Genomic DNA, 131998 nt, shown 5'->3' with positions numbered 1-131998 from the left:
CGAATGTTCTTGACGTGATCCTGAGGTTTCGTGAACCTGAAATAGCATTTTGTGGAGACATAGAAAAGACATTTTTAATGTTTAGCATTGGTGAAGAAGATATGGATTACTTAAGATTTCTTTGGTTTGGGAATGATGAGAAATCATATAATATTATACGCATGTGTCGGGTTAACAGCGGTTAGTCCTTTTCTGTTGGCTGCCACAATAAAATATCACATTAAAGGGTATAAAGAAGACCGTCCCGAGAGTTTTAAAATGCTTAATTCTTCTATTTACTTTGATGACTTATTTTATGTAGGTAAAACTGTAGAAGATGCATACCGATTCTCTGTAAACCCTGTAAATATTTTTCGGAATTTAAGAAAACTGAAATCGAATTCCGATGAAATAAATACATTATGGATGAAGTCGAATATTAAAGGGGGAGATAATTTCAATAAAGAAACAAAATTTTTTGGTATGATTTGGGATCCTAGTAGCGATGTAATAAAATTAAACATGAAACCAGTTCAGGAGTCAATTGGAAATGGTGAAGGCGGCACAAAAAGACTGATATTGAAAACTGTCGCCAAAATATTTGACCCTATCGGATATTTGTAACCATTTATAGTTCGGGTTAACAACGGGTTACAAGACATTTGTCTTCTGGACTTAAAGTGAGATGCTGCACCTCCCACCGATATCAAGAAAAGGTGGATGAACTGGGATGCAGAAATAAAATGTTTAAAAACCTCTGATTTTCCTAGAAAATTCTTTCACAACATCAATTACACGCAGCTGAGCGTTCATATAGTTTGTGATGCGACACCTAGAACTTTTGGAGCAGTGGCATATTTTAGATACACTGATGAAAATAAGGAAATTAAAACCAGTTTCATAATAGCAAAAAGTAGAAAAGCTTTCCGCAAATCTTTAACCCTCCCTAGATGCGAGCTAATGGGAACTGTTGTAGTTGCTCGCTTAGCTAAATATTTAAAACAAGTCTTGCCTATGTTAAGCAACAATATTATCTTTTGGAGTCACTCCCAGATAACGCTACATTGGATAAAGAAATCACCAAATGTCTGGATGCCTTTCGTTGGCAACCGTGTAGCAGAAATCCAGGCAATTTGCAACGCTAACCAGTGGTACCATTGCAGTGGCAAGGAAAACCCTGCAGATCTATTATCTCGAGGGGAACGAGCAGAGAGCATCATGTGCAGTCAGTTGTGGCAAAACGGACCGAATTGGCTTCTGTTGGAAAGTTGGCAAAACGGACCAAGCCTGAAAATTTGTGGCCTAAAAGACCGAACGTGGAAGCAAATGAGGATAGGATATCGTAGAAAAGAGAAAGACCCATAATGTCCTACAAGCTGCCATCAACAACAAGGACACTGAGAAAAGTTCTAATTCATTGCTCCATTTAAACAGTTAATTACCTAATATCTATAAATTTATTATTTACGGCTGTTAAATATTAAAATACAATTTAATTTTGCATTTTTTTTTGAAAAATTATTTTATTATGAATGATTATTTAAATAATTTTAATTCTATGCGTGATGTAATCAGCTCCCTGATTGGATACTGAATATTTGTGCATTACCGCGCCATTTTTTAATTTTATTATTCATCTCTTCGAATTCCTTAGATTTCATAGCGAACGGATAGGTCCTTTTTAAAGATTAATGTTGTTATTGATAAGTACCAAGGTATCGGAATCAAAAAAGTGTCATTTGAGACCTTATTTTGGCCAACCTGGCTTTCCTAATGAAAGATTTATTTATAAATTGTTACAAGGGGCAGAGAAAATTTATTTTAAATTTTTGAAGGAAACCTTGCTAATTGCTTCGTCGGTAAAATGCGATAAATGTGGATCATAGATGAAGAGCATTAAAAGAGCAGATTCTGAGGACGGCCGTATATGGTAATGTGGTCACGGTGGAAGAAATAACCGCTGTAACTGGTAAAAAAAAGAATTAGACATTCCTCCTTTTTACCGGCACTAAACTTCTAATTGCTGTCATTTTAACTCTAGTGTACGAAGCGTTCTTATTTACTTATTTTAAAGTATTTTAAGTTAAGTAATATTTTAATTCTTTTAAACGTTGGTATGATAGTTTTTAATTCAATATTCACTTTAAGTAATATTTTAATTCAATTAAACGTTGGCGCAATGTTTTTATAGCGGTGTTTTTATTCTATTTCTTTGCTATGTGAAAGTAATAATTTAACCTTACTTTAGTATTTTATACTTGTAGTAAATGTATTTAATCACATTTGCCTGCCATTTTAAAAATCACATTTTCAACAAAAAATTAATCCATTATTTTTAACGATATTTATGTTTTTAAAGTTTCGAATACTTTACTATAGGTAACAACAGCGTTTTTCAAGATGGCTGACGATTGTAAAATTCGCTCCAATAATTCCGCTAACGACTGATGGCGGCCACCTGACTTTTACTTTCGTCTTTTTGTTTTACTGATATTCTTCTCGTGATACAGAGTAAAAGAAGGCGCTGCTTTCTGAAACTCAAATTCACTATATGTTCTCAGTAAGTAAACCGCCAAAAATCCGTGCAACCGTCTACCAAAGTAGCACCAATTTTGCGATGAATGCATCACATTTATTGCTAAGTAAAGGTGGATGAACTGGGGTGCAGAAATTAAATGTTTAAAAACCTCTGATTTTCCTAGAAAATTCTTTCACAACATCAATTACACGCAGCTGAGCGTTCATATATTTTGTGATGCGACACCTAGAGCTTTTGGAGCAGTGGCATATTTTAGATACACTGATGAAAATAAGGAAAATAAAACCAGTTTCATAATAGCAAAAAGTAGAAAAGCTTTCCGCAAATCTTTAACCCTCCCTAGATGCGAGCTAATGGGAGCTGTTGTAGTTGCTCGCTTAGCTAAATATTTAAAACAAGTCTTGCCTACGTTAAGCAACAAGATTATCTTTTGGAGTCACTCCCACACTTTTATTGCTGAACCTTCCAGATTTTTCATAATGTATACATCAACAGTGAATTATTCTTCTCTTTCTGTTTGAGTAATACCAGCTACAACTTAACTCTGTTTTTTTTTTTTTTTTTTTTTTTTTTTTTTTTTTTTTTTTAAATAATCTTTATCGTTTTTGTAAGAATAACTGCTGCTAAATATTTTGGAAATATCTGAAATTAAAGCGTTTTTTCATATTAAATCTATAGTTATTTTCGAATCCTTTAAAATACTGGCGTCCGTGGAACAGGACTATGTATTATTTAAAACGAGAAAGAACACAATTACGGCGATATTTCACAACTTCTTTGAAAGAAGTCGACACTGTTCTAAAAGATGAAGCAGTAAGTAAGATTGATTTGATATCTGTATTTAATATATTTAATGATAAAGCTGACAGATTATTTCAGTTAGATGAAAAAGTTAAAGTAAAATGGCTAGAAATGGAAAATTTTAATGAAGATGAATTTTCTAATGATATGGATTTAACGGAAAGCTATCGAAATCAGTAGGTTGCTATGAAAACGAAAGTTGATTTAATATTATCAACCACTGAAAGAAAGGGCGATATTTCCAGTGTCGTAAATGAAACCAAGCGAAATTTCCGTCTTCCTAAGTTAGAATTGAAACGTTTTGATGGTAATATTAAAAACTGATCAGGATTCTGGGGACAATTTAAAAAGATTCATGATGATGATAGCATTGATGCAGATGATAAATTTCAGTATCTTTTACAAGCAACTGAAGAAGGTTCATCGGCTAGAGATTTAGTTGCAAATTTTCCACCATTTGGCGAAAACTACAATAATGCTATTGAACAGCTGAAATCTCGTTTTGCTAAAGATTAACTATTAATTCAAATTTATGTTCGTGAACTTTTAAATCTAGATTTAACGCAAGCGAAAAGTGACGAAAATTTTACTTTGCGGATTCTTTATGATAAATTGGAGACTCAGCTGCGAGCATTAGAGATTTTAGGGGTAACGTCCGAAAAATATGAAGCAATGTTATATCCTTTAGTAGAATCAGCTTTGCCAGAAGTTCTTATCAAGGAGTGGGAACGCACACATAACCGTGTAGAAAATAAAGACAAGATGAACATGTTAGGAAATTTATTAGAATTTCTTCCTTTGGAAGTCGAAAGTGAAGAGCGGTTACAACTTACTCGATCAGGTTTTCGGAATGAGCAATTTGAAAAATTTAAAACGAAAGAAAAAATTCCCACTGCAGCTTGTATTGTATCTAATGAAAAGCAAAGAGCTGAGAAAAATGGCAAACATTGTTTATTTTGTAATAAGTCGCTTCATAATACCTCAGAATGTTTTAAGGCTGCCGAGATGTCATTGGAGGCGAAAAGGGAATCATTGAAGAAAAGGGAAGCTTTTTTCGTCTGTTTGAAACCAGGACATAATTCTAAGATCTGCAAAGCTTACTTCAAGTGTATTATATGCAAGAAAAAACACCATAGGATTATGTGCGCAAATATAAATCAATCAAAACAAGACAAACAATCTGAATCGGATACACAGGTTGTTCTGTCACCAAAAAAATCTCCAACGTTATTGTTAACTGCATTGGTGAAAATCATCAATGATGACAAGTCTGGAATCGTTCGTGGATTATTTGATACTGGTGCTCAGAGATCTTTCATACGAAAAGATATTTCGGAGAAACTAGTATTGTAGATTAAGAAATGATGAGGCATGGACTTTTTGGGGGCAGTGAAACTAAACAAGAGTCCCATAATGTCTACACTATTACATTACAAAGCTTGTGTTCAAATTTCAAGTACACTATTTCAGTTTTGGACGAAAAGAAGATATGTGGTGCGATTCCACGTGTACAGAATCCTGATATTTATCCAATTTTGAAAACGAAAAATATATGCTTAAATGATACAGGAGAATATGTGCCTGAAATAGGTTTATTAATGGGAGCAGATTATCTTGGTGCATTATGGACTGGGAGAATTGAGCCCATTGATAATAATTTGGTAGCTATGAAAACAAAACTTGGATGGACGCTTCAAGGTAAACAAAGAAACTACTCAAAATCTTTGGAGAGTATTGTATATGCTAATAATTTAGATTTGGTGGAATTATGGAGCCTAGATGTCATCGGTATAAGACGTCCTGCAGAAGTAAAGTCAAGGCAGCTAACCGATGAAGAAACGGTAGATTTTTTCCGTAAAACTATTAAAAGAAACGAAGACAAAAGATATGAAGTATGTTAGCCATGGAAAAGTGGACGTCCATAATTAGAAAAGAATAAAGAATTAGCCACTAAACGGTTAATATCAACTACCAAAAAGCTCATACCATCTGGCCATTTAAGAGAATACGATGATGTGTTTAATGAGTGGGTTCGGGATAGAATTATTGAAATTGTAGATAAAAACGAGAAAAAGGAACGCTATTTTTAACATCCTCCTGTGATAAAAACTGGTGTAAAAACAACAAAAATTAGTCCGGTTTTTGAAGCGTCGACGAAAGATTCCGTAGGAAATTCCTTTAATAATTGTTTAGAAAAGGGGCCAAATTTATTAGAATTGGTACCCAAATTGATAATGCAGTTTCGGAAAAACGCAATTGGCAATTGGCGTAACATCAGACATCAAAAAAACATTTTAACAAATCAGTTTAAATCCAGAGGATAGGGAGTATTTTAAATTTCTGTGGTGGAAGGATTTATCAAGACGAGAAGAAATAATCACTCTCCGACATTGTAGAGTGGTATTTGATGCTTCTCCTAGTCAATTTTTACTAGAAGCGACTATAGCTTACCATCTAGAGAACGCTCGGATGAAAGGAAGCAAATAGTTTGTCAACTTAAGAATCTTTTTATGTGGACAACTGTATTACAGAAGTTTTTAATAAGACTTTAAGAAGATTCTTTGCTCGAAGAGGTAGAGTAAATATAATTTACATTGACAACGGTACAAACTTCATTGGTTCAAGCAATGCTCTAAGAAATTTAGATTGGGAGAAGACCCTGCCGTTTTCACTATCAAGAAAATCAAATGGAATTTTAACCCTCCAACAGCCGCCTGGTGGGGAGGATGATGGGAGCGCATAGTTAGAATGTTGAAAGAGATGCTAAGAAGAATTTTGGGAAGGAAAAATCTTGACTCTGAAGAGTTGGAAACTATTCTATGTGACTGCGAAGCCTCAATAAACTATAGGCCTCTTACATATATTGAAGACAATTCGGAAGGTCTGAAGCCAGTAACTCCCGCTTGTTTCTTACAAAGTATTCTTAGCAGTGAAACAACTAATTTAGACGAAATCGACAGTAAAAACCTAAATATAAGATTGCGTTCTGTGCAAAAATTAAAGCAGGATTTAAGAATGAGCTTTCGGAATGAGTATTTAGCAATGTTGGTTCATAAAGTTAAGAGCCGGGAAGAATCGTTAAAAGTTGGGAAGATCGTTCTTTTAGAAACTGATGGCAAGCGAATCAACTGGCATTTAGGAATCGTAATTGAAGTTTTTTCTGGAGCAGATGGGCACTCAAGAGTTGCCAGAGTGAGAACAGCTGATGGAGAGAAGTTGAGACCATTCCGAAGACCGTCCGTTAGAAATCAACAATTCGGAAAAGTTACCATTCATTGCCCAAGATGCTCGAAGGGATGAAAGTGCCTCTACGAATATGCCTCTACGCCCTGCAGCTAATGGCAGATGCTATTCGCACCACCGGTGCGATTAGCTGCTAAGCTATTCGCACCAACATTAACCACGCATGCGCATTGAGTTTTCAGATCCGTCAATTGAACCCAATCGAAAGGAACGAATTCTACGTACGCGAACTGTTGTAGTGAATCTTTTTTTTTAAATAGTAGTAGTTTATCATTTTTTAAGCGTTGGCGACTTTCAAAAGTTTAGAAAGGAAAATGGGTTTCTTTTCTTATAAAAAGATAGAACACATTTTCTTTTTATTAAAGTATATATAAAAAGGACAGAATTTATGTTCGCAATGTTTATCGTTTTCCTGAACGGTTTGAATAGTTTAAATGACTGATTGGGGGGAAACAAAATCTTGTTTACATTTTTTGTACTTCTTAGAATACATTTAGCTTTAAACATGGGTTTTGCGCAATCAATACTTTAACTCATTCCTCTTTGAAAAATTTCGTCCGATAAAAGATACTAAAAATTAGGCAGAGGATTTCTGTGTAGAAAATTTAGACATGAAATAAGTTAAAAGCGATTATATCAACTATTAAATGAATTATTCTGTATGCCTGTTTATTTTTTTATGGAAATACTTGGCATTTTCAGGACACAAAAAGTGCTTCAAAGAACTTTGAAATATTAGTACAAACACATTAATCAATTAAATTGAAGTAAATAATGGGATGTAATTTAAAAGACAGAAATTATTTAATGTAAGAGATTTAGATTTAAACATTTGCACACACAAATTATTTATCAGATTTTGTAAGGTTTTATTTCATAAATAACTTTGATTTTGAAATGTGGCATTTGAACTTATAAACCTGTGTGGATACTGAAGAAGTGATGAATATATAAGAATATTATCATTTTCAGTAAGTTTTCTTATCGAATAATAAATTCTGACAGTCATATGCTATAAGAATAGGGTCTAAGTTTGCATAAAACTTCTTCTGTTAAATAGAATTTCAGTAATTTCTGTAGCTTTTTTGTCAACACACTAAAGATTTTTAACTAATTACTCGTCCTCGCTTGCAATTAGAACCCTCATTAAATCCCTATTTTATCTAATGATTTCCTTAACATTATCATGTATATAGATTGACCTCGTCTTTGTAACTGATAATTATTACTTGAAAATTATTCTCTTGCTAGTGAACTATAAACAACCCTTTCAATTGCTGAGTAAGGGTTAACAACCTTCGCTCTCGACTGATACTATTCGCACCACCGGTGCGATTAGCCGCTTTAGCTATTCGCACCAACATTAACCACGCATGCGCATTGAGTTGTCAGATCCGTCAATTAAACCCAATCGAAAGGAACAGATTCTACGTACTCTAACTGCTGTAGTGAATCTTTTTTTTTAACCAGGCGGGTTTAAAAAAAGGCGGGTGTTTTAAAAAAGGCGGGTGAATCACCTTAGTTTAAAAACCTAATGACAAAATAGAAGTAAATAAATGAAACAAACAAAACAAAACAAAAAAGACCGCAGTGGTATATGAATAACTGAGAACAATCGAAGCCGAAATCTAGTTTAGCCATGAAAAATTCGTATAATTAGTGAGCCATCACAAAAATCTACAACATGGAAAGATACAATATTCCAATGTTATAATATAAGAACATATAAGGACAGATCGAATTAATTATTTATTTAGACACAAGTTTAAGTAAAATTGAAATATTCGTGTTTTGAATGAGAATTAAAAATCGAATAAATGAAAACCTACAGAACTGATCTCAAATCTTTTGATAATTCCCAATTACTTTCCTAAAATTTAAAGTATACAAGGCATTTTTTTTTTTTTTTTTTTTTTTTTACATTTCATTTTCTCAACAACATCGCCGCGCATTTACCAACTTCTACCCAAAACAGCGATTACGATTATACCAAAGAAAGTCTATGATTATACTATCTAATTGAAAAGTGTCGCCAATATATTGTTAATAATCTATGATCAAATAATTTATTTATTCCTTTTCGTGAGTGCATTTTCTCTCCCATTTCATTATGGACTTTCAAATTTAAATTTGGATTGTATATTCCTTGATGATCAAGATCGAAGTTTTTCGGGGCATATCGTGACCAGTCAGTACCTCCTACATACATGTAGGAGGTACTGGTCCAGTGCTACACGTTCGACTTCAGACGGTTAGCTTATACATGGTAAAAAATGCTAAATCAAAGAACATGCATTGGAAACATAGACGTTCTTTCGTTAAATGTACGACTTGTTGCGCAGAGATGTGTTTTCGAAATCTGCGCATTAGCATACTTTCAATACCAATTTAGCGCCATTTTGTTTCCTAGCGTGGTCGGACTCGGTGAACCGAAAGTTCAATGAAAATGGGCAGTTCAAAACCCTATCCCATTTTTCGAATTCTTGACGTCACGGAAATTTCCATTAGTTTCACCTGGTAAATAGAAGACGGCCTACATTCGGTCACAAAAGAATTTGAACACCGGTACCCATTCAGAAAATTTACTTTTCCGTTGAGAAACAAAATGATGGCTCGTGTCAATCTTGGTTCGATCAGAACACAAAAGGATGGCTCACGTCCATCTTGGCTAGGTGTTGAAAAAACACGAGCTATCTGGATGAGCTGGGAAACAACATGGCTGCTCAAGCGATCCAGGTTTGCGCGCAGATGAAAACGCAAACGGTCGCTGCGGCCCGACTTGGTTGGCAAAGAGCAAAAAAACAAAACGGTCTCAAAAGTCTATCTCAATTGGATGGGAAAATAAAAGGATGGTTCATATCAAATTCGACTAGGTGTCGGAAAGAACACAATACGAGCTATATGTGAGTGAGCTGGGAAACAAAATGGCTGCTCAAGCGATCGAGGTATGCGCGCAGAGAAATACGCAAACGGTCGCTACGCCCCGTCTCGTTTCGCGAAGAGAGAAAGAACAAAATCGTCTCTCTCATCCGTTTTGTTTCGATAGGAAAATAAATGGATGGCTCACGTCAAATTTGGTTAGGTGTAGGAAAAAATACAACACGACCTATCTGAGTGAGCTGAGAAACAAAATGGCTGCTCAAGCGATCAAGGTTTAAGCGCAGAGAAAAAAAAACAGTCGCTACACCCCATCTTGGCTCGCCAAGAAAGAGAGAGAGAAAACACAATGGTCTTCCCAATCCATCTTGGTTCGATGAGAAAATAAAAGCGTGGTTCACGTTAAATTTGGCTAGGTGTAGGAAAAAAAATACAACATGAACTAACTGTGTGAAATGCGACAAAAATGGCTGCTCAGGTGTTCCAGGTTTGCGCGCAGAGAAAAAATAAACGGTCGCTACGCCCCATCTTGGCTCGCGAAGAGACAAAAAAACACAATGGTCTCACCAATCCATTTTGGTTCGATGAGAAAATAAAGGGGTGGTGGTTCTTGTCCATCATAGCTAGGTGTAGGGAAAAAAGTACAACATGACCTATCTGGGCGAGATGGGAAACAAAATGACTGATCAAACGATCCAGGTTTGCGTGCAGAGAAAAAACAAATGGTCGCTGCGTCCCATCTTGGCTCGCGTAGAGAGAAAGAACACAACGGTCTCTTCAGAAAGTCTTCACTGGATGGGAAACAAAATAGCTGCTCCCACCATCAAGGTTTCAGACGAGAAATAAAAGGGTGGTTCCAAACTATCGAGGTTTAAGAGCACAAAAATGATTCGAGAAGAATGAGCTTTCGTGAGACTAGAAAATAGTTTAGCTTATTCGTCAAAATGTCCCCTTTATTACAGCTTACACTTCTTTGACAAATTGCTTCGAAATATGAAAAGAAATATCCAGCTCGTGTAAAGTTCAGAAATTGCAAAATATTCCCAAAGAATTCCTTTTCTTGAGAAAAAACATTCGGGGGGTCCAGATGAGGTAGAGAGAGAGAAAGCATGTTGCATCTTCGAGAGCCTGCATCGTTCTGAACAGAAACGTGGAAAGCTTTTATACATAAGAGTTGACTGAAAGTGAAAGTAAAAACCAATCATCTTGGCTGTCGACTAGGAAAAAATTTTCAGAGCTCAGAAAAAAATTCTGAATTGTGGAAAAAAAAACGTTTTGTTAATTTTTATAATGTCTTTAGACATCATAAAAATTAACGACCTCCCCCCTTTTGTCTGGGAATGATGACTCACCCTTTCTAAAAATAGACCGAAGCTTATTGCTTTTCTTGAAATTCTATTTTTAGAAAGGATGAGTCATGATCTTTTTTTAGAAATGGTGAGACATCATCCTAAACAAAAAGAGTAGGTAGTTAATTTTTATAATGTCTAATGACATTATAAAAATTAACAAAGAGTTTCTTTTTTTTTTTACAACTCAGAATTTTTTTCTGAGCTCTGAGAATTCTTTCCCACTCGACAGCCGAGACGATTTCGTTTTTATTTTCACTTTCAATCAACTCTTATCTAGAAAATTATTTCGCGTTTCTGTTCAGATCAGTGTGGATTGTTGAAGATGCAAAATCTCTACCCCATCCCATAACCAGGGAAAAGTGTCCTCAACGATGTTGTTGAACAGATGAAATGGATATTTTTTCTCATGGAACTATTGGACCACTCCTCAACGGTGTTGTTGAAAAGATGAAATGTATATTTTTCTCATGGAACTATTGGACCCTTCCTCAACGATGTTGTTGAAAAGATGAAATGGATATTTTTTCTCATGGAGCTATTAGACCACTCCTCAACGGTGTTGTCGGAAGGGACGTAACGGAAATCGTTTTACCTACTCACAAATGATCACCAGAGGAGTGGGCTTCCAACATCAACGGCACCCAGCTTCACTTACAGAATTTCGTGAAAGATTATCGTGGGTTCTGATTTCTATTTCTGCGTGTTGTTTCTCAAAGACCAACAGAATGAAATAAATCTTCAACCATCCCGATTCGCTTTTATGAAGGCTATCCAAAGCGTTTCATTCTCTCTAACCTTCAACAATGCAGTTTTAGAAACAACATGACGATTTCAGGAAGGTTAAAGGAGGGACCTACAATGGACAACAGGTAAGCCATGTCTTCTTTGAGAAGTTTAGAAAAATAATATTTTATTACAAAAATGATCTAGCTTTGGCTCATTCTATTTTGTAGATGTTTTTATTGATTTTTTTAACAATTCTGTAAAGTTCATTCTCGAGTCCTCCCAATGACCGGTAAAAATGTTGTTCATTTTGAAATTTAGCTTGAAAGCTATTCTTAATCACGTTAAAAAAATCCCTGACTCGCCTGGCATGTCTTTCATACCTTTTCAAACCTCAAGAGTGTTGTCTATTGTGGAAACTGAAATTAATGTCATGGTCTGTCTCTCACACGTCAACGGTATGGTTTGAGGTGAAAATTGAAAATCTGGTATGAAACATCTCTTTGACTTCACTTCTGAAGAAGGTGTGGGATAGACGGATTGTGTCATGGGAGAAAAAAAATTGGAAGATGTCTTTCAATATCATGGCATCTCCTTTCAAATACTGAAGAATGTTCTTGAACTATGTTGAAATCCTGATCCATCCAAACCACTGATGGGAAATTCTAATAAACGGATGAGTGATAAAAATTTCTCTAGAACCTGATAAACAATTGCTGATGAAATCCAAACTAGGGGCCCTACCTTTTCAAATGGGAAACATTTTCCCATAAACTGAGGGAATATTTCTATTCTGTGAGACGTAAAAAAGTGGAAAGAAACCCATCTTCCCAGAAGCTCTTTCTAGAAGGGGGAAGTTCGTTTCCAGGTGAAGCCACAGCACAGCCTCATCTGAAACGAAACTCGGCTCTCTTCAATAGATAAGCGACAGTCCATTCTTAAAAAAATGGGGGGATGTCTTGTCGATTGAATGGGTTGGAAAAAAAACCTGAGGGCGGTGACAAAAAAACTCTCGGGGCGTTCCAGTATTGACTCAAATGATATGTATTTCGCTCATTTATATCATAGGTGACATTAATAAACAATTCCGTTGAAATCTCCTTCTTTGACATATTGCTACGAAATATGGAAAGAAATATCCAGCTCGTGTAAGGTTCAGAAATTGCAAGGCATTTCTAAAAGAATTCCTATTCTTCAGAAAGAGTATCCTAGGTCCAGATGGAGGTAGAGGGAGAAAAAAGCATGTTGCATCTTCGAGAGCCCGCACTGTTCTGAACGGCAAAGAGGAATGTTTTTATACATAAGCGAGGAAGTGAAAGGGAAAGTAAAAACCAAATCGCCTTGGCTGTCGAGTGGGAAAGAATTCTCAGAGCTCAGAAAAAAGTTCTGAGTCGCTGAGGTGTAAAAAAAATTTTGTTAATTTTTATAACATTTCTAGACATTATAAAAATTAACAAAAAGGTTTTTTCTTTTATTTAACAACTCAGCAACTCAGAAATTTTTTTTTTGAGCTCTGAGAATTCTTTCCCACTCTACAGCTAACACAATTTGGTTTTTACTTTCACTTTCAATTCCTCGCTTATCTATAAAAACATTCCACGTTTCAGTGCAGATCCGTGCGGGCTGTTGAAGAGGCAACACATCGCTCTCTCTCTCTACTCAATCTGGACCCAGGATGCTCTTCAGACGAAATTCTTTATTTTAGGAATTGTTTACAATTTCTGAACCTTAGATGAGTTAGATGTCAATTGCTCGCTTATCTATAAAAGCATTCCGCGTTTCAATGCAGATCCGTGCTGGCTGTTGAAGAGGCGACACGTCTCTACTCAATCTGAACCCATGATGTTTTTTAAGAGGAAATTCTTTTAGGAATTGTTGACAACATCTGAACCTTTGATGAGTTGGGTGTTTCTTTTCGTATTTCCAAGCACTTTGTCAAAGAAGGAGATTCCAATGGAATTGTTTATGGATGTCGTCTATTGTAGATTGGAAAACAAAAAAGAAATATCATTTGCGTCCCGAGAGTTTTAAGATGAGAATGCTTTTCCGAAATCTATTCCTGTTTTTCTCTGGATAGACATAGTCTTCATGAAAGGTAAGTCTTTTACAAATATTCTACTCAAACTATTCTTTTAAACATTGTCTAGTAGAGCATTGTAAGATGTAATAGATTTATAAAAACAATTTTTTGTTTCTAATGTTATTGTCATAACGGGCATGATTCATATGTTGCACTATACTCTTTAGATCTGATTCTCACTTCTTAAATAGGAGTGTAGGAAATATCTGTATGTAAAGAGAGTTCAAAGGATTTCCCCGGCCTCCCCTCTTCAAACGCATGATTATTTTAAAACATATGTGTGATGCTTAGTTTGCTCTCTTTTGGATATCTTTTCCAACGTCCGGATTTCTGCTCGGCTGGCCCCCTCCTTACGCCCATGATCCAAGTTGGAGGTTTTAATTTAAAATCAACCTATTTTTGAACACTCAAGGTTGAGTTCTATTTTTTTTTTTTTTTAAACCACCGTGGTATAACTAAAGCGAACTCTGAAAAGATGTAAACAAAAACAATTCTTAGCTTTACTGTAAGAGGTCTAGCTAGATCAATCAGTATAAACAGACCATTATGGTTGAATAATGAAATACTGGTGCCTCATGATGGCTCAGTTTCCAACCTCCACGATAGAGATTGAAAGAAATAGGGTAAACAAACTGTCACAGATATGAAATGAAACCGAAAAGCGTAGAGAAACCTATCTTGATACCAATTCTTTCCAGATCAGCGAAACGTGTGTCCCGGTTGGTCCACAGCAGCGACTGAACTGTAGCTAAACGCGGAATGCTTCATTAAATAATGGAAAGTCTATTCTTAAAAATAGGGTGATGTCTAGTCGATCGAGTCAGCTGGGAAATATTTCTCAGAGCTCAGAAGAAAATTCTGAGTCAGTCCCGAGAGCTGACATTGCACTAGGTTGAAAATGCTTTTTCAAATCTATTCCCGCTTTCGTCTGGATAGAAATGATTTCCATGAAAGGCATGTCCCATTTTCATTTCTCAAGTCGTTCTTTAAAGCATGATTCTAAATATTTCCGAGTAAAATATTATCAGATTTTCTGTTTATAGAATGAAACTGTATTAAATATATTTTAGTTCCTAATGTTGTTACCATACCACCCCCTCTCTTTGAACACTCGAGAAAGATCGTGTTGAGAGATCTTGTTCTAGTTTTCTGAAATCACCCTGGTATGACTAAAGCGAAACTCGGAAGGCTGTCAATAAAAAACATTTTTTAGACTTGCTTGCAAAAGCTACGCAAAAAAAGCTACGAGAATCCAAAAGAGCTATGAGAATTTCCAGAAGGGGGGGCAGAAAATAGATATCCAGGTGAGTCCACAGCACGAACTGCACGGAAGTGAAACGGGAAAGACTTCCATAGATAACAGAGTCCATTCTTAAAAATAGAGGTATGTCTCGTCGATCGAGTCGGCTTTTCTAACAGCTGAGAAAAATGTTCGCATACCTTCGTAGAGGATCTTTTCAGGAAGGAGCAGTGTGTATCCAGGTCTTATCTATAGAACAGACTGATTGGAAGTCGAAACGCGAGAGATTTAAATAGATAAGTGTGAATTCCTTCTAAAAACAATTTGTTCTGTCTTGTTTTAATGATCTAGTCGAGGGAGGAGAACTCTCAGAGCCCTGGAAAAAAATTCTGAGTGGCTGAGTTGTTAAAAAAAAAAAACTTTTTGTTAATTTTTATAATGACTTTAGACATTATAAAAATTAACTATCTTTTCCCGTTTCTCTGGGAATCATGCCTCACTCTTTCTAAAAAATAGATTTCTAAGAAAAGAATGAGTCATCTCTTTCTTGGAAATCTGCTTTAGAAGCATGTTTAAACATCTTAGGACCTGATTCGAACCAAAATAGGGGAGGTAAAGTTAATTTTTATTATGTCTAAAGACATAATAAAAATTAACAAAAAGTTTTTTTTTAATAACTCAGCCTCTCAGAAATTTTTTCCTGAGCTCTGAGATTTCTTCCCACTCGACTCAATTATCAAAACAAGACAGAACAAATTGTTTCTAGTAGAAGCTTTCGCTTATCTATTTAAAGCACTCGTGTTTCAGCTTCAGATCAGTCTGTTCTGTGCATTCAAAGTGGATAAACGCTTCTCTCTCCTGGAAAGAGCTTCTGTGGAGGTGTGGAAACATTGCTTCTTCTTGGGAGTTGTTTTCATTGGAGGGATGGCTCTCATTCTCTACCCAAATCTGGAACCCATGATGTTATTTCAAGACGAATTCTTTGAGAATCTCTTACCATTTCGGAACCTTAGATGAGCTGGATATTTCTTTTCATATTTCGAAGCTATTTATTGATCAAAGGAGGAAATTCCAATGGAATGACTTACGAATTTTGAAAATGTTACCCTTTGAATATTTTGGGGGAATTCTATCCTTTGAGTCGATACTAAAACGCCCTGATGCCGACATCGTTCTAGGAGAAGAATGTTTTGCGAGATTGATTCCCGCTTTCGTCTACACAGAAATACTTTTCACGAAAGGTAGGTCCTCTTTTACATTTCTGTTTTTTCAGGTATTTGTTCAAAGTATTTGCACTGTACCCAAGTACGAATTTTGGCTTTTCAAATTCAGTACTTATTTGTCTAGTTAGTGCTTGCTCTAATGAGTGTTTGGTGAGCTTGTGTATTATTTCTTTAGATGTAGTACAGTTTGTCAGCTGATGAAAAAGAAAGTGTTGAATTTCTTCAGAAATATGGAATTTGACCTAACAATAGAGACAAAAAAATTTGGATTCCATTAAACTGTACATTATAAACAACTAAATTTATACACCAATGCCGTAATTTGTGCAATTATGATGTTTCTTTAAGTGATCACTGTGCACATGGGTAAACAACAGTATGTGCAGTGCTAAGATGGGCACAAGGCATTTTTCTGCTATTCTTTGAAGGTCACTGCGCACATGTGAAGGTAAATGTTTTTTTGCAATTCTCTGAAATTTTTTTAAGCTGAGACAGCTCACCGTGTACATGGGAAGTAAGTGCTTTATGTTTACTTTTGTTAATTGTTTATTGTTTTATAAAATTCTCAGTTCAGCACCATTTTTTAAAATGTCTGTTACCTACGGCGGCTTAAGGTGGTGAAAAATTAGTAAAAACAATCTGCAATTTCTAGGAAGGGCTGAGCAGATAATCAGAAAGTACCACAATATTTAATTAATATATATTAGCTTTCTAGATGAATTATTTGTCATGCGATACTTGATAACCGATACTTACCAAATATTATATACCTCAAATTAATGATATTTCTGACTCAGAAAAAGAAGCACAAAGCCTAACTTGATGTTATGAAAAAATTGCTGATATTCACAAATTTTACTCATTAGTTACTTTTACGTGCTTTGGCAAAATGTTTTGATATATCGCAGACCTTTACTGACTGACTGTGATTTTTTTTTAAGTCTTAAATAAAAATGAAAATATTTTTAAAAATAACACATTTCAATGATCATTCAGTGATTCAGTTATTCAGCAATTGCTTATAAAGACTACTTACTTTGTTCATGAGGAACATCATTGAACATTGCAGGTTGCAAAGCCCATTGATTACAAGCTTGAGTACCCCACATGATGAATCACCTTAGCTTAAAAACCTAATGACAAAATAGAAATAAGTAAATGAAACAAACAAAACAAAACAAAAAAGTCCGCAGTGGTATATGAATAACTGAGAACAATCAAAGCCGAAATCTAGTTTAACCATGAAAAATTCGTATAATTAGTAAGCCATCACAAAAATCTACAACATGGAAAGATACAATATTCCAACGTTATAATATATAAGAAGAGAAGAACATATAAGGACAGATCGAATTAATTATTTATTTAGACACATTTAAGTAAAACTGAAATATTCGTGTTTTGAATGAGAATTAAAAATCGAATAAATGAAAACCTACAGAACTGATCTCAAACCTTTTGATAATTCCCAATTACTTTCCTAAAATTTAAAGTATACAAGGCATTCCTTTTTTACATTTCATTTTCTCAACAACATCGCCGCGCATTTACCAACTTCTACCCAAAACAGCGATTACGATTATACCAAAGAAAAAGTCTATGATTATACTATCTAACCGAAAAGTGTTGCCAATATATTGTTAAGAAACTATGATCAGATAATTTATTTATTCATTTTCGTGAAATTTAAGATAATTTATTTATTCATTTTCGTGAGTGCATTTTCTCTCCCATTTCATTATGGACTTTCAAATTTAAATTTGGATTGTATATTCCTTGATGCTCAAGATCGAAGTTTTTCGGGGCATATCGTGACCAGTCTGTACCTCCTACATACATGTAGGAGGTACTGGTCCAGTGCTACACGTTCGACTTCAGACGGTTAGCTTATACATGGTAAAAAATGCTAAATCAAAGAACATGCATTGGAAACATAGACGTTCTTTCGTTAAATGTACGACTTGTTGCGCAGAGATGTGTTTTCGAAATCTGCGCATTAGCATACTTTCAATACCAATTTATCGCCATTTTGTTTCCTAGCGTGGTCGGACTCGGTGAACCGAAAGTTCAATGAAAATGGGCAGTTCAAAACCCTATGCTATTTTTGGAATTCTTGACGTCACGGAAATTTCGATTAGTTTCACCTGGTAAATAAAAGACGGCGTACAGTCGGTCACAAAAGAATTTGAACACCGGTACCCATTCAGAAAATTTACTTTTCCGTTGAGAAACAAAATGATGGCTCGTGTCAATCTTGGTTCGATCAGAACACAAAAGGATGGCTCACGTCCATCTTGGCTAGGTGTTGAAAAAACACGAGCTATCTGGATGAGCTGGGAAACAACATGGCTGCTCAAGCGATTCAGGTTTGCACGCAGATGAAAACTCAATCGGTCGCTGCGGCCCGACTTGGTTGGCAAAGAGCAAAAAAACAAAAGGGTCTCAAGAGTCTATCTCAATTGGATGGAAAAATAAAAGGATGGTTCATATCAAATTCGACTAGGTGTCGGAAAAAACACAATACGAGCTATATCTGAGTGAGCTGGGAAACAAAATGGCTGCTCAAGCGATCGAGGTATGCGCGCAGAGAAATACGCAAACGGTCGCTACGCCCCGTCTCGGTTCGCGAAGAGAGAAAGAACAAAATCGTCTCTCTCATCCGTTTTGTTTCGATAGGAAAACAAAAGGATGGCTCACGTCAAATTTGGCTAGATGTAGGAAAAAATACAACACTACCTATCTGAGTGAGCTGAGAAACAAGATGGCTCCTCAAGTGATCAAGCTTTAAGAGCAGAGAAAAAAAACAAACAGTCGCTACACCCCATCTTGGCATGCGAAGAAAGAGAGAGAGAAAACACAATGGTCTTCCCAATTCATCTTGGTTCGATAAGAATATAAAAGTGTGGTTCACGTTAAATTTGGCTAGGTGTAGGGAAAAAAGTACAACATGACCTATCTGTGTGAAATGCAACAAAAAATGGCTGCTCAGGTGTTCCAGGTTTGCGCGCAGAGAAAAAACAAACGGTCACTGCGTCCCATCTTGGCTCGCGTAGAGAGAAAGAACACAACGGTCTCTTCAGAAAGCCTTCACTGGATGGGAAACAAAATAGCTGCTCCCACCATCAAGGTTTCAGATGAGAAATAAAAGGGTGGTTCTCTAACTATCGAGGTTTAGGAGCACAAAATGATTCGAGAAGAATGAGCTTTCGTGAGACTAGAAAATAGTTTAGCTTATTCGTCAAAATGTCCCCTTCATTACAGCTTACACTTCTTTGACAAATTGCTTCGAAATATGAAAAGAAATATCCAGCTCGTGTAAAGTTCAGAAATTGCAAAATATTCTCAAAGAATTCCTTTTCTTGGGAAAGAACATCCGGGGGGTCCAGTTGAGGTAGAGAGAGAGAAAGCATGTTGCATCTTCGAGAGCCTGCATCGTTCTGAACAGAAACGTGGAAAGCTTTTATAGATACGAGTTGATTGAAAGTGAAAGAAAAAACCAAATCGTCTTGGCTGTCGACTGCGAAAAAATTTTCAGAGCTCAGAACAAAATTCTGAGTTGTGAAAATAAAACTTTTTTTAATTTTTATAATGTCTTTAGACATTATAAAAATTAACAACCTCCGCCCTTTTGTCTGGGAATGATGACTCACCCTTTCTAAAAATAGACACAAGCTCATTGCTTTTCTTGGAATTCTATTTTTAGAACGGATGAGTCATGATCTCTCTTTAGAAAGGGTGAGACATCATCCTAAACAAAAAGTGTAGGCAGTTAATTTTTATAATGTCTAAAGACATAATGAAATTAACAAAAAGTTTTTTTTTTCTTTTTTTTAACAACTCAGCGACGCAGAACTTTTTTTCTGAGCTCTTAGAATTCTTTCCCACTCAACAGCCAAGACAGCTTGGTTTTTACTTTCACATTCAATTCCTCGCTTATCTATAAAAACAGACCGCATTTCAGTGGAGATCCGTAGCCCAAATTGATGCGTAAAAATCAATGCTAGAAAGTCACAACTTTTAATTCTTAGCAAAACTAAGAAAAACATTGCTTTTAAAGACCTCTACCTTTGTGAGGAATCTGTTCCTCTGAACACAAAGGCCAAATACTTAGTAATTATTTTGAACCAAAGGCTCACATGGTCTAATCTCATTAATAGTGTCAAGAGCAAAGCCATGAACACAATATGAAGATTTCTCCCGGTCATTGGAAAATATTCCAATCTTAGCTTGCATACCAAAAAACATATATATACCACTTGCATTCGACCGATACTTTGTTATGCTGCTCCTGCTTGGAACACGTTCACTCAAACTCAACTGCATCAATTACAAGTAGTGCAAAAGAAATTTCTGTGCATTATTACTGAATCACACTATCATTTCCGCAATAAACATTTACACAGAGACTTAAAACTTGAGACGATTCCAGATTACATCAGAAGATCTAATGAAAAATTCTTCAACAAAGCTGTGCAGTGTGACTTTGTTAATTACTCCCAAGTCTTTAATTATGAAATTCTCTTCGAAGATAGAAGCGTCAGACCACTTGCAGCTCACACCTTCATGGGAGGAGATGACAACTTTTTCACTTAGATTTATACTTCCAATGCATCTGATTTTGATTGAAGTTTTTCTGTAGCTTCGTTGAATAATTGTATTTAAATTGTGTTGTATAGTTCTTTTGTATTGTGTTGTATTTAGCACTACTGATTGATGTTATTTAATTGTATTTGAATTTGTCATTGGAACTATTGCTGTAGTGTATCTTCTCGTATTGTTGTCATTGATTTCCATTGTCTTGGGTCCTCCTTGAAAGCTATGATCGCTCGTCACATTTTGCGAACTTGTCAGATTGGATTGTTTTGCTCCTTTTGGTACTTCTCTTCTTCCCCTTATCTCCGTTTTCTCATCTGAGATTTTCTCCACTTCCGGATTTATTTATGTCAAGTGCCCAAGGGCACTTGACATAAATAAATCCGGACGTGGAGAAACCAATATCTGGAACCGGCAATATTGCTCTTCGCAATAGCTCGTTCAATTATAGAGTCTAAGTGCAGATCCGAGAGGGCTGTTGAAGAGGCAACACATCTCTCTCTCTCTCTACTCAGTCTGGACCCAGGATGCTCTTCAGAGGAAATTCTTTATTTTAGGAATTGTTTACAATTTCTGAACCTTAGATGAGTTGGATGTCAATTGCTCGCTTATCTATAAAAGCATTCCGCGTTTCAATGCTGATCCGTGCTGGCTGTTGGAGAGGCGACACGTCTCTACTCAATATGAACCCATGATGTTTTTAAGAGGAAATTCTTTTAGGAATTGTTGACAACATCTGAACCTTTGATGAGTTGGATGTTTCTTTTCGTATTTCCAAGCACTTTGTCAAAGAAGGAGATTCCAATGGAATTGTTTATGGATGTCGTCTATTGTAGATTGGAAAACAAAAAAGAAATATCATTTGCGTCCCGAGAGTTTTAAGATGAGAATGCTTTTCCGAAATCTATTCCTGTTTTCGTCTGGATAGACAAAGTCTTCATGAAAGTAAGTCTTTTACAAATATTCTACCCAAACTATTCTTTTAAACATTGTCTAGTAGAGCATTGTAAGATGTAATAGATTTATAAAAACAATTTTTTGTTTCTAATGTTATTGTCATACTGGACATGATTCATATGTTGCACTATACTCTTTAGATCTGATTCTCACTACTTAAATAGGAGTGTAGTAAATATCTGTATATAGAGAGAGTTCAAAGGATTTCCCCAGCCCCTCTCTCAAACGCATGATTATTTTAAAACATATGTGTGATGTTTAGTTTGCTCTCTTTTGAATATCTTTTCAAACGTCAGGATTTCTGTTCGGCTGGCCCCCCTCTTTACGCTGTGATTTCAAAACTGTCCTCTTAAAGACCTTCACGGATCAGCAACGACAACCTAAAGCAAAATGCTTCTATTGATTACCTATTTCTAAAGGATCCCAGAGACATTTTTTGAGATTGGTTTTTATTTTCTGAGGTCAGAGAAAAAGAACTCTCACAGATAGTTTATTTTTTTAACTCTCTGAAATAGGTCTCAATCAAAACGGTCTGGACTCAAATCCTTTCCGTTCTACAGGTTCCTCCATTTAGGCTGACCGCTGAGGTGTGAGTGAGGGGGCAGATTGTGATATCCATTTCCATTTCCCCGACAGACAACACTCTTGTGATTTAGAGAGGTATGAGAGACGGGCTAGAGGATTTTTTCTTTCTCTTAACATTGTGAAAGGATCTTCCCAACTTCAGAATGGTCTGTTATGAGGAAACCATGATCCATGTTGGAGGTTTTAATTTAAAATCAACCTATTTTTGAACACTCAAGGTTGAGTTCTATTTTCTTTTTTTTTTTCAAACCACCGTGGTATAACTAAAGTGAACTTTGAAAAGATGTAAACAAAAACAATTCTTAGCTTTACTCTAAGAAGTCTAGCTAGATCAATCAGTATAAACAGACCATTATGGTTGAATAATGAAATACTGGGACCTGATGATGGCTCAGTTTCCAACCTCCACGGTAGAGATTGAAAGAAACAGGGTAAACAAACTGTCACAGATATGAATTGAAACCGAAAAGCGTAGAGAAACGTATCTTGATACCAATTCTTTCCAGATCAGCGGAACGTGTGTCCCGGTGGGTCCACAGCAGCGACTGAACTGTAGCTAAACGCGGAATGCTTCATTAAATAATGGAAAGTCTATTCTTAAAAATAGGGTGATGTCTCGTCGATCGAGTCAGCTGGCAAAAATTTCTCAGAGCTCAAAAGAAAATTCTGAGTCAGTCCCGAGAACTGACATTGCACTACGTTGAAAATGCTTTTTCAAATCTATTACCGTTTTCGTCTGGATAGAAATGATTTTCATGAAAGGCATGTCCCATTTTCATTTCTCAAGTCGTTCTTTAAAGCATGCTTCTAAATATTTCCGAGTAAAATATTGTCAGATTTTCTGTTTATAGAATGAAACTGTATTAAAAATATTTTTAGTTCCTAATGTTTTTACCATACCACCCCCTCTCTTTGAACCCTCGAGAAAGATTGTGTTGAGAGATCTTGTTCTCGTTTTCCCAAATCACCCTGGTATGGCTTAAAGCGAAACTCGGAAGGGTGTCAATAAAAAACATTTTTCAGATTTGCTTGCAAAAGCTACGCAAAAAAAGCTACGAGAATCCAAAAGAGCTATGAGAATTTCCAGAAGGGGGGGCAGAAAATAGATATCCAGGTGATTCCACAGCACGAACTGCACGGAGTGAAACGGGAAAGACTTCCATAGATAACAGAGCGTCCATTCTGAAAAATAGAGGGATGTCTCGTCGATCGAGTCGGCTGGGAAAAAAATTCTAACAGCTGAGAAAAATGTTCGCATACCTTCATAGAGGATCTTTCCAAGCAGGAGCAGTGTGTATCCAAGTCTTATCCATAGAACAGACTGATTGGATGTCGAAACGCGAGTGATTTATATAGATAAGTGTGAATTCCTTCTAGAAACAATTTGTTCTGTCTTGTTTTGATGATCGAGTCGAGGGAGGAGAACTCTCAGAGCTCTGGAAAAATATTCTGAGTGGCTGAGTTGTTAAAAAAAACCTTTTGTTAATTTTTATAATCACTTTAGACTTTATAAAAATTAACTATCTTTTCCCGTTTCTCTGGGAATCATGCCTCACCCTTTCTAAAAAATAGATTTCTAAGAAAAGAATGAGTCATCTCTTTCTTGGAAATCTGCTTTAGAAGCATGTTTAAACATCTTAGGACCTGATTCGAACCAAAATAGGGGAGGTAAAGTTAATTTTTATTATGTCTAAAGACATAATAAAAGTTACCAAAAAGTTTTTTTTTCCCCAAGTCAGAATTTTTTTCCTGACCTCTGAAAATGTTTTCTCTGTCGGCAGCCAACACGATTTGGTTTTTACTTTCACTTTCAACTCTTCTCATTTCTATAAAAGCATTCCACGTTTCCGTTCAGAACAGTGTGGGCTGTTGAAGATGCAACACGTCTCTCTCTCTACCCAAATCTGGACCCATGATCTGGACTTGAGAAGAATTCCTTGAGAATCTCTTACTATTTCTGAACCTTACACGAGCTAGATGTTTCTTTTTTTCGTATTTCGAAGCTATTTATGGATCAAAGAAGGAGATTCCAATGGAATGACTTGTGAATTTTGAACATGTAACCTATTGAAATTTTGGCGGAAACTATATCTTTTGAGTCGATACCAGAACATCCCGAGTGCCGACATCGTTCTAGGAGAAGAATGCACTCCATTTTTGATTCCACTCTCTCAGAAAAATATTTTCCAGCCCATCTCAAAACGATCCTCCCAGCCGACGTGATCACCAGCCTATTTTTTAATTCCAATCTCTCAGAAAATTATTTTCCAGCCCATCTCAAAAGGATCCTCTTAACCGACGTCATCATCAGCCCATTTTTTGATTCTAATCTCTCAGAAAAATTTTTTCCAGCCCATCTCAAAAGGATCCTCCCAGCCGAGACATCGCAACATCATCCCACATCTCTCAACATGAGCCTCCTTCATCCTTTTCGAAAGACGACGACACAGTTGTATTTTCTTCACGAGTGTTTCCAATTTCCTCTGAGATCTTTTAGAAATGGTTCAGGAATCAACTCAACACTATCGAGAGAAGTATGCTGAGCTTCGTTCCAGAGGACATGCGCTGCTGAATATACCTACATAATGGATAACCGTTTCTTCGTAGCAGAAACAATGTTCCTGGACGGTTTCAAGAAGACATTTCGACAGGTTTTGAGTGACAGCTTTCAAAATAGACAGAGAGGCTATTTGTTTTTTTTTCTTTACAACTCCGTGTGGTGTTCATGAGCCTTCTTCATCCTTTCCAAAAGACGACACATTTGTATTTTTTTCACGAGTGTTTCCAATTTTCTCTGAGATCTTTTAGAAAAGGTTCAGGAATCCACTCAACCCGATCTAGAGAAGCTTCGTTTCAGAGGGCATGCGATATTGAGATAGGATTCAAACCAAAAAAAAAGGGAGGGATGTTGTTCATTTTATAATGTCTGAAGACATCATAAAATTAACAAAAAGCATTTATAATATATATATTATATATATTCTTAGATTTTTTTCAAATCTCTCAGAAAATACTTTCCAGCCCATCTCAAAACGATCCTCCCAACCGACGAGACATCAGCCCATTTTTTCTTTCAAATCTCTCAGAAAATATTTTCCAGCCCATCTCAAAAGGATCCTCCCAGCCGACGTGATCTTCAGCTCATTTTTCATTCCAGTCTCTCAGAAAAATATTTTCCAGCCCATCTCAAAAGCTCTCTCCCAGCCGACGTGATCATCAGCCCATTCTTAAAAAATGGATTCTCTGATATCTCTGGAGGATTTTCCCGTTTCGCTTTAGACGAGTCCCTGTTGAGCACTCACCTGGGTACAAATGTCCACATCTCTGAACATGAGCCTCCTTCATGCAGCCCATCTCAAAAAATTTCTCCGAGCCGTCTTGATCATCAGCCCATTTTTTAAGAATGGATTCTCTGATATCTCTTGAGGATTTTCCACTTTCACTTTCTTGAGGATTCACTTTCTTGAGGATCACTTGAGGATTCACTTTCGTCGAGTCCCTGTTGTGCAGCTACCTGTGTACAAATGTCCATATCTCTCAACATGAGCCTCCTTAATCCATCACATCTCGAAAGGATTCTCCCAGCCGACGTGATCATCAGCCCATTTTTGATTCCAATCTCTCAGAAAATATTTTCCAGCCCATCTCAAAAATATCCTCTCAGCCGACGTGATCATCAGCCCATTTTTTTAAGAATGGACTCTTAGAAAATATTTTCCAGCCCATCTCAAAAAGATACTCCCAGCCGACGTGATCGACGAGACATCGCAACTCATCCCACATCTCTCAACATGAGCCTCCTTCATCCTTCCCGAAAGACGACACATTTGTATTTTCTTCACGAGTGTTTCCAATTTTCCCTGAGATCTTTTAGAAATGGTGACATGTTCAAAATTCGTAAGTCATTCCATTGAAATCTTCTTTGATCAATAAATAGCTTCGAAATACGAAAAGAAATATCCAGCTCATCTAAGGTTCCGAAATGGTAAGAGATTCTTAAAGAATTCTTCTTAATATCATCGTGGGTACATATTTGGGTAGAGAGAGAGAGAGACATGTTGCATCTCCAACAGCCCACACTGTTCTGAACAAAAACGCGTGATGCTTTTATAGAAAAGAGAAGAATTGAAAGTGAAAGTCAAAAAACGAAATCTGATCAACTGGGAAAAAATTTTCAGAGCTCAAGAAAAAAATTCTGAGTTGTTAAAAAAAAAACCTTTTGTTAATTTTTATTATGTCTTTAGACATAATGAAAAATATTATTACCTCCGATATTTTGGTTCGAATCAGGTCTCAATATGTTTCAACATGCTTCTAGAGCAGATTTCCAAGAAAGAGATGACTCATTCTTTTCTTAGAAATCTATTTTTAGAAAGGGTGAGGCATGATTCCCAGAGAAACGGGAAAAGATATTTAATTTTTATAATGTCTAAAAACATTATAAAAATTAAAAAAACAGTTTTTTTAACAACTCAGCCACTCAGAAATTTTTTCTAGAGCTCTGAGAGTTCTTCCCAGTCGACTCGATGATCGAAACAAGACATATAAAATTCTTTCTAAAAGGAATTCACACTTATCTATTTAAATCACTCGAGTTTCGACTTCAAATCAGTCTGTGCTGTGGATTCGACCTGGATACACACTTCTCCCTCCTGGAAAACGCTTCTATGAAGGTATGGGAACATTTTCTCGCAGCTCTTAGAAATGTTTTTTTTCCTCGTAGTTTTAAGAATAGACTCTCAGAAAATATTTTCCAGCCCATCTCGAAAGGATCCTCCCAGCCGAAGAGACATCAGCCCATTTTTGATTCCAGTCTCTCAGAAAAATATTTTCCAGCCCATCTCAAAAGGATCCTCGGTTCAGGATTCCACTCAACAGGATCTAGAGAAGTATTCTGAGCTTCGTTCCAGAAGGCATACGCTGCTGAAGATACCTACATTATGGATAACCGTCTCCTCCTAGCAGAAAGCATGTTCCTGAACAATTTCAAGAAGACACTTCGACAAGTTTCGCGTGACCGTTTTAAAAATAGAGAGAGGGGCTATTTGTTTTTTTCTTTACAACTCCGTGTGGTGTTCACGTAAGGGAGCATCCTTTCCGAAAGACGATACATTTGTATTTTCTTCAAGAGCTTTTCCAATTTTTCTCTGAGATTTTTTAGAAAGGGTTCAAGAGTCCACTCAACACGATCTAGAGAAGCTTTGTTTCAGAGGGCATTCGATATTGAGATAGAATTCAAACCAAAAAAGGGGAGGGATGTCGTTTATTTTATAATGTCTGAAAACATCATAAAATTAACAAAAAGTATTTATAATATATATATTATATATATATATTATATATATTCTTAGATTTGTTTTTCAAATCTCTCGGAAAATATTTTCCAGCCCATCTCAAAAAGATCCTCCCAGCCGATGAGACATCAGCTCATTTTTTTTTCAAATCTCTCCGAAAATGTTTTCCAGCCCATCTCAAAAGGATCCTCCCAGCCGACGTGATCATCAGCTCATTTTTCATTCCAGTCTCTCAGAAAAATATTTTCCAGCCCATCTCAAAAGCTCTCTCCCAGCCGACGTGATCATCAGCCCATTCTTAAAAAATGGATTCTCTGATATCTCTGGAGGATTTTCCCGTTTCGCTTTAGACGAGTCCCTGTTGAGCACTCACCTGGGTACAAATGTCCACATCTCTGAACATGAGCCTCCTTCATGCAGCCCATCTCAAAAAATTTCTCCGAGCCGTCTTGATCATCAGCCCATTTTTTAAGAATGGATTCTCTGATATCTCTTGAGGATTTTCCACTTTCACTTTCTTGAGGATTCACTTTCTTGAGGATCACTTGAGGATTCACTTTCGTCGAGTCCCTGTTGTGCAGCTACCTGTGTACAAATGTCCATATCTCTCAACATGAGCCTCCTTAATCCATCACATCTCGAAAGGATTCTCCCAGCCGACGTGATCATCAGCCCATTTTTGATTCCAATCTCTCAGAAAATATTTTCCAGCCCATCTCAAAAATATCCTCTCAGCCGACGTGATCATCAGCCCATTTTTTTAAGAATGGACTCTTAGAAAATATTTTCCAGCCCATCTCAAAAAGATACTCCCAGCCGACGTGATCGACGAGACATCGCAACTCATCCCACATCTCTCAACATGAGCCTCCTTCATCCTTCCCGAAAGACGACACATTTGTATTTTCTTCACGAGTGTTTCCAATTTTCCCTGAGATCTTTTAGAAATGGTGACATGTTCAAAATTCGTAAGTCATTCCATTGAAATCTTCTTTGATCAATAAATAGCTTCGAAATACGAAAAGAAATATCCAGCTCATCTAAGGTTCCGAAATGGTAAGAGATTCTTAAAGAATTCTTCTTAATATCATCGTGGGTACATATTTGGGTAGAGAGAGAGAGAGACATGTTGCATCTCCAACAGCCCACACTGTTCTGAACAAAAACGCGTGATGCTTTTATAGAAAAGAGAAGAATTGAAAGTGAAAGTCAAAAAACGAAATCTGATCAACTGGGAAAAAATTTTCAGAGCTCAAGAAAAAAATTCTGAGTTGTTAAAAAAAAAACCTTTTGTTAATTTTTATTATGTCTTTAGACATAATGAAAAATATTATTACCTCCGATATTTTGGTTCGAATCAGGTCTCAATATGTTTCAACATGCTTCTAGAGCAGATTTCCAAGAAAGAGATGACTCATTCTTTTCTTAGAAATCTATTTTTAGAAAGGGTGAGGCATGATTCCCAGAGAAACGGGAAAAGATATTTAATTTTTATAATGTCTAAAAACATTATAAAAATTAAAAAAACAGTTTTTTTAACAACTCAGCCACTCAGAAATTTTTTCTAGAGCTCTGAGAGTTCTTCCCAGTCGACTCGATGATCGAAACAAGACATATAAAATTCTTTCTAAAAGGAATTCACACTTATCTATTTAAATCACTCGAGTTTCGACTTCAAATCAGTCTGTGCTGTGGATTCGACCTGGATACACACTTCTCCCTCCTGGAAAACGCTTCTATGAAGGTATGGGAACATTTTCTCGCAGCTCTTAGAAATGTTTTTTTTCCTCGTAGTTTTAAGAATAGACTCTCAGAAAATATTTTCCAGCCCATCTCGAAAGGATCCTCCCAGCCGAAGAGACATCAGCCCATTTTTGATTCCAGTCTCTCAGAAAAATATTTTCCAGCCCATCTCAAAAGGATCCTCGGTTCAGGATTCCACTCAACAGGATCTAGAGAAGTATTCTGAGCTTCGTTCCAGAAGGCATACGCTGCTGAAGATACCTACATTATGGATAACCGTCTCCTCCTAGCAGAAAGCATGTTCCTGAACAATTTCAAGAAGACACTTCGACAAGTTTCGCGTGACCGTTTTAAAAATAGAGAGAGGGGCTATTTGTTTTTTTCTTTACAACTCCGTGTGGTGTTCACGTAAGGGAGCATCCTTTCCGAAAGACGATACATTTGTATTTTCTTCAAGAGCTTTTCCAATTTTTCTCTGAGATTTTTTAGAAAGGGTTCAAGAGTCCACTCAACACGATCTAGAGAAGCTTTGTTTCAGAGGGCATTCGATATTGAGATAGAATTCAAACCAAAAAAGGGGAGGGATGTCGTTTATTTTATAATGTCTGAAAACATCATAAAATTAACAAAAAGTATTTATAATATATATATTATATATATATATTATATATATTCTTAGATTTGTTTTTCAAATCTCTCGGAAAATATTTTCCAGCCCATCTCAAAAAGATCCTCCCAGCCGATGAGACATCAGCTCATTTTTTTTTCAAATCTCTCCGAAAATGTTTTCCAGCCCATCTCAAAAGGATCCTCCCAGCCGACGTGATCATCAGCCCATTTTTTGATTCCAATCTCTCAGAAAAATATTTTTCAGCCCATCTCCAAAGGATCCTTCCAGCCGACGGGATCATCAGCCGATTTTTTTCAAATCTCTCAGAAAAATATTTTCCAGCCCATCCAAAAGGATCCTCCCAGCCGACGTGATCGTCGAGACATCAGCCGATTGTTTCTTTACAACTCCGTGTGGCTTTCATGTAACGGAGAGAGGTGGACCTGGATCTGTAGAATGAAAATCACTTGAGTCAAAAAACAATAACCGTTTCGCTGGAGACCCATTTCAACGACCACGAGATGTTGGCGAGAAGAATAGCGGAACAGTCTCTCGTAACAAAAAACGCTAAGCCATGACACACATTTCAGCGACCACGAGATGTTGGAGATGTCCAAGAAGCATCACGTGGAGAGGAGAATAGAGGAAGACTCTCTCGTAAGAGAAGAAAGCTGACCATCCCACACATACCTACACACGCCCATTTTTTTAAAAATCATCACGCCTTTTGGGAAACGTATTTCCATTCTTTATAGAAAAATTAATGTTTAAGGGGGGTCTCATTTAAAATGTATAGGAAAAAACATATGAATAGCCATCATACGACGAAATAAAATTTTTAAAGATTCATGGCAAACACAAAATCATAAAATGTTTTACTCGAACACTATAAACAGAAAACATTTGACTACCCACAGAAAAACACGAAAATGTTTAAAAGAATATATTGAGCAATTATTTAAAAACGAAATGTAAAAGCTGACTTACCTTTCGTGAAAAGCATTTCTGTGTAGACGAAAGCGCGAAGAGATCTCGAAAAAACATTCTTATCCTAGAACGATGTCTGCTTTTGGGACGCTCTGATGTTGACTCAAGGGATAGATTTTCCTCCAAAATCTTCAATGGGTAACATGTTCAAAATTCATAAGTCATTCTATTGGAATCTCCTTCTTTGATCAATAAATAGCTTCGAAATACGAAAAGAAACATCCAGCTCATCTAAGGTTCCAAAATGGTAAGAGATTCTCAAAGAATTCTTCTTAAGATCATCGTGGGTCCAGATTTGGGTAGAGAGAGAGAGACATGTTGCATCCTCAACAGCCCACACTGTTCTGAACAAAAACGCGTAATGCTTTAATAGAAAAAAGAAGAATTGAAAGTGAAAGTCAAAAACGAAATCTAATCGGCTGGGAAAAAAATTTCAGAGCTCAAATGTCTCACCCTTTCTAAAAACAGATCATGATTGATCTTTTCTAAAAATAGAATTCCAAGAAAAACAATGAGTCTATTTTTAGAAAGGGTGAGTCATGATCTATTTTTAGAAAGAGTGAGACATCATCCTAAACAAAAAGAGTATGTAGTTAATTTTTATAATGTCTAAAGACATAAAAATTAACAAAAAGGTTTTTTTTAAACAACTCAGCCACTCAGAAATTTTTTCCAGAGCTCTGAGAGTTCTTCCCAGTCTACTCGATGATCAAAACAAGACATACAAAATTCTTTCTAGAAGGAATTCACACTTATCTATTTAAACCACTCGAGTTTCGACTTCCAATCAGTCTGCGTTGTGGATTCGACCTGCATACACACTTCTCCCTCCTAGAAAGAGATTCTGTAAAGGCGTGCTACATATTTCTCAGCTTTTAGAAATGTTTTTTCCAGCCGACTCGATCGACGAGGCATCACCCTATTTTTAAGAATGGACTCTCTGTTATCTATGAAAGCCTTTCCTGTTTCGTTTCCGTTGAGTCCATGCTGTAGACCCAGCTGGGTACAAGTGTCCTTATTCTAGAAAGTATCCACCGGTTTTGTGTTTCATTTCATAGCTATGACAATTTGTTTGTCCTATTCATTTCAAACAACACCGTTGAGGTAAGAGAAAGTTTAGAGCATCCGTGTTTGTCTACGGGTGAACAACGGGTCGCCCACTGAACACAATCGAGACCTGTTGTTCGATCTCTCATCTCTCAACATGAGCCTGCTTCAGACGACACGTTTGAAATTTTTTTTCAAGAATGTGTCAAATGTTTTCTCTGAGATCCTTTAGAAATAGGTCTCTCAGCGTGATGTATACAGACATTCCGCTTCAGATCAACATTGCCCAATTTCCTCGTAGCTGTATAAGCGAATTGTAAATTTGGACTCGTAGCTCTCAAACGGAGGAAATTTCGATCTGCCGAACGAAAATCACTTGAGAGAAAAAAATGAACCATTTTCGCATGAGCGATCACGAGATTTTCAGAGACCACGAGAGAGTGGAGAAGATATCAAAAAAAATGCATCGCGTGAAGAAAAATCAAAACTAGCTCGTAAGAGAGAAAGCTAACTCTACAACACATACACTCACATATTTTAAAAGGATCATGCCTTTAGGAAAATAATAATAGGATTCTATTCCTCTTAATAATTCCTCTTAATAGGAAATTCAGGTTTAAGAGAGGATCTCATTTAAAACGTATAGTAAATATATGAATCATGTCGCATATATAGCAATAAAACTGAGCATTGAAATTTTTTTATAGATTCATGACAAACAGGAAATTATACAATGTTTTACTAGAAAGTGTTTAAAAAAGAATACTTTGAACAAATACTTGAAAAAACAGAAATGTAAAAGAGGACCTACCTTTCGTGAAAAGTATTTCTGTGTAGACGAAAGCGGGAATCAATCTCGCAAAACATTCTTCTCCTAGAACAATATCGGCACTCAGGGCGTTCTAGTATCGACTCAAAGGATGGAGTTCCCCCAAAATATTCAAAGGGTAACATTTTCAAAATTCGTAAGTCATTCCATTGGAATCTCCTCCTTTGATCAATAAATAGCTTCGAAATATGAACAGAAATATCAAGCTCATCTAAGGTTCCGAAATGGTAAGAGATTCTCAAAGAATTCATCTTGAAATAACATCATGGGTTCCAGATTTGGGTAGAGAAAGAGAGCCATCCCTAAATGAAAACAACTCCCAAGAAGAAGCACTGTTTCCATACCTCCACAGAAGCTCTTTCCAGGAGAGAGAAGCGTGTATCCACGTTGAATGCACAGAACAGACTGATCTGAAGCTGAAACGCGAGTGCTTTAAATAGATAAGCGAAAGCTTCTACTAGAAACAATTTGTTCTGTCTTGTTTTGATAATTGAGTCGAGTGGGAAGAAATCTCAGATTTCTGGAAAAAATTTTTGAGAGGCTGAGTTGTTAAAAAAAAACTTTTTGTTAATTTTTATTATGTCTTTAGACATAATAAAAATTAACTTTACCTCCCCTATTTTGGTTCGAATCAGGTCCTAAGATGTTTAAACATGCTTCTAAAGCAGATTTCCAAGAAAGAGATGACTCATTCTTTTCTTAGAAATCTATTTTTTAGAAAGAGTGAGGCATGATTCCCAGAGAAACGGGAAAAGGTAGTTAATTTTTATAATGTCTAAAGTCATTATCAAAAAGTTTTTTTTAACAACTCAGCCACTCAGAATTTTTTTCTAGAGCTCTGAGAGTTCTCCTCCCTCGACTCGATCATCAAAACAAGACAGAACAAATTGTTTCTAGAAGGAATTCACACTTATCTATTTAAATCACTCGCGTTTCGACTTCCAATCAGTCTGTTCTATAGATAAGACCTGGATACACACTGCTCCTTCCTGGAAAGATCCTCTACGAAGGTATGCGAACATTTTTCTCAGCTGTTAGAAAAGCCGACTCGATCGACGAGACATCCCTCTATTTTTCAGAATGGACTCTCTGTTATCTATGGAAGTCTTTCCCGTTTCACTTCTGTGCAGTTCGTGCTGTGGACTCACCTGGATATCTATTTTCTGCCCCCCCTTCTGGAAATTCTCATAGCTCTTTTGGATTCTCATAGCTTTTTTTGCGTACCTTTTGCAAGCAAATCTAAAAAATGTTTTTTATTGACAGTCGAGTTTCGCTTTAGTCATACCAGGGTGATTTCAGAAAAGTAGAACAAGATCTCTCAACACGATCTTTCTCGAGTGTTCAAAGAGAGGGGGTGGTATGGTAACAACATTAGGAACTAAAATATTTTTAATACAGTTTCATTCTATAAACAGAAAATCTGACAATATTTTACTCGGAAATATTTAGAATCATGCTTTAAAGAAAAAATCATGAAAATCATTTCTATCCAGACGAAAGCGGGAAGAGATTTCAAGAAGCATTTTCAACCTAGTGCAATGTTAGGTCTCGGGACTGACTCAGAATTTTCTTCTGAGCTCCGAGAAAATTTTCCCAGCTGACTCGATCGACGAGACATCACCCTATTTTTAAGAATAGACTTTCCATTATTTAATGAAGCATTCCACGTTTAGCTACAGTTCAGTCCCTGCTGTGGACCCACCGGGACACACGTTTCGCTGATCTGGAAAGAATTGGTATCAAGATAAGTTTCTCTACGCTTTTCGGTTTCATTTCATATCTGTGACAGTTTGTTTACCCTATTTCTTTCAATCTCTATCGTGGAGGTTGGAAATAGAGCCATCATCAGGCCCCAGTATTTCATTATTCAACCATAATTGTCTGTTTATACTGATTGATCTAGCTAGACCTCTTACAGTAAAGCTAAGAATTGCTTTTGTTTACATCTTTTCAGAGTTCGCTTTAGTTATACCACGATGGTTTGAAAAAAAAAAAAGAAAATAGAACTCAACCTTGAGTGTTCAAAAATAGGTTGATTTTAAATTAAAACCTCCAACTTGGATCATGGTTTCCTCATAACAGACCATTCTGAAATTGGGAAGATCCTTTCACAATGTTAACAGAAAGAAAAAAATCCTCTAGCTCGTCTTTCATACCTCTCTAAATCACAAGAGTGTTGTCTGTCGTGGAAATGGAAATGGATATCACAATCTGCCCCCTCACTCACACCTCAACGGTCAGGCTAAACGGAGGAACCTGTAAAACGGAAAGGATTTGAGTCCAGACCGTATTGATTGAGACGTATTTCAGTGAGTTTAAAAAAAATAAACTATCTGTGAGAGTTCTTTTTCCCTGACCTCAGAAAATAAAAACCAATCTCAAAAAATGTCTCTGGGATCCTTTAGAAATAGGTAATCAATAGAAGCATTTTGCTTTAAATTTTCGTTGCTGATCCGTGAAGGGCTTTAAGAGAACAGTTTTGAAATCACAGCGTAAGGAGGCGGCCAGCCGAGCAGAAATCCGGACGTTGGAAAAGATATCCAAAAGGGAGCAAACTAAGAATCACACATATGTTTTAAAATAATCATGCGTTTGAAGGGGGGGCCGGGGAAATCCTTTCAACTCTCTCTACCTACATATATTTTCTACACTCCTGTTTAAGAAGTGAGAATCAGATCTAAAGAGTATAGTGCAACATATGAATCATGCCCGGTATGACAATAACATTAGAAACAAAAAATTGTTTTTATAAATCTATTACATTTTACAATGCTCTACTAGACAATGTTTAAAAGAATAGTTTGAGTAGAATATTTGTAAAAGACTTACTTTCATGAAGACTATGTCTATCCAGACGAAAACAGGAATAGATTTCGGAAAAGCATTCTCATCTTAAAACTCTCGGGACGCAAATGATGTTTCTTTTTTGTTTTCCAATCTACAATAGACGACATCCATAAACAATTCCATTGGAATCTCCTTCTTTGACAAAGTGCTTGGAAATACGAAAAGAAACATCCAACTCATCAAAGGTTCAGATGTTGTCAACAATTCCTAAAAGAATTTCCTCTTAAAAAACATCATGGGTTCATATTGAGTAGAGACGTGTTGCCTCTTCAACAGCCAAGCACGGATCTGCATTGAAACGCGGAATGCTTTTACCCTTAGCCTGTCGAGTGATTTTCTGCGAATCTCGTTAAAACTGTCTCTAGTTTTGGACCGAACTTCCCGTAAAATGTCGCGAAAATAACCCTAAACCTCTGAAAATTGTCAAGCAGTTCTTTTGTTATTTCCCATCCCTCCCAGAATTTTACTTCAATGATTCCGCTAAGTGAGATTGGTTGCTATATATTGTTCGGTAGCTGTGAGCTGTCAAGAGAATTGCAAAAGGCTAGACTCTCCGTGATGATCGTCTTAATGCCGCAGCCTACAGCTGCGAAACTTGAAAGTTTCCTTCCCTTAAACAATCTTATCTCTACATATCTTCTCTACATATAATAAAAGAATGAGTCTGTCTGTGTGTGTGCGCCTTTCGTTCGCGCTGCGTGTAAGCTAATAGATCCACGGCTACGAAATTTGGTACATAGGTACATCTACACAAGAGCCAGTGCACTTCGAAGCGATTTTTTCGAAATTTGAATTCGAATTTTTTTTTTATTTCATGTTTTGTGACGAAATCGTGTCATTTTGAAACATAATGGGCTATAGGAAAGCGAGATTTTACTCTACACACTCCATTTTCACAGCGTCATGAAACGTAGCACTTAGCTATTTTGCGAACTTAAAATAAATTTCGTGTTTCAATAAATCGATTGAATACGAATTTATTTAACAAAGGGAGCTTAACACTTTTTCAATGAGATTTTTTCTAAAAAAGTTTATTTTTAAAAATGTAGAGTTTACTTTTCTTTGATTTTTGAACACGTTAAACTTTCATCCTTGCGAATGCTTTTACAAAAAGAATTTTGAAAAAATGATAATATTTTGTATTTTTAAAAGATTTTTTAAATGAAGCTTCCGAGTACATTTCTCACATCTCACATCTTTAAAAATGTGATTTTGGCAAAAATTTTCCTGTCTTATTGTTGTTGATAGATTTTTGATGAAATCGCATCATTTTGAATAGTTTCATTCTTTTAGAAATATGGGTTTGGCAACAATTTTTCATCGTATTTTTTATGTCACTGTTTTTAAGAGATTGGCATGTTTCATTGTCATTTTGATATAAATATAATATATTTTTATTGATTTTTTTTGATAAATTTGTTCTGTGGAGTAAAATTCTGCGCGGAATTTTATGTTTTTTGAGTTGCTTTCATGTTATTTTTTTGCTTATTTCACTGTTTATAAGATATTGAAAAGTTTTGCATGATTTTTGTTCTTCTACGGAAAGTTGGTTAATTTTTTAATTAGGATAATTAATATTTGTATTAAGAGATATAGCTTATTTCATTGTAATTTTTTCCCTTGAAAACATAAGATAAAATATCATTAATTATACTTTGCTTTTCAGAATTTTTTTGTTTTTTGCATTCCTTTATTTTATTTATTGCTCATTTCACTGTTTTTAAGATATTGAAAAGTTTTGACTGATTTTTTTAGGAAACAAAGTTCTTAACCTTCTTTATACCATCATATGAGTTCTTAAGATTTTGCAAGGGAATTTGGTTAATTTATTTATTAGGATAATTAATATTTGTATTAAGGGACATTGCTTATTTCATTGTAATTTTGTTATACGTAATAACTTTTTTTATGAAGTTGTTCTGCAGAGTAAAATCCTACGCAGTTTTTAAATTTAACGTTTGGAGTTCCCTTCAGCCATTTTTTCGGTACATTTAAAAGCCAGACGAAGGCTCGCAGCCAAGCTGCTAGTTTTCAAATAAATTGGTTTTAAAATTTACCCGGTTAAATTTTAAATTATTACGCATTTTTAACCTAAGTAACCTAAATCTGTATGTCACTGATTATCATTATCACCGGAATTTCAATGCAGACTGATTAAACTGCTATCACTAAAATTATATTCTGACAAATATCTGGTGCAATTTTCATTCCTTCTAAGATATTGCTGAAACATTTCGTATTATTTCCGATTTTCTGTATTTTTGTCATTAATTAAAAATCTTTAAAACCTTCAGCATTTTCCTATATTCTTCAACTGCAGGCAACTAATAATTATTTTAAATAATTGCTTTTTTCCTTAATTATTACGTACTTTTAAGAGAGTAATAATCGAAATATTTGGGTGTTTTTAAGGGTGATAATATTAATATTAAATTTGCATTTTACTTTTTCATATACATTCAAGATATTCAGAAAGGGAATTATAACATGAAACCGTTTTCAGTGTATCATAAATTTATTGATTCAAATTAAAAATTCTTGCTTTCCTGTTCAAGAAACACTAGTAAATTTTATCTGAATTAAGAAAGATGAGACATATTAATAACAAACAAAGCAATTAATTTGGAAGTCAAAGAACAAAAATCAGCGTTATATTTTCAAATTTTCACAGGACTAGTTTCGATGGTTTTACCGAACCATCATCTTCAGCTGCAAAAGCGCAAATGAACGAGAAAAGATATAATGAAAATTAGATTGTGAAAACTTGAAAATATAACGCTGATTTTGGTTGTTTGACTTCCAATTTAATGTTTGTTCGGCTTGTTATTGTATCTTAATTAAACAAAGCAATGTTGTTACTTATTAGCTTACAATATAATTTATTCAATATGGTATTTTTGTAAAGAAAGAGTGTTGCTGTACATTTGGTAAAGTATAAATAAGCATTTCATTTAATAATTATAAAAGTTATTAATTATTTAATAATTAATCATAAGAATATGAATAATTAAATATTTTTTCGGAGATATATTTTCCGGCGATATTTTTTTTCTAGGGATCCCAGCATATATTTTTGAAGCATTATGCTCTAAATAAATGTCTTGTTTAAACATAGCATTTATTGTTGACAAATCTCCAACCAAAGGAAATACTTTACTAGGAAGGATATTCAAACAAAAATTTTTATTAGAATAAATATTTTCGTTATTTTAATACTACTAATAATATACAAACATTAGTTTAAGTTCACTATAGTTGAGTGAATAAGATTGCTGGATGTTGGTATTTCGTTGTTGGCAACCGAACAGTTTAGCTGCTTGTGGTATTTATGATTTTCTCGATGCGTAACGTGAATTCAAGCCAATTTTATTTAGAAATTGCCCACGAAGGTGTTCTGTTAAAGCAGATAACCCATGACTTCTTAAAAACTGTAAAATATAATCTGTGGATATTTTCCGTTATACGATAACACGAAGAAAATGATTTCCTATACGAAACATATGATCAGCGCTGTTATTGCCCACCGTTTAATTAAATGCATTCATCTTATTCCTTACAATTAATTTTCCTTTTTCAAAGAAAGTTTGATTTTAGTAAAATGTACTATTTACAATGTGTCATTTTATTTTGCTCGTTTTTTATGCAAATATTCAAATTCAGATAGGTATTGCGTAAGTTCAGAAAGCCAACTAGTCTCCAAGCGGTAAGATAGCTGAGCACCGGTAAATTCTAGAGGCTGCATGGGGGGGGGGGGTTTAGGGGTTTTTCATAAGTACAATTGATTGTGAATTAACAGTTTGTTTCCCACAAAAAAAATCTACCCCGAAGACTTCCTTTCCCTTAGACAAATAGGCCTAGTATGGTTTATCATAATCCAAAATCTTAAGCGTAAAAATCTTTTATCATAGCCGATGATGACGATAAAATATTTTCTATCTAATGTGTCAAGTTAGCATAATTGTATATTTCTAACGAAAATTGTTTGGCTCATGTTACCCTATAATGAAAAAAAGATTTAAATCGGTTTTTAGCTTAAACAGTATTTTCATTATTAATTATATCACGAATTTTATCAATAGTATTCTTAGTATTAATTGCAGGCATGTATTCAAGAATATAATATACACAACGCTGTGTCTAATGATTACAGCTATAGTATAAAAATTTAGGTTCATAGGTCAGCCATATTTGAAAGAGTACTTGTGTATTATAAGAAAAGAGAGAGAGAAATTTAAGAATCAAAAAATTTACCACGAAGTAATATAAAAATGCAATAGAATGCAAAAGAGTACAATACTATTTCATGTTTTGTGGATATACTTGAAGACAGAAACATGTTTCAGCTGTATTCGTTCATCGGAGAAAAACTTTTCATATGAAGCTATTTTTTTTTCAAATCTTTCAATATACAAGTAATACAAAAGCAGTATAGGAATTTCTTTTCTTAATACCCAACCGAAGAGCTGAGGGGACGTACAATGATTAACATATAATATGTGCCTTGAATTATTTTGTTTTACATGCAGTTTCCTTATATATGTAAAACAAAATAAACTTTCACCCATTCCAAGATTTCAAGAACTCACAGAGAGAGAGAAATATCTATAACAAATTTTATTGCTGTTTGACTGATTGCTTCGGAAACAATAAGTCTTCCAACTCAAGCTTTCAAGCTTCAAGCTATTCAAATACGAACGCTTCTCAGCAAAGCCATTTGGACCGCATCTGCTTTGTTAAAGAAAACCTTTTGGGGGTAAAATCATCCACTTCATCGGGTTTTTCAAACAAAGCAGTCAGTGGTCCTGTTACTACCTGCTGACCTAGAGAAATTTCTCAGAAACTTTTGTTCGAAGAAAACGAGTTTTATATTTTTAAGAATTTCCATTCTGACAGCAAGATTTTGTTATTTTTCATATATAGATGAAAAGAAACTAATTTGTTTTTAATAAAGAAGAAAAAATTAATAAGCTTATTTATATTTTTTACACAGCACCGAGTAAGGAGACGATATTTAATTTTCTTTATAAATATTTTTCTCAGAGATTACTTTAGTGTTTTTCAAATTACGAGAATAGCGCGTTAGTGCATGCATTTTCAAATCAGATTTATTTAATTAATATATATGGATATGCCGAACAAGCACACTTTCGCACATATACACTGTATATTAGTACATACATAAAAATGAAATAAAATTTGAAAACAAGCAATTTAAAAACTACTGTATTGGAAAATTATTGAAAATTTGTTTTTACCTCATTTTTTTTTCGTTATATACATTTACTTCAGTTTTTTTATATGCATTTACTTAATTTATTTTCTTATATGCATTTACTTAATTTTATTTTGTTACATGCATCTATTAGTGTTTTTGAAAAATTTTTAGATTTTTTGAGTATGGCAAAGGAAACGAGATCTATCAGCCGAAGGCAATGAATGTCTCCATGGACGACTTTCTAAGTAAAACGTACGACTTTCTAAGTAAAACATGTTCATGTTACACATAGGGGAAATCACAAAATTCAACCAGTTCGTTTGTTTGGGTTCGAATACGAGTCGAAATAGCGATAATAAGATATCTTAGCCAGGAGGCCATTGATTGGGTTTGACAGATTTGAAAACCTAATAAATAGTATTTAATAAATATAATATTATTAAACGAATCGGATTTATATAAACCAAATAAAATTCTTATATCGAACACAACTAAAAGTCGATATAACTTATACTGATAAACTGATGTGTAATAACACTGATAAATTAAAATACTAAACGGAATATACATTAATTCTACATAGATAATTTTTTGTAATGTATTTCGCTGGGAATGTCTGGCCGCAAAATCCTGATTATATATACCCTTATTTTAAGGTTATCACATATCTGATGGTTTGACTTTTACCTCAAAACACAAAGAATCCACAAAATTCAGTAAAATTAAGAACTTTATTTCCCTGTTGAAAATTCTCTGAATCTTTTCAAATATAAAAGCACACGCGCCAAGCAGTTTGCTTTAAATAAATATATGCAGCAACGAGAAGATGCGCTTTTGACAGCAACTCGTTTCGAAAATCGAAAATTTTTCTAAATGTAAGAGATTTGTCGCTTAAATTAATTTTTCATTAAACAAAAAAAAACAAAATAGAATCGCATATTATTAAAAGAATTTTATTGATAATTCAGATTCTGAAAACAAGAACATTGTTGTTATAAAAAACAAAGAAAAAATAAACAACATATTTCATTCAACGGGGGCCAACTTTGGCACATGAACTTTTCAACATAAAAATATTTGAAGCATGTTATGGATAAAGGTTTATTTGATTATGGCAAAGTACTCGATGGTTATTTGCCTAAGGTGAAGGATGCCTTCGTTCGAGGACTGCCTAAAGGAAATTGGCTCGCATACATGTTACACATATGGAAAACCAAGAATATCATCCTGGCAACCAGCTGGTTTGCCGGGATTCGAACCCCGGACAGAACCACCAGTTGTTCCGTTAGACTCCGCTCAGTCGCTGGTGGGCTGTCCGATAACGGAAAAGTTCAAAATTTCATATTAGAGTAAAAGTGGTAGCATAGTATAATTCGAAGTTATTGCCATTTCAGTAATGTGAAGAGATTTCAAGAATGTTTAATTATTTTATTTAGCTTATGACAAACTAAATAAAATAATTAAACATTCTTGAAATCACTTCTCTTAACACACTGGTAGTTTGACCTGCATTCAAACCCCCGTGAACAAGCTGATTGCATCGGCGTTTTTATGGTTTTAACTTTTTGTAGTGCGAGATTGTTTCCCTTAGAAAATCTGTCACGAAAGCATACCTTCCCTTAGACAGATCGCCTTCACGTGCTTAATAATCTAACAAGCCAAACCAAACACAACCCGAGCGAGGACTCGTAGTCAAGGCACGTCATCATGAAAAGCTAACTAATTGGCTCATATTCACATTAAACATGCGCAACAAACATTCGCTAAAACTGGTATGCAGGCAATCTATTCATCAGGATTTGAACCCGCTTCAAACTATTAGTATTCAACGATTTTACCGCTACTTCGTTGGTGGCCTTTTGTAGTATCTATAAGAAAAGTAATCGCAAAGACACAATCATTGCGTATAGGATGAACTAAGTTCGGAATTTAAAGAATAACTTTCATTCGTGCTATTGCTGTTAGCATTGACATTTGGACAGATGTTAATTTATTTTAAATTCTTTTAATGTAATTAATTTATATCTTTAAATAATTGATCTTCTGACTGTAATTTTTTGTGCGCAGTATATCTAACCCTTTCGTACACTAACTGTTTTAATTAATTTACACTCCATTAATTTTAAGAGATTTTATATCGATAGATTTCTTTCCAAAAATGTTTCAAGGATTACATATTTTTTCTTTAGATTTCAAAACATTTTGTATTTAAAATCTTAATAATAAAATTTTTAAAACAAATATTTCTAGAAATTCCTTCGGCCATTTATTCCATTTAGTTGAAGTTTCGAGTAGAATATCTTCCTTTCAACATTCATATAATTTTTATATGTCAGTTCGCCATTTCTACGGAGCATAGAGCCACACATACGAGTAAAAAACTCAGGCATGCTGAAAGCACAGTTTTAACATTTAAGAATGTAAAAAGAGGAATATACCATTATAATAACGTTCATTTGAAATACGAAGGCAAACAAGAAAGCTGGTTGCAACATTTTATATTTTTTCCTGACGAATCAGAAATTGTAATCATTTTTCAATACAAAAATAAAATATTTGATTCTATAACATATAGGCATAAAGGCGTCCTCCGTTACAATTCTTATTTTTTCTTGTTTCTACTAAAATTCGGCAATGTACTATAACAACATCGGATCCTGTTTGACTTCCATTTGTATAAAGTACCACAAGGCAAACAGTTGTAAAACGATTTATCTTCTTTCGCAAACTTTTAGTCGGCACACAGATAATACATACCTGCTGTCTGACAAAGATACTTCACTCTAAGGACTTTTTCCTAAAGTGCTCTTTTCAAAGAGACTTCACACCCTATTAAGACCTTCGTGTCAACTGACAGCCACCTGCAGAAAGGTAGGGGAAGGAAGACCAAATCGCGTCGTCTAAACACGTCTTAAGCAATCTTCGCGAAATTCGGGCTTCGTGTATACACGTCTTAAGCATTTTTCGTGCGATTTGAAATTCGTGTAAAGACGTCTTAAGCATTTTTAAAGAAATTTCAAAAACGTTTAAAAACGTCTTAAGCAGTTGAAGGGTTTATAGATAAGCGAGCAATTGACATCCAACTCATCTAAGGTTCAGAAGTTGTAAACAGTTCCTAAAATAAAGAATTTCCTCTGAAGAGCATCCTGGGTCCAGACTGAGTAGAGAGAGAGAGAGATGTGTTGCCTCTTCAACAGCCCGCACGGATCTGTACTTAGACTTAGACTCTATAATTGAACGAGCTATTGCGAAGAGCCATGTTGCCGGTTCCAGAATTAAAGCCCAAGGGCACTTGACATAAATAAATCCAGACGTGGAGAAAATCTCAGATGAGAAAACGGAGATAAGGGGATGAAGAGAAGTATCAGAAGGAGCAAAACAATCCAATCGGACAAGTTCGCAAAATGTGACGAGCGATCATAGCTTTCAAGGAGGACCCAAGACAATGGAAATCAATAACAACAATACGAGAAGATACACTACAGCAATAGTTCCAATGACAAATTCAAATACAATTAAACAACATCAATCAGTAGAGCTAAATACAACACAATACAAAAACACTATACAACACAATTTAAATACAATTATTCAACGAAGCTACAGAAAAACTTCAATCAAAATCAGATGCATTGGAAGTATAAATCTAGTGAAAAAGTTGTCATCTCCTCCCATGAAGGTGTGAGCTGCAAGTGGTCTGACGCTTCTATCTTCGAAGAGAATTTCATAATTAAAGACTTGGGAGTAATTAACAAAGTCACATTGCACAGCTTTGTTGAAGAATTTTTCATTAGATCTTCTGATGTAATCTGGAATCGTCTCAAGTTTTAAGTCTCTGTGTAAAAGTTTATTGCGGAAATGATAGTGTGAATCAGCAATAATGCACAGAAATTTCTTTTGCACTACTTGTAATTGATGCAGTTGAGTTTGAGTGACCGTGTCCCAAGCAGGAGCAGCATAACAAAGTATCGGTCGAATGCAAGTGGTATATATATGTTTTTTGGTATGCAAGCTAAGATTGGAATATTTTCCAATGACCGGGAGAAATCTTCATATTGTGTTCATGGCTTTGCTCTTGACACTATTAATGAGATTAGACCATGTGAGCCTTTGGTTCAAAATAATTACTAAGTACTTGGCCTTTGTGGTCAGAGGAACAGATTCCTCACAAAGGTAGAGGTCTTTAAAAGCAATGTTTTTTCTTAGTTTTGCTAAGAATTAAAAGTTGTGACTTCCTAGCATTGATTTTTACGCACCAATTTGTGCTACGGATCTCCACTGAAATGCGGACTGTTTTTATATATAAGCGAGGAATTGAATGTGAAAGTAAAAACCAAGCTGTCTTGGCTGTTGAGTGGAAAAGAATTCTAAGAGCTCAGAAAAAACGTTCTGCGTCGCTGAGTTGTTAAAAGAAAGAAAAAAAAACTTTTTGTTTATTTTCATTATGTCTTTAGACATTATAAAAATTAACTGCGTACCTTTTTTGTTTAGGATGATGTCTCACCCTTTCTAAAGAGAGATCATGTCTCATCCTTTCTAAAAATAGAATTCCAAGAAAAGCAATGAGCTTCGGTCTATTTTTAGAAAGGGTGAGTCATTATTCCCAGACAAAAGGGCGGAGGTTGTTAATTTTTGTAATGTCTAAAGATATTATAAAAATTTAAAAAAGTTTTATTTTCCACAACTCAGAATTTTTTTCTGAGCTCTGAAAATTTTTTCCCAATCGACAGCCAAGACGATTTGGTTTTTTCTTTCACTTTCAATCAACTCGTATCTATAAAAGCTTTCCACGTTTCTGTTCAGAACGATGCAGGCTCTCGAAGATGCAACATGCTTTCTCTCTCTCTACCTCAACTGGACCCCCCCGGATGTTCTTTCTCAAGAAAAGGAATTCTTTGAGAATATTTTGCAATTTCTGAACTTTACACGAGCTGGATATTTCTTTTCATATTTCGAAGCAATTTGTCAAAGAAGTGTAAGCTGTAATGAAGGGGACATTTTGACGAATAAGCTAAACTATTTTCTAGTCTCACAAAAGCTCATTCTTCTCGAATCATTTTGTGCTCTTAAACCTCGATAGTTAGAGAACCACCCTTTTATTTCTCATCTGAAACCTTGATGGTGGGAGCAGCTATTTTGTTTCCCATCCAGTGAAGGCTTTCTGAAGAGACCGTTGTGTTCTTTCTCTCTAGGCGAGCCAAGATGGGACGCAGTGACCGTTTGATTTTTCTCTGCGCGCAAACCTGGAACATCTGAGCAGCCATTTTTTGTTGCATTTCACACAGATAGGTCATGTTGTATTTTTTTCCCTACACCTAGCCAAATTTAACGTGAACCACCCTTTTATTTTCTTATCGAACCAAGATGGATTGGGAAGACCATTGTGTTTTCTCTCTCTCTTTCTTCGCGAGCCAAGATGGGGTGTAGCGATTGTTTTTTTTTTTTTTCCTCTGATCTTAAAGCTTGATCACTTGAGGAGCCATTTTGTTTCTCAGCTCACTCAGATAGGTAGTGTTGTATTTTTTCCTACATCTAGCCAAATTTGACGTGAGCCATCCTTTTGTTTTCCTATCGAAACAAAACGGATGAGAGAGACGATTTTGTTCTTTCTCTCTTCGCGAAACGAGACGGGGCGTAGCGACCGTTTGCGTATTTCTCTGCGCGCATACCTCAATCGCTTGAGCAGCCATTTTGTTTCCCAGCTCACTCAGATATAGCTCGTATTGTGTCCTTTCCGACACCTAGTCGAATTTGATATGAACCATCCTTTTATTTTCCCATCCAATTGAGATAAACTCTTGAGACCCTTTTATTCTTTTGCTCTTTGCCAACGAATTTGGGCCGTAGCGACCGTTTGCGTTTTCATCTGCGTGCAAACCTGGATCGCTTGAGCAGCTATGTTGTTTCCCAGCTCATCCAGATAGCTCGTGTTTTTTCAACATCTAGCCAAGATGGACGTGAGCCATCCTTTTGTGTTCTGATTGAACCAAGATTGTCACGAGCCATCATTTTGTTTCTCAACGGAAAAGTAAATTTTCTGAATGGGTACCGGTGTTCAAATTCTTTTGTGACCGACTGTAGGCCGTCTTCTATTTACCAGGTGAAACTAATGGAAATTTCCGTGACGTCAAGAATTCGAAAAATGGGATAGGGTTTTGAACTGCCCATTTTCATTGAACTTTCGGTTCACCGAGTCCGACCACGCTAGGAAACAAAATGGCGCTAAATTGGTATTGAAAGTATGCTAATGCGCAGATTTCGAAAACACATCTCTGCGCAACAAGTCGTACATTTAACGAAAGAACGTCTATGTTTCCAATGCATGTTCTTTGATTTAGCATTTTTTACCATGTATAAGCTAACCGTCTGAAGTCGAACGTGTAGCACTGGACCAGTACCTCCTACATGTATGTAGGAGGTACAGACTGGTCACGATATGCCCGAAAAACTTCGATCTTGAGCATCAAGGAATATACAATCCAAATTTAAATTTGAAAGTCCATAATGAAATGGGAGAGAAAATGCACTCACGAAAATGAATAAATAAATTATTTGATCATAGTTTCTTAACAATATATTGGCAACACTTTTCGGTTAGATAGTATAATCATAGACTTTTTCTTTGGTATAATCGTAATCGCTGTTTTGGGTAGAAGTTGGTAAATGCGCGGCGATGTTGTTGAGAAAATGAAATGTAAAAAAGGAATGCCTTGTATACTTTAAATTTTAGGAAAGTAATTGGGAATTATCAAAAGGTTTGAGATCAGTTCTGTAGGTTTTCATTTATTCGATTTTTAATTCTCATTCAAAACACGAATATTTCAGTTTTACTTAAATGTGTCTAAATAAATAATTAATTCGATCTGTCCTTATATGTTCTTCTCTTCTTATATATCATAACGTTGGAATATTGTATCTTTCCATGTTGTAGATTTTTGTGATGGCTTACTAATTATACGAATTTTTCATGGTTAAACTAGATTTCGGCTTTGATTGTTCTCAGTTATTCATATACCACTGCGGTCTTTTTTGTTTTGTTTTGTTTGTTTCATTTATTTATTTCTATTTTGTCATTAGGTTTTTAAACTAAGGTGATTCATCATGTGGGGTACTCAAGCTTGGAATCAATGGGCTTTGCAACCTGCAATGTTCAATGATGTTCCTCATGAACAAAGTAAGTAGTTTTTATAAGCAATTGCTGAATAACTGAATCACTGAATGATCATTGAAATGTGTTATTTTTAAAAATATTTTCATTTTTATTTAAGACTTAAAAAAAAAAATCACAGTCAGTCAGTAAAGGTCTGCGATATATCAAAACATTTTGCCAAAGCACGTAAAAGTAATTAATGAGTAAAATTTGTGAATATCAGCAATTTTTTCATAACATCAAGTTAAGCTTTGTGCTTCTTTTTCTGAGTCAGAAATATCATTAATTTGAGGTATATAATATTTGGTAAGTATCGGTTATCAAGTATCGCATGACAAATAATTCATCTAGAAAGCTAATATATATCAATTAAATATTGTGGTACTTTCTGATTATCTGCTCAGCCCTTCCTAGAAATTGCAGATTGTTTTTACTAATTTTTCACCACCTTAAGCCGCAGTAGGTAACAGACATTTTAAAAAATGGTGCTGAACTGAGAATTTTATAAAACAATAAACAATTAACAAAAGTAAACATAAAGCACTTACTTCCCATGTACACGGTGAGCTGTCTCAGCTTAAAAAAATTTCAGAGAATTGCAAAAAAACATTTACCTTCACATGTGCACAGTGACCTTCAAAGAATAGCAGAAAAATGCCTTGTGCCCATCTTAGCACTGCACATACTGTTGTTTACCCATGTGCACAGTGATCACTTAAAGAAACATCATAATTGCACAAATTACAGCATTGGTGTATAAATGTGGTTGTTTATAATGTGCAGTTTAATGGAATGCAATTTTTTTTGTCTCTATTGTTAGGTCAAATGCCATATTTCTGAAGAAATTCAACACTTTCTTTTTCATCAGCTGACAAACTGTACTACATATAAAGAAATAATACACAAGCTCACCAAACACTCATTAGAGCAAGCACTAACTAGACAAATAAGTACTGAATTTGAAAAGCCAAAATTCATACTTGGGTGCAGTACCTGCAGGCATGCATACGTGGGTTGCCACATAAAGAGTCTTTACCAAAAGCAAATATTCATTTACCATGATTTTTGAGTTCACTTCGTACACCCAGAGCCACGTAAAAATCAAAATATCAATCATACTCAAATGACTTTTTTCAAACCAGGTACTCTTTTTGATCGAACTCTTCACATAGTGACCATCTGAACCTTTCTTTCTACAAACTTATTCAAATCCACCTAAACGGTTTTAACGTACAAAAACACTTACAAAACATCCTATGATTCAAAATTTCCCAGAATCATGCACCCGATTATGTCACAATAGGGTTTCCATAACATTCAACTATTCAGGCTACCATAAATGAAACAACAACTTGGCGATAAATTAAACAACAACTTTGCCATAATACAATGGGTACCTTAAAGTCTACTCTGCCCTTCATATTTTGTAAGTGTACATAGTATACTTTATCTGCTGATTCTCGCAGTTTCTCAACAAGTCTCAGTCACCCTATTGATCATGGAAGCTTTTATTAAGAAAAAATAACAGAGGAAAATAAGCAACCTAGCAATTTATTGAATTATTGAAATTTAAGCTTTGCAAATTCAGTTCTCGCATTCCTATTGATTTTCAGCATAATTTTTGCATAAAATTTAAATATGAATCATTTTAATCTACTGTAAATATTTGTAGAAATTTTTATGAAGATTTAACGGTACTATTCGGTTTCGAGGGCCGTAAAAAATCGCCAAAACTGCCAATGCTGCCAAAAATAAGTGCGGTAACCCTAATAATTGCGATAAGAAAGGAAGTATAATAGTAAATAACTATCTAAGATAGATGTTTTAATTTAGATGAAAGGTTAATTTCATATAATACATTTTTATTATTATAATTTATATGAAAAAGGCTAAACATGACTGAATGGAAGCATAGGAGTAAATAACTATTTCAGATCATTATTATAATTTATATAAAATTGCTAAACATAATATTCTCGACTAGAAGAGAAACACGCTAATGTGACAATCAAAATCGTAAAAAACAACTTTATATTTAGCGTAGGTATAATGAAACAATCAATCGATTTCGAGGGCAGCTAAAGGTCCCTCCTCATCAGGAGAAAGAAATACATAGAAAGAAGAAAATAGGAATCACAGAAACACGTGGTGCTTATCAGCATTGCACGTGGATATAACTAGATTTTTAATCAGAGTTGCACTGGCCGCCTACTTTTACTGAGCCAGGCTGTCTGATCAAGCATAAAGAAATATTAGCGAAGTTAAAATAGGGAGCGAGGGGCAAATGCACATTACGCTCAAAATCTGAACTTCAAATAATGGAAAGCAACCACTGAACGGATTTTTATACCCTCTGGTAGTACCAAGTGCGAGGAGGTAATGCCATCTATCGGCAAAAATAATTGAATTAAGACAGTAGAATTTTAAAGACATTAGGAAGGACTGGATTGGACTTCAAATCATTAACTAAACTTTCTAAATCTTTGTGAATGTGAAAAGCCTCAAGAAAATCCAATTCGCCTATGGAAGAAGCCTTTTGGATGATTTTTGCAGACCCAAAATCAAAATTATGGTTAAAAGTCCAGCTATGATACGCTATTGAAGACTTGTTAATTTCCCCTTTTTTGACATAAGATTCATGTTCCTTGATACGAAACTTCAACGCTCTTTTTGTTTGGCCAATATATCTTAAACCACACTGACATGATATACTATAAATTCCCCAAGAATTCAAGACAGAAACGCAATCTTTTAGAATCGAAGGGTGAATTTTATTAATATTATTTTTAATTTTAACAATAAATCTTTGGGTTCTAATCTTAGCAAAAAGGAAAATGAGATCTTACGTGAAATTCATTCTGATACTAATATCATTATCTCTAAAGCTGATAAGCGCGGACAGATCGTTGTTATGGACAAACACACATATGGACAAACACACATATATTACTGGAGTCTCTAAATTGATAAATGAAGGCCCATACTGCTCGATCCCTAAAGATCCTTCAACTTCGGACCTCATGAAAGTAAAAAGTGCTATTAAATCTTCCCACATTCTGCCAACTCAGTTGAAGAAATCACTTATTCCGCCTATTACTAATTGCGCTAGACTTTATGCTCTTCCAAAAGTCCACAAAACCAGTATTCCTTTTCGACCAATTGTTTCCAACATAGGTACTGCTTCATATCCTTTGGCCAAATATTTAGTTTCCAGATTTTCTCCTCTACTTGCTAACAATATTCACATTGTAAAAAATTCTGTTGAAGTCATTGATAAACTTAAAAATATTTCCCCACTTCGTTCCATTATGGTTTCATTTGATGTCAAATCATTGTTTACTAATGTTCCGGTCGAAGGAGCACTAAATTGTCTTGAAACTAGGCTTCGGGAATTTCACTTCACACATACTGAAATTAATGAGTTGGTTTCGCTTACTAAAGTTTCTCTAAGCCAAACCCACTTTGTTTTCCAAAATGCATATTTTCGTCAAGTTGAAGGATTGGCTATGGGTAATCCTCTCAGTCCGGTACTTGCTGACATTTATATGCACTATTTTGAGATGAAATTATTTGATAAATTATCTTTTCGTCTTTGGATTCGGTATGTTGACGACACTTTCGCACTTTTTGACGGTTATAAAGAGGATTTATCCGAGATTCTATCTATTATGAATTCAATTGATCCAGCCATCCAATTCACTCTTGAAATTGAATCCAACAATTCCCTCCCCTTCCTCGATATTCTTATAATCCGCAATGAAACCGATTTTAGCTGTGTACCGTAAACCCTTTGCAGTTTGTTTACCACCCCATGCCAAGTCATGCCACCCTGTTAAGCAAAAAATGGCTTCTTTTTACTATTATGTTTTCCGCGCGCTAAAAGTTTGTTCCTCTGAATCTTTGCTTACCAATGAACTTAATTATTTGAGAGCAGTTGCGATTGACCGTGGATTTTCTCCCGTGATTATTGATAAAGCCGTCAAAAAATTTTCAGATTCCCATCAAAGAAGACATTCCACTGTTAGAAATAATATCAATGACCTTGTCGTGCTTCCATTTTATCCTTCTGTTAGCTATAAAATTGCACGGATTCTCCAGAGATTCAATTTTCAAGTCGGTTTCTCCCCTATTAATAAAATTCACCCTTCGATTCTAAAAGATTGCGTTTCTGTCTTGAATTCTTGGGGAATTTATAGTATATCATGTCAGTGTGGTTTAAGATATATTGGCCAAACAAAAAGAGCGTTGAAGTTTCGTATCAAGGAACATGAATCTTATGTCAAAAAAGGGGAAATTAACAAGTCTTCAATAGCGTATCATAGCTGGACTTTTAACCATAATTTTGATTTTGGGTCTGCAAAAATTATCCAAAAGGCTTCTTCCGTAGGCGAATTGGATTTTCTTGAGGCTTTTCACATTCACAAAGATTTAGAAAGTTTAGTTAATGATTTGAAGTCCAATCCAGTCCTTCCTAATGTCTTTAAAATTCTACTGTCTTACTTCAATTATTTTTGCCGATAGATGGCGTTACCTCCTCGCACTTGGTACTACCAGAGGGTATAAAAATCCGTTCAGTGGTTGCTTTCCATTATTTGAAGTTCAGATTTTGAGCGTAATGTGCATTTGCCCCTCGCTCCCTATTTTAACTTCGCTAATATTTCTTTATGCTTGATCAGACAGCCTGGCTCAGTAAAAGTAGGCGGCCAGTGCAACTCTGATTAAAAATCTACTTATATCCACGTGCAGTGCTGATAAGCACCACGTGTTTCTGTGATTCCCATTTTCTTCTTTCTATGTATTTCTTTCTCCTGATGAGGAGGGACCTTTAGCTGCCCTCGAAATCGATTGATTGTTTCATTATACCTACGCTAAATATAAGGTTGTTTTTTACGATTTTGATCATAATATTCTCGTTAAAGTGCAGAATCGCTCACTTATTTGTTTGCCGCTTTTTACAAGGGTGAAAGCAATTGGATTTTTGTCAATTTTCTTTTACTTTGTAAGTGAAAATAGTTTGATGTGTACATAGATAAAGTCAAGGGTGTGCACAGTGCCATTTTTGTGTAATTCTAGGATTTTTTTTTAAGTATCCAAAATTCTATTGCCGACTTTTCGTCATGGGCAATTCCCAAATTGTTAAATCCATAGGATATCAAAAAAAAAAAAAGATTTAAATCAAGAAAGGATTTAAAAATTAAACTAGTATTTCAATGGCGTCTTAAGAAATATAGAACTATATAAACTTACGCAATCTGAAATCAGCATATACGCAAGATTTGGCACGCTGTTAAATGGGCGCGTTTGCTAAATTTTTTGGTTTTGCGCATACATTTTTGTTGCAATTTTTTTACGGCCCTCAAAACAGAATAGTACCGATTTAACTAATGTTTAATCAGTAATGTTGGCATTTAATTTTGTTTTACATCAATATATAGTGGTACATCCCCACTAAGTTTATCCACATGGTATATATATGTATGTATACAGTCAAAAGTCGTTAATTCGGACACCCATAATCTGGAATGATCTATAATCCGGACCTCAAAGCTACAAACTTTCTGCGCATGCGTTGCGTTCACGCATGCACACAGGCGTTTACAAGTGCGCGTAAGAACTTTACGGCTGCGAATATGTTTGTGCGCATGCGTGTGTAATGTGTAACGGAGGTAAGCTAAAATTATCTAATTCAATTAATGTTGCAGATTGCGTTGTTCCTTAATCTTCGAATTGGATCTGGCTTATTATTTTTTGCAGACTGTTAGAGCAATTTCATAAAAGTAAGCTTGAACTTTCGATTATGTCAAATAGAATTTCCGATATATATTTACTAATATGTAATTTGTATCTACAAAGCGAAAGTATGTTTTGAAATCCGAAATCTGTTTATCAATTTCACGCCGCGGATTGGAAGTTGATCTGTCAGCACTATCCTTATCTTCAGGGCAGATGTTTTTATTTTATTTGGCTTATAATTCCTTACTAAGTGTAGTATTTCATCTCGATGTACTCCGTCTTTGATATGATTTAAATTAAGTTCCTTGTCATTATAATTCGCTTCCGATAGTGAAGAAAGTGACCCAGAGGTTATTGAAAACGAAAACATTTGATTGACAAATTAGTCGGTATTCTCAACACAGTAATTATAGGACTTGAACAGCGGAACTTTGTAACTAAACAAGAAATTATGTCTGTTTAATAGAATTAAAGAGAAAGTATTATCACATGAAACGAAGCAACTTACATTGAAAGAAATGTTTAATAAAGTAAACAAATAAATATTAAGCTTTTTCTTTTTGTAAATTTTGATACCCTTTAGATCATAATTGTTCTTTATTTCATAAATTACGGTTTCATATTTTTAATTATGTAATTTCTGCATGCCATCTTACTAGATTTAAACTGATGATCTATAATCGGGAAAAATCGATAATCCGGAATCACCAAAGTCCCGACGAGTCCGGATTAACGACTTTTGACTGTATATATAATTTATTTCCTAAACAGTATTGATTAATTGATTATATTATCTCCTAAGTTTAATTAAAGTAGAATTATTTTAAAAGTGTAAATCCAGACTGGTAAGTTATATTTTGAAAGATGTTTTGAAGTAATTTGAAAGCAAAATGTTAATAATGTTTTAACGGGGACTGGAGTTAAATCATCATAATTTAAGATCATACAACATTATATATATATATATATATATATATATCATGTTGGAACTACTCTTATATGCGTCCTCAGGTCGGCACATGCGGAGGGGAGTTTCTCGCCAAAAATGTTTCACTAGAAACTCCACGCTGCCATATTACTACCTAAATTTTTGTCTACATTTTGAACTTTTAGCCTAAAATGTGTGCAGAAACGCGACTTTCGCAAGTACAAAAACCATATTTTGAACACACACTTTAAGCTAAAAATCCAAAACAAAAACAGAACAAGAATAAAACAAAATGCACTTACCATAAATAAATGCTTCTTCGAACTGCAGAAATACCAATTTCTGCTTTTCGAAGAAACATCACCACAACAGTATCGCTATGAATTTGTTAAAAGCATCTTCTTCCATTTCAGAACAATGATGGAAAAAAATAAAAACTTCCAAATAAAACACAAAATCGCATTTCAAATTATAAGTCAGCAACGTCACTTAAACACGCTGTCACGTTATCTCTATCGTATTTATATGACAGCCAGACTCACTATCCACAAAATTGATACTATGTTTCACAAATAAATGTTCAAAACCTTCTTCTACTAAATACTTGTAGAATTTCCACCTACCCGAAAAAGTAATTGTACCAGGCACGCGATTAAAATTTTGCCAACATGTCATAAATCACTTAATTAACATACGAACAAACTAGCAAATCCAAATTTCTGCGAAAAAGGGTTGCTGACATAGAAACCAACATCACCCCCAAAACAATCGCAAAACAGAACACGCAATCGTGCTAAAAACCAGTGCACAACACGTATCGCCGCATTTGGCAACCTTAGGGCGCATATAAGTGTAGAGCCATCATGTTTAGATTCTGTTTTCAAAAGAATTTTTTTGTAATTATATAATTCTTTGCATTTCTGTAATATATATATTTAAACAAAAAAAAGTGTTTAAAAAAAATGGTAAAAATATATTTACGGTTGCCTCTTGGCGATTTTTGGTGGTACATGGATATCAAGTTTGTGCAATTCTTTGAGTTGTTATTTTGGCTTGTGTGCAAAAATTGCCGACACGAAGACAAAATAACAAGACAAATAATTGCACAAACTCGGTATCCATGTACACATCGACCTATCACTTAAAAATATACAACAGAGAATTGCACAAACTAGGCATTGCGCGCTCCCTTAACTTTGTCCATGTACACATTGAACTATATTCACTTAAAAGGTCAAAGGAGCAGCAAACAAAAAATATATAATCTCCATAAACTTCATTTTAAATCAAACAATCAAATAACATAAAAAAGGAAATTCATCTTTGCATTACACAAAGGAAATACACACTTACCTTATTTATGAATTAACGTGTGGTCAGTTAAGCAAAATTCCCTAACGGCATCCAAAAACTTCCTAAAATTATCTGAACTAGAATCTGTATACTGGCATTGCCAATGTAAATTGACAAGAGTAAAAAATATCCTCCGTAGTGCTGTTAGCATCCGACGTTCGACCATATGCATTTCCTTCCTACAAACAGGACACTTAATAATGGCTACTAAGTAAACCTTCATTTACGCACTAGTCAATTAATGCTCTTTTCTCCTTTCTTTTGAAATTGTACAGAAACTTCAAATTAATCTTTCCTCCTTCAGCCATTGTACCATCTAAACCACAAAACAAGCAATGTAACATTAAACTACTCGGGGTTTCATAAATGAAACAGCAACTGTGATAAATTAAGCAAATTCACGATAATACAAACGACACCCTTCAAACTACTGTAACCAGAAAAATATGCTGTTACTAAAAAAATGGGCCTATTTCATAATCTTTAGTCTGTCAAATAGCTCTTTGACAGTGAAAATTCTTTTTTTCCTTTTCTAAATTTCTTAATCATTACGATACGACAATTAGCCAGAAATTAATTAATTTCCATTCACTAGTATTTTGAAAAAATTTTAACAGAGGTTTCACTTCAATAAGAGTTCCACAACATACGTCCCTCAAGAATTCCTAGTCCCTCCCACTCCCATAAATTACTTCAAACAAATCTTACTGACTGATATAATTTCAAAGCCCCCTCTGCCGATAAAGAATTTCGGAAACACAACCCTTCTGAGTCGGACGCGAAGAGAACACTTTGCCCACTTCCCACTAGAAAGAACGTAAGTTAGTTAATGCTTTTTCTGGCCTTTTATATCTTCATGTACATTCCCTTTTCTTATTATATTTTTTTAAATTTAAATTTTTATTTATTTTTTTAATTTGTTTTTGCAAAGATTACATTATATTTCTTATATTTTGTAATTTTCTAATGTTTATTTCAATTACTTTGAATCTATTTCATAATGCCAATTTCCAATGTTTAATGTTTACAAATAGTTTTGAATTAAAATGCATAAACACGAGAGTGTCGGGGGGACAATTACTTGAGCAATATCAATTTTACAGCAGAAATTGCTTCTCACTCAAAATTGAATTAGCTAAAATGCTTAATTGGAATGAGTTCTTTGTTGCTCTGCATTGGTTCTTGATCCCTTCTATTCACTGATTTGGCCTAGCTTGAATTGCCAGTTTGGCATCGCCTTATTACTCAAGTAAAGGACGAAAGACCTTCGTATTTATTTCTTAATTATTGTTCATTGAACGGGAGTTGGTTTGTTCCCCTTGAAAAGTCAACTAATTTCCAATCAATGGCAATGATTACTTGCATTTACTTTAATTACTTGCTTTTAATTTATTTCTTTTTACAATTGAAATCTTGTTATTCATGACTTATTTCAAGTCCCTGTTAAACATTATTAACAATTTACATTCAAGTTACTTTAAAACAATTTTCGAAATTGAACTTACTAACTATGGATTCACTCATTTAAGATAATTCTACTAAAATTAATCTTAGGAGGTAATGTAATAAATATTTCTTTAGTAAATAAATTATTATTACTTACTTTGCAGCAATTGCGCAAGTAGTAGAATAACTCGATTTAACACTAAGTGAATTTAAGATCATGCAACATTATATATATTATTAGAAAAGGTTTATCCTATATCATCTCCAAGGAGCAGAAATTTAATTAAAATGATTAATTATTGAAGTAAATTTTAGTCTGTATTTTTTTAGTAGTAAAATTGTAAGAACTATAAAAGTTTGCTATACTCTTGTTATTCAATTACTACTATAAAAAAAAGTTTAGCCATCACTTCATGAGTTATTACTGAAGCTGTCATGTATTGATAAACATGCGGTGATGAAAGCAAAATATAATAAATAAGGAACAGAAATTTAATTAAAATGATGAATTATTGACATAAATTTTTAGTCAGTATTTTTTTAGTAGTAAAGCTGTAAGAACTACAGTCAAAAGTCATTAATCCAGATTCGTCGGGACTTCGGCGATTCCGGATTATACATCATCAGTTTAAATCTGGTAAGATGGCATGCAGAAATTATAAAATTAAAAATATGAAACCGTAATCTATGAAATAAAGAGCAATTATGATCTAAAGGGTATCAAAATTTACAAAAAAAAAGCTTAATATTTATTTGTTTGCTTTATTAAACTAATGACGAGGAATTTGATTTAAATCATATCAAAGACGGAATGCATTGAGATAAAATACTACATTTAGTAAGGAATTATAAGCCAACTAAAATAAAAACATCTGCCCTGAAGATAAGGATAGTGCTGACAGATCAACTTCCAATTCATTACGCGCTGCCGCCTCCCCTCCGCAGAGCAGCATGAAATTGATAAACAGATTTCGGAAAGGTTAGATAAAAAAGAATATGCCTTTATCCATTTTTTACAGCAATTCCACTTTTTTCTTAATGGACTTCGAAACATACTTTCGCTTTGTAGATCCTTTACATATTAGTAAATATACAGAAATTCTATTTGACATAATCGAAAGTTCAAGCTTACTTTTATAAAATTGCTCTAACAGTCTGCAAAAAATAATAAGCCGGATCCAATTCAAAGATTAAGGAACAACGCAATCTGCAAAATTAACTAAATTAGATAATTTTAGCTTTGCTTATACTGGCCGTTATACATTAAACGCGCATTCGTAAATGTATTTTGCGCATGCGCACACGCATATTCGCAGCCGTAAGGGTCTTATGCGATGCATGCGCAGAAAGTTTGTAGCTTTGAGGTCCGGATTATAGATCATTCTAGATTATGGGGGTCCGAATTAATGACTTTTGACTGTATAAAAGGTTGCCATACTCTTGTTATTCAATTACTACCGTAATTTCCGGAAGAAACGCCCCGGAGTTTACGTGTTTAAAACTTAAATTTTCAGCGGGTGCGGCGTTTCTACCCATGCGGCGTTTAGGTGCACTAAAAATAAAATATTTCCTATGATGGTCATTGTACATAGTTTGGATGGCCTTGTCATTGTGCTGTTGCCACACAAAAGATCACTCAGTTGCATTTTGCGAACCTTATTTTGTTTACGTTCTTTCCCTTGAACGGACCTACATGCCTTATTCACCCTAAACGAGATCTCAGAACAATAACATTCTTTCCCCTTTCAAATCAACATTCTCATCAGTTTGAATAGTCTCTCTCCTCTGCCATTCGATGAATCTTCCCCTTCAGCATGAATGGATTTTTCTTGGCATTCTGCCAAATACAGATCCCATCAGTTAGGGTACAAGTACTTGTTGGATAGTTTTTAATTAGGGAGCGGAAAATTTTTGAAAATGTCTCTAAACGGCACAGAAGCTATACATTTCTTACCTTTAATTTATTTTTTAGTTATGGTTTCATTTCATGCATTTTTCTTAACTGGTATGTCATATATCAGGACTTAGGTTGAGTTTTTGCATCTATACGGCCCACGACGATGTCACGCGCAATTTATTCTATTGCGGCGTTTACGCTGATGCGGTGTTTCTGTGTAATTTTAATTTTTTTCCCGCCGTTTTTCTCGGGTGCGGCGTTTACGCTGATGTGGCCTTTCTTCCGGAAATTACGGTAATATAAAAAAAAAAGTTTAGACATCACTGCATGAATTATTGCTGAAGCTGTCATGTATTGATAAACATGTGGTGTTGAAAGCAAAATACAGTCAAAAGTCGTTAATCCGGACTCGTCGGGACTTCGGCGATTCCGGATTATCGATTTTTCCGGATTATAGATCATCAGTTTAAATCGCGTAAGATGGCATGCAGAAATTCTAAAACTAAAAATATGAAACCGAAATTTATGAAATAAAGAACAATTATGATCTAAAGGGTATCAAAATTTACAAAAAAAAAAAGCTTAATATTTATTTGTTTACTTTATTAAACATTTCTTTCAATGTAAGTTGTTTAAGTTGCTTCGTTTTATGTGATAATACTTTCTCTTTAATTCTATAAACAGACATAATTTTTTGTTCAGTTATAAAGTTCCGCTGCTCGTGTCCTGTTAATTGCTGTGCCGAGAATACCGACTAACTTGTCAATCGAAATTTTTTCGTTTTCACTAACCTCTCTGTCACATTCTTCATGTCTTTATCCATTTTTTGCAGCAATTCCACTTTTTGTTTGATGGACATCGAAACATACTTTCGTTTTGTACGATCCTTTGGGAGCTCCAGATTCGGAAATTCTATTTGACATAATCGAAAGTTCAAGTTTACTTTTATAGTATTGCTCTTACAGTCTGCAAAAAATAATAAGCCAGATCCAATTCGAAAATTAAGGAACAATGCAATCATCAACATTAACTGAAATAGATAATTAGATAATTTTAGCTTATACCGTTCATTATACATAAAATGCGCATGCGAAAACGTATTCTGCGCTCATGCAAATGCGCAGTCGTAAGAGGTCTTACGCGCACGCGTAAACTCCTATGCGCATGTGTCAACACGGCGCATACGCAGAAAGTTTTTAGCTTTGAGGTCCGGATTATAGATCATTCCGGATTATGGGTGTCCGAATTAACGACTTTTGACTGTATAATAATGGCTCGCCAGGTCGGTGTCAGGGATATAAAATAGATGAATGTTTTGGTTTGAGATGTATGCCAAGTAGATACTCAGCTACGAAGCCAAATTATTAATATCACAAATTTATGTTTACATGATTGTTTTTCCATAACGAGGTATTTTATTTAGTGCCTAAGTTAAATTAAGAATAGGAATTTTTAAGTGGAAAATCTCCACATGTTTTATTATGGAAGGAAAAATCAAATGTGCATGTGTAAAAGCATTAATAAGAAAAAAATGTTTGTGTCTTTGAGGTCCGGATTTTAGATCATTCCGGATAATGGACGTCTGGGTTTCGAACTGTGTACTGTATGATAAAAAGCAATATACAAAATAGGGTTTCATCGTTAATAAACATTTTTAATGGTACAGTCGGTTTAGCTAAGTATAAAATAAAAATAATTTAAAACATTTAAGTCTAAATAACTGTTAAACAGCATAATTAATATGGTTTTTGAACATGGAATTTTTTTAAACTCGGTCATCTATCTATATTAGGATTAGTTCTTGAAGGTGCTGACAAAATTAGGTGTTTTAGGTGAATACCAGTTAATCGTGAATGATATTTTGATTTTGTTATGATTTTAATAGAAAACATTTGTTCACAAACATATGTTGATCCAAACCTAGAGCAATATCTGATAGCCAAATTGTATAAATTTGGAAAATTGCTTGTTGGTTCCAAAATTCAATATAATTGGATCACTTGCAGTTGGATTAAGTTCATTATTTGCATTTCAGTTGGGTAACAATTAAACTCTTACAAAGAAAACTGAATTATTAGCAGAGGAATTGAATTATTATATTTACTGTAATGTGTTCGTGTGTGTATTTGCTGATGGAGTTGATACGGACGATATTAATTTTTCAGATCCTTTAATTTTTCAATAAGTTTTTTGCATGTCAATGTTAAAACTCTGATGAGCCATGGGTTAGTCATCCCTGCTTTAGAATATAAGCTATCTAGAGAATAAATAAGTACAGAGTTTTTTAGTTCAGTCAGAGAGCATCCGTCAACATAGGCTTTCTTTCCACTGAGAGTGAGGCAGCCTTTCCACTGGGCAGTTAACATATCGACCAGGTAGCCCCACTGATAGAATTAACTTGGTTACAAGAGTTCCTGGATTGCATAGGCTGTCATTTAGTTTGTTTCTCTGCTTATTGAATAATTAGCTTAAGCTTTAGCTATCTATTCTGGGCTGAAAAACTCTTAAAGGCAAGCCAGTGCAGGGCTTGTTGATTTTGTATTTTGCATTTATTTTAATTTAGGTTAAACCTATTTCCTGTCAAGAAGATGCAATTGTGTTTTAGATCTAAGTGCCAATTATTAATTTAAGCAAATGTTTAACAATGTATATATACATATATAATATGTTTTAATAATGTATACACGCTGAAGAGTCATTACATTATGACCATCCTCCATCTATAACAATGGGCTCGCCCAGGAACAAAACCATTGTGGATGCACCGTCAATGTTGTAGTATACAGTCAAAAGTCTTTAATCTGGACGTCCATAATCCGGAATGATCTATAATCCGGACCTCGAAGCTACAAACTTTCGGCGCATGCGTAAACGCAATTGCGCTAAGGTATTGTGCGCATATACGTTTACGCATGCGCATAATAAGTTTACGCATGCATATTTAATGTATAACGGACGGTATAAGCTAAGCTAAAATTATCTAATTATCTATTTCAGTTAATGTTGCAGATTGCGTTGTTCCTTAATCTTCTAATTGGATCCGGCTTATTATTTTTTGCAGACTGTTTGAGCAATTTTATAAAACTAAGCTTGAACTTTCGATTATGTCAAAAAGAATTTCCGATTCTGGAGCTGCCAAAGGATCTACAAAGTGAAAGCATGTTTCGATGTCCATCAAACAAAAAGTGGAATTGCTGCAAAAAATGGATAAAGGCATATCCTTTGTTTCTCTAACCATTCCGAATCTGTTTATTAATTTCATGCTGCTCTCGGGGGGGAGGGGGGAACATTGCGGCGGTGCAATGAACTGGAAGTTGATCTGTCAGCACTATCCTTATCTTCAAGGCAGATGTTTTTATTTTATTCGGGTTATAATTCCTTACTAAATGTAGTATATCATCTCGATGTACTCCGTCTTTGATATGATTTAATTCAAATTCCTCGTCATTTTAAATATCATGAATACACATCAAATAGTTTTCTGGTTGCAATTTTCTAATTTCGACCATGCGTAATGTATGCTTTAGGCATATGCACATTGAAAGAAATGTTTAATAAAGTAAACAAATAAAAATTAAACTTTTTTTTTTTTTTTTTTTTTTTTTTTTTTTTTTGTAAATTTTTGTACCCTTTAGATCATAATTGCTCTTTATTTCATAAATTACGGTTTGATATTTTTAATTTTATAATTTCTGCATGCTGTCTTACCAGACTTGAACTGATGGTCTATAATCCGGAAAAACCAATAATCCGTAATCGCCGAAGTCCCGACGAGTCAGGATTAAAGACTTTTCACTGTATAAAGTAGTTATGCATTGTCTTTCCAAACATAGTGTGATTAGCGACCTAATAGAAAAAGTAGCTGATTTATCAGACTTCGATAAAGGTCAAATCATGATAGCTCGATGACGGGGAACATCAATATCAGAAATGGTGCATTTAGTAGGCTGTTTACGTACAGTTGTTATGGGCATATATTGAAAGTGGCGTATGGATAGTGAAACAAGTCGGCCGGCCAACAGTGCGTCATCGACAGCGCATTGATTCCAGAGGAGAGTGGAGATTGGTACGCATTGTTTGCTGTGACTGAAGAATTACAACAGCCGAAATCATTGCCAGCTACAACAGTGGTCACCCAGACAGTGTTTCTCTACACATTGTGCAGCATACATTGCTGCGTATGGGCCTACGTGGCTGTAGGCCAAAAGCATGTACCTGCACTGATGGCACGTCATTGCCACCTGCATCTGCAGTGGCCCAAGAAACATTGGAATTGGACATTAGAAAAATAGAAGAAAGTTCCACGGTCTGACGAATCACGCTTTCTGGTCCATCACATTGATGTTTCCAAATGAAATCTTGCCTTCCACATGCACAGTTGGACAGAGACAAGCCAGTGGTGGGGCTATTATGGTGTGGGCAATGTTTTCATGGAGCACATTAGGACCCATAATTCCCAAAGAACAATCCCTAACGTCTGTGTGCTACATGAACATTTTTGTAGACTAGGTTCACCTATTCATGACAACAGTATTCCTGGTGGAGGGGGGGAATAGTATTTACCAACAGGATATTGCACCATGTCATAAGGTTGTCAGGAAGTCGTTTTAGGAACATTCCAGTTACTTTCAAGCTATGTCTTGGGCTCCAGATTCGCCTAACATAAATCCAGTAGAGCAGAGGTTTTCAAACTTTTTAACTAACACGTACCATTTAAACAAAAACTGAAAAACTTTAGAACTACCACTACATTTTACAATGATTATTTTTATATTTCTCAAAAGAAATATTAAATATATATATATATATATATATATATATAATAGGTAGAAATATTGTAGCGAGCTTGCTAAAAAGTTACCAGGAGCTGTAGCTCCACGAAATAGTTCAACGCAGTATTACTAAAATATTAACATAGAAGAAATTTTTTTAAAAAATTATTAACATGGAAAAAAAAAAAAAGAAAAAACTGCTTACACGCGAAATAAAACTGTTTAAAATCAATGTTGGAAAACATGTGAATGCACGAAAAAAACTAATCTGATCGTTGTGACATGTGAAAAGTTAATACATATAAAAATAGATCTATGGAACAAGTTAAAACAAAATAAAATTAAAAAATAATTAAAACATAAATTTCAAAAATTATAATTAAAACATAAATTTCAAAACTACAAAAAATATAATAATTACAAAGCGGAAAATGGTAAATTAGCCCAATCGGACCCTCAACCAGGCTTTTCAAGGGAAAAATGGTTGAATGTTGAACTAGGCCAAATACCATTACGCGTTTCGCCGAAACAGACAATTGAAGCTCTTGTTTGATGAAAAAAAAATTTTAAATAAATATGAATTGTCCCGAAAAAATCTTTTTGGAGCTTCAATTCTCTATTCCTTTTTCCCGATGCATCCGCAGAAAAACACATTAAGGTGTAAAAAAGGTAAATGCAACTCCGAGCAATACAAAATTAAAATCAAAATAAAATAAATAGTGGTCTGCTATTAGTCAAAATTACAATAACGTACGGGCTGTTCCTGCTAGCTTAAAGAAGAAAAAAGCTTTTATAAAGATTTTGGTACTGAAATCAAATTAATAAGCAATTAAACTTGCATGAAAACAAATGCCGTTGGGTCTTACTAGGACCAAAAAAATTTTAAGAAACACATAAAACAAAAGAAACTAAAAAACAGACCTGGGTTGTGCCGATCTCTGGATCGCAAAAGATATTTGAAAAAGGTGCAAATCCCCTCCGTGTCCTACCAACCATCCCTCTCGTCATGTGACATAAGTGGGTGAAACAATGCTATTCCGTATAGTCCAATGCGCTTAGATTGTAATTTTGGCGGGAACTCTTATCCCCCCTTTGCCAAAGAGGGTTTGAGAGACACGAAAAGACATGGAAAGAACTGAAAATGGCATCAGTCAAGTTGCTAGAAGAACAAAACTGCTTCAAATAAGTGAAAAGGGCTAATTCAGCTAAGAATACTAATCTTGGCCACAAAAGAAAGAGTAAAATGGAAAAAAGTCATTTGTTAATAAAAGTCGTCATTCTTCAAGCTAGAGGGCGGTCAAGCTACTATGAAAAATGAAAAGGCCCGATTTGTTAATAATAGTAGAATTTGGCCATCTAAGTAATTCAAAACTATTAAAACAATAGTATTAAAGTATAGTAGTGCCAAAATCTTTGGAATATACAATAGTAGTGCCAAAATCTTTGGAGGAAAGAAAATGTAGTGATGAGAATAATCTGTACATTTTTACAATTTTTACATTAGATAATCTGAATCAGCCATCCACTTTATACCGTCCCATTGGGCTTTAAGAATAAAATTTCATTATCCAAAACAAATTATCTAAAAATTGGTAAGGCTAATGCCAGCTTTTTTTAAAGTATTTTTAATTATTTTATGAGGAATTTGGTTATTTTTCAAAATTGTGACGAAGTAAAGTATTTCTTCTTGTAAGTGTTCTGTAGTATTATATATTCTTTTTATTCTAAGTAGCTGTGAAAAAATTGTGTTAATGATGATTCTTTTGGAAATATTCGAATTCCAGTTGGTTAACTTTAGTGTAAAAAAAGTGAATTCTCTTCTCTTGTCGTAAACTTTTATAAAATTGTAATCAATAATATTTAAGTCAAGGTAGACTACATTATTTTGCACCGTATTTGTATTATTTAGTTTTAAGCAAGTTGGGTAGATATTAGCAGCTTCTATTTTGTTGTGGTTGTTAAAGGCAATGATATCATCAATGTAACGAAAGATGTGTTGGTAAAATTTATGTTCTTTACTTAGTGAACGGACGAAGGTCAATTCTTTTGTGAAAAGGAATAATTCACACACAGCACTTGAAAAATTACCTCCCATTGGAATTCCTTGAATTTGTTTAAAGATGCTATTGTTAAATAGAATAAAATTATTGAAAAGCATGCTTGAAAGAAAAAGTTGCCATTTTTCGGTATTAATTATTGTCGAAATCTGTGGAATTATATCTGGTAGAGCAAGTAAGCTTGTATAAATTTCTTCAAGTGGTAAGGTAGTATAGAGGTTCTCGAAATCGTAGCATAGTATATGGTCTATTTTAAGTGAATTAATTGTCTTAATCACTAGCTCGTTACTTGAAATCATCCAGTTGCAATGCAGATCCTTAAAATCATAGTTATTAATTAAGTCACGTATTAAACGAAGTTTTTTTGCAAAAAGATAAATCTATTTCTTTAAGATAACTTTTAGTACTATTGGCAATAAACCTGAATTTAATAGGAGACTTATGGAATTTTGATAGCGCATAGAGATTTGCAAATCTGTTATTATAGTTCCGGGGATGTATCTTGAGTCTTTTATGTAGTGCGTTAAATTTATTGATAAGAATTTTAGTGCTGGCAGTAATTTTTTGGTAAGTGCAATTACTATTTAGTTCTTTATGCAGAAGGTTGAAGTAAAACTTTTTTCAAATAACACTAAAATTGTTGCTGGCTTTGTCAATTTTTGTAATGATAAAATTATCTTGTTGTTTTTTAATAAGATTATAGAGTTGCTTCTTATTGTGTAAAGAGTTGAAAGAAGGTGTCTTGAAAAGTAAATGTTGAAATTCTTTAATCAGTGAACCTTTCCATTCAAGAAAAGTAGTAGTAGGTAAATTGGATTTATTACTAACTAAGATGATAAATTTATCTAGATCTTGATAGAATTGTTTGAGGCAAAAGTGTTTATTGATACTGAAAGTAGGACGAAATTTGGTTCCAAGTTGTAAAAGGGCTCGCAATTCTAAGTCTTCAATGATATTAAGATCTCCGGTTATAACATGTTGGTGAAAGGATCGACATATTTATAGTAAAGATGTAGTTGGCAATTACATATGCTATTTTCTTATATATATATATAGGCATTCACACGCCCTATTGGCTGTTTGTATGAAATATGTACATATAAAAATATTAGATTAAATATTAGATTGGTTACAATTTTAATTTAATTATCAAAATTTAAGTATTAATTCTAAAATTTAGCATGAAATCTGGGCCTGTTTAAGAGACATCAGTTATTTTATGCATGGTCTTAGTTCACGTAGTTTTAACCACAAATTAGGATCCACTTTTAATTTTTTTCTGTATTTTATTTTCAAATATAACATGGAAGAAAATCCTTGTTCACACAAATAGGTTGTGCAAAAAGGCAATAAAAATTTAATAGCTTTATTTGAATTGCCTTTAAATTCTTTTTTTGGTTCATCCAAAAGTTAACAAGTATGCTATTTCTGAAATCTTCCGTTAAAGTTTGATCGCAAGAAATTTCTAGCAATTGTTGTTTTTCGTCACTAGATAAAATTTCAGGTATATTTGAATAAAACAGATTTTTAACCCAATTTTTCTTTTCCATAATCCTTGGGAAAATACATGTTTAAATTATTTATCAATTAAAAACAATGATTTTTTAATATTGGATGCTAATTTTTTTATTTTCAAATTATTTTTGGTTAGAAAACTTTCTAAAAGTGATAAAAAGCTTAAAATATTACTATCCAATTCTTTTAGTATTATTAGCTCGACTTTTTTTATCATTGCATTCATTTTTTCTCTAATGGTAAACAAAGTAACACTTTATTTATGTAACCCTAAATTTAATTAATTTAACTGCCCAAAAATATCAGCTAAATATGCTAAACACACCAACCATAATTCACTAAATAAACAACTTGCAATTCAAATTTTGAATCACAAAGGAAAATTTGAATTTCTGATCGCAGTTCATAAAGACAATTTAAAACCTTGCCTCTAGATAACTGCCTTATTTCGGAATGTAACAAAAGTGTTTCATGTTCATTGCTCATCTCTTGGCATAAAATCATAAATATTCTTGAATTTCTCAGTTTTTAATGAAATTAACAATTTTCACAGCTTGATTCAAACTGATTTTTCAGGTTTTCGGGGATTGTTTTGGCTACTAAAGCTTCGCAATGAATGGACCAGTGAATAAATTTAGTTTCCAGTGTGACTTTCTTTATCTGAGAAATAGCACCAGAATGTTTTCTTGTTAAAGCTCGAGCTCCATCAGTGCATACTGTAATGCATTTATTTCAATGAATATCATTCTCTGACATAAAATTGTCAATTACTTTTGAAAATTTGATTTTCATTTGCTTTATTATGAATAAATTCCCAAACTAAATACTCTTCGGCAATCCATTTATCTTCTTCGAAACATATGCAAACTAATAATGAAACAAAGTTTATTATATCAGTACCATCATCCATTTGCAATATGAAATACTCACTGTGTTTTATTTTTTGAATAAGTGTCTTTTTTATGGAATCTGCCATTTCATGAGTTCGTTGACTTAATATATCATTTGATAACAGAATATTATTAAGTTCATTAACCGTTTTTTCATTGAATAAAGTTAAAATAAAATCTTTAGCTTCTGGTAATATAAGGTTTTCTCCAAAAGTGTGAGCCAACCAGTCTTGGCAATTCTTAGGCTTACTGGGTAACTAGCTTCCAAAGCTTTTACACTTGAAGTGACAAAAACCTTTCATTACTTGTTTAATATTTTTGAACTCCGATAATTTCCTTTGAAGATATTCTTCATATTTATCCTTTAAATTGGCATGCTTAGATTTAAGATGTCTTTTAAGAAATGATGGTTTCATACTTTGATTGGATAACTGTTCACCACAAACAAGATACTGGGGTTGAGGGTCCATTTCAGCTCCATTCCAGGTAATCCCAAATGATAGATAGCTTTCATTGTATTTTCTATAAACAATTTTTTTCTTTTCAATTTTCTTAGTGCTAATAGATTGTCCTGGATCCATCACCTGTGAATCGTCACTTTTCACTTAGTCAATCCATTCCATTTTGAGAAATCTAGGTTTGTTTTTATTATTTTTTCACAAATATTTAAATGCACAATATACTAAGAGTTCTTCAAAAACAAACAATGATATTCTCAAATCGCATAGAAGAGTAAAGAGTTCTTAAAAAACAAACGATGATATTCTCAAATCGCATAGAAAAGTAATGAATGCAAAGCAACAAGATGACAAAATACCTGCTGTTAGAGATAGCAAATGGAAAATGATTCTAAATGAAAATAGAGCAATATGATTCCAGAAATGGTGGGGACGTAAAGTGTAGACATGCTAATAAATCAATCAGCCCGAATTAATGAGATAGCATTATCTTTCAGTAGAAACTTAATTTTATTTCCTATTAAATACAAAATCTATTTCTGTTACTCCTTGTAAAAACATCATTTATGACAAATTTTGCTATATCTATGAAAATAAAAACGGTTTATTTTGCAGTCTATGAGCAGCTATTGACTATCAAAGCTCAAATCGCATAAATTTATGAGTGTTAGAGGAAAAAATTAAACAGGATTTCGGGGTATTTAATTTTTGAATTTAATATTAACCCCCTTGCAATGTGCAGGAATTGCATGACCAGTTGGTGAGTGCTTGGTACCAGAAACCTCAGACTACCTATCTGCACCTTATGAAGTCAATGCCAAGCTGGGTGCTGGCAGTTTTGAGGACTAAAAGGTGGTCCTACATGTTATTAACAGGATGGTCATAATGTAATGCCCCTTTGGTGTATATACATTCTATTTTTACATGTGTGTATAAAATTGGTATAAACTGAATTGTGCAAATAATTATAGCCTAAAAATAGAATGCAAATTAAGTAAAATAATTATGTTTGCTTTCTTTCTGATGTTATAATTCATATTGTCTTATAGTTGATTGGGCTGCCTTAGCTAAGCAATGGATACAAATGCAGCAAAACCAGCCTCCAGATCCTGCGTTGCCAGGTCCTCCACCTACTGTACCTCCACCTCCAGCTCCAGCATCTGTGCCACCTTCAGCTGCTTTGCCACCACCTCCAGGACATATGCCTTTAGTACCAGAAGACTTTCCTGAGGGAACTGTTACAGCACCAATACTGAAACCACACCTTTCCAGTACTGTACCTGAGCCTTTTCACCCAGAAAGGCCATTTGAAAATGAACCAGGTAGCTCACTTATATATTTTATTGCGTCATGTAAATCAGAGGCAGCCAGCATCTGTACATATTGGGTCTGGTTTAAGTTATATTAGGGGTTTTAGGCTGCATAATTTGCTATATTTGGCAGTTTAGTAATATATTCTGGAATAGTAAACATCAGGTTACTCTTCTGCTATCGGGACTGCATTCAGAAATGTATGCATGTGATGTATTATGTCTGTGCATATATGTGCGTGTGTATACACACACACATACACATATATGCACAGACATACATGCACACATACATACACGTACACATACAACACAGACATACACACACACATACATACGTATGTATGTATATATATGCATGCATACATTTTACATACATCCATACATGTATACAAACATACATTTCTGAATCTGGTCCCGATAACAGACAAGTACCAACATGAGTTATTTCAAAATTATTGTGATATTAATTTCAAATAACCTATATATATATATATATAAACCTATATATAAACCTATATATATATATATATAGTCTTAAAATAATTAGGAATATGTAAATATACAGGAATTAGGAAATTGGGTGAAGAATAGTAGTAATTTATTTTTTTATTTAGCTGCAGAGCACAGAAAATGTTACAGCAATAATTTTGTGTAATAAGGATTTCTCTTCTGTTTGTTCAATATGTTTGATTTTGCATGGTATAGTACTTTATTTTGAGACTTCTAATGCTAAAATATCATTTTGGTGATCAAAAATATCTAATGGTGTTTAAATCACAACAAAATTGTAAATTCAACCCCAAATCACTTAACTGAATTGAAGTATTGTTATTGCAGTTTCAAGTTGTCTTTTATTGTACTATTTCGGGAAACCCCACAGTTTTGAATATGCATATTAGTATAGCCAGTCTGTAACTTTGAAAATATTTTACTGCTTGCTGTTTCATACAAAGCAAGTCCCAAAATTTTAATATATATATATATATATATATATTTAATGCAAGAGAAATATTAAGAAATAGCAGTTAGCTTATATCTTTTTTATATAAACTAAGCTTGATTACTGAGAAGGAAGATTATATGAAATCCAATGAAGATCTTAATGTAGTGTGACATTACTGTAATCTATTGCTGGCTCTAAATTGCTCTATGTGAAAATAATTTTTATTTGTTATAAAAATGGTTGTACAAGTAACATTTTCTAATTTTTTTGCTTATTTCATAATTATGTATAATAAATATATAATTTAGAAAACAGCTATTAAAGCAAGTTAATTAAAATAGTCATGCATTTATTTTGAGATAGAACATATTCAGAATTATTTCTGAATTCGTATCATATAAAATTCATTTTATATTAATTCTCACTCCTCTTTCATTTGCATGATTACTTAAATACCTCATTTTGAAATATAATGAAAAGTTATATATGCTTTAAATAAACATTAGGAAGGTTCTCTCTTATTTATTATAAAAACATATACAGTCAAAAGTCATTAATCCGGACTCGTCAGGACTTTGGCAATTCCGGATTATAGATCATCAGTTTAAATCTGGTAAGATGGCATGCAGAAATTATGAAATTAAAAATATGACACCATAATTTATGAAATAAAGAACAATTATGATCTAAAGGGTATCAAAATTTACAAAAAAAAAAAGCTTAATATTTATTTGTTTACTTTATTAAACATTTCTTTCAATGTAAGTTGTTTAGATTGCTTTGTTTTTTATGTGATAATACTTTCTCTGTAATTCTACAAACAGACATAATTTCTTGTTCAGTTACAAAGTTCCGCTGTTCAAGTCCTATAATTGCTGTGTCGAGAATACCGACTAATTTTGTCAATCGAAATTTTTTCATTTTCAATAACCTCTATGTCACTTTCTTTGCTATCGGAAGCAAATTATAATGACGAGGAATTTGATTTAAATCATATCAAAGACGGAATACATCGAGATGAAATACTGCATTTAGTAAGGAATTATAAGCAAATAAAATAAAAACATCTGCCCTGAAGATAAGGATAATGCTGACAGATCAACTTCCAATTCATTGCGTGCCACCGCCCCCCCCCCCGGCCGCAGAGTAGCGTGAAATTGATAAACAGATTTCGGAATGGTTAGATAAACAAAGGATATGCCTTTATCCAATTTTTGCAGCAATTCCACTTGTTGTTTAATGGACTTCGAAACATACTTTCGCTTTGTAAATCCTTTACATATTAGTAAATATATATCAGAAATTCTATTTGACATAATTGAAAGTTCAAGCTTACTTTTATAAAATTGCTCTAACAGTCCACAAAAAATAATAAGCCGGATCCAATTCGAAGATTAAGGAACAACGCAATCTGCAAAATTAATTGAATTAGATAATTTTAGCTTAGCTTATACCGTGCGTTATACATTAAACGTGCATTCGTAAACGTATTTTGCGCATGCGCACACGCATATTCGCAGCCGTAAAGGTCTTATGAGCATGCGTCAACGCGATGCATGCGCAGAAAGTTTGTAGCTTTGTGGTCCGGATTATGGGTGTCCGAATTAACGACTTTTGACTGTATGTACTTAATTGTTATCACAATGGTCAACAGCTCTGTACCTATAATTATTAATGACCAAAGTCTGTATATGATGTGTTGGATGTCTTCTAAGGGGCGTGAATAAAACGTTAGGGTCTGCTCTATTACTGTAATATTTCCGAAGCAGAATTTATTCCCAATCATTTGAATTTGTGATTTTTTTTTCCCCTTAATAGTGCAACATTATTTTTTAAAACCGGTGTTATATATTTTAGAGTGATTGAATAGAAATGCTTTAAAACCAGTAATTCCAAAGAGGCGGGCTTAATCAAAAGCAAAAAGGTAGGGTTTGTATTCACAAATTATACACTGAAAATGTATAAATTTTTCTTTTTGAAAATTTCATGTTATTAATACATCAAGACTCTTATAATTAAATATTGATTGTTCAAGTGAATACTTTGTGGCTTTTTCCATTACATAATTCAACAGAATCTAAGTAGTTCTAATTCTTTTAAGCAAAAGGGTTAAATCTGTCCTTACAATGACGGAAGGAAGATGGTCACATTTACAGCAGTAAGACAATAATCAAGCATTTTACTGTATTAGTATAGTACATGAACTTGTTAATTTTCTACATGTGAAATGTTTGATAGATATTTCAAAAATATAAATAAATTTTGTCTAAAAAAGCTGTGTTAATGCTGCACAGCTGATGATTACTAAGAATGGCCATTGGCCGTTTACTGTAACAGGGATCATTAATGTTGTAATCATTAATGTTTAAGCAAAAGGGTTAAATCTGTCCTTACAATGACGGAAGGAAGATGGTCACATTTACAGCAGTAAGACAATAATCAAGCATTTTACTGTATTAGTATAGTACATGAACTTGTTAATTTTCTACATGTGAAATGTTGGATAGATATTTCAAAAATATAAATAAATTTTGTCTAAAAAAGCTGTGTTAATGCTGCACAGCTGATGATTACTAAGAATGGCCATTGGCCGTTTACTGTAACAGGGATCATTAATGTTGTAATCATACACTCAAATGGAAGGATTCTTAATTAATTTTTGGTCACTATAGAACTTTAGAGCAATACGGCAATAAAGAGTTTCAACTCTTTTCCTTTTGGCAAAGAACAAACCATAAATTTTAATATAATGAAGGTATGCTTAAGAAACAAGTTACATTCTGTAAACTTACATATTAGCATTTTATAACAATGGACAATGTATTCAGTTTAAAATTTCAAAGTAAATAATAAAGTAGTCCTATAGAAAAATGAACTTTTCATATCAATTTCGTGTAAAAATTTATTTTTCCATACATTTTTCATAAATACAAGCAATATCAAATGCTATAGAGTCGTTAAGTTATTTTGAAGCAGGGCAGGAGACGTGAAAAATATGCAGTGCTTTCGCTGGGACTCAAACCCTGGACTTCTTGAATATGTGTCGAGTATGCTTCCAATTACACCATAAAGGCATGTGGAAAGAAGGGAGAAAAATCTTATGTACTCCTTCTCCTCGGATCAGATTTTTTACTGTTACAAATTAGGCCTTGACTACAAAGAGTCTTAATCCTATCAGTTATAATCGTGCCTATGGCCAGTTAAATAATAAAATCAGTGGTGCAAAAATAATCAAAGACATTTAGTGCTGCAGTTGAACTGGATAAGCAGAGATGTTACGATCAATTTTCAGTCTGAGCAGTCGAGAAAATACGGTGGAGGATAGAACTCGCAATGTCAGGAAGGGGGAAAAGTTACTTGACTAGTACCACTGCGCTGTGGTTGCTATGTTGAAATTCAGTAAAAAATGGAGTGTTTCATCACATGTTAATTATTTTTGGCGAACGCTATGATTATCTGTGTAGCTAATAGTCCTGCTTTTAATTTTTCAAAAGGGTATTGGCTTTCTTTATGAGTTCAATAATTTCGATGATAGATTTTAACAGTTCCTGAATTTTAGGATCTAATATCCATGTAAAGGCTTCATTAAAATTAATTCCAGTTGATTTTAGGGCTTTACTGTATTGAGTTTTCAGCTTTGAATTTTGCGCTTGCTTGAGTTTTTCCTTTTCTTCATTTTCGAGAGTCCTGGAAAGTTAAAATTATCTAAATTTGGAGCAGGGATTTTCTGAATTTCTTTGGGTTTGCTTTTCTCGAATTTTTCCTTGTATGCACTACAATACTATAGCTGATGACATGATTTTTACTGCAAAAAATGCAGATAGGCTGATCTTCAGGCCTTTTTTGGGCATACGTTACTTCGGTGTGGGCCTCCACATTTTACACATCTCTCCGGATTATCACATAAGTGCAGCGTATGGCCATACGCCTGGCAGCGAAAACACTGCGTAGGTCGTCGTTTCGGGTTGTATTTTTCGATTTTTACTTCAAAACTAAACATATCATTTAGTTGGTGAATCATATTACTGCTAGAGTTAAAAAAGATCGGAAGTTTAATTTCTGTGCCATTTTTAGTTCTTTTAAATTTTTTAACCTTAATGATTGGAAATTTATGTTTCTGTAGGTCTTCAAAAATAGCTTCTTCTTTGATTGAAGAGGGCAGATTCTTAAGAATCACCTTCAAATTCTTTTCGCTTTGTAACAGAAATGTGTGAAATGGGATGGATTTATCATGACGTATTTTTGTAATTTTCCTGTAGTCGTCTGCGGATTTTATGTAAACATGAAGAGTAGCAGCATTCACAGACTACAAAATTTGGTAGTCTGGCGTAATTTGAGTCGTAGAATCGAAATATGGAAAAAATTGGTTTGTTATTTCAGAAAAAGGTCCGATTTTGTGTCAAAATACCTATAATAGAACAATGCTATATATAAATCTAATACATATCTTTAGTCACACTTTTGAGACATGAAAAAAGCAATTTGAATTTTGTCAATCGGCGCAGGAAAACATGAGATATAGAATAGTCCCCCCTTTTTTTTTCGCAGTGTACATCTCTAATAAAACAGCATGAACATTATCAAATAAAAATATTGTCATTCAAAGCAATTTTGCTGCCCATAGTATTTTATCTTTTGCAAAATTAAAATTTTTGTAAATTCTGTTAGATATCATTCACTACAATTTTTGTTTTTTTGTTATTGCATATGTAATGGATAATGAATTTCATATTATTTGCATGTCATGTAATGATGTGTTTAAAGACTTTACTTGGTCATGGTTGAACATTTTCTCTAATTTCTCTTGATTAAGCTTTCAATATTAGATTATACTATCAATATAAATAAATGGAGTTTTAAAGTAAACCCCAACATTAATACACGTGGAACTATCTTTAACAAGTCTGTTCAGATTTTTGTGTTTGCTGATGATATTGACATAGTTGCACGCACTCCCAAGTCACTTAGAGAGGCTTTTACACCTCTAGAGGCTGCAGCCAGCAAAATGCATCTAGCAATCAACGAAAATAAAACTAAATACATGTCATGTAGTAATAACAGCAGCTCCTATTTTGAAATTGGGAATTACAAATTTGGAACTGTTAGCAAATTTAAATATTTAGGATCAGAAGTTAATACTCTCAGTGATTTAATGCCTGACATCTGTAGTAGAGTCACAGATGCTAACCAATGTTTCTTCTGTCTAAAAACACTTGAAGTCTAACTTCACCAGCAGAAAAATGAAGATTTTAATTTACAAAAGCTTAATAAGACATGTTCTTAAATACTCTGCTGAGACCTTGGCAAAGACAGAAAAATCTAAAAAAAAAAAAAAGAACTGCCAGCTGAGTTTTTGAATTTGTTGCCAAGCAGGCACATGGAAAATAAGTAGTAACGTTGAACTCACGTAGTGTGATTTGATTATACTGCCAAACTGGCAAAAGTTTTTTCTTAGTTCTAGTCATCCAGACGCGTGGTAGATAGTAATGTCATCCCGACGTATTACAGATTCTATATTGTAAAAATTGTATTGCCAAACTGGCAAAAATTATTTTTTTTATCGCCAACCAGGCGTGGAGATAGGTAGTAAAATCATCAAACTGACATGTGTTAAGTTCCATTGTATTGCCTAACTGTCAAAGATGTTTATATAGTTATAGCTAACGAGGCTTGTGAATAGTGAGTTAAAACGTCAGCCCGGCGTAGTATTATATTATTTTGTGCCAACCTGGCAAAGTTGTTTAAATAATTCTCTCTAACTGGTTAGTAAAAATTTTGACAAATTAAATCTCGCTAGAAGTTATACATTTTTACTACAAGTACGATCTTTTAGATTCAATTTTAAAAGAAAGCCTATTAAAGGTAACTTGGTCAACATGTCATTCTTAGCTAGGAATAAAAAACAGGATTTAAAAGTACTAGCAGAAGAGTTAAGTGTAACCGTGGAAACTTAAATTTGAGATTGCTCAGTTGCATAAATTAATTACTGAAAGTCACGATTATGATGAGGAGTTTACTTGAGAACTACTGGCTGCAATTAGAGAAAGAAAGGAAGAATGCAAAAGAGAAGAAAGAGAAAAAGAACGTGAGAGAGAAGAAAGAGAAAAGAGACGCAAAAGAGAACACGGAAAAGAAAGAAAAGAAGAACGTGAAAGAGAAGAGCGAATTAGAGCCTTTGAGCTATGGAAACTACATTTGGAAGCAATGGCTGCAAGAGTACAGCCAGTAGAAACTACGCAGTTACCTGAGCAGCCTTTAAAAATCAGAATGACACGTTTCAGCCCTAAAGAAGATGAAATTAGTTTATTTCTGGTGTTATTTCTACTATGAATTAAAGAATTATTTAGAAGGATGGCTTAACGAATTAAACATTAAAACTTTTGAACAGCTAAAAGATTTCATGCTGGTTGATCAAATTAAAAAGCATACTACTTCTGATTTCAAAGAACATTTTATGGTTGAATGGACTACTATAATTTCACCCATTGAGATGGTTAAGAAAATTGAAGATTTTGAAGATGTGAGAAAAATAATAAAACCGAAATTTTCTGCCAATCAGACTGAGAAAATTAACAAAGGATCATTTAAACCTAGTTATGATAATTTTGTGATAAAAAGAGAGTATCCGCCTCATTTTAAGCATTTTGATAAATTGGATGATATAAAATACCAGAAAGATCACCGACAAAAAAGTCAATTTCAAAAGAAGAACCAAGAAAATTTATATGGCAAACGAATCGACTACGTTGTTTCGAGTGTGGGTCATACGAACATTTTAAGCCTCAGTGCCCTCGCTTAAAATCAAATGAAAAGGTAAATTGCGTATTTTCGAATGATGATTTGTTAGAAACATATACAATTAACGGTTTGATTAATGGGTATGAAGTGCCTATTCTTTGAGACACAGGAGCTACAGTAGATGTTATTTATTTCTCGAAAATACATAGATAATGAAAAAATGACTGGAGAACATGTCTGGGTACAATATCTTTTAACTCAAGGAAAAAGATCTCATGATGAAGATCGAAGTAGAGACACTGAAATGAAAATCTAGAAGAACTGGCGGTTATTGAGACTGACGAAGATATTTAACCGCAAGCTGATGAGGAAGACAAGGAACTTCTGATAAAAGAACTCATGAAAGTGCTTCTAAAGCTAAGAAATCAAAAATACATTCAAAATTTAAGCACACATCAGAAAACTTAGCAAAAAGGCATAAACATGATAAAGAATACTCAAAGTTGCCACATTCAATGAGAATGCAAGTAACAGATAAAAACAAAAGTTCAACTAGCAACGAGCAAAAACTATCTGAAAGAAAGAACTGACAAATTTAGCCGATTCTCAGTTAAAAATTCTAGATGAATGGCCAAGTTCTCCAGTTGAGATGCAAGTCAAGGTGAAGTTTTTAAAGGAACTAAACAGACACGAGCAAGTTGTTGAAGAAGTAAAACTGCCACAAAAGCCTCTATTACACTCACCTGATTTCAATAAGGCATTTATTTTGCAAACTGATGCTTCAAACTCTGATATGGATGTCATTTTAACTCAGAAAGATGAATGAGGCAATGAATATCCAGTATTACATCTCAGTAAGAAGTTTACAGAAACTGAAACAAAGTACTCTACCACAGAAAAGGAATGCGCCGCCATAATTTTTGCTGTAAAGAAACTGCAGTGTTATTTAGACAGGTATACTAAATTCCTCATCGTGACCGAACATAAGTCCCTAGTTTGGCTCAAAAATAATGTGAGTCTAAATCCACGACTTATGAGATGGGCACTAGTACTACAATCCTATAATTACACGGTCGTTCATCGAACTGGTAAAAAATGTAGACATATTAACAACCATAAAAAATTTAGACACATTAAGTCGTACTTTCTGGCCTGATTAAATTATTTATTTCCCTATATAGATAAAAAAATATTTTCTTCTTTCCTCCCTTCCTTACTGTATATTATTATGTTATATGTAGCATTTAAATTATGTATTGTGTTGATATTCTGTTGTTTTGAAAAAAAAAATTGTAAACTTTAATTAATAAAAATATAAATTAAAGTTTATCTTGGAAGGGGGAGAAGTTGTAATAGTTTATTATTTAACAAATAACTATATTTATTTTATGAGTGGCAACGCCATCTTTATATGATGTAACCGTTGCTCAGCAACGTAACAAATTGTTTAAAATTAGATTCTGAAGTTTTACTAGCTAGTAGATGTATGAAAATTTGTAACTGAAGAATTATATTCAAATTATTTATCTCCATAAACTAAAAATAAAATTTATGTTTTATTAAGAAGATCATCTTTTATTTTGTTAAATACTGCAAAATACATTACAGCACACTTCGCCAAAAAAAATGTGGGAGGACAGTTCTATATCTCTTGTTCTACTGGGCCGATTGACGAAATTCAAATTGCATTTTTCATGTCTCGAAAGCATGACTTAGGATATTTATTAGATTTATAGCTTTGTTCTAATATAATAGAACAATATAACCAATATAGAATAAAATGGTGTCTTCCAGATACATGACAAACATTTATTTATGCTATGAAGACGTAGAACAACAGAGTAGGAAAGTGAAGAACTGAGTAGAAACATAGTAATTAAGATACATGATTACACAGCGCTTTGCACTTCTTGCTTACATGTGATATTCTCCATTGACGTTGGCTAACTATAAAGGAAAGTATTGCGCAGCAGAGAACTTGCTTATCATGTGCATGCACTAGGGAAATCCATGGCGGGTGCCAACAATAAATACTTTTAACTTGTTTTTTAAATCAGGTCACACTAAAAATGGAATATAACTGTGTAAAAAATTTATCTTTAGGAATGAAGGAAAGAAGGGAACTAATAATTTATATAACTAATGATAATTGATTTATAAAGGAAACTAAAAAAAGTACATGATATTATGAAATTTATTTGAATAAACATCGTATGTTGAAAGTCCAAAAATAAATTGTTATTCATAATATTCAACCAAAGTAAGTATAAAATGAAATTTAAAAGTAGATTGATATTTATTTATTCATTTATTGAAGTATTTTTATTTTGAAATTTACAAATCTCACTTAAAATAATCCTTTAGTTTCAATTAATTGTATTCACCAATTATTGTATTCTTAATGTTAAAATACATTGGATGGTTTAACATATTCTCTGCATATTTTGATATAAACATTAATTAGTTACAGGACCATTCATTCCTAAACCCGGTGATAATACTTATTGGAGCAAATCACAGTGGGAAGCCAGTGCTGCTGGTGATATTGATGAAAGGTTATGGATGCCTCCTGTTGAACCTCCTGCAGCTATACCTGCACCAATAATAGCAGGGAAAGAAACATTTGATTATGGTCATATGCATGATAATCCTCCTTTGGCAATGCAGTCTATTGATTACAATCATATGTCTGATTTTTCGTATAACCAAGTAATTACCTTTATTATTATAATGTTAGTCAGTAGATATAATGTTACATTCTGATAATAAAATGCAAGGAGTTATGAGAATTATAATATGTTTTATTTATTAGTGAATTTATTGATTATAATCCAGAGTTCAATGTTATATTTTTTTTGTATATCTTAATGTATTTTTCAAATTTAGTTTTTATTTTATGCTTCATAGCAAAGTTGTATATAATTTTTAAGTTCATGAAATGGGAAGTAATGTGTTATACATGCAGTCTTTCTCTTCTGTAGTTTTCACAAACAAAAGACTTTTTTATTTTAATTCATAATTAAATGAAGTTTTTCAAGATGAAACTTATGTTATTTAGCAGCATAAGTAATTGTTCAATGAAACTACTAATTCTATGCAAATGATTTACACCATTTCTATGAATATCAGTAATGTTACTAAATTAAAGAGTTTTAATGGGATACAGTTGGGAATTTTGAATGTGTAAGAAAATTGCTTTTATATAGAATTTTCTATTTTATTCTGTTTATATAATTTCTAGTTATGAATTTCATTATGCAAATTTATAATGTTCATGTGTAACTCTAAATATATTTTAAAACTAATTTATTGTTATTAGGTGTATGCACCACCTGAAAATCAGTATGATCAATATTGGTCTCAAGTGAATGCAGCTCCTGCAATATCACCTATGTTTTTAAAAAAAGAACGTATTGATAACAGCTTACAACCTGAAGAGGACACTTCACAGATTGGTAAGTCATTAACAAATTTAAATATATGATATTTTAAAAGAGTTTCAGTGCTAAATTTCTCTCCGATATTTTCTGTGAATGAATAAGAATACAAGGTCAATCATTTGTTAGCTGTGACAAAAATTCATCTTTCCAGCACTTTCAATGGACATGCTATATATAATGTCTAAATTTTGCATTTTGTTTGATGATTATGTTAACAATAAAATCAGCATAAGTGAAGCTTTGACATTTCGGATTAATTAATGTCTTGAACAGGATTTCAATTCTTGAACTGCTGTTTACTTAATGACACATGTAATGTCCCAAGATTGCACTAGATTTGCCATCTAATGCCAAGTGCTTTATATGTGATAGTGGAGCTTAAATATTTTGTGCTGCATAGAATATATTTCGAACTCAACACTTACATTATTCTATAAATATGTTGCATATACAAATTACAAAAATTTTGAATGAAAAACCTAATCTTTTTTATGTTACAAATAGAAATTAAAATAATACTTGATTAGGAATTCTGTTTGCATAGAACTGCAACTTTAGTTATAATAATGGTACCTTCATTTTATACTTTAAGTACATAAATATAAAATTAAAACAACATGCAATCAATATAGAATCTGTTGCAAGATCTACTGCTCTGCTCCGTACCACTGATGAGTTTTTGACATAAGTCTTAAATGTACACTGCGAAAAAAAAGAAAGAAAAGACCCATATCTCTCGTTTTACTGAGCCGATTGAGGAAATTCAACTTGCATTTTGTATCGAAAGTGTGATTTAGGATATCTATTAGATTTATATATAACTTTGTTCTAATATAGGTATTTTTACACAAAATTGGGACTTTTTATAGCCTACAAATTTTTTTTCATATATCAATTCTACGACTGAAATTACACCAAACTACTAAGTTTTGTAAAAATTGCATGAGTAGTTTTTAAAAAATTAGCTCTCAAAATTTTAGCTCATCAGTGTTAATTTAGTGTCTATTTATTAGTCTTTTTTTTTTTTTTTTTAATTAAACTTATTTGATTCTTCCTTTCACATTTCGAAATTCAGGTTCATTCCAAATAAAATTCACCCAATTTTTATGATTTATTTTAAAAATTTGTAAATTTTTATAAATTTTTCCAAAAAAAATTTGCATTGTAGTCTATAAAATTTTTACCATTATCTTAAAGTAGACGTATTTCTAAGCATACCTGCTAAAAATTGCAGTTTTTTATTCAAAATTTCCAAAGATATACGTGAATTTATATATTGGCGCGTTTTGAAAATTGGCACATTTGTTGAAAGCGACAAAACATCAAATATGGTTTAGACACTTTGCTAAAATTATTTGAAAGTAGGAACAGTGTGACTTTTTTCTGCTCACGCTCATTTAAAAAAAGGTAGGAACAAAAAGCCTTTTTTTTTCGCTCTGGCATAATGGAAGGGAAAGGAAAATTAGTTACCATATATTAAGAAGTTTGTCGAGTGAATTATTCTTGGCACAACTGAAAAAATTGCACCAAGATAAATTTGTGAATTTCTCCGTAAATTTCTCACCAAATATTACAAAATTTAATATCTAGGCATAATTTGAGTTCGTAGAATCGACATATGGAAAAAAAATTGGGGTGTTCAGAAAAAGTCCGATTTATGTCAAAATACTTATGTTAGAGCAATGCTATATATAAATCTAATAATATATCCTGAGCCTCACTTTTGAAACATGAAGAACGCAATTTGAATTTTGTCAATTAGCCCAGTAGAACGGGAAATATAGAACTGTCATCTTTTTTTTATTTATTTATTTTGTGCTGCATAGAATATTTTTATTTACTTATTTTTTTCGCAGTGTACCTATCTTTGTTTTTATTGCAAGGACTCATATTATATGCCATCAGCTCCTGGTGCAACTGATGCAGTTTGTTCCAGAAGTCATTATAGAGAGAAATTTTCTTATGTAATTAAAACCATCATTCCTAATTGTATATTATCTTTTGAAAAACACCATTTGTGTGTCTGGATTAAATAGTTTAGATAATTGTGCAATCAGTGCTTCCAAATCATGTCTTTGTAGTTCTTTTTTGTTTGTTTTGTAGTTTCACCTTTGTCTTATCTTTGTAGTTCGTTGCGAACTAGAAAGATTCTCATGTTTATCAACGAGTTCTGGTTCTTGTAACACTATTATAGGCCTACCAACCAAAAAATGGCCTGATATTAATGTTTCCAATTTTATAAGATTATTTAAGCATTTAATTTGATATAATCTCCAGTATGATTAGTTGCATCGTGAAACATTAATTTTATACTCTTACCAAAAGCAAGCAAAGAATGTCTTAAACGATGGAAGGTTTGGATGTTAGGCCTGAAATTACTTTCAGATATATGGCCTTTAGTTGTAAATCAAATAAAGTGAAAACATGTACTTTGTGCAAAGTTCCCAGTCTTTGGCTTTTGAATTTTACATCGAGCTCCAAAAGTCAATACCTATATGTTTAAATGCTGAACTAGGGACAGTTAGTTTCAAAGGGAAGTCATCTGTTATCTGTTCCACAGCTACAAGATTATGTCACTACCCATCATGCATTTGTGTACAGCTTTTTAAAATCAAATTTCTACCTTGAATAGGTCAAAAACTTAAATGTACTAAATGCAACAATAATTGAGCACATGTGAGCAAGAATATCTTACAGAAGTGTATCATAATTTTAATTCGACCTGGTAGAGCTGCTACATTTGTGCACTTCTGCAAAATTTTGAGTTAGTCTGTTTCCTGTCCAGTTTTATTATTCCACTACTATCTAGAAGTATATTTTATGTCTTTAATTTTACTTTTTGATACATTTTGCTCCTAGTATGATTACAAATTTCATTTTGAGATTCATAATCACTGAATGAGTCTGTATGTTTGATATCCTCTGCTGTAAGTGGCCTAGTAAACTAACTTTTGAATATCAACCTCTATAGATGAAATAATCTGAATCTCAGAATATCCAGAATTTTTATATAGACCAAATTTGGTATACAGATTGAATAAATAAGATATATATTGTTATATGTTGTCTGTTTTGCTGTCTATTATGTAAATGACAAATATAAAATGGGTGGATGTTAAAAAACTGTGTAGAAGATAGCTATAGATTTTTTCAAACAATATGTAAATTTGCAATACAGAGTTCTTTTAATACTTTTTAACTAAATTTTTTTTATAGATGCGGCTAAGCGAAAGCAGTTGCCAGCTTGGATCCGTGATGGATTGGAAAAAATGGAGCAAGAGCGTTTAAAAAGACTTGAAAAGGAAAGAGCTGCAAAAGAAAAAGTAGAGAAAATAGCTAAGACGGCAGCAAATAAAGCAGATTTAGATTCAAAAGAGGATTCAGCTATTACTGTGCCTTCTAAATCTAAATTTGTATGTGAAATTTCATAATTTTCTTTTAAGAATCCAGTTTGATTCATGTGTGTAAAAAAAAGTTACATGGAAGAAATTGGTTGATACATGAAGTTAACACCTAGAAATAGTAGTAAACAAAGAAACAACATTTTTAAATTCATTTATTGTTATTTATTTTAAATTCATTATTTATTCATGAATTTAAAATTATAAGTCAATGATTCATTCAACATTATAAGTCCAATGAAGCCAGTGTGGGTATTTTTTCCACCCGGTTTTCGTTCTACACGTTTGTACCTGTGGATACGCGGAGAACTGCTTTTGATGGTGAGATAATGGCCATTTATGTAAGCCTAAGACAGATTAATGCCCCAAACTTCAGCTGTCACAAAGTGGTCATCCTCTTGGACTTCATTGTGCCACTGCAGGCTTTTGGATCAGGGGCCTGCCTGATCTCCGAGAAAATCCTTGAATGCCAAATTCTTTTGGAGAAACTGAGACTAGGGGGCAAAGAGATTGTACTGCAACGGATTCTCGGTCATTGTGACTTTATGTTAACAACTGCAAAGAAAAGGTGCAGAATTTTTTCAAAAGATTTCTGCAGAACTATATACAGGGTTGCCACGCTACTTGTAAAACTTGAAAAAGGTCAGGGAATTTAAATATTTTAGTCAAAATCTGGAAAAGTCAGGGAATGTCATATGGCGATCCCCCCAAAAAAGCGAGTTTTGCGGCAATATTGGAAGCGATCACTTTGTTGAAGAATTATGTATCAGATGAGTATCATTCGGGCAGCTGTCTTAGAGCCAATTTTCGCAGCTCCAATCAGATTGTCTTTTAGAACGGCAAAGCAAGTTTCTGGCAAGTTTGCTTTCCAGTAACCTCGAGAATCCTAAGACTCACATGTGCAGTGCATGTTGAACTAAAGAAAATACCTTCCCATTATCGTATACAACAAAATCGGTTTAAACCTAATGATACGGTACCATAGAAGTAGCCCCCATGTACTCTGTTCTAATGTAAGAACGTCTATGTAAAGAAAGAAAGGTTTGATAGACGTAATGTAAATCAGTTTGCTATAGTGCCACTAGAAAGCGAAGAGAAAAACTCACCAAGGGATTTGGTGACAGAACCTGACGGTGAGAATTTCCCCCTCTGTGATGTGTACAGGAAATAGTGGAGCATGTGTTAAGAAGACACGTTGTTTGACTTTCGTGATAATTTATACTTGGATTTTCGTACGTTTTTTGCTCAAAATGACAAATCTGTGAATTAATTTACTCACGCGAAAAAATATTTTCTTTTCCTTTAAAGTTTAAAGAAATTTAAAACAATATTAGTTTTATGTACTTCTGATAAACTTGCCCTTCGAGAGCTTTGGCGGCAGATATTTTGTGCATACACAGCTGTTTCCCTCTACGTTGGGATGGAGCCATTCCTGTTGCAGAGAAGTTTTTTTATCTTAAAAATACATATTTTTTTATTCTAACCTTATCAGGATCAAAGTTCCTTTTTACCTTCTTCGGGAACATACAAGGACCTTACTCGGAACAGAGAGCTTACTAAAGCTATGTTCACTAATTGTGGTAAGTAGACAGGATACAAACGAAGGGTATACAAAACCCTTTATTTTTCTCTATATACAATAACTTCCGTACTTCGGAATACACTGACCCGCTACTTCGGGTCTAACGTAAAAGTATAAAAATAAAACTAAACTCTAATTTAACTTTGGAATAATAAACGTGGAAGATTGGCCTTATATTAACAGGAAGCGTATGTAGTACAGAGACTGTGAACACTACAATACGTTTTAAAATTTATCAAGAGGATTAAAACCTCTGGCCTGGAAGGCAAACAGCAACTGCGTAACTTCTAAGGTAAGCGGCCTGCGTCGACTCACTGCTTCCTCTCTTTTGCTTGGCAAAAAGCCACAACTTAAATACTTGGCGTTCGCCAGACAAACTTTGCATAAAAACCTTAACGCTTATAATTCTGGCGGGAAGTAGAAAATAAGAAGTGATAGTAAAGATTTAAAATAAAATAAACGTTAGTAAAACTTAAGATCCTTACATACTTCCCGCCAGAGTTAATTAGTTTGAAACTGAGGTCTAAAACGACCTTGTTGAAAACTTTTAGCTCTAGAATCTGACACGAGGCCAATCTTTTACAAATATTTTTCGCTAGAAACTAGAAATTTAAAAAAAAGAAATTTGTTTTTTTTTTTTTTTTTTTTTTTTTTTACAATAGCAGCTCCCAGGATACACACTTTTTTTTCATCTATACCGCATCTAAACAGGAGCTTTTATTCAATTCTGGTTCCTTCCAGAGATCTGGAAGGAAAACTAGTTTAATGAAATGTTACACAATGAAATGGCAAGTAACATATACAATTATACTTCTGACATGTGTTGTTCTCTGACATGTGTTGTAAAAGAACACCAAACACGAATGTGTTTCTGTCTACGTGTTCCACACTTCCTCCTACAATCAAAACACTAACGTGTTAAAATTCAACATAACAAGACCTCTTAACACCCCTAATTTCAACTCTAAACCCTGAGGTACTATTCTAAAAGTGGCTAACTCTAAAGTGTAGCGTCAGAGAGCCTAACTACATCATTCAACCTTTAACACATATTCGCCATGATTTAATCTTTACAGTCACACGAATAACAAATTTTTAACATTACTTTCACTTTTACCATATCACGGTATTTCTTAACATTTAAAATAACAGTTCACATTGTATATAAGAACATATCAACATGCCGTTAATTTTACACATTTGAAAACATACATTAGTAGTACATTGTTAACTTCTATTCTTTTCAAAGCAAGTGCCAATTCTTTCTACATTTAAATACTACATTTCAAAAAGTCTTTCAGACTAAAACTTCTTTCTTGCTAGAATGTTTTAAATAAAATTTATACAATAACTTTTTTCAATATTTAAGTCTTTACACAACGCTATTATACATCAACTTTAGTTTTACGCGCGAGTTAATTGAAAAACATAATACCCAAAATCGGTAACAACTCATTTCTCGCCCTTTTGGCGATAAAGGTAGACCTCGCATGAGGTAAAACTTCTTGAAATCTGCCACTTGCAGTAAGAATGAAAGATTAACTTAAGTTTGCAAAGTAACATAAAATTTTACTTATCTTTGTGATATTCGGACATCCTTTTCTGGGCCCAGTCTTTAAAGGTATTGCAGATAGTAGTTTGATTTATCCTCCTTCTTGTACGGGCTCACCCTTCAGTGTTTTCCTCTGGAAGCTTCCTTTTTTCACCAGTACGGTCACCCTTGAATACCTTCTTTTTCTCCTCTGCTTGTGGTCTTGGTCGTTTGATGGCAGCTGGTCTTGGCGGAACCGGGAACCTTCTTTCGTGTTCCTGCTTGGACCTCGTTGCTGGCCGTTCAAATTTTCCTTGTACTTTTTCCTCCGCCGCTGATGGCCCTTCCGCAGTTCGGCGACTTTTGCTGCGGAGAGTCCTGTCGGATGAGTAGATCTTCCGTTTTAGAGCCGGGTTATAGTTGCCGTCATTTCTCCTGGTTCTCTTCACATACGTCGTCCTTCTCCCTTCTTCATTCTGGGGGTGTTCGTGAACTCTCTTTTCTGGACGGTGGAACGACTTCTTTTTCTTGCTACCTTCAATTTTTCCGCGGGGCAATTTTCTTTTCACTTGCTCCTGCCTCTTATTGGCTTGCCCTTGTACTTGTCGTTTTTCCACCTCTGGAGCTTGTGCCTGCGGTGTCTGCCGTGCATCCTGCAAAAGATCTGAAAATATTTGCATTTTATTACGATCGAAGTAGGGCTTGATGTGATCAATGTTTGCGGAACAGGTTTCACCATTTCTGGTTTTTTAACACTACTACAGCGCGTATTATTACAGTTACGCACAGTTATTATTACAGTTATTTTTTCTATAACATATGGTCCTTCAAATCGTGGAAAAAATTTGGCAGTTTTATCTTCTGGTGCTGAAGAAAGTGAATGCTTAATTTTTAAAACTTCATCCCCTACTTTATAAGTTACTCCCCGTCGTTTCAAATCATAATAGAGCTTCGTTTTCTTTGTGCTACTTCCGTATTCTTCTTTGCTTCCTTAATTAGTTTTTCTATATCACCCATTTTAAATTCTGGGGCTCTTTGTAGCACATAAAATAATTTATCTAACGGCGTTATAATCTTTCTGCCTAAAAATAACTCAGCAGGAGTTTTGCCCATTGTATCATGTTTTGCGGTCCTAAGGGCGAAAGCAAATTCATTGACATAGTTATCCCAGCTTTTATGAAAATTTTTAACATAACTACGGATAATTTTCACTATATTTCTATTGACCCGTTCCGCTATATTTGATTGCGGCCGATACAGGACCATTTTTAAATGACGTATGCCCAGTTTTTGGCACATGTCTTCAAATATATTACTTACAAATTGAGGACCATTATCCGATATAACTTTTAGGGGCGCCCCGTATTTTAAAATATATTTATTTAAAATAGAATCAGTAACTAATTTCGCGGAGGCTCGTTTTAAGGGAACAATTTCGGTCCATTTACTAAAATGATCAACCATAACAAGGAGATAGCGACTTTTATTTAACTGACTTTTTGGGAAAGGGCCCAATAAATCGATGCCAATTATTTCATTTGGAAATTCGGATTTAATACTATTTAGAAACCCGGCCGGGCGGAAATTAATATAATTAACTGCTTGACATGTTGGGCAGGACTGGACATACGCCCTTGTTAACTTTTGCAGTTCAGGAAAGTAGACTGCCTCGCGTGCGCGTTGGATAGTTTTTCGAATACCAGCATGAGAAGCTAAAGGGCTGTCATGGAGCTCCTGCAGGATATTTAATCTAAGACTAGCTGGGATAACAGGTCGAAATTCGTTGTTGGAATTCGTAGTTTTTGTATAGAATAATAGACCATCTATTAGTTCGTAATGGGCCGCCCTATTTCTTATCGCCACAATATCGTGGTGGCTAAAATTTTCAGGATCCTTCAAATACTCATAAATGCTTCCAAACTCAGGATCCTTACCCAGTTCGGTTATTACAGTTTCTCGGGAATTTATTGTACATGCTGTGAGCATTGCCACCTTTACAGTATTCCCTTGTTTGTCTATTTTAATTCTTGATAGGGCATCTGCTACGATATTTTCCTTTCCGGGGGTATGCTTTATTACCAGATTATATTCTTGCAGCTTGAGTGCCTATCTTATTAACCTTGGGGATAAATTTTTCCCTGAATACAATCTAGTTACCGCCGCATGATCAGAGTACACTGTTATCGGCGCCTTTCCAAAATAGACTCGGAACTTTTGCACTGCTAACAGAACTGCAAGTGCCTCTCTCTCGGTCGCGGAATAGTTTCTTTGTGTTTGATTTAAAGTTCGGCTAAAAAATGCCACGGGCTGCTGATTTTGCGAAAGTACCGCTCCTACCGCATAATCCGAAGCATCCGCTGAAATTTCTAAATTCTCATCCTTTTCAGGAAATTTCAACACAGGGGCTTGTGTTAATGCTTGTTTTAATTTTTCGAAACTATTGGCTTCGGCCGTCCACGAGAATCTTGCCTTTTTCCTTATTCTTATCATACCAGTATGGTTTTTGACGAACTGGCATTGCATCTCTGGTGTCAATACTATGGTTAGTAACCTGAGTAAATCCTGGAATATCACTAAATAACGAAGCAAATTCACCTACAACTTGTCGGATTCTTCCTTGCTCGTCATTAGGGAGGTGGTCAAGTTTTAACATCAACGGTTCAGCATTTTCTGTACGAACTGGTTTCATTGTCAGCTTAAGGGACGCTTCCTTAAAATCCAGCGTAGCTTGTGCTTCTGAAAGAAAATCTATTCCTAAAATTAAATGTGCTTGCAGATTCTTTCTTTACTATAAAAAACATCACCTTTAATTGTTCGTCCTTGATACGGATATACAAAGGTACTTTACCTACGCACTTACATTTTTCTCCTTGCGCTGCTAACACTGTCGTATTATCCGCATTATATATGCGGTATTTGTGAAAATACTTCCTAAAAAAATCTTCTGCCACACAGGAACACTGCGCGCCGGTATCCAGGAGTGCGGTGGCTGGGATATTATTCACCAAGACTTCAGTCTTCGGAAGAGTCAAATTTTTCGCCATTACTGTATTTAACTTGTAGGAAGAGGGGTTTTCGTGGCCTTCGGATTTCCGCACCCTCCCATCAGCAGAAATCCGTTTTAGTTTAAATTATTTTTCCTTTCCGTGCTTTCCTTCTTTTTCCACTGGCCTTGAGATTTTTTCCTGTGTTGCTATTGAACTGTCGACGTTCGCCGGCTGTTTTTGAATGCTCAGGTTTCCTTGCCCACTGATTCGCTTTTTCTCCGTAGCCGTGTGCTTGAGTTTGCTGTAGTCTTGGCATACCAAATTGGTTTTGCTGTTGATACTGGCGTCTTCTTTCGACGTCCGCCCTTCTTCTACTTTCAAACTGGATTGCTAGCTCAAACAACTTTTCCAGTGTAGTCGGATTTCTTAATTCAATAAAGTCTTGCACTTGGGGCAGTAACCTCGGCAAAATCACTTGAATTATTTCAGGATCCGGATGGTTTCCATACAAGAGCTTGAAAACGTGAATTTTTCTTAAAATAAAGCTCGAGAGGTTTTTGATTCTTTGTTGATATATACTGAAAAGTTCCGTTTCTAATTTCGCACGATCCCTTACAACAGGGAAGGCTTTTAGTAGGGCAGTCTTGAAATTTGAGTAAGTATAGGTGGGACTTCCTGCTTGACCCAAGAGACTTCTGCCTATACATTTGAACCAGTTAAGCGCTTGGCCCCTCAAAGCGCTGGTAGCTAAGGTAACTTTTTGAAACTCGTGCGCAGGGTAGAGCATGAAGTGGTCATCCAATTTTTCCAAAAAACTGGTTACCGGTGAGTTTCCATTAAATGTTGCTTCTGGTTTCATCGAAGCGCGCATGGTCTGGACGATGTAACCAAATCCTTCCAGGGCGGCAGCTGGCATTTCTGGATTCTGAGCCGTTTCTGCAGGCAGCGTAGGTTCTTGTTGAAACTCGGCCATGGTTATTCTTCTTCGTTGGGCGCCACTATCAGGGTCAATGTTCCTTTTTACTTTCTTCGGGAACATACAAGGACCTGACTCGGAACAGAGAGCTTACTAAAGCTATGTTCACTAATTGTGGTAAGTAAACAGGATGCAAACGAAGGGTATACAAAACCCTTTATTTTTCTCTATATACAATAACTTCCGTACTTCGGAATACAATGACCTGCCACTCGGGGTCTAACGTAAAAGTATAAAAATAAAACTAAACTCTAATTTAACTTTAGAATAATACACGTGGAAGATTGGTCTTATAATAACAGGAAGCGTATGTAGCACAGAGACTGTGAACACTACAATGCGTTTTAAAATTTATCAAGAGGATTAAAACCTCTGGCCTGGAAGGCAAACAGCAACTGCGTAACTTCTAAGGTAAGTGGCCTGCGTCGACTCACTGCTTCCTCTCTTTTGCTTGGCAAAAAGCCACAACTTAAATACTTGGCGTTCGCCAGACAAACTTTGCATAAAAACCTTAACGCTTATAATTCTGGCCGGAAGTAGAAAATAAGAAGTGATAGTAAAGATTTAAAATAAAATAAACGTTAGTAAAACTTAAGATCCTTACAAACTTCATGTATGGTAAACACGGGTTTTGGCGACATTATGATGAGCAGTAACAACAGTTACCTCTCTCTGTCTCTTAGTCTGTTTTTAAGAAGGTGTTGGGCAATAAACCAGTCATTTTGGTGTTGGTGGCAGTTTTCAAAATTGTACCAAGGCTGTACTAGAATTTTACCTCAAAATCTTTTAAACTTTTTTTTTTTCTTTTTTTTCCATTTTAATAAATGCCTTATTTTTCATTTTGTAATAAAGTATAAAAATAGTAATCAGTCATCTAGTTAATGTTTAATATGACTATATTCACCAAAATATCATTGATTATTGTAATTCAGTTTTTAAGTAATTAACTTCATTTTAATGTTATTTATATCATTTAATGTTCTTCTTTCCTCTAAATTTATTTATTATTAGTTAATAATAATTTCAAATTTCAGCCAAATTTCTCTGGCATAATTCTAAAACTAAATCTAGAAAAATGATGACATATCACGAAATTTAATGCACATATTTTTGCTTATGTATGCTGCTAAATAAATATAAAATATCATTAAATAGATTTCTTTCTTTCGTTTAGCTGCAAAATGTCTGCAAAAAAACTCATTTTTTAATCCAGATTAGGCAGATTCTAATCTCAATCTTCAGTGGTGAAAAAGCTCTTATTATAGCTATAATAGTAATGCTTTCAGGATTATACTATATATAATAAGTCTCGATCCCGGTCCACAATTTTTGTGTTTTCAAGTGGTACCATAATTAATTTACCTCTCAGCGCAGCCAACGCGCACTATGCGGATAGACTGGAATTTTCTCAAAACACACCTGGAAAAGTCAGGGAATTTCATTCTTCTCTTTGAGTGGCAACCCTGTATATATTTATAAATTTTTTAAACAAAAATGGAGAAGTGAATTTATGACATGTGTCTCAGCCAACAGCTGGAGGGACATCTTGGAAATGAAATTACCAGACAAACCATGGGGAATAACTGTGGCCAATTTTGGGCGTAAAACTGGTTATGACTTCTTGGCGAGCCATCTCTATCGTGTTGGTATTACCAGTCCAAACTGACCACCTTGCAGCTTAAATGGTGAAATGGACAGGACTCGCATCGGAAGGTGCCTAGCGCTGCGTGGAATCTCTGAGGTGGAGATGGACAGGAGCACTAGAGAGCAGCTGATGAGTTATTGACTTTTTGTGCTATATGTTCACAGAGTTCTGTTTGTATAATGTTTGTCTTATTCTCTGCCTAGAATTTTTTCTGTAAATAAATTTTTAAAGTAATTAATGTCCTTAATATGAGAGAATGAAATTCTCTTTGCGGATTTCACCATATTTAACTGAATTCATTAATAAGAAAAATATTATGAATGAAATTAGTTTTATTAAATGATTGCATTTTTAACTACGGTTAAGCAAAATATATTGTAACGTCTCTCTTTCTAAGATATTTTCATTATTGTTCACATATAGAAAGCTAGATATTTGCAGTTTGCCTTGTGTATATAAATACACCATTGAATGAATTGTGCAGCTTTTCATTTTTGATTAGCAATAAATTTTCTAATTGAAATGGTGATGGATATATATTGGCAGAATTATGTCTTGTTGATACAAAAACTGGTGATTAAAAAGTAATCTAAAAATAAAATAAAAATTATTATAGTTTTAGAACATTTTGTTTAATTTTAATAATTCATATTTTAGTTTAATTTTTTCCCTTTCTTTTGGTTTTTCTTTGGTGTGTGTGATATTAATTTTTTGCAGATAATGAGGTAAGAATGTAATGAAAAGGGTAGGATCCTAGAAAATTATTTACAAAGCCTTTTTATTCCCCAAGAGTTAAGTAAAAAATATTCATAAACTATCGTTTAAATAGCAATCTGTGTTTTCCAAAATATATTTTTCTGCATTGCTTTTAGTTGTAGCAGTAGAAACAAACTGTGATTACTTTAATTCATTATAATTATAATGAACTAATGTTCATTATAATAATAAGAATATACTGTTAATGTAATTAATGTAAAGGTGAACTTAATATGTTAGAATTTACTGATCACAGTAAATCTTTCTGCATAGTAATCAGTCGCAAAACACTTCTTATTCATATTACTGGAAAGAATATGTAATAAATAATCCTAGTAATAAATAATTTTTCGGATTTCTGGTATATATTTTCCAGTATTTCTAATGCGGCCGTACTACCTCCAAGTTTGCCCAACTTTTCTTTGCGTGAAGGATCACTTAAATATTTTACCCAGTACTTGCAGGCACAAGTTTGCTGCAAACGATGAGAATTTTTGCATCTGTATAATATTCTTTAGTTTTATCTGCAAACCTCAGCAGAATTACTGCATACACAATTCTGAACATATCAAAATTTGAATATATGTTTGATTTCTATAAAATCACCAAGTTTATTATTATTACTTTATCCTTGCAGGAAAGTGATAGTGAAGGTGAGGGAGTTGATGAAAATGATGAAATAACAGAGAAAATTGTATCACCTGATGAAAAGCGCATACCGTCTCCAGTTGAAGATGTAAAAACAGAAGAAGAAAAGAAGCAAGAATTAGTAAGAATTGCATATAATATTTTTCAGATATTTTCTTTATTTCATTTAGTATATTTAGTCAGTTTCAATTATTTCTTTCTCATAAGGAGGTAAATTTCATGTTAATCAATATGCCCATTACTGATGATCAAATTTTTGTTTTATATTAATCTAGTAATTCCATTGACATTTGTAGGATATGTTTTATAGGTAAATGTAATTCTTCAGATTTTTCTAATAATGACGTATTGAAATACTAGCAACTGGGAAAATTGTGTGCAAATCTATAACAAGTTCTGGAAAACGTTAGTTCTTTTTTATTTTATTCATTCATATTGAAAGAAACAGCCCTTGGAAAATCAGACTTATTTTTCTTTTCTCAGTTGCTGTTTGCCATTGAATAATTAATCATGATGCAAACGCTTTAATGTCAGCAATCTTAGCTTTAAAGGTGGCCAGTTTATAGCATTCAGTTTGTGTTATATATGCAGGTTGTTTTAGGAAGCAGCTAGATGTTTTAATTCCTTGACTTTAATGCTAAGCGTGTATATTTTTCGTTTCTGAATTTCTCTAACTAAGCAAAAAAAAAAAAAAAAAAAAAAAAATGCTGAAAGTAGTTTGAGCATTTGGGATCCCAGGCAGCATGCCTTTGTTATAATTGCACATGATAAATATGGTAACAATAGCTAACATACCTTTCTTCTATGAGCTGATGATCCTTTCACTGGATTGTGATGTTAACTATTGAAACCATTAGAATATTACATACAGTCCAATATGTATTTGATCGTTAATCACAGTTGATATAATGGAAGTGATTATTATATTTTATTAATATTATAACTGAAGTATATGTTAAAAATTGTATGCTATCCAAAAAGATACTGCATTTATTGATTATAAATTGTCATAAGAATTGTTAGCTAGATAAATATGCACCTTTAAAATATAATTGCATATCTGTTAATATATAACCAAATAAAATGTGACAAACACATTCCTTTATTGTTATATAAATTAATTTTTTTTTTTTTTTTTTTTTTTAAGATGCTGAAAGTGCGCCGAATGTTGACTGAAGTTTTATTATCTGTGACAAATGCAGAAATGCTTTCTATTGCCCAAGAGGTGTATAGGAAAGCATTGTCTAAAGGTATCATTACTGAAGATAGCTTTATCTTTCAGTTCTGTTTAATATTGATTCTGCTAAATAATAGACTAATGTTTATGATTTTTAAAGATTTAATTAATAAATATTTGCCAGTAAATGAATTATCTGTTATTTCACATTAGTTTGCATGAACCTAGTTTTAATTAAAATAATGCTTATTCGTAATATTATGAGCTTAAAAATTAACTTTTTAATAATATAATCAAGTTATACATTATTAATTCTGCCTACCCACCTTTTTTTTTTTAAATGAATTATAATTCATGCTTTTATATAGGAACAAAGATGACTGTATGAAAAGGTATACATTTTTTATTAGCATTTTTTTTTTTTTGTTGTTGTTGTTGTTGTTGTTGTTGTTGTTGTTGAAATTTTGTAAATTCCAAATTCAAAAATGGTGCTTAAAGTAATTTTCTAAGCAATGGTATTTCTTGAATTCTTGTTATTAAATTTAATTGTTGTACTTTTATGACTTTTTAATAATATTTATTCAAAACAATGAAAAGTATAATTACTGTCTAGTTTTGTAAAAGTATATTACTTGATAATATTGAAAAAAAGATTTAAAATTAATTTTCTTTTCAATTTCTGAATATTTTTCTGAGCAATTACTTGTGAAGCCGCTTTTTTCTGCTTAATGCAGCTAATATTTATTTCTTCATAACTAACATAAATTCTATTTCTTTTTTTTTTTTTTTTTTCTTTATTTATCCAGATAAAACTTGTATGTTTTATTTCTGCTTTATTAGTAATCTGATCTTTTACTTAAGTGTTATTTTAGGTATTTCTGAACTACACACTGCTGTGATTATTGATTTTTGATTTTTTCTATGTCACTAAACTTTATATATATTACATAAAAGTTCCAGCGCGTCAGCTGGCCTCATCCAAGTCACTGACTTCTGTAGCGTCCAGTTTACGTAAGTATTGGATTTATTTCCTGTTTTGTGTGCTGCTTACACTAATCACAATATCACTCTTTGCAATAGATGAAAATTTAATGTTTTATAAAATTTCAATTTTAAACAACTTTCTTGGTTTAATTTTTAATTCATCTGTTCCAGCTTAACAGCACAAAACTTCTTTTTATATTACTGATATATGGTATTGTAAAAGTGTTTGAAATAATGTAATGTATTTCATGTTGTATTTTTATTATTATTTTTGCGGGGTAATAGAGGGTAGGGGGGCTGCACAAACTGATAGTAACATCTTAAAAAAAACTGTTGCTCTATAGTTAAAATTTCATTAAACTTTTTAAAGATGGCTGTCTTAAGAAAATATGTATTTATTTTTTAATTAAAATTAGATAAAATATTTGATATGACTATAAAAGTATGCCTTTTAAGAATTTTTTGGGTTTGTATTTATTGATGTATTTTTTGTTCTTGTTTTTGTGTTACATATTTTGTTGTGACATTCTGAAGATTATACTGCTGTTGAAAGTATATTTATTCTTAATATACAGCTTGCATCATAAGTGTTATTTTTTACTTGAATATCTGTTATCATTTTATGGAACTGCAGTTGTGATGCTTAGTATTTATTCTGCATTCAGAGCAACAAATAAAACTTTCATAACAACAAGATATGCAAATAATAAGTAATCTTCATTTGTTTGCTTCTGATAGCAGTATTATATATTCAAGAACTGATTTTTATAATAACTGTCATAAAACATATGTGGCATGAAAACTCTTGAAAACTGTTACTAAGTGGAGATGACATAAGCAAAGAATTAATTATATTTATGATCAGTTCTGTTTATACTAACATTTGTAGAGAGCCATAGCCATGCTTTTCAATCTTCTGAAAATAATTGAGGCAACTAATTGGGAAAGTAGATTTTATAGAGACAACACTACATGATTTCATGTCCAGCAGTAAATAGTTTATCTAAAGTCAGCAGTCATTTTCTTCATACAATAAAACTTTGTCATACATACTAGTCATTGTGTGGTTCTGTTTTTAACCATTATATATCTTTTATTTATAATGGTTATGTTGTTGAATTCTGTATAATCAAAAATAACACCATAATTTTCTATGACAACTTTCACTTAAGATTCGAGGATTGCAAGAAACATATTCAGACTGTGTGAAATAGGAAGCAGCAAACATCACTAACTATTCATATCTGATGCAATTGCTTCATGGTGTTGGAGAAACAATTTCCTTCATACTAGACTGTAATTGTGTACTGTGTCCTGGTTTTAAAGGAATCTTGTTTTATCAAGTGAATACCTTCATACTTGACATGCCGAACAGTTATTGCAATGATGCAGTGTCACTGTCCGGTTCTTCTCTTCTAGTTTTCCAAATATAGGAAAACAGTACTTTCAGGTATTTTGGCTTTTATGTCAGAAACAGTTAACTCTCTGCAGGGTACAGAAAGCGGTTCATCTGTACCTGATGTCTGCGTAATTTGGAATCTCGGTTGTCAAATGTATTGCTATTAAAGGTTGTACATGTGACATAAATGTAACAATGTGAGTTTGACTTTTCCACGAAACATGTATTTGGAAATATTGTATCTCGATTTTGTAATTGATTCATCAAATTCTAAATGGTGCAATTTCTGATCCATTCAGTTTACAGACTCTCATCAAAATGTAATTTTTATAGAGGACAAATTATATTGATTTTAATTTATGAAATATTAAAAATGCCTTAAGAAATGATTTCAAATGTTTTGCATTTTGCCAGCATGGATCATTGTATTTAAATAGGAATGTAAAGCAGAGTCTTAGTTGTCATGAACATTTTAAGATTCTTACTTTTTTTATAGTATGCTGCAAAGTAGCTGCTTTTTCAAATAGAACTGCTGCTTAGAATAAAAATTTCAGAAAAATGTAACAGATATTTGCTCAGATGTGTTAAATAAATTTTATTACTATTACCAAAGAAGTTGAGAAATACATTACTACTGAATGTGAATCATTGCTGTTTGAATGCCTATGTGAAATATGTAACCAAAATGAACAAAATGCTTCATTATCAATTGTTTTTGTTAAGGATGACTGTCAAGATTACTCAAGCTGCAGATTGCCCTCAAGTATACAAAATTTATTTCTCAGAATTAAAGATTTTTTTTTTTTAATCTCAGCATTCAGTAATTATAACTAGCAGAAGATTATGCATATGTGAATAATGGACTTCATTAAAATGACCACAAATAACTCCACTTCAAATAAATGGGCTATATTTTGCCTTTGGATCAAAAGTGATACTACCTTGAATGAAGACTCCTGTATGAAAAACTGTGTTTATTAACAGCTCACGATTTTACTTCTGCAAGAAGGAGAAACGAAATATTGAACTTCAGGAACATCATGATAATTTTAAATTATTTTAAACTGAAGATAAATTGAAATACAGCTATTGGATTGTTAAGAAGCTTAGTTAAGTAAAAATTCTCAAATGAGACAGTATATAAACTGTAAAATTATATTCCATTTTTGAATTTTGAAATTTTTACTTTCCAGCTCCAAATTGAGGCACTCAAAATAAATTTCAGTGCATTAAAATTTTACATTGGTTGGGTTGTGCACTTTGACTTGCTTTTGTCACTGTGAAAAAATTATGAAAAGGAAAAAAAAAAAATATTTCAGTCGTGCTTTTTAAAGGAGAACTTTAAATTTTAGGTTTATTAATTACAATTACATATGGCAAATATGATAAACTTGAATTCCATAAATGACAGGAGCCAGGTATGATAAGTGAAATCTGCATTCATACTTCCTTTTGCACTTGCTTTGGAGAACTGCACTGCTGAAATGAAGCTAACTTTGTGCTACAAGTAATGTTCAAGCCATAAAACTGTGTATGGCAACTATGATAAAATCTATGTATACAATGGCAAAAAACAGTTGTGTATGGCATCTAGAGGAAACCATTTCAATCATAAGGTTTCGTATAATATTTTCAGTGCATTAGACATTTTTCATTGAAAGGTTCTCCATTAAAAAAAAAAAAATATTATTCCTTTCAGGCAGATAATTGTAATGTGCTTGCTCTGGTTAAATTCAGTGTTTTTACACATGTCAGATAAAGTTAAAATTGTATGAGCCAGTATAATTTTGGATAATTAGAACTCTTACTGTTTTTAAAACTGAACTGTCATCAAAATAATTTTGATGTAGTTTAGTAGTTGAACTAAAATATTTAAAAAATATTCTGGATAATATAAAATAGTGTGGTTTGTTGGTAAAGAAGATATGCCATCATTTTCTAAAAGATTTATTATTTGGATAAATGAGAATTCTCTCAGTTTCTTTACTATAAGCATAATTTCATGCATTACTGTTGACTTTTAATGAGATATAAGTACTGTGCCTATAAGTATATAAATAACTATTTTTTTAATCATTTTATCCATATTACACTGTATTTATGTGTGTATCTGTCATAGATTTTAAAATGTCATTATTTCAATAAAGGAATATTTTGTTTTGAACTATGAATTTTTTTTTTTTTTTTTTTTTTTAATTTTACATTAAGTGTACTGCCTTTTGTTAATACAACCAGTTTCAACATTTTAGGTATAACAATTGCATGATTGCATAAAATATTAAGTACATAAATGTCAGAATAAATTGTATATGGTAATAGCAGAGTAATAAATATAAATAATAATATAATAACTATTATATTATTATTTATAAGTCTTGTGTCTTATTATTTATAAGTCTTGTTTTGTGAAAGAGTTTGCAAAAAAATATTAAATTGTTATTAAAGTGTAATTCAGCAAAACAAAAACTTAGGCTTTTTAATCATGCTTTAGTTCATTGATTAAATTATAAGCATTGTCATATATTCCAATCAGTTGATACCAAGAGGATAAAAATTAGCTATAAGAAATTACAGATCATCCATAACACAGCATTGCTGCTCAGAAAATAATTTTTTACATTCTGTGCTTTCAAAATTATTCAGTCAACTTCTTCACCTTCAGACTTCCTGCAAGCTTTTTCAGGTTCTTAAGAATCTGTTTTAATCTATGATCCAAATTCTAATCCCTGTTTACCTTTGTCTTTTGCATTTTGTTTTCTTACTTTGAATAAGAATAAAATGTGGGCATTTCTCCAAGGATTAATGCACCTGCTAGGGAGCCATTATTGGAAATATGTTCACAAGCTTCTACAGATGGTTTTTGCTGTGTGTGTGCAGGGAAGCTGTGATTTGTGAGGATATGTACAAAACTCTGACCTTTACATTTTTCACAACATACCTGTGTAAGTGTTTGGACTCTGGACTATCATATTCTCTCTCCAAGAATCTTGGAAACAAGGTTTTGCATTATGCAAATTACCACTATTAATTTTTGTCTTCTTTTCATTTGATATAATATCACAATAATAAGAGGTACTGAATCAAACACAATTACTTTAACTGTCATTAAGTATGATTTTTGCGATGTTTTTCGTTTACATACACGTTTCTCTCTTTTTACTACAAATAAATTTTTTTGGGGGGGGGTCAGTTTACTGTGACCATGTCATGGTTCACATGTTCAAATTTATTATTTAATTTAAAAGTACAAGAAAATTAGTTTTTCTATGCAAGATGATGTGGTTTATGTAAGCAGCAAGATATTAAAAAATTCTTTGAATTCTTTTACATGTGCTTTATATGTTGTTAAATTGTTAATACAAATGTACTAAGGATGTCGTCAGTATGCTTTTGATAGCTTTTAGTTTGAAAAATGGCGGTAATAATTTTATTTTACAATTTTCATTATTAAGTTTATATGTCTTACATTCATATGAGAGAAACTACTTAATAATTTTAAAACTTTACAAGGAATTATTAATGTATTATGTTAGAAAATATCTACATAACAGTTTTAGTTGTTAAAAATAAGTTACACACCTTAAGTCACCATAGAACATATTAAATGTTTTATGCCTTGTGCACTTTGTATAGTGCCTATTAGTCATAAATAAGTAATTTATAACTTAGGTGGTCTTGCCAGCTACGGAACAGAAAGTGAAGACAGTGAAGGAGAGGATGAAAAAGATGCTTCAGATTCTGAAGAGGAGCTGTATCGTAGGATTAAAGAAAAAAAGAAATTATTTGCAGTAAAGGAAAAGAAAATTATAGCTGATCTTGAAAAGAAGGAATTAGAAGAGCGGGCAGAAGCTGAAAAGTTGAAACAAGGTAATGCAAGTGTGTCTTTTCATTAACAAAAAAGTAAATATTCCACAGAAAATTTACTTTTTACGTACTGTAATGTATTTATCAGCTTTTCATTCCAGTTGTTACCAGCCAACAACCTTTTAGAATTTGAAACATTGAATTAGAACCTGAAACATCAGAATCATCCTGTATAGAATTTAACTAATTCTAACTCATGAATAGCTCCTATAACTAAAAAGTACCAATTATAAAATTGACATTATCCCATAAATGGAATGATTTAACCCTTGTTTATTACTTTAATAATCGCCGCATTATGCACAGTTAAAAATTGCTTTTAAAAATTCCATGGCTAGCATAATTTTAAAAACTTAGTCATTAATATTAGAAAAATCAGTCTGAGCATAATTTTTATTTCATATTTTTACAATTAACAGTCTAAAGAGACACATTTTGGCCATTGCTGGCATGTGTATTATCTCTTGCTTCTGGAACAGAGTATTTTTTAAATTGTTACAGTCTGCTTAATATTTGGAACAGGCATATAATACATGTACTGTGTGCTGTATTTTACTCTGCAAAAGTTCCTTTACTTTTATCTGTGTTTAAACATGGTTGCAGTATGTCAACCTAGAATATTTTATCTCCTTTTCAGCTTCATTTTAACTGTTGGTGCCAGTTAAATTTTAAACCTGAAACACCAGGCTCATTTGTTTTTCATCTGCAGTTTTCATCATTATTAACTGTTTCAATAAGAGGGATTTTATCAATGAATACTGAATACCTAATTTGCACTTTGAATCTTATGAAAGTAAAAATAAAGGCAAAATAAATTTGAAAATTTATTTGCTGGTTTAAATATGTTTAAAAAATAATATTTCCATTTTTTGTGAAAAGTATTTATAGAAGTTTTGATTGAAACTTTCTCACGAAAAACATCCAAAAATGGCCAAAAGGTTTAAATTGTTAAACTCAAAATAATTTTGAAGAAAATAATTTGCATGGTCTGGTGTTCCTTGTATGTAATGAAAATATAAGACAATTTATTTTTGAAAATTTGCTAAGAAAGACTATCTTTTCATGGTTTTTTTTATACTTACATGAGCATACTGTTTGATGATACTGCAGGAAATTTATGTACTAAGTTTTTTTGAGCAGTGTCACAATGTATTTTATCATAATGTATGTAATTGATTCATGCATAATGAAAAATAATCTCATTGAACAAAATTATTATATTAGAATTCGTACAACTTAACTAATTTTTAATAATTTCAATATTACTTAAACATATTATGTGCTGGACCTTGTTTAGAGACCTGTCTCATAAAAGAAAAATTTGAATTTTTTAGAACCTATGTTGTTCTGATTGAAAGAAAGCACACCAAATTCAGATGTAAAACTACCCCCCACCCCACCCCAGAAAAAAAGCAACTCTAGATCGGTGTAAATTTTGAATAAATTCACACCAATATGATGTTACCTTTTCCCATGGTTTTTGGATACTTTGTTATTTTAACCCTGTAACTGCCGCGGCCATATATATACATACGCCTTGTGCAGCTGATGCGTTAACTGCAACGGGTGTATATATACACCCTTCCAAAATACTATCATTTGCTTTGCGCTGCTACCCGTAAAATTATTCGCAAAGCTTTGGCATGCAACACCACAATGACCTTGACAAAGTATGCGAAGGAGGATAAGATTTCAGAGAAGTGTGGGGAGAAATTGGAGGGAGGGATATGTCTAAAGCCATGAAAGTAATGACTTCGCGGTATTGGCCGGTGTTGTTTGAGTAAAACATATTTTTTTTTTATTCTGTGTCCTCCATTTTCGTTTACTTTTTGTAGTAGGTTCCAGGAATAAAGAAAGATATAATGGATGTTTCAAACCCATTTATCTTTTTTGAATTATTTTTTGATGAACTGCTCGGGCTTCATATTGTTACTGAAACTAACCGTTTTGTAGACGAGTATGTGAACCAACACCTTGCAAACGAAAAATTAAGAACAAAATCGGGGCATTCAATCAGTTTAGAAGAAATATGTGTTTTTTTAGGCATACTGATTTCACAAGGTATAAACACTGAAACCTGATATTACACTTTACTGGTCCAGAGTTGCCAACTCTCCCGATTTAGGCGGGAGACTCCCGATTTTCGACCGCTCTCCCGCCAACCCGATTTACAATATATTTCTCCCGACTTTTTCTTATTCTTAATATTTCTCACGATTTTTATGGAACTTGGCTTAATACTTCTTTATATGAACAAAAAAAAAAAAGTGGTTTTGGACGTCTGAAAGCAACTGAATTTTCTCTAGATTATATCTAAAATGAAACCTTGCCAATCAGATGAGAATTTCTGCTTTGTGATCGACAGCATACGTATCCAGAAACTTCGTTCTCCAGTTGTCCAATGGGCATCGAGCTCCACTGCGTGTCATCTGGCATATATTAGCCAATGAGCACAAAGCAAGCTCAAGACCGTTGGCCGTTCTTTGGATGTTCTTTCGCTATTTCGTTCATCTTGTCCTGAGTTGTGTGAGTACATGTGCCCATTTATCTTTTTTGAATTATTTTTTGATGAACTGCTCGGGCTTCATATTGTTACTGAAACTAACCGTTTTGTAGACGAGTATGTGAACCAACACCTTGCAAACGAAAAATCAAGAACAAAATCGGGGCATTCAATCAGTTCAGAAGAAATATGTGTTTTTTTAGGCATACTGATTTCACAAGGTATAAACACTGAAACCTGATATTACACTTTACTGGTCCAGAGTTGCCAACTCTCCCGATTTAGGCGGGAGACTCCCGATTTTCGACCGCTCTCCCGCCAACCCAATTTACAATACAATATATTTCTCCCGACTTTTTCTTATTCTTAATATTTCTCACGATTTTTATGGAACTTGGCTTAATACTTCTTTATATGAACAAAAAAAAAAAAGTGGTTTTGGACGTCTGAAAGCAACTGAATTTTCTCTAGATTATATCTAAAATGAAACCTTGCGAATCAGATGAGAATTTCTGCTTTGTGATCGACAGCATACGTATCCAGAAACTTCGTTCTCCAGTTGTCCAATGGGCATCGAGCTCCACTGCGTGTCATCTGGCATATACGAGGGCCATCCAGGAAGTAGATTACATTTCCGTCTGTGTCCACTAGGGGCGGGGCTAGCGCGGCCATCTTGGGGTCAGAGCGTTGCGCAGCTCAGTCTGCATCTAGCCGTGCTAGTGAGAGGTTCGTGCTGTGCTCCGTTCAGATACTGTGACGGTTTGAAATGTCTGCGTTAATTGAAAATCCCGCGAGGTGCGCTCAGTAATAAGGTTTCTGACTGCAAAAAACTGTAAATCGATAGAAATCTATCGGCAGCTTCGTGAAGTGTATGGGGACAACATTATCACTGAAGGTGGAGTGCGTCAGTGGGTCATAAGATTTCAAAATGGCCGAACCAATGTTCACGACAAAGATCGAAGTGGGAGACCCAGCATAGCGACCGCCGAACTTCTCGAAAAAGTCGATGCTAAAGTCCGTGAAAATCGAAATTTCACAATAACGGAACTTTCTTTGAGTTTTCCACAAATTTTGCGAAGTTTGTTGCACGAAATCATCAGCGAAAAGCTTGGTTACCACAAGTTTTGTGCAAGATGGATTCCAAAAATCTTGACAGAGGACCACAAAAATCAGCAAATGGCTGCAGCGTTGAACTTTTTGGACGCTTACCATAAGGATGGTGACTCTTTACTCGATCGCATCGTTACTGGTGACGAAACATGGGTGAAACATGTGAACTGTGAAACGAAATTGCAATCAATGCAGTGGGGGCACACAAGTTCTCCCCAAAAACCCAAGAAATGCATGCAAACGATGTCGGCAAGGAAGATGATGGCGACTGTTTTTTGGGACAGAAAAGGTGTAATTTTGGTGGACTTCCTGGAAAGAGGCACTACAATAAACTCTCAAAGGTATTGCCAAACTCTCCAAAAACTCAGAAGAGCAATTCAAAACAAGCGCAGAGGAATGTTGAGCTCTAAGATCTTGTTGATTCACGACAACGCCCGGCCCCACACGGCAAATGTCACTCGTAAAGTTCTTGAATCTTTTAAGTGGGAGTTGTTTCCTCATCCGCCGTACAGTCCCGACCTGGCACCGAGCGACTTCCACCTATTCCCAGCAATGAAGAAGTGGCTGGCTATGCAGCGTTTTGATGACGACGCACAGCTGCAAGAAGAGGTAACGAAGTGGTTGAAGGCGCAGGCGGCCGAATTTTTCGACGAAGGAATTTCCAAGCTCATACATCGCTACGATAAATGCCTTAATTTGTATGGTGACTATGTAGAAAAATAGTATTTGAGTGTGGCTTTCATCTGTATATAATAAAATTTGTTTCCTATACTTTGTTTATTTTTTTATTCCAAAACGTAATCTACTTTCTGGATAGCCCTCGTATTAGCCAATGAGCACAAAGCAAGCTCAAGGCCGTTGGCCGTTCTTTGGATGTTCTTTCGCTATTTCGTTCATCTTGTCCTGAGTTGTGTGAGTACATGTGCCCATTTATCTTTTTTGAATTATTTTTTGATGAACTGCTCGGGCTTCATATTGTTACTGAAACTAACCGTTTTGTAGACGAGTATGTGAACCAACACCTTGCAAACGAAAAATCAAGAACAAAATCGGGGCATTCAATCAGTTCAGAAGAAATATGTGTTTTTTTAGGCATACTGATTTCACAAGGTATAAACACTGAAACCTGATATTACACTTTACTGGTCCAGAGTTGCCAACTCTCCCGATTTAGGCGGGAGACTCCTGATTTTCGACCGCTCTCCCGCCAACCCGATTTACAATACAATATATTTCTCCCGACTTTTTCTTATTCTTAATATTTCTCACGATTTTTATGGAACTTGGCTTAATACTTCTTTATATGAACCAAAAAAAAAAAAGTGGTTTTGGACGTCTGAAAGCAACGGAATTTTCTCTAGATTATATCTAAAATGAAACCTTGCGAATCAGATGAGAATTTCTGCTTTGTGATCGACAGTATACGTATCCAGAAACTTCGTTCTCCAGTTGTCCAATGGGCATTGAGCTCCACTGCGTGTCATCTGGCATATATTAGCCAATGAGCACAAAGCAAGCTCAAGGCCGTTGGCCATTCTTTGGATGTTCTTTCGCTATTTCGTTCATCTTGTCCTGAGTTGTGTGAGTACATGTGCCTTTAGGAAATAGTTTTAGAAAATAAACATTTTCCGATTACTGTAAGTTTATCTTGTGAAGAACGAATATTTATGTTTTTTTCTTCGGACCTTAACAAAGCTTTTTGCTTTTTTTTTACAATTCATTTTGCCATCATTCGATGTTCTGAACACAATTCTACAAAGCAGAATTCCATTAATTCATGTTTTGCAATCAATGATTTATGATCTGTTTAAAGACATTTTATCAAAGTTTGTAAAACCAGTCTGTGTTTTGTCTTGTAATTCTATATATGATGTGATTTATGGTGAAACAGAAAATCAGAAGGAAGATGAAGATTTGGTAATAGGAGCTGCAACTACAAAAGTAGTGGAAGAACTTTCTACAAAAGTAGTGGAAGAACTTTCAGAAGAAGACAAAAATAAGTTTTATCTTCATGTTAGAAGTTACTTCTGTCGTATGTGATTACACACTACATAAATTTCCAGTCAACGATGAAGTGATTTTGCATGCTAAAGTTGCTGATGTTTCTGCTCTAGCAAATGCATCTTTTTTTTATATAAGGTACTTTTTGAATAGATTTCCTGTGTTACTTCGTTTAGTCATGAAAGATGATGATATTGATGTTGCTACTGATATACTGCAGTCGCAATTTTGCAGTTTACAATTAGAAAACTTGGATGAAGTTATAAAATCAGCTAGGATTGACACCCAGTGGAGGTTAATTGGAAAATTGAAAGGTGCTGATGGAATTTTAAAATATAGTGAACTCTCTAGAATTATGTTGGCCATGTTGACAGATCCCCATAGTAATGCAGAGTGTGAGAGAATTTTCAGTGTTGTTGCGAAAACAAGGACTAAATTTAGATCTAATATGAGTGATGACACATTAGAAAAACTTTTATTAGCGAAAGCAGGCCTACGTGGCAATTGCTATGAACAAAATTATGAAGTTTCTTTCTTAAGGAGAGCAAAATCTGCCACTGTCCATAACATTTGTATGAAAACTGATTAAAGTGCCTTTTTTTTTTTTTTTTTTTTTTTTTTTTTAACGATGAAAGTAATAAAAATGTTTTTTATGTTTAAGGTATTTTTGTTTTGCTTGCATTTAAGACTTAGTAACTATTTAAAGTTAATTCATTATTAAAAACTATATTTTTATCATTTAAAAAGTCTTTTTAACATTGTGAAAAATCTCCTGATTTCTTAAAAAAATCTCCTGATTTTTGAGTGTCATAGGTTGGCAAGTATGCTGGTCTAAAAATGAATTGATCGAAACTACATTTTAGGAATCTTTTTTATTATAAAAACATAATTTTTATTATACTTTTACTCAAAACATTAAATTTTGTGCATTCATTTTTTCTTTTATTCTTTATTTTGTGAAAGTAAACAGTTTTTAGAAAGTGAAACTTGCACTTATTTTCCCCCTAATACATCACATAACTACTCGTGCCTTTGTGAAAAACCGTGACACTGGGAAATGAATCTTGTACGTTTTCCACGGCAGTTAAGGGGTTAAGGGCAATAAAACAAAGGTCCAATAAAACATTTTTTTTTTTTTTTTTTTTTTTTTTTTTTTTTTTTTTTTTTTATGTATGACAATCTATAATTGCTTTTAGCTCTAATTTTACATCTTGTGTAGTTACTGTGTTTAAATTTGCAACATAACTTGAAGAAAATAAATTTTTTAATATAGAGATTAATAATTAATTTTATTATTTTAAGTCTTGTTTCTTTGAAGTAATATCTTATATACTATGCTTATTTAATAAATTATTTTTAGTTATTGAAGCAAAATTATACTAATATATTAAAACATGAATAAGTAGTTTATCTTTGTAGAATGCTACACATTGAGTATAAGAATAAAACAATATAAGTTTGTATATTTTTCATGCCTCTTTTTGTTTTTAATATAATTTTAAAATGTTATTTTTGGAAATTAATTGCATTTATTTTCCCTTCAGAAAATATACTAAAACAAGCCACATTAGCTAACAATGTGCAAGAAAAAGTTTCAAGTGATGCCATTTCTGATCAAGTCCGTTCTCCTGTTGCCTTACCAGAATCAGTTCCACAGCTTCCCATAGCTCTATCAAGTGATGTATCTTTGATAACAGAACAAAGTCAAGAAGCACAATTAAATATAAAAGAAGAGAAAGATAAAGAACCAATAAAGGAAGCTGCAAAGCAAGTAGATAATGAGGAATCTGATTCATCTGATTCAACTTCTAGCTCATCAGATAGCGATAGTGAATCTGAAGAAAAGCGGAAGAAAAAATATAGCAAACAGGAAGAAAAAAGATCATCTGGTAGTGTTAGGAAAAGTTCAAAAAGCGAAAAGAGCCAGACAAAACACAGTAGTAGTAGTAGCCGACAGAGGCGTAGCAGAAGTAGAGATAGCGATAGTTCAGAGAAACATAGAAAAAGTCACTCTTACGATAAGAAAAGCAGTAGTAGTTATAAGAAAAGGAAGAAATATAAAAGAAGTGATAGTAGCAGTAGTTCTAGTGGTACATCTAGAAGAAGAAAGCATAATTCTAAATCTGAGTCAAATCATAATCATAGTAGGGAACGTAGGAGTCGTAGTTATGATGAACGGGAAGGAAAACGTAGGCGGAGTGTTAGTTCTTCCAGAAGTTACCGCAGAAGTGACAGCCATTCATATAGGTCATCACATTCAAATAGGCATGAAGACAGATATAAATATGATAGGCGACATAAGAATGATAAGAAATATCGAGAATACAAACACAGTCCTTCACCGTCTGGACATTCATCAAAGCTTCCAAAAAAATACAGAACAAGTAGGTCTCTTAGTTCTGAAAGTGAAAGTTCTGGTAAGAAATTGAAGAAATCCCGACATCGATGACCTACAGGCTAAGGTTGTTTTTTAAGTTATTTCCTTGCTAAAGTAATATTTGAAATTCATTATAACAGGCTCATGTGACATTTATATCTCCTTTCATTTATTTTTATAAATCAAATTTTACATTTAACATAAATGATATTTCTAAAACCTTATCAAATATTAATTTGGAATACTTAAAAGTTTGTAAATATTAAGTTCTTTTTTTTTTAAATATGTGTTTAGCTTTACATTTCCTACTTGTGTATTCTAATTGCGTAATGACTTTAAACAGACTAAACTGTATTTCCCTCAAAATAAATAGTTAAAGGATTTTAAAAAGCAATTCTCACTGTGAATAATTTGTTAGAAGATGAAATTTTTTACTATATTTTTTTTAAAAAAACCAGTTGTTGTGATCTCAAAAATAAGTATCGCATAATTTTCTATAATGCAGTTATTAATTTTACAGTTATGATTTTAGTAATGCAATTTTATGTTGTCTAACAGATGATCGAATGATGTTCATTGAAGCAAAACTAAGCCATAATTATAACAAATCATATATATATATATATATTTTAAATCAAAATTTTGCTTTTGGTAATATACCATTTTTTCACTATACATGTGAGTAAATCTCTAAAATAAATTATTCCACATAACATGTCACATCCAATATAACATAATGTGTTCAATATTAAATTCCGTAATAAAAATATTTTTTCATTTCAAAATTATATTCATTTTTTAAAAATGTCAATAATTGTAGTTTTACTTAAAATATTCTGAAATTTATATACATTTTTTTTTATATAAAGATCTACCTAGCATTATTAATGTAAAGCACTGAACACATGCATACGTGTAAAACAAGAAACTTATAAACTTCAGTATGTTTTTGCAAAATTAGATTCTTGTAGCAAGTATAAACTTAGCCTTTCTGTTTATTTGTGCTGAATTCTCATGTGATTTCACATATCCTCAAAGGTACTCTTTTTTTTTGGGGGGGGAAGGGGCAAGCCTATATCTATATTAGTATAGGAAATTAAATATGTATAGGGAAAGAGGAGAGGCAAAAACTTCCTAAAATAAGCAAATCAATAATTTCGTGAATCCTAAAATATTAAAAAAACTCATGGAAATAATTAATCCTTTGCCTCTGTTGTATTCAGTTGTTTCTTAATATTTGTAATTTTTAATTTTTAAAAATATACATAATAAATAATAAAAGGTAATCAGTGTAAGAATGAAAAAGTCATACTATAAAATAAAAAGTTTCTTCTCTATACTTATGTACATATATAAATATTTTATTTCTTCGTTCCAGTTTATTCTCAAGCTTTTTCTTTCTTTCTTAGTAACTACAGTTATTCTGTTTATCAGATTGCATATAATAAAACACTTTTAAAATTAGTTTATTTATTTGGACTAATTAATATGATATATACTGACAGTTTTGTTTGTTTTCAAAATAATTTTCCATATATATGTGTGTGTGTATAACATGTATATCACACATTATTATTTATGGGAAGTTAAAAAAAATCATTTCTTTTCTTTTCAGATCCATATCTTGTACAGTGAAATTTTATCACCTATCAAGAAAAGGGCAAGTTTTTATTTGTAGGACCTGTTTTCATTTTGTATGTTATTGTCTGCTTATTTGTAAAATTATGCTGTAAAATAGACACATTTTGAGTGCAAATTGTGTTGCTTTTTTTTTTTTTTTTTTTTTTTTTTTTTTTTTAAGATGTATACAAAATCTGCTTAACAAAGTTGATACATTGTCTTTGGTAAATCAGGGGTGTTTGTGGTTTGAGTAGACAAAACTCTGGATGATTTAATTTCTCAAATTTAGAATTTCCAGGTTTTTGAAATGTACATTCATGATGTTTTTCAAATTTTGTCACAGAACAAATATATCATTTGGAAAGTGTACAAATTTCACACTTTTAGACTATACAGTATCACAAAATGTCAAACTTCTTATCTGAGTTTGCTTTGAAAAGAAATATGTCCTATACAGAAACAGAAAGAACTGATTCTGTAAACTTTGTGGCTAAAGTACCCAGTGTTTAAACTTGCTTCTATGAACCTATGGTGCATTTAATAATACAGATTGTGATATGGCAAAATGTAAGATGCATTGACTACTGCTAATTTAAATGCTGCACAGACTGTGAAATATTATTTATTCTCATTACACAAATATATAAGAGAGTTTTCTTTTTCAAGTCTCTCTCATGATCCTATAGATAAAGTTTTAGGGATAATTTATTGAATAGCTGGACAGTTCACCAAAAATTTTTTCATTTCATGAATCATTCTTTTCCTGCTTGCCATTCATTTCTAGTATCCTTAATATACACACTTTAAATTCTGATCTACTCTGACCAATTCTACATTTTTTAGTGAACTTGTCTGGATGATGTGAAGGGCACGTGATTAAGTGGAAATGGCATTTAACCTGCTGCAAAAAGTAAGGAGTCATTCTCGCACCCAATTTTGTGAGCAGAGGCTGCTGAACTAAGTGAATTTAACAGAGGGTAGATTGTAATGGTTTGAAGACTCGGAGCAAGCATCTCTGAAACAGCACAGTTGGTAGGCTATTCACGATCGGCTGTTGTTAGAATTTATCCAGAGTGGATAAATGATGGTGAAACCAGCTGTAGACGCCAAGGTGTTGGACATGTCCATGTGTTATCAAAGAAAAAGGACGTTGGATACTGTACTGCTTGGTACAGCAAAATTTGCACCAGAATGATGGCTCAGCTAACAGCCCAATACAGTGCAAGTTATTTAAAACATACAGTTCAGCAGGCACTGTTAGATAAGGGACAGCACAGCAAGACATCTCACATATTGCCTCTGATGACCAGCTGTCATTGTCAAATATACTTACAGTGGGCCCAGGAACATTGAAACTAGACCATGTATAAGTGGAAGATAGTTGCTTGGTTGGGTGAATCATAATTTCTTATGCATCACTTCAATGGGCATGTCAGGGTATGCTGTCTTTCAAGTTGTTCACCTCTGTTCAGCAGAACTAGCACAAGCTGGTGGTGGTATTATCTTTGGTGTACATTCTCATGGACGGCTCTGAAACCCTTAGTTGTAGTAGGACACACTATGAAACTGTGGACTATCTGAATATAACAGGGGATCAGTTGCACCCTTACATGGTGTCTGTTTTCACAACAGGAAATGGAATCCTTCAGCAGTCCCATGTCACAAGGCTCAAATTGTGTTGGAGGTGCATAAGAATGAATTCCAATTAATATCCTGGTTATAACCGACAGCACATATTTGGGATGTCATGGAGTGGGGTCTAGGACTTTTCGCCATCAAGACATATTTTTCTTTACAGGATTGTATTTTATCTTACCGTATTAAATTTATTTAGGTTAATAATTCTGTTTACCTTTTATATACTTAATAAAGGTTGCCTTTAATATATATAGTTATTTACAAGTATGCAATATAAAGAAATTACACATAGTTAGTTGGAAAGTTATGTCAGTATCAAAGAGAACTGGGCTAAACTTCTGTTACAACAGAAGTTATATTATCAATTTTAAAATTATGTGAGTACAATACTTACATCATTCGTCAAAATTTCTTGAAATTTTAATCAGCTAGTTCAGAGGAATCACTTATACAAGCAGGATATTCACATTTTTATGAAATCTGAATGGAAAACGGAATTACTTTGTAATCTTGTTCTGCATTTACTCTCTTAAAATTAATGTGTAACAGTGTATTTGTATGCAACTGTTCACAAAAACGTATTATATATTATTTTATATGAAATGTTTATCAAATTTAATTAAATTGTTAAACTAAACAGAGTTATTGGTTTAAATCAGCTTAATGTAATATGACCAGATTAATACAGTCGTGTAAAGAAAAATATGTCTTGACAGCGAAACGTCCATGGTGAATAGTTCCATTATCCATGGAATGATAGCTCAAATACCACCATTGCAGATGTGTGACATTTGGTACCACCTGTCTCCAGTCATTATACACCAGGAGCTTGTGGCATCCATGCCAAGGTGAGTTCAGTTGTTTTGCAGACCAAAGTTCACATAATGCATTATTAAGTAGGGGATCCTAATGTTTTGGCTCTTCAGTGTAATACTTAAGGGGTAAATTGAAAAAGACCATTGCATTTATCCGAAGTCTTGTTGATCATTCTGAACTTTCAGTTATTAGCAAAGAAATATAAAAATAGAGCAATTCTTAGAAATTAATTCCTTTCATCCCTCCAAAAAGATGAAAAATAAACTAAATGTTGAGACATCAGAAAGTTAGGTGAAAGAAGTAGTGAAATATAGATTGATTTTAAATACACTAAAATTATATATTACTTATTGCTTTGTTAATGAAATTGTTTGAAAGAACGTGTGTGTGTGTGTGTGCATGTATCGCACTGCTTAAGCCTCAAAATTCTAGCTTAAATTCATTTATCATCATTACTTAAGACTATGGTTATTCAGACAAACATCATTTGTAATGAATGTCTTTGTTTTTTTAATTTGAAAATGATTGAAATTTCAAGAAATAAAATTTTTCGCAGTATTAACAAAATTCACTTTCTATATTTTAAAATTCATGCATTGTAATTTCTATATTTTAAAATTCATACATTGTAATTTAATATTTTTTTTTACGGTTCTGCATTGAAAACTTTATTACAATTATAACAAAAGTAATTTTTATTTTTAAATCTTGAGCATGCTAAGATTTAAAAAAAAAATTAAGAGTTAGAAGAGTTTGACAAATTAGAAGAAGTTAGAAGAGTTTGACAAATACCTCCCTTATGAGAAACTCAGCAACTGGAATAGTTTTGTTAATATGAATTTAATTTTTATATAATAATTATTCTAATAATGTAATATAAGAATATAAACTGAAATGTGTAATATAAACTGAAGTAAAATATATAAACTAAAATAAATGCCAACTACAGTTGTAACATGTTATGAAGAAAAACAAGTACTGGCATTCAAAACAAATGACATATATGCCATGTGATGATTCTAGCAACTTCACTTTTGTTACACTTTATAAACAGTATTTTCCATGTATACAGACATACAATCATCCTGATGTTGAATGCATGCTAGAAAAAGATTTTCATTTATATTTTTGTTTAATAAATTCTTGCTTAATGAATGGAAATTATTTGTAGTGCACAGGAGCAACTGTACATAATCGCAGAAGAAACTTTTATATTAATAAAATACATTATTTTTGCTAAATTAATATAGAAAATAATTTTAAATTCTGAAGTAATTTGCAAATAAAATCAACTGTGAATGCATATACAAGTCTTCTAAGAATAATCATATATTTTTAGTCATCTACAATAATTTACAAATGTATATTAACCTTTGCCTCTGGGCTATAGAGACTAATTTTATATCTATTAGGGTTGTTTAGTCATATATTTTTATAGGAAGGAGCAGAACTTAAAGCCAAACTGACTGATGATTTGATTCAATAAATAATAATACAAATATATATTTACGCCATTTCAATTTATGAATGAAGAACAGTTGGTTCTCTTAGATATCATGATTGGAAAACATAATGAATTTAATTTACTTCTGAATTCTCAGGCAAGGACAAGTTACAAAAATATTAAGTGCTTAATGATTTAACTACTGTTTAGTTTTTAAATAATTAAATGAAAATAAGATTAAAATATAATGTAAAACATCAAATTTCAATAAACCGGGCCTAAAACTGTCAAGTAGAATGTTAATCATTCAGACGTGAAGTGCTAACATTATGATTGAGAGAGTTTGGTGAATGACTGCATTCTAGATTTGCAGAGTCACAACATTACTGTGTTAATTATACCTCCTACCCATGGACCTTATAAGAAATAAGACCAACCCAAATGGCTTTTCTCCCTCTTCTGATGCATTCCCGGCTGTCACCTTGACCACAACCGGAGGAGTAGGGACGATTTGTAGAGACTTACAATGGTTGGTTATTGCAGTGTGTACAATTGTCAAGAAAAAGTTGGTTGTAGCGCCTCATTTCACAAATTATAATTTTTATTTTTGAAACTGAGATTGATTTTTAAAAATTTAGCATATTTATCAAGCATAATTAACGTTCCAAATAATTATAAAGCTGTTGCATGCTTTCAGGCCTGGCTATTTTTTTAGCTTTTCCTATGCTGTAAGGAAATTTGTAACTACTTCTTTTAGAAAATAATATTTTAAATCTGACTAATAGAAAATTTCAAACAACAAATTTTCTCTTATAATTTTTATGCTTTTTATTGATGTAAATAAGTAAAAAATACTAAAATACCTAAAAATGAATTTTTGAAAGTTTTTGCTTAAAATTCTAAGCTTTTTTAAGATTATATGTGAATATTATAGCATATGTTTCATAAAGGAGTTTTATTTCAATTATATTTCACAATACATCATAGTGATAAACACTTTTTTTAACACCGTAATAATTTTTATACATTTATTCTAATGTCAAAATTGTAAAATGTAATAACTGATTGTGCTAACATTTTATAGCGATTATTTTTAAAATTTAATTCTAGTTCTGCATAATTTTTTTATTATTATTTACTGTGAATTTAATTTATTAGCCCAAAGGGGCGGTAGCCCAGAAAGGATATTTGTTTCGAAACGGCATTTTCTGCTGTTTCATTATACACGTCCATTTCAGTTTGCAAATTGTTGCCACCAAATATTATCACACTGTATTATATTTAAAGAAATTTAATAATTAATAATCTGCCTGAATACATGTATGTTTCTTGCACTGTGAAAAAACGACAGTATCTAGAGCCATTAAATTTTAAATAACGTCGCCCGAACAGCTGAATTTTAAATTTGTTTTAATCCATTTTGTAAAACTTTAATGAATTTTTGATTAAGAAACTCAATGAGTTCAAAGCGAGCAATGGCAACCCTGTACGGAAAATAACATTTTTATCTCCAGCTTGGAAATTCTAAAGGTATGCTGTTTTCAGATATTTTGTGATACTGCTGTTGAATTGAATTTTGTGTGGTTTATGTGCAAAGAACATGATATTCAATAAACAGAGGTAACACACAAAGCATTAAAAAACGTCCCTTTGAGCATAACATAAAATCTGAGTGCTTCCAGATTTTATTTATTTATTTTCATTACACTGAGAAAAGTTCATGCTCCGAATTTTATAAATTATTAAAATAAATAATCATCTTATGATGTTAATAATTAATGATCAAATAAATGATCATTTTGTAATGTTATAATAATTTCAAAAAACCAATGCCTGAAAATGCTCATAAAATTTTAAAAAAATATATCAGATCTTGTTTAATTTTGCTTTATTTGTTTCAAAGCTTCATGTGCTGTCATTTTTATTTAATTTTACTTTACTCAAAAGTAAGTTCGTAAATTTTGTGTTTAGTGTTTTTACTGTTTTACCAAAGTAAAGATGTTTATACAAGAAATTTTGATGTTCAAGTTTGCGTGAAAAAGAATGCGCAAAATGTAAAAAGTGCTTTAAAGAGATATATTAAATCTTATTTAAAAAAACTGCGACTTACATAATCGCATCACTTATACAACTTATCGCATCTAATAATTAAAAACAATTATGTGATACAAATGCCATAGGTTTCAGTGTTAAAAGTAAACCAGGTCGTCCCTACTCTTTCTTGCGGACATGTGGTGACGTGTGCCCCACTCTCTGGGTTAGTCTACGTCTTATGAGGTCCATCCTCCTCCTAGTCCGTATTAAAGAGTAAATTTTAAATCTCTCTTGAGACACATTTAAAGTAGCAAACATGCAGGCCATATGTCCCAGCCCCCTGGAAAAGGTTAGACAACAAATGTGTAATTAATTTTAAAAAATTATATACTAACTATATATACATATATTTTAAACAGTGCCACACATTTACTGTTTTGTATGGTATAAAGAGTACAGTTATGGTAAAAATCTAGTTAATCTGGAATAAAGAAAACCACAACTATACAAACAGATGGAAAATTCATATTAAATAAAATAACCTAAAAATGATTAATGTTAAAAAACCCAAAAATTCATACTTTGGACCACTTATTGCCAACTGTATGCAGAATGAGTCATTAATAATAAAAATCTTGCAAAAATTACAGTTTTAGGTTACTTGCTAAACTAGTTTACATCTCTCTAGTAGCACTTCATTACCCTGATGCAATGTGTCATGATAATCTTGCATCTCACTTAAACTATTTAAAGATCTGCTTTAATCTATTAAAGATTTTCTTTTATGAGGACTTTGTTTTGGAAAATAGCAAGAGTTGAAATTTAATGTCTTAAAGAAATTAGAAAATTTAAAATCACTAATAGATTATGTTTTTAATTTCTATAATGCTGAACCTGTTTTGTCATTTAGACCAGTGGTGGTTGTTAAGATGTATAGCTGCGATGATGACATGTTTGTCAGGGTTCGTAGCGGTCCTTATAAGTGCTTATAAGTCCTTATATTGGAAAATAAAATATAAAGGCCCTTATAGGTGCTTACTTTTTCTTTAAAGCCCTTATTTTTTTGTTTTTAGTGCTTATTTTTTTCCTTTTACTGCTCTTTTTTTTTTTTTTTTTTTTTTTTTTTTTTTTTTTTTTTTAATGAACGTGCTATTTTTTCCCGTACCAAAGTCGAAACTAAATAAACAACTTTTCTTTCTAACATGGAATGTCAGATGGTGAGTCATACTCCCGGAAATAGCTTTCTCCCCCTTTCTCTGCATTAACATAACCTTTGGTGTGCACGAAGAGTACAGACAGGTGTCCGTCGTTCTGTTGGTCAAAGAATTGCGAAAGCAGTAGAAAATTCCGCTACATTCAGCATTCTTCTCCTCCCACCCAAATACTACAAACGTTTGAATTTCTATCAAGATCTTAAAAATTTGCATTCTCGTTCTGCTTGGTCAGTTCATATTCGTGTTTATTATGATCGTTATGCTTATATTATATGTATGAATGTTTATAATAACATAGTTGCAGTAACTGCTGAAGTATAGTAAACTTCCAAAAATGGTTGTGTTTTAACACGGATTAGCTTTTTAAGGAATAATATTCGGAATGGCTTAAATAAAGGCAAAGTAATCCAATAGTCAAAATAATTTCATTTTTTTGGCCAATACATTATACAGTAAGAAGGTTGGGAGGTCTCCCCTTTCTCTCCAAAATCTTGAATATTGAAACTGTTACTAATGTTCGCTGCAAAACAAGCAACGGACCTTTTTTTGGTCACTTTTCAATCTGGATTGAATAGGACTAAAAGTTCTGCAGTCTACCAACCCAAGCGAAGAATGATTCTCTTCCGTAAATTTAACGCCGTCTGTTGAAAATTAGAATGAAAAACACCCATTATTTAGTTCTTTATTCTCCCAATACCGGCAGTTGTTAATTCCGATTGCATAATATCACGTAGGGAAGAATTACGGTGCACGTATTGCGCAATAACGTTTGCGATATTTTGCAGAGATAATTAATTTTGATGTTCAGTCCGAGATTTGTTTATGAACACTTAAAAGAGTTTTACTGTGCTTGCTAAGCAGAATATTTTTTAGTTCCGTTGGTTTATTTTATACGATGCACATATTGAAATGTGAAAAGCATTTATTTAGCGGAAAAATGTAAAGAGCGGCTACAGTCTTCCCCCCCCCCCCACACACACACACATCCGCTCCTTCAAGTTACGCTCGATTGTCCGAATATTCGGTAATTTCCAAGTATGCGGGTTAGTTAAGCTGCTTAAAGATGACTGCATGAAGCAAATTTTCTGTCATCTGATTTCAGAAATGTTCCTCTTTTTTACTTAAATTACTTTGCTTGCAATATTTGTTAAGAGAAAACTGATATACAATGAAAATTTAGAAAATATTTAGAATTTAGATTTAAATTATTTAAATATTAATATGAGTGGAAAAATAAATTGTATTTATTATTAGGTTCCAAGTGAATACAATAAATATGCCTTATTATTATTTATTTTCTCTATTTTGAACTGAAATTTCATCATTAAATCTTGTAACATAGTTTAGTTCTTCATAGTTTTTTTTTTTCTCTCATTGTAAACTAGTTCTGTAATTTGAACTATTATTTAAAATTAAAAACAAAACAAAAAAAAAAGTAATTTATTTTCCATGGTTGAGGTAATGCTTATTCTCTTTTAATAAGTACTTCATTTCTCATATTTTAAATTACAAGTCTAATTTTTAAGGTTATGCAGTTGTGTATGATGTAATTAGACAGGTGCTTATTTGTTTCCTTAAAATGTGCTTATAGGTGCTTATTTTTTTAACTAAAATGTGGCTATGAACCCTGTATGTCCATTGGCACATGCATTATCTTTCTGTTACTTAAATTTCTCAGTGATTTAAAGTATTCAGTAAAACAGTGACCTTATTTGCTGCATTTTCAGATTTTTATTTGGTATCTTGTAATTTCTAGTGCAGCCTTTATGCAAAACCAATCATTTTCTGAACTGTAATATCCAACCAACAATATTGCAGAGTTGGTTTTGCTCATCTTTTTCCACTAACTATCTGCTTAAAGTAGTTATTGAAGGAAAGGAAATACCTGATGATTTTAATGACTCCAGCTAATTAATAATAAAAATAAAGAATTATATTTAGTTTGTTAATAACAGATGGATTAAATTTGAAAAAATATTATGAATGGCACGTGGAAGTATTTTATTTCAGTTAGTGGTAATAAGTTTATTTTAAATTGCTGACCTTTCTACCTTGCAGAGAGACAATAGGTTGCGTTTACAGTGTTGAGTTTGTAAATCAAAAGTTCATTAAATTTATACAAAATTGGAAATAAATAAACAAATTCAAATTTTGGGCTTTGAGGTGCACATGTTCAAGTGAGAACTAAAAGTGTTCAAAATATGAGGGCTCTAAGTGCTGCCAGAAAAATGAGGAATACACAGTCATTTTAATAACAAATTTAAGCAAATTTTTACTAGAATCAAAAAAGCTCTAGAATTTTTGTCACAGATCTAAAAAGCAAAATTCAAATATTTTTTTTTTAATTTGTCAAATTATATCTTGTTTTGTCAATCCCTCTTGTAGCCATGAATGAAGCTAAGTGAACCATTTACATGCAATGTCATTCAAAATTCATTTCAAGCAGCTGTATTCTTTTCATAGTGCTTTTTACTTGTTTCACATTAAACTTAAATATCATCATTCTCCCCATGTTTTTAAAATCCTAGTGCTTACTCCTGCTTTCAAATTTCTCGAAACCAGAAAGTGTCCTATGTTTTCATTTTATCCAACAATGGGTTTATTTAGCGACATTAATGTAAACATTAGAATATATTTATCTATAGATCAGATTTAGTAGACATAAGAATGACAAGATTTAAATCACAATGCATTTAAGTAGCAAGGAAACAGACAACTGAGTAACCACAGATGGAATTTTATTATTTTACTTCAAGGAGTTTATAAAATAAACAGGATAATCTGAATGAACAGAAGAAACAGATGTTGAACTGGCTATCAGTCTTCATTTTGCACATGTGTGGTACTTACTTTATGCCTCTCAAGCAGCTATACATCTATTATTGTTCTTTAAAACAAACACATAACTCTTAAATAATTGCTATTTTAAGAGCTGTCTGGATTAACAGCACGTTGGTGTCTCCACAAAATATAGAAATATATAATAATTATTAAATTCAAATAAAAATAACTAATTTCCTACAAAATCTTTGCAGAAATATCAAAGCAATCATAAATAGGTAATTTATGATAAAAAGCATCTGAAAACTGTCTCTTGCAAAATTATCTAAATTGAAAACTTCATTACTTCTGCTCTTGATAAAGTTGATGGGAGACCAATGCATTTTGAACAGTCAACCTCGAAATCTTCAGACTTGTTATCAGGTAAGTGTGAAAAATTTTACTTGCAAGTTTGAGCAGTGTTTCTACCAAGCATCATTTTGAGTTTTGAGAAAATGCAGATAAATATTCATAGGCCTTTCAGCATTTTCTAGTTTCACAGACTAGGAAACAACTGCTTAAAAAAAAAGTTCACAGCAGTTAAATCACCATATCAAATTAAGTCCAGTATGAACTATGAAATAAATTATTCATCATGTACTATATTCATTAAATGTGAATTCCAATGACTTTATTCATTCAGTTTGCAATTTGGGTATTTCAATTCCCTTTTTTTTTAATATGGATGGGAAGTATTAAGAGAAGTTGAATGAGGCACAAGTCATCGTAGCCTATTGATAGTGACATGAAATAAATTCATTCTGGTATCAGATTATCAAAAACTGCATTGTCTCTACACATATTTTTACAGTTGTCCTTCATCACCTTCTCTATCTTTATTTCAAGAACTAATGCATACTTGCCAACCTATGACACTCAAAAATTGAGACTTTTTTAAGAAATCAGATTTTTCACAATGTTAAAAAGACTTTTTAAATGGTAAAAATATAGTTTTTAATAACAAATTAACTTTAAATAGTTACTAATTCTTAAATGCAAGCAACACAAAAATACCTTACACATAAAAAACATTTCTATTACTTGCATCGTTTAAGGGGGGAAAAAAGACACTTTAATCAGTTTTTCGTAGAAATGTTATGATCAGTGGCAGGTTTTGCTTTCGTTAAGAAACTTCAGAATTTTGTTCATAGCAATTGCCACGTAGGCCTCCTTTCGCTAATAAAAGTTTTTCTAATGAGTCATCACTAATATTAGTTATGCAGCTGTTGGAACTGTTTCAATTTTTCCTTCCTTTTAGAACTCCTTTCAAGATAATAATAAATATCAACAATGTGTTCATCCACATTTATTGGTAAAGAAGCTGCCCTTTTTTCAGCTGCTAAATTTAAGAGGTGACAGGTGCACCTCATAATCTGCAAATCTGAATTTTCCATTCTTAAGATGCCTGAAACAACAGTCTTCACGCCTATCATCATTACCGGTCGCGGACACTTATCTGAAAACAGTTAGCTGACAGGGACACTTAGCCGACAAGGACATTTAGCTGACACGGACACTTAGCCGACAATGAGTCTCGCTCTTCTTCCCAATGGTGTTTTAAGTTTCTAATACTTTCACATTTCATTACTACTTTGCTGAACACATCACACTATATTCATTCCTGTATAAAGTCGTTTCGCTCCTCCCACTAATGAAATTTCCTTTCCCTGTCAGGAGTGATTCGGCCTGCTCCTCGCCACACTGGAACTACTTTTTTATCTGAAATTCCATTACCCTATACAGTTACAGGTTAGGCATCGCATATTTATTAATATGGGATAGTACTCCGGCATGGGAATTCTTACCTCGTGGCCAGAAGTAGGTTTGATTTATTTAATTACAGCAAAGCCAGAGGGCTATCTGCCTAATGGGAGGATACCTTCGTGAAGGACTTTCTAAGGGAAACTGGCTCGTATACATGTTACACATGGGGAAAACACCCATGCAGCCTGTCCATTCGTGGGATGCATATTTCACAAGTGCACATCAGTGTAGCCACTGAGGGAAGGGTTTCGAAAATGGACCAATCAGCTGCTATTGCTGTGACGCTAAATCTCCGTGCATGTGAGCCTAAGTTGTTTACGTTTTAATTTGCATTTGTTTCGCAGTTATAAATATATGGCGTAATAGTAGAAAATCTCGTAGTGCTTTTGTTTTCTGAGTTTGATTAATCGCTGACATTTCACTTTCACGATTTTTATTACCCTTTAATATTAGGATTGATGTTCACTGCATATTATGTGGATTAAGAGAATTCAAGTGTACATTTTTTTAAATTGAGCTGAGAATGACTGAAAGTGTTACAATGAATCTAGTGTTTTCGTATTTCAGTGCTTGCATTCTTTTGATTTTTAAAGTGTAATATTCAGAACGCATATGATCTGATTATATCCATTGTTAACATTAAAAATTCTATGTGAATAAATTGAATATACTTGTTGTGAATACAATGAATCCACTCTGATGAGTATTTCTTGTGTAGACAGTACATTTAAGAGTGAGCATTTATTAAATGTGAAATTTAATGCACTAAATGTATACGAATGCAAATTAGTAAAGTTCACTTTGAATAAAATTCTGCATTGGTTATTATTATAGAACATCTTTTTCATATAGACTGCAATAAAAAAGCTTGACTTCTATTTACATATATAATTGGTGTAAATATTTTTCTCATACACATAGTTTTATGTAAAGATTGCATTTGGGCTCAGATGTTTATCACATATTTCTTTCTTTATCTTGTTTAGCACTTATTAAGTAATATTTCACATTGGTATTTTTGGGAAGTATGCAACATGTGTTTGTATTTATTTCAACCAGGTAGTGAAATCTTTATAATTTCCTATATTTGACCTAACTTTGCAATGAAAAGTTTCAGAAGCAATCAACGATGCTTTATTTATTTTGTACGGAAAATTGCGTGGCAGAATATTTTCAACCATCTTGCTTAAATCTTGAAGCACGCGAAAAGTCATGTCACATGACAGAAATATTACTGAATGCTCATTGGTCCATCCTTGGACGCTGCTGGGCCTAACAGAAATAGAGTGACCGTTTTACTTAATATATAACCAGTCTCTTCCAATAAAATTGCTTTTTTAGGCTAGAACTGTATAAATGCATTCAGGAAAATGGACACCAAAAATTTCCCTATTACCTTGTAGCTACAGAAGGAATGAAAAAGGAAAAAGTGAAATGAAAGTTAATACATTTTATGAGAAAAACATGAAATAATAAAACATATTATATTGAAAATTACACACCGCGGCTTTCAAAACAGAGTACATAATATTATCTAGTTAAATCTAGCTTTGATAGATGGCACCACATTATGGTGGCTTTTCAGGATGTCTCGCTTTGCTCCGCCCTGCTTGGTGCTCCTCCTTCTCAGCAACGTTTTCGGTTTTGAGAATAGAATTCAATTATGAATGAAATAAAATCTTAAAGAATATTTTACTTCTAAATTAAATATAATGCACCAGTTTAGTGTTATAAACATTAACCTAAATATTTTAAGTCAGAGGCGTGGTCAATAAAATGTAACAGAATTTTTATCTCAAGTATGGTGGCATGAACAGCCCATTATAGAGGTTAATAATTTATATTTTTTATTGTCTTTATGCACTTTTTTTAATTGTTTCTAATAACAAAATAATATATGTTTCGAAACTAACCCTTCACCACCATGTTTCTATAAAAAGTATAATTCAAGAATAACAATTTTTATTGCATTAATTAGATTTTTCATGACAGGGAAAGGAAATTATATTTGTGGAAGGAGCGAAACGATTTTGTAAAAAAAAGAATGTAACATGATGTATTGAGTAAAATAGTAATGAAACGTAAAGGTATTAGAAATTTGGAAGAGCGAGATTGGAAAATTAATATCAACAAGAAAAATTATTAATGACGTGAAAGTGTTCAAAAGAACCCAGTTGATTTAATGAAGAAGCTTTATGGATAATTTTTGAAGATCCCAAATGTAATTAAGTGACCGCCGTACTTAGCTAAAAAAATTCTTTTTTCCTTTCGAAATTTAATTCATATTCCCTGACGAGAAATTTCAGCACATTTTTCAGTTTGGCCAATATATACCAAACAGCACGATACATATCAAGCAATGCTAAATTAACACAATAATTAAAAGCACATATGAGATATATAAGAAGCGAAAAATTAATTTTACTGATATGTGAAAAAATAACTTGAATATTGAACTTGTGGAGAAGTCGAGAAACTTTGTAATTGATATTAAATTTAAATAATTATTGGGTACATGCCAGTTAAACATCACTGTCGACTTAGTATCCTGTTGACTAAATGTCTTGACAGTTAAGTGTCACGGACCCCATCATTACTGGTGCATTATCAGCACCAAATGCTAAGCAAATTATCCAGAGGGACTGCATTTTCTTTTAAAGTTTTAATAATTAGCTGTGCTATATTAAAGCCTGTCGAATGTCCTTCTAAAGTGGGGAAAGAAAGTAAACTTCACTCAATTTCTGAAGACTCTGGATTAAAAAAAGAAACAATTGGATACAGTTTTGAATTGGTATTATTGCTTCCATTTGTAAACAGGCAGGACAGAGCTGTTTTAATGCAATCAATAACTGAAGATTTATTTTTCAAACCCATTTCTTTAACAAGTGCACCTGTTTTGGTCCTTGCACTTGAGTATTTCTTAGCGATTTCATTATCGGAAAACATTTTTCTAAATAAAGCTGCAGCGTGATCCGATGCATTCAGTGGCAGGTTGTGCTCCAGTAAAAAGGCAGAGAACAGATATTCTGCATTAATAACTTTTTGGACCTTTATTTCCGAAGAAAAATTTTTTGCTTTTTTTTTTCAAAGCAACTCATGTTGTCCTTGTGTTTTTGTGTATGCACATGTTTGAGAACATCCGCCCTTCCACCATGTGAAATCGAAAAATCGCAACAACAGACAGTACACATCGTAAATTTATTACATTTCCTTGAGGAAATAATGGAAGGAAAGTCAACTGTGTACGATTTTTGAAACGTACACGAGTATTTCACCTTTCTCGCACACATAACAAAAGATGATAATTTCTAAAACTATTTCCCGAAGGCATATGTACTCACACAACTCAAGACAAGATGAACGAATTAACTAAAGAACACACAAATAACAGCCTTGAGCTTGCTTTGTGCTCATTGGCTGATATATGGCAGATGACACGCAGTGGAGCTCGATGTTTCTGGATACGTATGCTCTCACTCACAAAGCAGAAATTCTCATCTGATTCGCAAGCTATTGTTTTAGATATAATTCAATTGCTTTCAAACGTCCAAAATCTTTTTTTTTTTTTTTTTTTTTTTTTTTTGGTTCATATAAGTATTAAGCCAAGTTCCATAAAAATCTTGAGAAATTTTAAGAATAAGAAAAAGTCAGGAGAAATATATTATAAATCGGGTTCGCAGGAGAGCGGTTGAAAATCGGGAGAGTTGGCAACTCTGCTAATGCTATTAACAGCTTTTTCCTTCTGTTTTTTAAGCTTTTAGAAAATTTTCTTCTGTTATAAGCAATATTCTTTTATCAACAATATAATCATCTATCTATCTAATCATATAGATCTTGTTATCAGTCCAATTTTTCCTTCTTAAATGAAATATCTTAAATTTTTATTTGATAAAATATATGGTTTTGTCTGGAATTTATATCCCATCTGAATCTTCGAAGTTTTAAAATTCTGCAAAAAAGGGCAGAAACTAAATCTCCCATTCATTCAAACATTGAATATTTCCAGTGTTATTTTTTTTCTTTTGCTGAAGCTATAAAAAATCACTTATTAAAACCATATCTATCAGAGTATGAACTTAATATTCTTTTTAATCAATGGCTAATGAGTTTCATTGAGAATGGTCTGGTGTATATGACATTTAATCATCTCATCTTCAAGCACATTACTCGGTAAGCAACTAATATTACACTCGCAAGAAGAGATGGAAAGCTACAACATCCATGACTCTTCCAGTTACTGATTTTAATTCCAATCCTATCCCTCCCAGTATGTTAAGGTCTAATTCATATTATCCTTTGATATGGTATTGCATCAGCCCTTACATTTTGATTTAATCAATTAAGGGATATAATATTTTTGCTTCTAGAACATTTGTTTAATCTTTTGAGGATTAGACAAAGGTAAGAACCTTAAAAAGATGAGGTTTTTCTTATTTTATGCCCTCCCTTTGTCAAAAAGTACCTTGCTGTTTGCAACAACTAATGGTACATTAACCCACGGGAATACACATGGAGGTATCATACCCCAACTCTACAAAAAAAGGAAATATTCCTAACTTGTGAAACTGAAATTCTGTGGTGTATTCAGTAGCTGAGTTTCTAGCAGTCAGGGACTTTTAGAACCGCTTTTCCATTGCCTGTGTGTTTCAGAAAAAAATTTATCAGTACTTTATTGCAACTGGGGTATGACATAGCCCCTGTCTGCATGTTTTTCTGATTGAATATTTATTTCTAGAGTGTAACAGTAAATATTTCTACTCGCAAACGATTCTAAAGTATTTTTAATTAAATTTTTAAAGATTTCTAATGCATTTGTACATGTACCTGAAATTTTTTTCATAGATTTCATAAACTTAATTTTCTTAAATTTACAAACATTCATGGTTTTATAAACAAAGAAACATCATGCAAATGTTGCAGTAAATTTTGTTGAAATTATCTGAATTGTTTAAAATTTTCCCATGGAAGAAATGGTTAAAAAAATAAAAAATTAGCACACGGGAAAGCACATGGATTGTATTATACTCCACCCCTATAAAACAGTAAAGTATTCCCAAACCGGAATTTTGTACCTCTTTCAGTAGCCGAGTTTCTAGTAGTGTGCGATGTTCAGACCTGGTTTTCTGTCGCACCCGTGTTTCAGAAAAAAGATCTATCGGCATTTTATTGCAACTGGGTTATGACACACCCCACGTGCCTGTCTGTGTGTTTTTCCCTCTAAATATTTATTTATAGAGTGTAACGGTAAATATTTCTTCTCAAACGATTCTAAAGTATATTTTTAAAGATTTCTAGCATATTATGGTAAAAAGAATGAGTCCATATGAATCTATTAGAAACAGTTAAAAGTGGCAAAGATTGCATTTTGGAAATTGGTACAGTCAAAAGTCGTTAATCCGGACTCGTCGGGACTTCGGCGATTCCGGATTATCGATTTTTCCGGATTATAGATTATCAGTTTAAATCAGGAAGATGGCATGCAAAAATTACAAAATTAAAAATATGAAACCGTAATTTATGAAATAAAGAACAATTATGATCTAAAGGGTATCAAAATTTACAAAAAGAAAAAGCTAAATATTTATTTGTTTACTTTATTAAACATTTCCTTCAATGTAAGTTGCTTCGTTTCATGTGATAATACTTTCTCTTTAATTCTATTAAACAGACATAATTTCTTGTTTAGTTACAAAGTTCCGCTGTTCAAGTCCTATAATTGCTGTGTTGAGAATACCGACTAATTTGTCAATCGAAATGTTTTCGTTTTCAATAACCTCTGGGTCACTTTCTTCACTATCGGAAGCGAATTATAATGACGAGGAACTTGATTTAAATCATATCAAAGACAGAATGAAATACTACACTTAGTATGGAATTATAAACCAAATAAAATAAAAACATCTGCCCTGAAGATAAGGATAGTGCTGACAAATCAACTTCCAATCCGCCGCGTGAAATTGATAAACAGATTTCGGATCTCAAAACATACTTTCGCTTTGTAGATACAAATTACATATTAGTAAATATATATCGGAAATTCTATTTGACATAATATTTCTAATCTATCATAATCTAATAATGACGTTTCTGCCCCCCCCCTATGCCGCAGAGCAGCGTGAAATTGATAAACAGATTTCGGATTTCAAAACATACTTTCGCTTTGTAGTAAATATATATCGGAAATTCTATTTGACATAATCGAAAGTTCAAGCTTACTTTTATAAAATTGCTCTAACAGTCTGCAAAAAATAATAAGCCGGATCCAATTCGAAGATTAAGGAACAACGCAATCGGCAACATTAACTGAATCAGATAACTTTAGCTTAGCGTGTAACTCCGTTACAATTTAAACGCGCATGCGCACAAACATATTCGCAGCCGTAAGGGTCTTACGCGCTCTCGTAAACGCCTGTGCGCATGCGTAAACGCGACGCATGCGCAGAAAGTTTGTAGCTTTGAGGTCCGGATTATAGATCATTCCGGATTATGGGTGTCCGAATTAACGACTTTTGACTTGTGGTGATGGCGATAAGGAGCGCGCCTTGCGCCCTCCGATAAGTGTGACAACCCTAGAGAAATTTACGAGTAGCGAGCAGAGCGAAACAGGCAGGCTGTCGGGCAGTGTGCGCGAAGTTCCTAAATAAAGCTTAATTTTTATTGTGCACTATGTCTTGTTAATATTATATTAATGCAGTAAGAACATAATCTGTGATATGGAATTCGAGGATTGGTGGTAAAAACATAATAGGAAATTTCCATAATGGTAACCCGGACTGTGTTAAATCGTATGAACAGTTCTCGAGCACTTTCGGTTTTGACTACAAGCCATCACTCAAGATCTCCAAACCAGAAGTAATGGATTACATCGGTTTTCGTCCTCCGGATCACAGATGAGTAGTAATTATAGATCATTTTATAATTCTGTTTTCTACTTATCATTTAATTTCATTTTTTTTGTTAAATTTTTCCTTTTATTTTGGCTTAAAAACCTTGCACAATGTCTGATGTTTATGCCGTCCAAATTCCGGTTTATAACCGATCAGACCCATCTTTATGGTTTATTATGTGTGAAAGTACCCTTGCTCTTGCCACCCCCAAACCTATCACAGAATCCATTACTAAATATAATTATGTAGTTTCTCATCTTCCTCCAGATATCGCATCACTAGTACGGGATTTACTTATGAAACCAGACCCTATTGATCCATATGCAAAGCTTAAAACTGAGTTAATAAATCGTTCAGGAGAATCTTCTCAGCAAGAAATTCGCCAATTATTATCTGGAGAAGAATTAGGTTCTCGAAAACCTTCCGATTTGCTTAGAAATATGAAACGTCGAGCAGAATCTTTAAATGTTCCTGATAACTTAATGTTAGAATTATTCCTTCAACGTTTGCCTTCGACTGTTCAGTCTATTTTGGCAGCGGTTTCCAATTTAACTGTAGATAAAGCTGCAGAAATTGCCGACAGAATTTTAGAAGTAAATCCAACCCCAGGGACTTGTGCCGTTTCTCGCACAGTCGATCAGTCTCTTGAGGATAAATTATTTAAACAAATAGAAAAATTAAACAAACGTATTGATCGCATTTCTCTTTCTCGTGGTCGCTCGCCAAATCGCGGAGATCGCAATAAGGAAAGAAGCAATTCCAAAAGGAGAGATTATTCTGTTTGCTGGTATCATAGACGTTTTGGGAAAAAGTGTAGAGATGACAAATGTACAAAACCTTGTTCATGGCAGGGAAACGAAACCAGCAAAGAATAGAGGCGACTTATTCTTTGCCTCAAGTTTCACGTCGCCTGTTCGTTCGTGACCGTAGAACAAACCTTTCATTCTTGGTCGATACCGGCTCTGACGTGTCCTTACTTCCAGCAAATAATTCTCAAAAACGGAATTCGTCCCAACAAACACTTTTCGCTGCTAATTCTTCTACTATTCATGTTTATGGTCAAAAAACACTTTCTTTGGATTTCAAATTAAGACGACAGTTTACATGGACTTTTCTTATAGCAAATGTTAGTACACCCATTCTTGGAGCAGATTTTCTCCATTTCTTTGAATTGGTGCCTGATCTCAGAAACAAATGTCTCAAAGATTTAAAAACGCATTTTAAAACCGTCGGTTGCGTGAAAAATGCAAGCATTTATTCAGTAAAAACTGTATTTAATGATACACCATATCACAAAATTTTAAAAGAATTTCCTTCAGTTACTAGATTACCAGATCCTAACCAACCTGTTAAACATAACACCGTTCATTATATCATAACTAAAGGTCCACCTGTGGTTGCAAAACCTCGTCGGTTAGCTCCA

At 33.3% G+C, this 131998-nt stretch overlaps 1 protein-coding gene across 3 annotated transcripts; it reads left to right on the top strand.

The window, feature by feature from the left end:
* The first annotated feature begins 47368 nt into the window (after positions 1–47368).
* On the top strand, positions 47369–112094 carry LOC118197493 (uncharacterized). 3 transcript variants are annotated; one of them, XM_085815007.1, is made up of 12 exons: positions 47369–47519; positions 47842–47938; positions 70013–70285; positions 80422–80666; positions 81277–81412; positions 84614–84810; positions 94913–95044; positions 96071–96173; positions 97055–97111; positions 102153–102350; positions 109506–110423; positions 111954–112094. In XM_085815007.1, exons 2-11 carry the CDS (start codon positions 47866–47868, stop codon positions 110408–110410), a joined length of 2319 nt encoding a protein of 772 aa, XP_085671133.1. In that variant the 5' UTR covers positions 47369–47519; positions 47842–47865; the 3' UTR covers positions 110411–110423; positions 111954–112094. The 3 variants fall into 3 exon arrangements, with proteins under 3 accessions (XP_085671133.1, XP_085671134.1, XP_085671132.1); XM_085815008.1 differs by having other exon boundaries at positions 47382–47535; positions 80428–80666; XM_085815006.1 differs by having other exon boundaries at positions 47382–47535.
* Positions 112095–131998: the final 19904 nt, after the last annotated feature.

The sequence above is a fragment of the Stegodyphus dumicola genome, chromosome 4 (assembly GCF_044657685.1).
Source record: "Stegodyphus dumicola isolate Sdum_Otavi_A_Nest chromosome 4, ASM4465768v1".
NCBI classification, from domain to species: domain Eukaryota; kingdom Metazoa; phylum Arthropoda; class Arachnida; order Araneae; family Eresidae; genus Stegodyphus; species Stegodyphus dumicola.
Note: the sequence above shows the minus strand (reverse complement) of the source record. Positions and strands in the feature narration are given on the sequence as shown.

Coding starts and splice junctions, on each gene's coding strand:
- LOC118197493 (XM_085815007.1), top strand. CDS start 47,866: ATGTGGGGTACTCAAGCTTGGAATCAATGGGCTTTGCAACCTGCAATG. Junction 70,286..80,421: donor GCCATTTGAAAATGAACCAG/GTAGCTCACTTA, acceptor AACATTAATTAG/TTACAGGACCATTCATTCCT. Junction 81,413..84,613: donor AGAGGACACTTCACAGATTG/GTAAGTCATTAA, acceptor TTTTTTTTATAG/ATGCGGCTAAGCGAAAGCAG.